Source organism: Conger conger, chromosome 3, assembly GCF_963514075.1.
Source record: "Conger conger chromosome 3, fConCon1.1, whole genome shotgun sequence".
Lineage (NCBI taxonomy): Eukaryota > Metazoa > Chordata > Actinopteri > Anguilliformes > Congridae > Conger > Conger conger.
The window spans coordinates 27,516,662-27,660,840 of record NC_083762.1 but is presented as its reverse complement, the minus strand read 5'-3'; the positions used below and the strand labels follow the sequence as shown (position 1 = coordinate 27,660,840).

Here is a 144,179-nt window from a genome sequence, read left to right as displayed (position 1 = left end):
CCTTTATTTATGAGCATAATCAATAGAGACTTGAGAAAATGAGGCAGACTGACAAAGTAAAGAAACAAACATCTTCACTCTAAGTAGACTTGACAAATCTTGATTTTATTTTCTAGTTTTAGAACTCACTACAAGTCCACTTTTAGCTCATGTAGAATTCATAGTGTGTATCCCTGATTACAAGAAGAGGTTTTGGTCTGTCAATATACGGTTGCCATGGTGATTTTGATGATTCTTGCACCAGGAAGAGTACTTAACCCCTGACTAGGCCAGATATTTACCCCCTCTGTAATCCTTTCCATCTCCCAGACCAGGTCCGTGACAGGGCCAGCATTAAAAACACAGGAGCACGTGTCATTTTAATTTGTATAATCCGACAAGAGAAACAGAATCACTAGCTGAGGCAGGACTGCATTGTTCATTTTCTCAGTTTCATACTGCTTACTGCACACCCATCATATATCACTTAGACAGGGTGTCAGCTGGGGGCATAATAGAGTAGTGGCATCCATATTCTTTACACTGACCATCATCCATCATCAAGATAAATAAGTAAGTAAATAAATAAATAGAAAAGGGTAGCTAGGGTTAATCGGGTTGGGCGAAGTACTAGAGAACTCAAAATACAAGGAGTGCTTGAACACAACCTAGAACCTTTCTTTTTTTTTTTTTTGTGTTTTATGATCTTTTTGATAGGGGCGAATAATATTAGCTTCTAGTATCTAGAAATCTCTATTATGTGTGGCTATAGCAAGCAGACCACTATTGGGGTTGCTACAACGTGATGAGCCCCGGTTTACAGAAACCTTCCTGACACTGACCCTGCAGTTATGTCCTATGGGGCTACTAGCGTTTGTAGACACTGATATGTGGTATTCGATCTGGATTCACTGTGGGGTCCATGCACACACTAGTGCCTTAACAGGATCAGCCTTCCAGCAGCCCAAAGCCAACCATTTTTACAGCCAGCCTCTAGTAAGACTCTGTTTCTCATTCCGCTTTCAGTGGCAGACCATCCCCTTAGGGTAATGACACCATTCAGTAGCGCATGAAAAATTGTTCTAAATTTAGCACCCTGCATGACTACTCAAAGGGTATGGACCGGAAGTAACATGATCAACATCAAAGTGAGCGACATGTTTTTTTTTCTGGTCTTTGCTATGGGCTTGTCATTATCTGGATAGAAGAGTCCATCAGAGATTCTGTCTCCCACCCCGGCAAAATCAGCCCAAAATTGCAGATGCTGTCTCTGATTTTAGTCTGCCAACTAATCCAAAATAGCTCAGACAAGGCTTGTGCCTGTTTTGGGTGTACAGGCTGTTCCCTAGTCATTCCTTTAAATTCATCTGGTTACTCTAGTTCAATTAGTTATATGGTATGATTTTTAAAAATGTGTATTATTACAGAGGAGAAAGTGAAATATTTAAATGACAGTCTTTTGCTGTATTGTTTTTCTCCAGTTATCATGACATGCCATATGATTTCTTATGTATGCATTCATCTACTTATAACAACCATGCATCTGTTTACTGGCAATTTCAACCATTATAACCTTCTTTTTACCAGGCTCAGTGTAATATAATTTTTCCTCTGCATGTATAAGAGTGCCTTTAGGTCTCATAGAAAGACAATTTGCTTCTTGCTGTATAGATCCTCCCAGGCAATTCGCTAGAAAGTTGAGTTAAATCTACAAAAGCTATTCTGCTATTTTCATGTACTACAATATGCATAGATTAATTCATTAAAGTCTCATTATGTGGATCTCAGTTTTGCAGCAGGAGATGCTGTGAGAAGCAAGTGTGGCAATTTCCATGGATCATATTGACCGCTGGTGGAGAAATTGGACATGTGTCCTCCGACTTGGAGACTGCATTTAACTGCCTGTATACATTTACAGCAATGAACAGAGGAGACTATTCTCTAAAAGACTACATATGGATTATCAGTGAACATGTAATTGCAGCTTGATGCCCCGTTACGTTTCTAGGACTAAGGCAGTAAGCCCAGAGAATCTGACTTGGACACACTGAGCTCGATGGGCATCGTACGGCAAATTTATTAGTGCTCAGTGGGTATGTCCAACAGACTTTTCTCCCTGGGTTTTACGTTCTCGTTGTCTATTTTAAGCAAGTTCTCAGCAGAGGAGCCGTGTTGCTCTCAGCGAGAGGCACTCACACCTAATGGCGCGTGACTCCATTCTGCCGTTGACAGCTGTGGTCACAGTCGAGCAGGTTTTGTGCAACAGCTTCGGAGGGGGGTCACTCGTAATTAATCATTACCACTAAAGAGATGAGATGTGAAGAGCAGTCATCACTCAGTCGGAGTTTAGCATCTCCACTGGCTTCACCCACAGCACCACCACGCATTAGTGAATGCATGCCGTCAGTGGAAGATGAGCTTACAGAGAAGAAATAAGGAGAGCCATTTTTAAAGCACATCTGTGGCAGCTGTCACAGCCTTTACCTGTCAAATAAAATCAGCTTATCACGTTAAAGGACCATTAGCCAACTCCTAAGTATTTGTAGACAAATGATCCATGAAATGCTTTGGGATTGTTGTTTGATTGAGTGTTTAGCAGGTCAGCATCACCCCTGTGGATAGATGCCAGTGATACTGACTGACTCGAAATTTGGAAAGGTTTTCAGAAGAAAGAAAGCAATAGAAAGTAATAGTGATTAAACACCTGTTAATCATTATGCTATGATGTGCATTCCGCTAATATATGACATTCATTTTATGGGCCTCTTCTTTACCTCAGTTGCATGTGTCTTAAGCAAATATTCTCCAACATTTACATGCAGATGTCTGGCATCCATGCAGCAAATGCAGAAAAGAGATTCCAAGTGTGTCAAGCACTCTAGTCATACACCTCCTTTGTCAAATTCAGGTAAAGGCTAGGAATGAGAGAGTTCAAACTATTACACTTTTTTTCCACCAACTCTAGTCTCAGATGCCTCTCTTGTGACATAACCACAGAGTGCATTGCACCGTGTGGCTAGAGGGTTTATATTTCAAAGCCCTCAGGTTATAGCTGCTGAAGTCATTTTCAGAGCTTTTAATGTCTCTTTAAACTTGCTTGCTTGATATTTTGGAAGGCCTCTACCTACCTGAGCATACAGCAAGGAGGGAAAAAGGGCATATATGAAAGGCTTGTGTGAGGCAGGGCCCTTTCTAGCTTTTTTGGGATGCAAAATTTAGTTTGGGGCCTCATCCCCTACATCGAGCACTCCTGAACACGCACCAGGATTTAATGCCAGGAAAAAGTTGAAAAGTTGTTAAGAAATAAATTCAAAGTGAACATGCCGTGTTGTTCGTGCAGCAAGAAGAGACATAGATGGATGGCTCAAGAATGAAGCACGGACAAGATCTGGAGCCCGAGACTGTGTGTATCTCTGTGACACAGATGGCCTGCTCTCAATGTCTGTACATCAGAACTAGGGGGGGCCAGGGTTAATGAGGGCAGGGTGCAGTGAACGAGCGGTAGCGTCGCAGCACAGTGGAAGTGAAAACAAACGGACCAGTTCTCTCTCCCTCCTGGCAGTTACAGCTGACGTCCTGGGCTGATCCCAGGGGATGCCATGCTGTATCTATCTACTCAGATCCTACCGAAGGCCTCAAAACTCATTGGATCCCGCTTCACCTTGCACCAGGACAATGAGCCCAAACAGACTGGAATGTTCTTGGCTGGCCAAGTCAATCTCCAAACCAAAATCCAACTGAATATGCTTTTCACTTGCCGAAGACAAGACTGGAATAGGAACCAAGGATGGCTGTAGTACAGGCCTGGCAGGGCATTACCAGGGAAGATGCACAGCATCTGGTGATGTCTGAGTGTCGCAGACTTCAGGCTGTCATGGAAAGCAGAGGATTTGCAACTACAATGACAATTTTATTAGGATTATATTCTCAAATCTGCAACTCATGCTCATGAGGATGAGTTCCAGATTTCACATTTCAAATCCAATGTGCTGAAGAATAGAGCCAAAGCAACAAGAATTGTGTCACTGGACAAATACTTATGGACCACGCTGCATATAATACACAATGTTGCATACATTGTGTATTATAAGGATTAAAAAAGCATGTACACTGTATGCCACACATTGTTCCCTGAATAAAGAGTGCCCACCAAACCCCCCCCAAAAAAGATCTGTGATTGACCTCCCAACCAGTGCAGTCTAGAACAGGGGCTGGTTGAGAGAGGATACAGGAGGTCTATTCAGACTCCAGAACACTACTAACTTACTGGTGGATCCTTCCACTCTGTATGAAAGAGTGCCTAATGGTGCCTATGCCTTAGGGCATAGGTACATGCTGTTTTTGTTTTGCCCTCAATGCTATGTGCGAACACTGTGACCAGGAAGCATTTTCAGATCTTGAGAATTTACTTGAGTGTCTCCACATCATCAAACAGTGGCAACAATATTGAGAGAACTCTGTGCGATAAGTTTTGCTGGTCTTTGTCTCACACCTACACAGTGGGCTTGAGCCATGGCTGCCATCTAGGCATAGGCGTCATATTTAGCAAAAGCAGCACCAATGTGGCAACAATTTGGAGCTCTGCTTCAGTGACATCTTGCAGTATATTTCCTTTTAAAGTCCGGGAATGTCAAAACCTTTTTTTTTCCCCTGGGATAAATTTCAAGCCCAATTTCCAGCCAGGAATTGCTGTGGGTTTGCTTGTTTATGTAAACAGCTTTTAATGGTTTTAGTGCATGGCTGAACATGCTCGCTACTACCCTGGACACATGGAACATGGCAGCCTGAACGCGGAGTGTTGCACTTCATTTGATGCAGGCAGCTTGTGAAAGGAGTTTGTTTGAATAACGGACATCCTAATAGTTTCAAAGGCCAGCTTTTTATATGTAACAGTATTTTCTTGTTAGCATTATGTTTTCATGTTCCCTTCATTAATTATAATGGACATTATCATGATTCACCTCAGCAAATCCATGTCTGAATGTGACTATTACAAATTCAATAAAATTTTATTTGTATAGTGCTTTTCACAGCAGGTGCTTTACGTAGTAACAGAAGGGAAGAAAAAAGGGGAAATATCAGCCCTAAGCCACCAGATAGCATAAGAGGTAAACGATTCCCTAGTGGGAGAAAAACCCTCAAACAATGGCGAGAAAAGACTCCCTGATGGGAGGAAATCTTGAGAGGAACCCAGCTATAGGGGCAGCCCATCATCCTCCGATGGCCAAGATTGTGACAGTTCAGATATTAAACTAGCAGGTAATCTAGAAAGTCCACATGGATGGATGTAGAGTAGGCAGTTCAGAGGGGAGGGGTGTGAGTCTGTAGCTCCAGGATGTGTTGAAGCGTGGGCATGAACCAGGACAGGAGCAGGGCTGCCGCAGTCCGCAACCTCAGGGCAGGGATATATGTATATGTATGAAGCTGGCCAGGCTTACTGGTGGTTATCATGGAAGTGACATGGCATGCATAGAAGTTCATTAATGCAAATTCCATAACCCTAATCTTCTAAGCAGAAACTGTGAATGCTATGATACTGACTTTCCATTGGATATTTGAACTGCTTTTCTTGTACTTACCTGGTAGGTTGTCATTTTATGACAAATTATTGACTTTTAATGTAGTGTTGTTTTTATAGTGCTGTCTTTGTATTACGTAGGCTACAAAATCTACTTGGAAGTATAATTTGCATATACTGTATATTTTGCTCTTGAAGATCTTGATGAAGTACAAAAAGGGTATATGTAGATGAGTTCCAGGTTTCCAACTTGGAAAGAATTCAGAAAAACTTGGAATTATGTCAAAGGTTTATTAAATAAAATTGAATTATCTTACATTTTAAAAGGGTTGACCACAAAAATAATTTTGATTTTGATAATTTTGATTTCAATCATTTTCAAATTTGTTTACCTTAAGACATTCACAAACTAGCATTTCCCTAGTACTTCTGTACTTTAGAACCATTAGAACAGATTAATTGACTTCCTGTTCTGAGGCGATGCTTTTGTATTGCAATTTCAGTCGCAAATGGTGTTGCGTAGGCAAAGTGATGCAGACACTTTTTCATTCCTTAGAAAGAAAACAATATCTGTCATACATCTGGCTCCTTAACACTTTGAAGTAGGAAGACAGCACACAACAAAAGTGTTAAAAAATTTGTTGGATGGCTTTGCTCTGATGCCTCATGATAATCCATATTGTTGTGAGAGGCTTGGCTGCTCTCCATAATATTACAAAAGAACAGATGTTTTAGCGGGGAAAAACAGATCTTATATTTTTTTCAGATTTTTGCCTGATTTTGTTCCCGGGTGCAGGGAAATAGAGGAAAATAATGGCCACATTACTATCCCTTCTCTCACTCATATCAGAGTGTGCATCTAGCACTGTAATGCAATACCAGTAAGCATAGTCTGGATTCTGAGAACTGTGATGCAAACCTTGAAATACTAAAATAGGCCGTCAATTTCTTATTTCTCATGGCTGTGATCATGGTCGTTGAAACATTTCTGCTCCCTAACTAAATAAGCCAAAACAGTGGCTTCCTAGAATCAAGCTACCCTTCAACTGTGCCAAACCCAACTGTTTGGAAGCCAACAACATGGTTCTATGTGTTAACCAGGCTCAGCACTGGCAGAAGTGTGCTTTTGCATGGCTTTTTATGTGCTACTAAGTTACTGAAACTGGTAACAGGGAGGAAAATACTAATACATCCTGACAGTTCTTCTAACTTGCAGTGCTTTATGTAACACCACTTAAAGTCGTGACTCCCAAATCGTATTTTCGTTATATTGTGTGTATGACATTATGTTGATTGCATTTTAGGAAAGGAGGGGGATTTTAGAAAACCCAGATAAAATGAATGTGAAATACAATTTACATTTTAATTAAACATTTCCGAAAGTGGTTTAAATTGTCTGTGTCACCTCACCTGGGGGAAAGTCACATGAAGTAAGAGAAAGACCTGTGCTTTGATGCCTGATTAAATGTTAATTGTACAATTCTTACACACAATTCAGTGCTTCAGTGTAAAGCATCAAGTGGTATCTCAAGTATAAATCTTAGCTTATTCCGCATGGAATAAGCCTTCTGTGACTCACAGCGTGTTGGCTCTCTCAGGTGCATTGTTGGAAGAGTAAACGTGCTTCTGAAGTATGTTCTCATGTTATTCCAGGTATTCAGTTCTACACAATGGAAGTCACCTTGAACAGGAGAAGCTGTCCCTGCAGAATGACACAGAGTCCCAGGAGTCGTGCTTCTGAAGGCAGCAGAGACAATCTCGTGCTGAAGCAGACCAGACCTGGGCCAAGGCCACTGGACTGGAAAGTGCCGCTGCACTCTGTGGTGATAGCCCCTGTTACTGTACCATGGAGACTTCCAGAATCTCTCTGTTCCTTGGTCACAAGGTTTGAACAGGAGAGTCTTATAATTGAAAGGAGCATTACTTTGCCAAAGGTATTTAATGCAGTGATATGGCATGATTTTACTCTGATCAAAAAATAGAAGTAAAGGGGAGAAAAGATGGAAACTGGAAATCTATTCAGCTCCCTTTTCCTGGATAGTGGCAAACCATTACTGAGGACTAGATGGTAGGGAGTTTCAATCATGTACTATTTCACCAAAATTGCACTAAGTTAAAATGAACAAGCCACATTGAACAAAGGCAGTACAGAGCCACAGTGACAAAGAGTATATTACATTTTGGATGGCAGTACTTAAATACTCCCTCTTCTTGCGCTAATTTATTTTCCTACTCAGTCAATTTGGTCCAACTTTTAGACTTTGACTTTGCAGAGTCTTCAATTTAGGGAACCTGCTGTGTTTGGTTAACTTATTTGTAAGGGAACAAATCTGCACATTTCATAAGTAATGTTTGGCAGATATCTGTGTACAAGTAGCATCTTATAATTGCATAATTTCCTTATTGGCAGGAAATTATATCATAAAAGACATTGCACCTGATACACCACCAGGTCATTTTGGAAATGCAGGGCTTGTCACATAATGTCTAACATTATAAAAAAACAATCTTCCATTTGTTGTGTTTTCTAATCCACTCCTTTGTTTTTGCATTGTTCTTGAGTTAAATTTCAATTTGGTACAGGATGTTTCACACATTTTCACACACAACTGTATTTTACACTTGACAGAGCTTCTGGTTATGTTTGTGTCTGGCACCTGGGCAACTCTGGCCCTGTTAGCCAAAACAACTCTCTAGCCTGCCTGCTTCACTCGCAAGTGCCTACCATGACCAGTCCCCCCGAAACGACTCACCCCACATCTAAATATCCACAGCCTCTATTCTTCACTCATAAGCCCTCACATATCAAACTATGCTTCTCTCACCTCTTCACCTCTCTCACCACAGTTGACTCCTTCCTCCCTTCCCTCTCTTATTATCATCCACTCTAACTTACCATACTCAACATTTATTTTTCCCCTCTCTCCCTCCTCCACTCCACTCTCACTCAATGTCATGTACTGTACCCGGTGTGGCACACGAGGTTCTTGAATTTGGAGATAAAATATAGAAACAATGAATGCCTCTCCTCATTTAATGATAGAAGACAGGGAAATGTCACAGGCAGTTGTTGAGAAAATACGTTGCTACCGATTGGCATTCAGGATAATTAGGCCCAAAAAACATCTCATGAATTCAGCCTGCTCAAAGATGTTCTGGGGATTGTGAAGTGATCCAGTCACGCACATCGAAGCTGTCCTTGGACACTGCATGACATTTTACAAGATGACATTGAACATCTCACCCACAGGGAAAGGATGAACTTTCCTTCATACGTTTCAAGATGCCAGTACCACTATTTTTGGGTCTGTATTGCAACAGGAGCATGAAGCTCCCCTGTCTGATTCAGACAGATTAAACCCAGCGTTTGCATTTGCTTGAAAACTCCAAGCATCTATCAAGCAGTCAGTGTATAATTTCTTGGTACATTCTAGGTACAGTATATTTCATTGGCTCTTGGAAATCATGGGGCAATTAAGTTTCTATGTTTATTCATGAGAAGCAGAAGGCATCCTCTCCAGATGGCATTTCATTTCCTTGAGAAAATGTGTGACTCAGTATGAAATAGAAGCAGGCAATTTTTATACAATTTGTTCACAATATTGCTGTGCTCCCTCAACACCAGCAAATGCGGTCCTTTCCATTAGGAACCTGAGGGAATTTTGCACAGCATTTAGCTGAGTATGAGTCATTTTCCTTCCAGTTTGATATGAACCATTTGCCAACAAATCATGCTCCTTTGACAACTATGTGCATTTTCTTTTTGCTTTAAACATTTCACTTGAGGTGTCTGTTGTCTATGAACAATTTTTCTTTTTTTTCAGTTGTGCTTAGTGTACAAACATAATGTCTATTTTCAATCTGCAAACTTTGTGTATTTATGTAAGCAGTTTGTATGCTGAATATCAATGGAGAATAATGGTTGTTTCATTGCAGCTTTGTTACGCTAACCTGCCGTAGGAACACACTGATGGAATGGCATGAGTAAAATTGACAAAAGACAAAGTTTGCTTCGGCAAAAACACTTCAGATCCACTTTAGGTCTCTCACACAGTCATATCGCAGTCCAGGAGGAGGCAGTGCTATGAGAATGCTGTCCAAAATTTGAGTGGCATCATGAAAATCAGTTTGCTTGAATAGCTTTGGGTTTTGATGTATTCATCTCCTGTGTGCATAAGATACTATTGTTGTACTGTTTTCTCAGCCAATGTCAATACTACCAGAGACCAAATTTACAATGTTAGCTTTACAGAAGCACTATCATATGCTTATGCTTAAATGATTAATCGCTAAAAAATAAAATACACCTAACATGCCATATGATACAGTCTTATGAAGCCTTCATAATGCCTTTATAAATACTCGAATCCGGACTGTGCCAGTGGTGACTGTGGCTGGCTCCATAGGGTAATGTGCAATTGCCGATTGCCATGGTGTGGGAGGGTTCAATTTTTAGGGGTCTGCATTAATCCTCCTCTCACTCTACTCTATGCAAGCTTAGCTGTAGACTGCAGTTTAAAGAGAAACAGCTGGTGATGCCATGTGTTTCAGAGGAGAGCCATTAATGTCTACACTCTCCCGAATCAGCAGTGGAGTTTGCACACGGACACAAATGCAGACAAATTGGTTGTTCCAAATTAGGGCGGGAATTGGACATGCTCAGTCGTACTTTGGGTGCCAAATTTATACTAAAAACATAAAACAAATAAAAAATAAATAATGAAATGCTATATTTGCTACCAGACCAATGCTATATTTGCTACCAGACCAACATACAAGTTGTGACCAACACAAAAAATGGTATAAGATCATGACATGTCACCCATCCGTTGAAACAACATGTTATAGGTTTAGATGTAAAATCTGGGTGGTAAGAGGTCTTATGAATGCTGCATAAGCCACTTTTGGTGTAGTATTTTAGAGTATGCTGACAAGTAATGGTACTTTTTGACAGAAACTGATTTTAATGACAAATACTATTTTCCACTTCAATTTATAATGTTCTCTTGGAAACAGTGAAGTATACCTCATTTGAATATTCTTATTTTTTTACTCAGTTGGTTGGAGTATATTCAAATGTTTGTGTTTTTCAGAAGTAAGGAGAGAGGTCTGGTGCAGCCAAGCATTTGATTTAATTTTGTTTTGTTATTTTGTTTTGTTATTTTTTTAGAAGTACAGCCAGGGATTTTAAAGTCAAAAATGAAGGATGGCAAATGTAGTGTAGCCAAATATTGTGTGTTTTTTAAAAGATAAATGTCCTTTAATGAATTTACAAGTTATCTTCCTCTTTCTCCTTCACTTTTATCTTCTGGTCCTTTTCGTTCTTCTATTTTATTATTATTATTTAACACCTGGAAAGAAGCATGTATATCTATTTACAGCCTTGTATGAATATTAATCTTAAACATAATTTCTCCTTTATCAGCCTCTTTAATGGGAACACAGTCAATTAGATATGGTTATGCATTAGGTAGTATATTCTTATGCATTATTGCTGTTCTTTTCTATAATTATGGGTCCACGTTCCAACTGTGTGCCCTAATGAACCTAAATCTTCGCCCATTTCCCCAGCTATGAATTCCCCTAATAAAATAAGGATAATATGCTGTAACGAAAACCTACAGTATATTGTGAGAGTACATAGTAGTCTTTAAAGGCTGTGAGTACATTTGCACACATCAACTTTGGAACTGCAACCATTCAGCAGTTAAATGAGTTATAGATGCTGATAACAATTTTTCCAAAAGCTTCTAAACCCCTTCATCCAATCTTTTGCCAATTGTTGTGGTTTAAAATTAGTTTATCTGCTATGTAGTCTTTATTCATGTTTTTCAGACCAATCTTTTACTTACCTGTATTAATCCCCTGCTACATATGGTATTCTATTCCCAACTGCAACAGTCTCAGAAGAGACAGATGAAGAGACTAAAACACTAAAGGCTTAGCTTTGAAGCACATGATTTTTAGGATGTTATGATAATAGTTTTAAGAGGGAAATTTCATGCTCCCAGATCATTTATGCAGTACAAGTTAAAATAATGTTCAATTGTATGCGTAACTTTCTTTTTACAGTTAGCCAAAATGTATTGTCATATGCAAACAATGCAATTCAGAATTTAAGTGACAATAAAGATCATAGCACTATTCTTATTATGCATATATGCATACATGAAATGAAGAATATATTTCAGTTAATCCTCCATGCAGCTATGGATGCACTCTCATGAAGCATTCAGACCTCATTTTGGTAAAGCTGAACATTTATATGTGTGTTCTAAGCTGAATTAAGCTATTCCCAGTGGCACTCATTGGTAGCAATTAAAACAAAGGAGTGTGTTGGAGGTATATCCACTCAAGCTTAATATCGCCCTAGAGCAATGCAGCCAAATTGAATTTAATACCTACTTAAATTGCTTTTTACATTTGCTTCCAAAAGGAACATTTTTGCATATGCAGCTGGCTAGCTGTATAGGCCTAAGTCTGTTTTGCATTCAAATGGCAACAGTTTCAGTGAAAATTACATTTCAACCTGCAATAATGAGAAAGGGGTATTTCAGTCAGGTTCTCAAAGCTGAGTTTCTCAAACTCAGTCCTGGTTATTCTGGTTTTTGCACCAGCCAAAGCTGCAGCCCCTGAATTGTTAAATGGCTTACTTGTTCTTATTCAGACAGTTTTAATCTTCATTGTGGGGTGATTTAAAGTGATATTGTGTCCAAAAAAGTCACAAATTCCATCCCATATTAATCCCAGGATTTCTTCCAGGTCAGGTCAAATAATGCTTTCATGTAATGTGATACCTAACAAATGATTTCTTCGAAAGAGTTGCTTTAATTGATTATATTTCAGAGTCAAAGATGGCTGACATATACATAGGAAACATAGCATTGATGTTAAAGCTAGTTATTTGAAGTGCATTTTCTTCCCTTAGACTGCAGACCTTTGGTTGTAAATTGGGCAGGTTTCAGAAACATCTTCAAATATCTCAAGTAATTTTCCAAAAAGCAGTCTGGGTCAATCATACACTAAAACCTAAATGACTTATGAAAACCACAGACAGTCAATGATCCCTTTAATTAATCAAGAGATTGGCTGCAACAAAAACAAAAAGAGACAGGGACCCCAGGACTCAACCCTGGCATAAAGCAATATAGCACATGCTAATGAAATCAGTTTCAATATTTATTTTTTCATTACAGTTTTGAATATACTTTATTTGATTTCATGAAAATAGAGAGCAGCAGCATTTTTTTAATACTTTCATAGTCCATTGTCTATGTTTCAATTTTCAGTTTGTTTCACCAGATGTTGATCAAATGAGGCGACTATGGTCAGTGGAACCGCTGACAAACCTCCTAGACATGATGGCAGTAAAGCATTAACTGAACCACAACAAGGAGTTCACTGAAATGAGATTGAGAAGACCTTGTGGTTGTTGTGGTTTAACAAGTCCACCTTATTAGCAACATGCTTTGCTATTGTAAGTTCACTGCTGTGAACTTAAGAGTTTCCAGGAGATGCAGGGTTGTATCCTTGTAGTAAATTGTGGTCTGCAGGCAATATGTAGCTATTTATGCCAAAGAAAGACAAAATACATACAAGAAAAGTCATGATAACTTCCACATTAGCCTGTTAATGCCGTAAAAATGCAAAGCTTTCCAAATGTTTCCATATATGGTTTTATTTGCTTACCTCAGTACCCATTGTGTACTCCAATGCAACATGCAATTGTGTTTGTGTGTACCACCTAAATTCTTGAATTTTTTTTGAAACTGTACATTCAACCAGATGAAATAACAATATTTAAGACATTTAGGCCTGAATTCAGTAGGCATTTGTCCTGAACATTGGCTCATAATTAAAAACAAGTATTGTCATTTTCATGAAAATTATAAATTGTGACTGTGAGGGGAAGAAAACAAACTCGTTCATTAAAACAAAGTTAAGGACAAACATTGATTGAATACAGGCCATAGTGTTGGGAATTGCTGCTTAAAATGTAAATAGTGATATATTTATTTATGCAGAAGTATAATATGACTCCTGTGTTTCATTCAGTTGAGTGGATTCAGCAAGTGTGTCACTTTATATCCTTCATACCAGCTGCACTATTGACATTCTTCTGGTTTAATATAACAACAGGTTCATATACAGTATATCCCACAGTATATTCCAGAAAATCGCAAAGCTGCCAAATTGGCTTTTTATTAATTTTTTTTTTCACTTCACAAATGGGTGTCATTTGCTTATGTACTGATAATCGCCCTTGAGAAATGCACCCAAGTATCTACACAGCTCTTTTGATATGCGATATTCTAGGTGCCACATTCAATTATGACAGTCTACAATATGTCAAGAAGATATTTTGCGTTTGTGTGTGAATGCCCCTCTTATGGTTTCCATGGTGCCCAGTTCATTGGCATCTGCCCATCTGTTCTTCTATTACTCTACCCTACTTTACAATGCCAGTTTCTTTTCCTCTTTGGTCCATTGTAATGTAATGGAAATGCATAGCACCCCAAGTCCTGTTGTGTTTTGCTGGCTTCATGCATGGTTCTTGTTTGCTGCTGGGCTTCTTGGAGAATACTAGCTACAAAGTTGATGCAGTGTCCAGGGTGTCCTTTCAGAGAGATGGTATGCAGGTAATTACTTTTAGCTGCGAAAAGACAATAGAAGGAGAATAAAAGTAGTTTTTCAATAACTAAACCCAGGACAACTGTTTTGTAAATAACAAAACACAGGGATATGTCAGAAATAAGGTATATTTGCGCTGAATAACTCATCAGTATCAATAAACTGTAGCCACTTGAAACACCAGTGAGAACATGGTACAAAAGCCTTCAAATGCAAATACATTAATAAAATAATGTGGGTCCTTTATGAATTTCAGTACAATAATGTATTGACAATAATGTCATGATGTGGAACCTATTTGGTGTTGGTGTAAGCATTGCCTGGGATTTGTCATTTCAATTCATCCACTTGGTAGATTTGAAGCTTTGATGCTGTGGTATATTGTGGTCGCTGACATGACTTTTTGCTTAACTCCTGACCTTCTCACCTCCAATCCTCCACCAACCTTCATCACGGTGTGGCAGCCCAGAGCCCAAGGGCAGGACATCACAGCATGAATGCCTTGTAAATCTCCCAAGAACTTGTACAATACATTTTTGTAACTCCTCAGTATTTATTTTGATTGAATAAGATAAGTATTTTCATGTATTTTCAAGCTTCTCTTTCAGGGAGCTATGTGTACTACTTTTTTCTGTTGCTATGTGACAGCTCTAATAAATGATGATTATTAAAGGATGAAGATGTAAAATAAGAAAATTACTTGTCTGTGATTTTATTTTGTCTTCAGTTCCTGGATAAGAGCATGCATTTCATAGCAGGGTATGGAATATTATCAGTAAAACAGAAATCACATTTCTTTCTGCAGTACTGCTTCTTAAAAAGTATTTATGATCCTGGCTGTAACATCAGTCAAACTGAATGTAAAAGAATGAACTGAATTTAACATCAAACACTGTGCCGCAGTTTTGTAGCCAGAATCTTGTACCACAAGTTCATCCAGTTTTGCCATTAAGCAGGGTACCTTAATTGTTTTATTAAGATACCATTCTATACCATAACACTGTAACCATGTATAAGATGATTGCATATCTTCAAATTACTGTGCTCAAATCTGACCACAGTTTCCAGTAGAATATCAACACCAATTATTGTCAGAGAATAAGTATAATGCTGCATTCACATGGACAGCGGTAGTCGGGAGACGACAAAACGGTTGTCATTATAGTCGAAGAGTGCACAATGGTAAAATATGATTAAAATGGAAAAGAACTTCTCGGCGGTTAGCATAACACAGCGGGAATTGTATTGTATGTCCAACAAGCTGAAAGTCTTTTGAGCATTTCCATACCAAGTTGACATTTTTACGATGAGTAGTTTTTGAGAGGTTTGTTTGACAACTCGCCTGTCTGTCAGGCATAGCTATCTCTGTCAGGCATAGCTATCTCCATGACATGCGCTCATCTTGGGAGACTGAATTTTCAGAACCTAGCTAACGTAGTTTATCAACTATCGATAGCTCTGGTAAGAACCCTGACTTATCCAATGGTAATTTTTGCTACCTAGCTAGCCAAGTTAAGATAAAAGCCATGTCATGTAAGTCTGTGCTTACAAATGGATAATCAGTAATCAATTATGCAAGAAGAAATGTCATAGAACACGATGATGTACTGTGCACTCATAGAAACTTGTGGCTGACAAAAACTGGCTTTCCCGGAATGAGGATTTATTGCACAAGAGCCTTATGTAAATAGGTATGTCACAGACCTTGCCATGCATGACTGGACAGTGTTCATTAAACTCAGTGGACCTAGGCTCATCATTAGCCTCCACTTCATTGATTGAGAGATGGCACATGTCTATAGCGTTCTTTATCTATCAATCTATTTATCTTTATTTTCCTCTCATTTCCTCTCCTCTCACACATCTGCATCTCCCTGGTACAAGTGAATGTTTTCATCCAAGTGACCATTGCAATTTGTCACTCACTCATTATTACAGGTAAACATTTAGCACAGAAATGTTGTTGTCATTGGCAGGGCGTTAGCAATTAGCAAGGAATGACATAAATGCGTAATGTACTGAAATAAGCTAAGCAAGCACATTTTAATGGTAAAGTCACATGAATATACGCAATCAATGCACAAAATATGATTTAAGTATCACAATAAATGTGGGCAATGTACAAAGTGTTCTTTGTTTAAACGTGCAGTGGATTACTTGTGACTTTATAAGTGTATTTAAAAAAAAAAAATTCTACCACTGTAGCAATTTCTGTTCATACATTTTGGTGTTATTTGTATTATTGTTTTCTTTAAGGGTTGGGGGATTCCAACTGGTTATCAATATTATAAATATTTTGCCCTACTTAATTAGGAAACTTCCTCATGCATAACACTTCAAATATTTTTGTTACAATTTTCATAAGTATTTAGCATGCACTCCTCAGTTTTATGCTTTTATACTTTGCTTTGTCCCTGCTTTGTCACACTTCATTATATTTACTCACTCAATGTACACTCATGAAAAGCTGCATAAGCGGCTATAATTTAATGAAGTCATTTTTTATACAGAATGTTTTCTTACAACATGATTAGTATAGTTTCACCTTTAGGTAAGACATAATACTGCTCTACTAGTTATCCAAAATCATATTATAGGATAATGGGTGTATAAATGATCAATATACATTTTGTAAACAATATATCGCCAGCAATTAAAAAGATGTTTAGCCGCAGGATTTGCAAGCCTGTTTCTAATAAAAAAAGCATCCGTGCTCATTGATTTACTGTAATCAAATTGGACGAAGCCCTTGTCGATCTTCAGTTCTCCCTCTGATGGATCAAGCCGCAAGACTGCAAGCCATTTCCTCCTTATTTGGCTCCTTCTCCATACATTTAATTTGACCCAGAGCCCTGTGTTTTCTTTCACAGGGTAGATTAGCGCTTAAAGAGAAGTAGTGTATGTATATTCACGATTCTGATTGAAGCCACGTGGGCCAGCCTCCATGACACTTCTAGAAGGGGGTGAGACAGACGTTTCTCCTGATTGGTGTAAGTGTCTGAAATCGTCAGGATTTCACATTTTCCTGGATTGATAGGCCATGATTTTGTCGGATCTTGACCTGCTTTTCTTACCCGGGGAGACAGAAGTCTTCTCTGATTGTCAGAGCGGAAGGGTTGTTTTTCTGGTGCATCGCCGTCATCAGTCACCCCTTTGAATCCACCTAAGTAATGACGTTAAGGAGCTGAAAGAACACTTTTTCCTCTGATTATCGTGCTGGGTTAAAGTGCTCACATTTCTCTGCCTGTGGAGGTCAGACTTGTTTTTGTTTTCTGTTTCCCCGCTCTTTCTATGATTAAAGTGTAAAAGTACAAAATTAAAAGCAAGCGAGAATGTGAAGTGTGCTTCGGATGAATGCATGCTGTGCTCCATTTTAGATAATATCCATTGACAGGAGGCTTGATTTGGCTGTGAGAGTGGAAAATGTGCACTCACAATTATAGTAAAAATTGGATGTTCTCAGAAGTTTTATCATTTAGAGGTATGTATGCATCGTTGAACTTGCCTGAAAAAGCATTTAAGCATAACTTTGCGGTTTTAATACTAATATGATGAAATTTCAACCTTTTCTCTGCAGAGCTGGCAGTTATTGCCTGTTTTTGCCTGTTCCGTCTAGCCCTTTTAATATTTACCTCCCCGTTGCATTCAGCATTCAGTTGCTGAATTATTCTGCTGGGTATGTTCTCACAACACCGAATAATGCATCTAACCTTTACAAAACCAGCCGACGCCACCTTTAGCCACTCTGTGCCTGTGTCATTACCCCACATGTGAGTAATAACATTATTATAGTGATGTCCAGGTGCAAGGACGTCTGGCAAAGGAGAGTGCAAATGGCGGTCTGGTGAGTGTGTCGAGCCGGGGGGGTGCAGAGCCGACCATGGCAATTGCAGATATATAACACCAGCATTTCTCTCTTGTTGCCGATTTCCTGAGCATGGCTTACATATCAGAATGGAATTATACCTTTCTGTTTTGTTTAGACGTATCGAGTTGGGTGATGGATCCAAGTCACAGCAGGGGCAGGATTAGAGGTAATGGGGGTCTTGTTTTGGTGCACCCACTCTGTTGGCTTCGTGATGGAGTGCTGAACGTGAATGAGAAACAGGTGCAGACAGACACAAAGCCGCTGCTGTGTCTCTGGGCGGGTAGCGGCCGCCAATACGTCTCTCTGTCACTATACTATCTCTCCTACCTCACACTCCCCCATGTTCGGCCAAAAATCCGCTCATCAATTTTTTGCTTTTGTCTGGTTTTTAGTAGCTTGCTCTGTTCACTGACTAACATATTGCTGTATTAATGAAAACTGCTAGAAATGTACACATGCTCTTTTGGATGTGTCCTTTATGATATAGAGGATGTACACATTTTTATATCTGTAATTGCCTGCTTCTTGACACTGATATTAATTCATAAACCATTTTTATTTCAGTGTTTAAATTATCATTATTATTTAACATTTTTTTGTACTTATTCTGGAGGCCATTTTTTTCTGTGAGTGAAACTAAACAAAACATCAGTAGGCTAGTCTATTTTTCTGTTGATATGAATAAATGTTTTTTGAAAACTGAAAAGAAGTTTATCTTTTGAGTAAGTGAACAGCCTCTCCTTTTGAAGCGAGGTTAGACGTTTTTGTTTAAGCATCACAGCTTGTATTTAATTTGTTGGAAAATACTACTTCACCCTAGCATTAAATATGTGATTCTGATTCCATGATCAAATCACCCTACTCTCCGAACCCTTCCCCTATATGATACATTTAGAAATAAAACTAAAGTCTTCCAGGGAACTAAGGTATCCTAGCTGAAGGCAGGAAAGTGTGGCTTATGGCCTTGTGTGCTGATACTGTCACCCCAGTTTGCTCATGCAAAGCTTGTGATGGTCAGTACTGATGCCTGCCATCATCCTCCCACTCCCTCCCCTCTGATTATCTTTCACATTGTGTCACCTCTGGACACTGAGAGAAAATGACTTCACCAAAGCCTTCATAAAACAAATGTGTGTCTAAATATCTCCCTCACTGCAGGTATCTACAGTTGCAGCAACAACTGCAATGACAAAACAGCTGACCTCAATCTTAAACCCTACCCCCCAAAACCCCCCAAACCCCAATTTTCCGGATGGATTGGGGTTAATGACTTCAGTGAGGTGGATGACCTGTACACAGCCACAAATACATCTATAGTAATGAAGACTACTGGATTGTTTCTGGAGATCAATAATGCCATGATGTGGAAAACATTATCATTATCCATTTGAATGGCCCAACAAGACAAGGTAATAGCCGTCCATGTTGTAATGTCTGCTTGAAAGGCCAATTTGTGTAAGCACTGCAGCTGGAATATAGCATATGGCCATCGGATCATGAAAAGAAACAGAGCAGTTGACAAGGTTACAAGAAGACAAAAGCCTTAACTGTCACATATTGTTTTTTTAGACAGGAGAACACCGATATATTAAATACCAGTCTGGTGGAACTATGCTTTGTTCCAAACCCAGAGACGGGTTTGACATAAATCCGTGCAGAAGAATCAATATGATAAGAGCTTGAGCTGAAATGAAAACATGGCATTGGCCCTGATGTTGCAAGCCTTTTCATTTACATTTTCAAAGGCTAAAAATTCCAGTGAAAAACGGAAATGGACATTTGGAATGCATTTGTTATTTTGTGAAGCAATGGTGGCATATTTGGGCTCACACCTCAGTCAAAAAAAAAACAGATCAAATATCATTATGTTTTTAAGACCAGATACTATCTAGTGCTGAATACTATCTAGTTTGTTGTTATGTTACTTAATCATTCTATGGGTCTGTTCACATATGTGCATAAACACAATTGGTTATTATCCTTTTGGATTCCAGTAAATGAATGAAATTGACATTTTTCAACAATCCACAATATACATAGGGGAATGGTCTACTGTGTGTGTGCAAAAACTAGTCGACATACAGTGTCATGACTCCATTTTGTAGTTATCCCGATGCCATAATAATGATTTTGATGTTCAAATATGATTGAGCTTTTTCCACACAGAATTCATAAATAAATAAATTATGAAAACTTTGATGTGACAGCTGGACATCTCAGTCCGCACAAATCATAAATCATTACGACAGGTCGCCCACTCCAAGTACAAATGCGTCAAGTAAACGGAATTTCAGAAACAGGCCAATTAGTTACACTGGAAAATAGCTTCGCTTTAAATCCTCACGATTTATGACGTTTATGGCTGAATGCTCATTGCTGTGCTCTTTTCCAGCAGAGTCTTAAACTTTTTTTTTCATGGCAAAATTACATTTTGCGTTGCCTCCTCAAACAATGGAGTCACGGGAGTTGAATGAGACCAAGGGTGGTGGTCATTCACCACTCCTCTGTATGAAGATTCAGAGTCTTCAAAGCACTGCTTGTGTTTCCTCAAAGCACGCCAAGGTTCACAGTGGAGGCAGGGAGCAGCCAGCATCGTAAAAGGTATATCCATCCATCCATTATCTGAACCCGTTTATCCTGAACAGGGTCGCAGGGGGCTGGAGCCTATCCCAGCATACATTGGGCGAAAGGCAGGAATACACCCTGGACAGGTCGCCAGTCCATCGCAGGGCACACACACCATTCACTCACACACTCATACCTATGGGCAATTTAGACTCTCCAATCAGCCTAACCAGCATGTCTTTGGACTGTGGGAGGAAACCGGAGTACCCGGAGGACCCACACAGACACGGGGAGAACATGCAAACTCCGCACAGAGAGGCCCCGACCGACGGGGATTCGAACCCAGGACCTCCTTGCTGTGAGGCAGCAGTGTTACCCACTGCACCATCCGTGCTGCCGTAAAAGGTATATGTGAAAGGTATATCCTTCATCGTTGGTTTAAATGTTTGTCATCCTGATAACTGACATATAGCTTTCGTAAATTTCAGTACAAGCGCTGAGCAGACACAAGCAGTTTACGTCGGTCTTGCCACTTAATCTTTCTTGTGTCGAGCAACCTGAAGATGTCAGTCAGACTAAATAACAGCGTGAAAACTTTTTAATTGTCACAGCTCTAATAGCGGATGTGGTCTGCAGATGTTTGGGAGAGAAGGCTGGGCAACAGGAATGTGTTGCTGCTAGAATCCTTCTTCATTTGAACACAAAATGTTTATAATGATAGCCCATAATTAAAGGGCATTTTTCTTAATCACATCTGGATCAAAAGGATTTGATATCACACTGTCGCTGTTGTCGACAGCTGTGGAGACAGAGACCAGTGAACAACACCAGGAGAAATAATCATGCTCGAGCCACAAAACACTTTGTCTGTGTCAAACAAGTCAATTTAATAAATCTCTGGCTGACTATATTGCCCTCATTAAGTTAATCAAATGTATTACGTCTGTTTAGGGGTATCACAGGGTATAAATATGGCTCTCTCTTCATGTATTAAAATGACTGATTTACATAATTCACATCAATAAAACTCATTGTTTCAAATGCATTCTGTCAGTATGCTAGTGTGATTAACTGATTGGCTATACAAATATACAAAAGTTAAATATAGGTCAGTCTGTAATGAGAAGGACTGTTTAACTTATTGTGCAGTCATGATAAGCAAGGGTGATGGCCATCACATCATGAAGACAGATGGCCATCACAGAGGCTTGAGCCCTCTGCCTACACCCAGTCACTCTTCTCAGATAGTTCAGATCCAAAAGCCATTTACTTATTGACCAGGGACACTCTGAGAGATGTGATACATTAAAAAGACATGGAATCAATTGTGTGTGCCTATAGGCATATGTGTGCTTGTGTTTATGCCAGTATTCACATGTACAGTAAGCGTGCTTCGGTGTTTGTGTGTGTGGGTGTGTGTACATGTGCATTCACGTGTGGGAATGCTTGTGTACATGTGATGAGGGTTAGTTTTGTGCATATCCAGGCAATCAATTTCAATGTTCCTGTTTTTCAGAGGAACCATTGTCTCAATGTTTATTAACATCACAGGAGCATTACATTTGTACAGTTATATAAGTTTTATATATATATATTTTTTAATATACTTTCTTCCTTTATTTATCGTAAAGCTAATTAAAATGAATACTCTTAGGGTATTTTGGAAACAACTGCCCTGGTACCTAGCATTGTACCGCCATCTTGTGGATATTCAGTTGTATTACATAAATTATTTTCTTTTATTTGCAAGCAAGCAAGCAATAATACACCCCTGCTTTGGGCACCAAAATATATATTTAAAGCAGTGTTTAAATGTATATTTACCAAACACAAGCCACAAGGGAAGGCTGGAGAGACTGAATTAACTTTTTATGGTTCTACATGGAACAATATATCATCCTTCAGCAGCTGGAATTGTTGAAGTACAGAAAAGAAAACATTTTTTAAATATTCCTTTAAAGAGTATGTTTTATTTATTTCAACTTTGCAATGGAACTGAAAGGTATAGCTTCCCACAGCCGTAAATCATACACACCAGCACTGACTGTGGGTCCATATTCATAAATCTTCCCAGAGCAGCAGCGCTTATCTAAGATTAGCTTTGCCTTTCTGGATAAAGCTGGGATTTGGACATGGGAAAACTGATCCTACATCCAAGTGTGTAATTTTGGGTTGAATATCGGAGGGGTTGAGGTGAACGTCCTTACAGGGGGCCACAGGATATGGACCTTGGGGGTTTTTTTCTTTGCAAAAAGACTATTAAATGGCCTTTTCTACCAAGGCAAAAAATAAATCATAGTCTATATGTCTTCAGCCTAAATAACCTTTCAAAACTGCATTACTTTTTATGGTCGGTAAAACATACAGAACCACCACATTTCTTTGCCCAGTATATTATCTTTCACATATGTTATTATTACACTTAACTCACCATGGCTCACCACCTCTTGCATTGCATTTTACACACCTACAAGTATGAAACTTTTTAGGTCTGTGTAGAATGAAGTAAACATTAATAAATAAAAAAACACCAAAGGATACTGCTTACTTTTGGAAAATGCTGTTTTAATTCAGATTAATTCATTACATTAATTTAATCTTAATGTCATATTGTATAACATGGCTTTAATGTACCAAAAACAAACTGCTCATGTTAGCAAATTGTGCTGGGTTAATGTTACTAGTCCATAATGGCAATGTAGTGTAGTTGTGAGTAGGCTAGCTGGGCAGTTGCTTAAAATTGATTGAAAAGAAAACCTTGTATCTCCTCTTACAATTCCTCTTACTCTATTATTTAAAATGTTGAGAGGAAACAGACTGTACTTTTCGCAGAATATGGTCAACACAGCCAGCTTGATTCTAACTGCGATTAACACTCAGTCTCTTGACAGAGTACTGCTATCTACATGACAAAGCAAGCTAACAAACAAATATAATCGCTCACTGTCTGCTTTTATACTGTATGTAAACACAGTGAAAGGTCCTCGTCATAGATTCTGTTTAGGTCTGTTTGCTTTGAAGCTGATAGTAGCCCCCTGCTTATCTAGCAACATTACAGTCAAAACTTGCTTTTTCAGTCCAATAAACAAATAGCTTATACATTGTATAATGAGACTAGGGTGGGGCCCTCTGTACACAAGCTGAAGAGTGATATTTTTACTGGAAGTGCCTAACAACATCAAACCATAGACTGTAGACATGATTTTATTTGTCATCGAAAACAATAATGTACAATAAGGCCTCCATACCTTATGCAAATGGGGAAAGTGATGTTGTTTTTTTAGCAGATAAAAAACAAAAGTGTCATCTGCTTGCCCTCCTTTGGCTATATGTAGGTGAATTTAGCTTGTAGGATAACAGGTGTAATAAACAACACCTACAGCCCACTATATCAAGATAGAGGTCTGTAAGTATTTATTATATGGATTTGAAATTTAACAATAAATATGAGGTTAAAGTGCAGACAGTCACTTTCACCGTTACATCCATATTGGGTGATCTGTGTAGGAATTACATTACTTTATATAGTGGAGTCCAAAAGTAATTGCTTTGTAAATGGCTTCCTTGACTTTAACACAACTCTGGTCCTCATGTCGACAAATGCCAATAACAGACTCTAATGGTAATCAAAAGCCAAAAATCAAAACTAGCCACTGAAAGCTTTCTTCTAGCTGCACTAAGGAAGTGGTTGAATACAATATAGAAATAGCCAAGAAGGCAACTATCCAATTACTTTTGGTACCCTAAAATGGGAGGACTATGTATAAAAAGGGATATACTTCCTACACAGATCACCTGCCATGGATGTAAATACTATCAAATTTAATTTGACAGTCTTCACTTCACAGAACCTCATATTCATTTAAAATCCAATGTGCTGAAGTACATTCAAAAGAACATAAATTGAACCACCAAATACTTACAGACCTCACAATAGTTCTGCCCAGGCAACTTGAAAAGCAGTTATCTGTCAAATGTTTAACAGAATATTTTTTTATTTTTAGAATTATAGGCTCCAGAATTATTGGCACCCTTGATGCATGTGTAGAAAAAATGCTAAACTAATAGGTCCATGGGGACAATGTGCACTTCCATCCCCTTCCTGATAGTTTTGCATTATAAGTGCAACGTCAATGCCAATCCTCGAGAAAAAAAAGAAAAGAAAAAAAAAACTATGCGTATCGTTGTTACGTAGTAGCGGAGTTATGTGCTTATTTCTGATTGGTTTTAGAGACTGTTTGCAACCACAAAAATATTCCGTACAACAACAAAAAGCTACAAAGTAAGAATTTGTATAGCGACTCACACACAAATTCTATCAGATTTAATATTTACTAACAGCTAATAAATCATTGAATGAATTGCTTTAATGAAATAAGCGCAACATGTAGATGAATTTGGTGAATACATTCGGTTGCATAGGAACTCTTATTAGAAAATGTATTATTCTTCCGGAAGCTGGAAGCAGGAAGTATAGCTGATTAAACAGAAAAATGGCGACTGAAGGGTGTAAAAGAGTTGTTTCTACTTTGTTTCAGCAGGGTGTGCTTGTCAAGATGAATAACTTTAGAACCGTTGTTAGTATTTCCCTGCTTTTAGGACTTTCTTCCGTCTCCTTAGTCCATGCCGATATTACGGACGGCAACAATGAGCATTTAAAGCGGGAACATTCGCTCATGAAACCATATCAGGGTAAGTCGAGTTAGCGAATTCTCCCTAGTTGGGAAGCTAACTTTCTGTGGAGTACATCTGCGCAAATGTGGACTGTGTCTGGTTCTTGTTTAGTATACTTCAATGTTTTGGTGGTTAATTGACACCCACCATTCGATTAAGAATGCCTCGGTATGTCGGCATATCTAACTATGATGTTTTAAGAATGCTGTCACTTGAAAATGAACAGAAAAATATACATTCAGCCTCAATATTGATTAATTCGTTCGTAAATTCATTCGTTTGTGAAACTTAGCGTTCGCGAAAGCATACCCTGGAACATACTGGGCAATTTTAGCTGGCTAGCTATTTTCGTAATTTCAATTTCGTAGCTGTGTTAGTTTATTTAGGTTGAGGAAAGCATGTGCTGTCACTTAAGTATCCACTTACTTCCCAGTTACGTAGTTCAAAGAGTATTAAGCCCTCGCAAATATGCCAACTTATCTGTCATGCTTTACAGGTGTGGGAACAGGTTCTTCAAGCCAGTGGGACTTTTGGGGAAGTACATTATTGACCAGCCAGTATATTCGTTTGACACCTGACGAACGCAGCAAGCAGGGTTCAATCTGGAATACAGTGGTGAGTAACAGATTAGCAAACCACATTACCTGCTCAAAATGTGGAAAGCATGAAATCCAGAAGGCTCATGCACTATTACTATTCCTTTTTGGTTTTTAGTAAAGGTCATAGATTAGCTTGTCCAAACGCATCAAGCCTGTTCCAAGTCCGCTCAGTAAGGTCTATTTCTGTTCCACATGATAAACCTTAAATGTGGAAAAAGCCATGAATTTCCAAATGGTTTGCAGAATGGGAGTTTGAACCCTGTGTTCAGAATATAGTGTATACTGTTATTACCCAGGTATAACTTCTAACCTCTAATGGACTGAGAACTTTCACTTATTATGCACCCTAATTGTTATTTCAGCTAAGTTAATTATGGCTTGCTTTGGTACTTTTCTCCGTTTTTAACTCTTAAGTGTCATAGGACACCTTGGTGTGAAGAGCACTAGATTAAAACAAATTATTGATTCATCACTGCAATCAGGTTCATGGTTAATTTATGATCGGGAAGAGCATTTTACTCACACTTTTAAATGTGAAAAATGTCCCCCCTGTGTTTGTAGCCTTGTTTTCTCAAAGACTGGGAGATGCACGTTCAGTTCAAAGTGCATGGGTCAGGGAAGAAGAATCTACATGGAGATGGCATTGCCATTTGGTACACAAGAGAAAGACTGCAACCTGGTAATTTGTCAAAATTGTATAATGTATAAAATGCACACTTTTGCACATAATTTAGGTTGCACATATTTTGCATTTCATTCATAGATGATTAACATTTGCAAAAATGAAATCTTCACTTTTTATATTTGTCGCTTGTATAGCCGGTTGAACTTCTTGTGTGAATTCTGACCTTGGTGACACAATCTCTACCTTCACTCAGGGCCTGTTTTTGGAAACCAAGACCACTTTGTTGGCCTGGCCATTTTTGTGGATACCTTCCGTAATGATCTCCATGGAATGGACGTAAGTGCATCCATCTGCTACATGACTCACCCATGATTCTTTCTCTGCAGGGCCTGCGTTTGGAAGCAATGCTAACTTCCACGGGTTGGCCATGTTTATAGACACGTACCCTAATGATGAGTCTACTGACGTGAGTGATTGCCTGAATTTTTTATATTGATCCTTTTCTGGAGTGAAGGGCTTTGTCCTGTAAATCCATTCATTTTTCATTCATAGCTGCTCTGTCTTTAGAAGAGTGGTGGCTTCACCTCTGTCCAGGCTCATGGACAGAGCTTCACCCACCTGTCATTGCTGCAAACTCTTCTTTCCTATCAATTTTGGTAGAGGGCAGTTAAACACATTTTCTCCTCCAAAGCACACACTGCATTCCTTGGGTTGAGTTGGTACATGAGTTGAGGGATGATACTTCATGTACAGCTTGAGCAAGGAGACTGATTACATAGGTTGCAGGTGATTGGTGAGATGAAGTCAACTGATTCCCTTCCCCCCTGGGGCGTCATGCACGTCATGCATGTCATGGGGATAATCACTTGTCCAGATGACCTGCCTGAACTTGATGATTTCAGTTTGGCTTTGTGTGTAGTGTAGCTAGTTATGCTTGATGTGTCATGCTTTGCTTGCATCAGCTTGTTCTTTGTACCTGAAGTTGGCCTATTGGAGAGTTCCGGAAGCAAGAGTGGGAAACCCTGTGTATGTTTTTACACTCCAGTTTTTTTTTTTTGATTGGTTTCTTTGTGAGTATGGTGCATCATCTTCTGTCATTTTATCCCCATACTGGGGGATCTTGCATTCATTCATACAGAATATTTTCATTATGATATTTTGGTTGGCACTTGTGGACTGCCCTCTTCAAGCCTCAAGGCTGGTCTGTTAAGAGGTATGCTCAGGATTGTTGTCCTACTGAAAGATCCTTTTTCAGCCAAGTTTCAACGTCCTGATGGGGACACACCAGGTTTTTGAGCAAAATTGCTTCGTACTTACTGGAGTTGTTGATTCCATTTATCTTAATTGTTCCTTAACAAAAAACAGCCATAAAACAATATATATGTTTCAGAGCTCCCTAGTGCTGATTATGAGATCTTCAGTAAGTATAGTTGTGTTGTTGACAACCCAGTGAGCCAGCAGTAGTAATGTTATTATCACTGAGTGGGTGGATTAGGCTATATATTTTCTAAATTGGCACTGGTGAGCTCTCTAACTTGTGAATCCACATTTCTGCAGAATTATTTAATCCATGTCTAGACTAGGTATTAGAATCTCAAAAACAACAAACCAAGATTGTGTTCATATATTAAGGAATAATGGTTAAAATGAGTGATTACAAATATATTGACTGACCAATTTATTACACATTAAAAATAGTACCAAGTGCTATAACGCAGAACAGAAAATTTTATTTGTAACTATACATTTATGGACTATGTCTGATATATTAATGGACTGGATAATATTTAAATAGTTTGTCATGAGTTCTCACTTATAAAAAGTGCAAACCCCAAAAATTCTCATTAAGTGAAGGCCAAATAGGCCAAATAGGCCCAATGACAGCAATGGTTTTCAACCAAGCTCACTATGAATGATCTGTGTGAGGAAACGGATAACGTTCTGAACAGCAGAACATACAATGAGGACCTTTTTGTTTGTTCATAAAAACAGAACGGTCTGAAAGAAGGGAATTTAAATCAAAATTGAATCTATTTGTAATTTATGAAGATTTCAGGCATCTTGGCATGATGGCAATGATGATGGTTTTGAATTGCCTACTTGCTATGAAACTTGCACAGGAATTTGCCAACTCATTGTCTTCAATCACAAATGTTAAACTGCATTCTTTTCAATGTGGTACATTTCAGAGAATTGGCTTTATTAGGCTGTTCATTTGTGTCATGTATATGCTTAGCTCTTGGCGTTTTTGTTTGGCACTGCAGGCTTTTTGCCATGGGAGCATTATTAGTCGCTGTTTTAGGCATCACAACATAAAATAAACTAAATTTGGCAGCATTTTGACTTGTTTGCCTTAGCTGCCTGAAACTTTGATTAATATGTATTGGTGTCTACAGGCATTAGTATTCTGTGTGTATGAATAAATGAAGATGCCCAGCCCTAGGTACAAACTAGATCCATGCTAGAGTGGGGAGCACTGGCGGTGGGCTGTAGGCTGACTGCTCTTGAAAACCTCATGAAGTCTGTAGCTCACTGTCTTCATCTTTCTCTCTTCCTCAGCGTTCTTTCCCCTACATCTCAGCCATGATAAACAACGGCACCTTGTCGTATGATCACAGCAAGGATGGCCGCTTGACAGAACTGGGGGGCTGCTCGGGAGAGATCAGGAACAAAGACCACGATACTTACATGGCCATTCGCTACTCCAAGGGCAGGCTTACGGTAAACGGGACATTTACGTGTTTTCTTCTCAGTGGTCTGCCACCGATCCCCATCTTCCTGTTGGTGATGGGCAGGAGGGAAACTTATTTTTTTCTGTTGCTTGGATGAAGATTTGGTCTTATGTGGCTGTTACTCACTCACTGTTTTTAATAGGTTATGGTCGATGTCGATGACAAGAATGAATGGAAGGAATGCTTTGACGTTAGTGGCGTTCGCCTGCCTACGGGATACTACTTTGGGGCCTCTTCTGCCACGGGGGATCTTTCTGGTATGTAGGAGTGTTTTTGTGTGGAGCAATTGAAGGGGCATATTCAGAAAAGTAGCATTTAAGTGCAGAAATTGCCTAAATATAAAATATGCATTTTCATACATTTTAAGAATCTATTTTTGGATTGTGTTTGAACAGTATGCATATTTATAATTACTTACTCAAATTTCTGAAAAGGATCCAGCCCCTAGTTCTTTGCGGCCTTAAAGACATAATAAGCAGGATTTTTACCTTGGAAAATATGATAAAAAGAACATGCTCAGTCATAACTATGATACACTGGCAACATGGGTCTGTGTTCACTTCTGCCCTGGACCTTGCTTGTGTACTTATTTATTCTTATAAAAAATTTTCAGACCTCTTCTGGGAGTGGCCTTTTTTCATTTCTGTGCTGTATCTGAAAAGCATTTGTCCAATACACTGAACTCATATGCTCTATGATACAATGAATGAGGAGGGGGGCAAGAGGAGACTATTGACTACGACAGTGGTGAGCTGGGTTTGGAAGAGACTAGCCTTGGTGGCTAACAATTAAAATGGCTAGCCAGCTTTCGGTAACATTACATTACATTACATTACATTAATGGCATTTGGCAAACGCTCTTATCCAGAGCAACGTACAACAAAGTGCATACCCATAACCAGGGATAAGTGCACTGAAAGACCCTAGAGGGAAGTACAATTTCAACTGCTACCTGTACAACAAAGATAAGGACCAGGGCCTATTTGAATTATTATTTTATTTATTTATTTATTGAAATGTTCTTTCTTTTTTTAACAAACAAATAAACAAACAAAGAACAAAGCAAAAGTGACCAAACTTAACTAGCCAAACACTGCTTACCTAGCCAAACTAAAAATACCGATACACAAAAAAGTTAATCACAGAAAGACAACAATTTAAGGTTCACAGGGAGGTTGGGAGGGACGGGGAGAGGTGCTGCTTGAAGAGGTGCGTCTTCAGTTTGCGCTTGAAGGTGGGAAAAGATTCTGCCACGTTATTACTGTAGCTAGCCAACTACATTCAGTTTTGTGTGTCAGCTGGCTGGCCATGATAGCTGGTCCCACTGCTCAATACTAACGATACTGCTTATATTTTCGGGAGATTCTATGGACGTATTTCATCTCCAGGCTCATGCCCTAATCCAAAAGACTCCCTGACTTTCATAAGATTTCAGATGTCTGATAAAAATAAAAGTGAAAATGAATTGATGCGTTTATGAGTATGCATGTTTGTTACAGAATTGTGCAGGCAGGCTGGAGAGCAGACTGAAATCCACTGGTGTTAGCATTAGTGGCTAGTGTCACCACAAGCTAACATTAAATAGCTTGCTGAATGGCCTGTGTGTACAGCGACTATTAAACCTGATGTTTTAGGCTCATTTCAACGGATAGGCGGGATTGGGAATGGGGCGTATACGTTTTTTTCTGTACAAACACAGGAGCGACAAATAAGGCATAGTCCACCTTTAAGGCACACAATGTGGGTGTATCTGTAGGTGTTGCCTATTGGGTCACTCCATCAATATTTAACCTAGATTTTACTGGCTTGTGTTTCCAGTTTTCCTCTTACTTCCGTCAGCCAGTGTTTGTGTATTCAAATGAATAAAACTGAATATTAGACATGGTATTAAGCATAGTTTAACAGATACAAGGGTCTAAAATATTTCAAAATGGCTGCCAGTTTGAGGGGTAACACTTATCTGATTATATGTAAGGATATGAATAAGATACTTAATCTTCCAAAATGAAAAATCATATGTGGACAAAATCATACACTCATGGCACATAAATAATTGTGATATAATATTGATATGGGAACCAGGTCAGCATCCTTACGGACTTCATTCATTGTAAAAATCTATTAATTCTTAATCCTGATCATGGACCATATCTTGATGCAATACATTATTTGGAGATATGAAAATAGTGTGACATTTCACAACTAATCTTGCACATTGCAGTTCTGTTCCAGCCCCAAAACCACTACTATATTAAAGCCTTGTTTTTTTTTTAAACAGGGCTAGTATTTTGCAAGTGTGCTTTTTTGTTTGAACACTGAACCAGAACAGTGAACTCTGGTGGCTAAAGGCAATATTACATTCAAGTAGACATAATTTAAAGCTTCATTTGTCATTTTAACATGGAGATATGCAATGGTGATATCCATTTGTAGAAATTAGTTGTGTACATATCTCAATGAAATGATGATAATTCTTCTATTGAAGATGTATCACCAGTATACGGTTTTTTGTGTAGATGTTTTTATGGTATGAACTTCGATTGCCCTTGTAACCTTACAAAAATAATGAGATTCTTATGCCTATTTTCTCCCGAGATAGACATCTGAAAATGAAGCCTCCATAAACAAAGCCAATTTGGAAGATCATTTATTTCTTAATAAATATTTGGTATATGAAGCTCTTTACAGATGGGTAAAGAAATCTGTATATTCTGAATGAAGGGAAAAAACGGGCCCAACAGTCTCGTCCATTTCCCGTGGAATGACTATCGCAAATGCATGAGTGTCTGTGTGGTAGGGCTTAATGCTATCTTAAATATATCAAATTTTAGTGTGATAATAGTAATACCCCCATCCCTTCCCAGATAACCATGACATCATCTCCATGAAAATGTACCAGTTGATGGTGGAACATACCCCCGAGGAGGACAATCTGGACTGGACAAAAATCGAGCCCAGCGTCAGCCTGCTGAAGTCTCCCAAAGGTAGCATGTTCATGCAATTTAAAATGTGCACATGTAACGGCAGGGATATGGCAAAGCTCCAGGGGGAGAGGTGGTTGCACTAACCACTGCCCTAAATATGAATTCTGTTAGTGGAGCAGTTCAATCTAATTCAGTGGTTCTGCTTTCTACTCTCCCTCTCTCTGCCGCAGACAACATCGATGATCCCACGGGTAATTTCCGCAGCTCTCCTCTCACCGGCTGGAAGGTTTTCCTGCTTCTGCTCTGTGCCCTTCTGGGCATTGTGGTCTGTGCTGTGGTAGGAGCTGTGGTCTTCCAAAAGAGGCAAGAAAGAAACAAGAGGTTCTACTAGAAGAACGCATAAGAGACACCAATTGAAGAAAACAATGTGAATTTTTTTAAAGATTGTATAAAATCACAATGTTTATACTGTTGCTCTGGAGTAAGAGGGTTACTTCTGGTATTTTCCTATGTTCTTCATGCTTTATAAGTGACCCATGACTACAACGCATCCTGGTGACTTGATTGACGAGGTTGAAGCTGAATTTTAAATGGGTTTGGTTTCTTACACTTTCCTTTTTATGTATTTGTCTTTCAAGAAAGTTTAGAATATATGAGTTTTAAACTGGAAATCATTCAATCAAGCCCGCCCCCTGAGCAAATTTGACTTAAATTTTAACATGCTATGTAAAGAATTGTGATTTGTTTTACTTTCCATTTTGATTTTTTTTTTCTTTTTCTACCCATGCACTCTGATTGCACTTGTTTACAGATGTATAGAAGGTTGTTGGTTTTGTAGATTTTTTTTTTTTTTTTCTCCTGCAAATCGGCTTGTGCTTTGAATGAAATCGCTCTGTTTGAACTGAACCCTGAGACAGCGTCTAGGCTGCCTTGAAGCTGTGTTTGAATGTTAGCCATGTCTCCACTTTATTTTACATTGAGAGTTGTGGGGCTGAGCTTTGCAAAGAGATTAAAGAAATTCATATGCTGGGGTTCCTATGGCAGCAGTATGAAAGCAGCAATACTTCTTTGTGTGAAGTCTATTGTGAACTACTCTATGAAGTGTTACATTTCACATATGAAATAGAAATTGACATGTTGGATCCATCTATGGTTTTAGAGCTTGTGTGCTACAATATCAGGTTTATGGTATATGCTTTTTTGGGTGTGCAGGTAGTTGCAGATAATGGTGTTACTTGTGTTGCTATCTGCCTTACCCATGCAGCTTTCAGTTGGTTTGCTGTGTTGGGGTAATGCAATGACATCCCTCAGTCAGACTATAGAATAGACAGCCACTGTAATGAGGTAGGTAGTGCTGAATGCTATCAAGAAAGCGAGTGCTTTTTTAACATCCTCATACAGTTGTCCATGAGCAAATGATGTATGTAAAGCAGTAAGATGGCCAAACTCACAACTGGTATAGCAGTTAGTTGATAGACATAATCTTTGAAACCGTATCAGTAAATTCACATATAACCTTTGTCAGTTAGGGCAAATCTGCACTTTTGTATGAGCCTAATTTCAATTGAATACTTCTCTAATTACATGGGAGGTGGCATCCGTCAAATACAAACGGTGTTTCTGTCATCAGACATGGCTGCTAGTACTCCCTAATGCTTGTTTTTTTCACAAGGCCTTTTAAAATACAATAATTAAATATAGCCCCCTAAATTTACAAAAAGTACAAAATATGTGCACAATGTTCATGTACAGCCTCAGAGAATATGGCTGCAGAATATTGTCTATTCAGCTGTGTGTTCAGTTCGATTTTGTACCAGGGAATGAATGCAGACCTGTGTTACATACTGCTCTTCAGTGAATAATAAAAAATATACAATATTGGTTTGTGCTGTTTTCGCTGTTTATTTCTTGTGTGTCGCAGCTTACTGAATGAATGAATGCATTTAGTCCTAAATATTGAATCCTACAGAGCAGAAATCAGAATTGCCACAACAAAGAACTGTGAGCATTTGATTTTATTGTATTGTCTAATGCAGTGGTCCTCACTTCTGGCCCCAAGGTGTGCTGGTTTTTGTTTTTGCCTTAATATCAGCAACCGATTCAGAGCCAAGAAACTAGATTAACTCTAATTGATAACTGCTTTAATTGATCAAGCAAGTACTACATAATAAAAGCGGCTTTCAAGGACTACTGGTCTAACATCCACACAAGACCCCTGTATGTAAACCAGTGGTTACCAAACTTGGTCCTGGAGTACCCCTGTGTATGCTGTTTTTTGTTCAAACCAAAATTGCAATCCAAAATGTTAAACCGTCTATATTCTTTTAATTAATTTCATGTTTAGAGGGATTGATTGTCCTCTTAAAATACAGATATAGCTATGCGTGTCATACAAATAAAGAATCCGCATGTTCATACTGTGCTATATTGCAAACAATGCACACAATTTTCATAACATTGCAAAAAAGTTGTCAGTTATTTTAAAAACAAATTAAAGACAGATGCATAAGAAGGCTCCCACGGAAAATAACTCGCCTTAAACTACAACAACCACAAATCTGCACTGTTTGAAGATGGAGAAGGAGAAACGCCCAGTGTTGATACCGCAAATTTCAATTCTCACAACCTGTCTTTCCAATCACTGGTAGTAAGTTAACGTTAAGATGGTGGCCGTCAAAATGCAGTTTAGCGTGTTTTCTGTTTTGTTGTTGAACGTTCTGTACAATTTGACATCCGCGTTATATTTTCACATAGGGGAGACAGAGAAGAAATGCTTTATAGAGGAAATTCCAGACGAAACCATGATCATAGGTAATGGCTTCTATATCCATTGTATTTTGCTTGCTGCTAGCTAGCATTAGCTAGCTAGCTAGTTAGCCAGGTCATTCGTCGGGAAGGCAGTCGGCTAACTAGATCGATGAACAAATAACTTGTTGAAATAAATGTCTATGTAGTGTGTATATTAGTTTACTCTTGGGTAGCTAGCTAACTTAAAACATTTTGAAGGCTAATTGATGGCGAGGTTTTTAAAGTCTGTCTCGTTGGTGCTCGTTTACCAGCTAAGGCCAGTTAGCAGAATTGCTTTATCAATTTTACCAGTGGAGCTAAATTGTAGGCTAGCAGGGCTAACATTAGCTAGCTGTTCGCTAGCCAATTTATTATTTTATATTACCGACAGCATGTGTTTTTAGCTTGCGAACTTGTAACTTAAACAGTCCGCCTTGAAACATTTATGTGCTAGCTACTGGATTAACTCTGTAAACAAAACTAGTTAGCTAGTCTACAAAAGTTGCTAACAAACTGTTTGCAAATTATGCTAATAGTTATAGGAAACGTCAGTTTCTAATCTGCGGATAAGGCCGAACTATCCGTCTTCGTTCGCCTACGACGAATGAAGGTGGTCTATCCACCGACATGACTGTCAGCTCAGTTAGGTAGCAATGTAGATAAGGTTAGCTGTGCAAATGTTAGATTTGTGATCATGGCACACGAAATTTTGCATCGATGTGGAATCGGACTGCAGCAGTTTGCACAGTTAACTTCAACAAACCGCAAACACTTCATGTTGTAAGGACACGAGCGACACCACTCTACCACCGCTTGACACACCCATTCGTTTATCAACTTCAGTATTTCAAGTAACGTTAGGCCTTTAACAGCCATTTTTGACTAAACATCAATGATGTTTTTAACTTGATATACTAATTCCAAATTGTAATGTAATGGTTATGTTAATGTTAATGATTCTTTATTGGTTACGTACATTGAGTAAAATAGGTCACATTGACTACAGCTTGACTGACACTTTCTTGTCTATCGTTTCGTCCTTCTATTTTACATTCAGGTAACTATCGCACGCAGTTGTATGACAAACAGAAGGAGGAGTACTTGCCTGCCACACAAGGACTTGGGATGTTTGTAGAAGTGAAAGGTCCAGATGAAAAGGTATGCTAGATCAGGTTACTCCGTTCTCTTATGTCAGGGATGTCCAATCTTGTCCAAAAAGTGTGCAGGTTCTTTGTTTCAGAATCAGCACCTGATTCTGAAAATCATGAATAGGTTGAATCTGGGGTCTAGGTGCTGGGTTAAAACAAAAACCTGCACCCACACTGGCCCTATTCAGATAAGATTTGACACCCCTGTCACAGTATCACTAGAAATCTATATCTTGCTCTGTTTCAGTCTTACTAGGGGATTTTTTTTGCTATTGATTTTTATCTGTCATTTCTAGGTGATTCTGTCTCGTCACTATGGTTCAGAAGGCCGATTCACATTGGCCTCTCACACCCCTGGAGAACACCAGATTTGCCTGCACTCCAACTCCTCCAAGTTTGCGCTCTTTGCTGGAGGGATGCTGGTGAGAAAAACCAGCTTAATACCTACAGTACAATCTAGAATAACTGTCCCATGTGTTAAGTACTTTGAACACTGTTTCATGTTGTATTTAGCTATTTGGATTAATTCAAAATTGAAAGCCCCAATACTTTATTCTCTCTTTGTTTTCTTGTGGATATGGTTGTATATTTAGTCTTAGTGTGACTCCTGTTTAATGGAAATTATTTTCTTCAGAGGGTTCACCTGGATATCCAGGTTGGTGAGCACACAAATAATTACACTGAGATCGCGGCCAAAGACAAGCTGACCGAGCTGCAGCTCCGGGTGCGACAGCTTGTTGAACAGGTCGACCAGATTCAGAAGGAGCAGAACTACCAGAGGGTGAATATTTTTCTCTTCACGAGTTAGTTCAACTGTTCGATCTTGTTTTACTGGCATCCGATTTTTGTTTAACTTGCGCTAATGTTTTGTTCTTTTATTTTGGGCTATTTTAAGGAAAACAACTTTTAGAAATGAAATGTGGACATTTTTTCAGTAATGGTTGCTGGCCTTTCCTGTCTTTCAGTACCGTGAAGAACGTTTTAGGCAGACCAGCGAGAGCACCAACCAGAGAGTCCTGTGGTGGTCCATCGTACAGACACTCATCCTGGCGGCCATTGGCTTTTGGCAGATGAGGCACCTCAAGAGCTTCTTTGAGGTCAAGAAATTAGTTTAGACTGCACTCTTGTTTGTTATTTATGCATTTTGAGTTCATGCAGTACAAGTGAACAATACTCAGCACGTGTCACAATCCCAAAGATCTGGGGCCTCATTTATAAAACTGTGCTTAGGATTCACGCAAAAGGTTGCGTAAGCATGAAACCTAGGACGTGCGTACGCAAAAAAAATTCTGATTTATAAAACAGTGCATACGCACGTCCCACGCCAGTTTTCCTTTATAAATCACAATCAACTCTAAATGTGGCGCAACTTTGCCAGCTTCATGTCCCGCCCACAGTTGCCTATAAATAGGCAGTGAAACACCCCTAATGAATATGCATTTCATGAAGACCACAATGGCAAACGCTGAAAAGAAGGCCAAGAAAAGGGATTTCAGCCATTTGATTGCCTCTGAAAAGCTACAGGTGTGGGAATTACCCTGATTGATTGTAAATGACGAACAGTTCTGCACAACGAATGTGATGATGATGACGATAATAATAATAATAATAATAATAATATACGTTATTTGTCTAGCACCATTGGAAAAAAAATATAATATATGAATATGATAACAATATATGAAACTTTGCTCGTATCTGCCGACTGACGCATTGTAAACGGCATCAGTGCAGCGCAATTTGTCCGACTGTTCACCATATTATTTATGAGAATACATTTAATAACATGAAGTATTGTTTAACAATTCGTCTACATATGAGGGATTATTTTACAACATCTCCGTTTATATTTATCATCCTAAATCATATTTTTTGGGCAGTCCAGGGAGCATCAATCAAACTGTTTGTTTATTCGTTGTGAGAGGCTTTTATCCATTTTTGCAAATTAACTTCGTATATGATACGTGAGAGGTAATATTTAATTTCATTACATTACATTACATTACATTGCATAGCATTTAGCAGACGCTCTTATCCAGAGCGACGTACAACAAAGTGCAAATTAAACACAAGAACAAGTGCAAAGAGGACCTGAGAGGACAGTATAGTTCCGAGTCCGAGTGTAAACATGCAGAAAATCAGAACCCTTTAAGAGTACAATCGACAACAATCAATTTCGATTTATTTTACACAGTGGTATCTGTTGTGTATCATTTTCGACTTCTCTCGTCGCCAAATGTTGTGTTGCACTTAGGAAGGGAGAGAACCCGTATAGCGAGATTCAACAATACAACACTTTAATAAGTATAACAGGGACGAAGCACGTCCTTACAGTAGCCATACCCAGCCACAACTCCCGGCAAATCTTTATACCTTTTTACATCCTGTTTCACTTCCCGTTTTCCTGGTCTTACGTCACGTCATTTCTCCAGTTAATGTGCGTACGCATGGGTCAGAGTTTCCGTGGAGGACCGCACATTTTCCGGTCAAGTTCGTTTTTTATAAATGCCAAAGTTTGCTTAGAAAGTGGCGTACGCATTCTTTTGTGCCTACGCAACGTTTATAAATGAGGCCCCTGGAGTGGTAAAATTAACCTTAAACTTATTTTAACACTGCGTTAGCCCCTTTCTCCCCGAGGAAGAACAAGTTGGGTTTCAGAGTTTATTTTTACCTTTTTGTACAGTTTAATGTCCTCAATTAAGTCTATGCTGCATCCATTTAAATTTTAGAGATCGTTTTACACCTCTCTTTACCTTAAGAGGACACTGGTACCACATTTTACTGTCAGAATGGCATGGTTTTATCTGCGGTGAATATGGCCCCAATGTTCAGTCCGTGCTTTTTGTTGGGATTGTCTAATCGGGTATAGTGCCCTTCCGTGGTTTAATTCATGTAAAGGTTGATTGCCCTTCTCAAGGATATCTTTGTTCTTCTTTATGAATCAAATAAACCACTGGAAACAATGTGCTCAAATTCAATATGGAAAGGATTGAATCGCTATCATTAGGTCAAAGTAAGTTCTCAAATCCTTACATAAATATACAGTATGTTTTGAAACCCCACTGATAAATCGTTGCTGCTGCCATTTTTAAAATGAGTGTTTTGTAGCACAATGCAGCAAAAGTCACATTCAACTCATTTAAAATAGAGCGTTACATCTGCTCTAAAATTTAAACTAGATGTGCTCTGAAATTTGATACATTTCTGGATTCCTTTTCCAAAATTGCTTTAAGTTCACGTAGGTCCTCCATATTTTTGCATGCGTTGTACTGTGATTTGAAGCGCTGCCCTCAGGCTGACCTATGGTTTGATGAGTACTTGAATCATGGTTGCAAACTCTTGTCCAGTACAAAAGCCTGTGAAGTGTCTGACGCTGCTTGATATCCCACATTTACTGAAAAATGATAAATGAGGAAGGCATCTTATTTTTGGGCTAAATTAAGCAGCTTTGAAAGCACTATTAATGAATCACGATTATCAGCAATGTTTGAATTTGGACTTCTACCAGTCAGATTTTAAGTTGTGCCATTTCTTATAGTTCTTATAGTTGCTGTGTTTTAGGTTTGCTTCTTATTCCAGAAATAACAAATACAGTCTTTAAAAATATCAGAAGACCCCCAGAAGATGTGGTTGCTGTCAGTTTCTGAGCCTGCTAATTATTGGTGGTCTGCCACCGATCCCCATCTTCCTGTTGGTGATGGGCAGGAGGGAAACTTATTTTTTTCTGTTGCTTGGATGAAGATTTGGTCTTATGTGGCTGTTACTCACTCACTGTTTTTAATAGGTTATGGTCGATGTCGATGACAAGAATGAATGGAAGGAATGCTTTGACGTTAGTGGTGTTCGCCTGCCTACGGGATACTACTTTGGGGCCTCATCTGCCACGGGGGATCTTTCTGGTATGTAGGAGTGTTTTTGTGTGGAGCAATTGAAGGGGCATATTCAGAAAAGTAGCATTTAAGTGCAGAAATTGCCTAAATGTAAAATATCAGGGTGTCCGTGGATCCTTAAAAAGTCTTAAATTCATTTATCTAAATTTAAGGCCTTGAAATGTCTTAAATTCATTAAAATTGTCTAAAAATGGTCTTAAATTCATTACTCCAAAGTCTTAAAAAAAATGTCCGGGCTATTACCGTTTGTGTTGTGCAAAGGTTAATTTAGCTTGAGTCGCGCGCAGCCCGCAAACCAGAGGTGCTGTGGACTCTTTTCACAGTGGTGAGGCATCAGTCCTATAATGCCAATGACGGAGTTGGAGAGGTATTTCAGGCGATCTCCATGGATGGACCCAATGTGAACTGGAAGTTCTTTGAGCTTCTGCAGCGAGAGCACGCTGAGCAGTATGGTGGTGCACAGCTGGTTGTTGTGGGTAGCTGTGGCCTCCACACCCTACACAACGCATTCAAATGTGGCAGCTGGAGAAGGTTTTGAGGGCCATGCACTTTCTTTTCCACAATGTACCAGCAAGGAGAGAGGACTTCACTGCTCTCACCAAATCCTCGGTATTCCCATTACCATTCTGTGGCCACCAGTGGATTGAGAACCTGCCGGTTGTGGAGAGGGCTATAGAAGTATGGCCATCACTGGTGAAGTATGTGGATGCGGTAAGAACCAAGAAGCTTCCAAACCCCGGGACAGGCTCATTTGACACTATAGAAACAGCCCAGCAAGATCAGCTCATTTTGGCCAAACTGCAGTTCTTCATGGCTATCTCGAGGACCTTCAGTCCCTTTTTGACAAAGTACCAGACGGACAAGCCAGTGATGCCATTCCTCTGCAAAGACTTGTCTGAGTTGATCAAGGTAATTATTTATATTCTATGCTAGCACTGCATAATTTGTTATTGCTCTTTGATTTCAACTCTCTTATCTCATTGTACTCTTGATGGAAGTACGGAAGCCCTGAGAGGCAAGTTATTTATTGGGTCAGGCTCATTTTTGTGTTTGTTGTTGTAATTTATTTTGGCCACAAGAGGCTGAAGTGCACCATTCCATCCATGCCACTACCCCATGTTGCAAATGAGACTAAAAGCATTCATATTTTCTACCAGGTGAGTTTTAATTTCTCCATGCACTCTAAACACAAGGTACATTTATTGTGTGTTACAGTAGCAAGTTATGTAACATATTAATTAAAATTGCCAAAATCAAAATGTATCCAAAGTGCTTATTCTGCTGTTGGCTATCATTAAATGTACAAAATGTGTGTATGTTACATAATGTATGTTACATAACTTGCTACTGTAACACACATAAATGTACCTTGTGTTTAGAGTGATGGAGAGATTAAAACTCACCTAGAAGAAAACATGAATGCTTTTAGTCTCATTTATAACATGGTACGGCATTGATGTATTGGTGCATTTCAGCCTCGTGTGGCCTAAATGAGTATTACAACAACAAACAAAAATATACCTGGCAAAAAACATTTTCACTTGCCTCTCAGGGCTTCTGTATAGAAGTGATGATAGAGATAATTTTTAAGTAATAACATATAGAAATGTATTTAATGATGAATTTGGTTGGATGAATGTGGGATTTGCTGTACAATCAGAGTTTTCCTGTTTGCATAGTTTGCTTACGCGTTTTGTCAAGAGGGAGCTTCTCCAGGACATCACTCCACTGCAGCTGATCAGACTGGATGTTGCTGACCAGAAGAACTGGGTCTGCCTGAAGAAAGCTGATTTAGGCTTGGATGCTGAGGCAGTCCTTAAGGTAGTGTGATTATTTAGATGTATTACTTTCTATAAAATGATGGTCTGGATGCAGGCAGGAGAGAATATAGTGTTAGGTCATTCAGCACTATTTACGACCCATTATCCTTCTGTCAGGAACTCCAGAGAAGTAACAGTGTAGGAGAGCTCACTGTCCTAGAGTTTAGGAATGACTGCTTGAAGGGTATGTCAAACATCATAAAGAAAGTGCAGGACAAGAGCCCGCTGAAATACCCCACCGTGAGACAGATGGCATGTTTGGACCCCACTGTCATGTAAGAATGAGCAGTCTTGTGCAGAGGTTTCTGCAAGACGAGCAGTTGTCAGGAGGTGTCTCTGCTGGTAGGAATAGTTTAATCGAATAGTTCTGGAAGTTTTGTTCCTGATTATTACCAAATGTACAGAGTAATAACTGATATAAGCCTGTCTGATTTAAATCTAAATAATAATATTTCACTTATTTCCTTTCATCTTTGTTACAGGTGATGTGATTACCCAACAGTTTGGGAACTTCCTATCCATTGTGGCTAAAAGTGAGCACTTTCTGTTCTTCTGGCCCACAGAAACGAGGCTTGATGTGTTTCTGCATGGCTTCCTCAGCCAACCCTACCCTGAGGAGGTAGAGACCGTTAACTTGCAGGAGGACACTGTCATTGCCCAGAGACTGGTCTGTGATTATGTTGCAATCTGTGTGGGGGTTGTCAATGTCCCTCTCACCAAGGAGCTGCTGACCTCTGGGGGATCAGCAAGATCAAAATACAGAGAATACCTTGACCTGGAGAAGAGGAAGAGGCAAACCACTGCTCAAGGCCAGAAGAAAAAAGCTACAGAGGACCACATAGCTGAGCTTAAAAAGAAGAAAAAAACTCTGCTGGATGGTAAATGGTAAATGGTTGGCATTTATATAGCGCCTTTATCCAAAGCGCTGTACAAATGATGCTTCTCATTCACCCATTCATACACACACTCACACACCGACGGTGATTGGCTGCCATGCAAGGCGCAGACCAGCTCGTCAGGAGCATTTGAGGGTTAGGTGTCTTGCTCAGGGACACTTCGACACAGCCCGGGCGGGGGATTGAACCGACAACCCTCCGACTGCCAAACGACTGCTCGTACTGCCTGAGCCATGTCGCCCCCCTCTGCTGGAAGTATCAGACAGCCTGGAGAAGGATGCAGACAAGTTTGCTGAGCAAGCAGAGGGCAAGTCCGGCACCTTGATGGCTCAGCTCATCACAAAGTCCAACGTCCTCAGGAAGCGATTTAAAGAAAAAATAAGCAAGCTGAAACAAGTTGAGGCAGAGTTGGAGAGTAAGGCCATTGAACTGAGGCTCATGCCATGAGTGACGACCAGGAAATTGGGGGGAGGGCTCTTCTGTGTATATGGGGAAGGAATGGGTGTACAGGGGAAGGAGAGAGACAGGGGAAGTTTACTCTGAGAAATAATATTTTTATAATTAGAAAATAATTTTGTTCACTAATGATTTATAAATTAAATAAATATGTTCCAAATGAAAGTGTTGTAATCTGCTCATTTCATTCTTTAAAAAAAATATGGCTTAAACTCTACTGTGGTTGGCCCACTTTGCTAGTTCTGCTATCAGCAGCTGTTAGGCCTTAGGTCTCACCAACCATATTTTGTTGTAAAGCTCGGTCTTAAATTCCATTCCAAGTGGCATTAAAAAGGTCTTAAAAAGTCTTAAATTTAACTTGCTGAAACCTGCAGATACCCTGAATATGCATTTTCATACATTTTAAGAATCTATTTTTGGATTGTGTTTGAACAGTATGCATATTTATAATTACTTACTCAAATTTCTGAAAAGGATCCAGCCCCTAGTTCTTTGCGGCCTTAAAGACATAATAAGCAGGATTTTTACCTTGGAAAGTATGATAAAAAGAACATGCTCTGTCATAACTGTGATACACTGGCAACATGGGTCTGTGTTCACTTCTGCCCTGGACCTTGCTTGTGTACTTATTTATTATTATGAAAAATTTTCAGACCTCTTCTGGGAGTGGCCTTTTTTCATTTCTGTGCTGTATCTGAAAAGCATTTGTCCAATACACTGAACTCATATGCTCTATGATGCAATGAATGAGGACGGGGGCAAGAGGGGACTATTGACTACGACAGTGGTGAGCTGGGTTTGGAAGAGACTAGCCTTGGTGGCTAACAATTAAAATGGCTAGCCAGCTTTCGGTAACATTACATTACATTAATGGCATTTGGCAAACGCTCTTATCCAGAGCAACGTACAACAAAGTGCATACCCATAACCAGGGATAAGTGCACTGAAAGTCCCTAGAGGAAAGTACAATTTCAACTGCTACCTGTACAACAAAGATAAGGACCAGGGCCTATTTGAATTATTTTATTTTATTTATTTATTCATTTTTCTTTCTTTTTTGAACAAACAAATAAACAAACAAACAACAAAGCAAAAGTGACCAAACTTAACTAGCCAAACTAAAAATACCGATACACAAAAAAGTAAATCACAGAAAGACAACAATTTAAGGTTCACAGGGAGGTAGGGAGGGACGGGGAGAGGTGCTGCTTGAAGAGGTGCGTCTTCAGTTTGCGCTTGAAGGTGGGAAAAGATTCTGCCACGTTATTACTGTAGCTAGACAACTACATTCAGTTTTGTGTGTCAGCTGGCTGGCCATGATAGCTGGTCCCACTGCTCAGTACTAACAATACTGCTTATAGTTTCGGGAGATTCTATGGACGTATTTCATCTCCAGGCTCATGCCTGAATCCAAAAGACTCCCTGACTTTCATAAGATTTCAGATGTCTGATAAAAATAAAAGTGAAAATGAATTGAAGCATTTATGAGTATGTTTCATGTTTGTTACAGAATTGTGCAGGCAGGCTGGAGAGCAGACTGAAATCCACTGGTGTTAGCATTAGTGGCTAGTGTCACCACAAGCTAACGTTTAGCCAACTAAATGCAGAAACTGTCTGTTAAATAGCTTGCTGAATGGCCTGTGTGTACAGCGACTATTAAAGCTGATGTTTTAGGCTCATTCCAACGGATAGGCGGGATTGAGAATGGGGCGTATACGTTTTTTCTGTACAAACACAGGAGCGACAAATAAGGCGTAGTCCACCTTTAAGGCACACAATGTGGGTGCCTGTAGCGTAGTGGTTAAGGTATATGACTGGGACCCGCAAGGTCGCTGGTTCGATCCTCAGTGTAGCCACAATAAGATCCGCACAGCCGTTGGGCCCTTGAGCAAGGCCCTTAACCCTGCATTTCTCCAGGGGAGGATTGTCTCCTGCTTAGTCTAATCAACTGTACGTCGCTCTGGAAAAGAGCGTCTGCCAAATGCCAGTACTGTACTGTACTGTACTACTGTACTACTGGGTGTATCTGTAGGTGTTGCCTATTGGGTCACTCCATCAATATTTAACCTAGATTTTACTGGCCTGTATTTCCAGTTTTCCTCTTACTTCCGTCAGCCAGTGTTTGTGTATTCAAATGAATAAAACTGAATATTAGACATGGTATTAAGCATAGTTTAACAGATACAAGGGTCTAAAGATATTTCAAAATGGCTACCAGTTTGAGGGGTAACACTTATCTGATTATATGTAAGGATATGAATAAGATAAGAATAAGAAAATGAAAAATTGTATGTGGACAAAATCATACACTCATGGCACATAAATAATTGTTATATAATATTGATATGGGAACCAGGTCAGCATACTTACGGAATTCATTAATTGTAAAAATCTATTCATTCTTAATCCTGATCATGGACCATATCTTGATGCAATACATTATTTGGAGATATGAAAATGGTGTGGCATTTCACAACTAATCTTGCACATTGCAGTTCTGTTCCAGCCCCAAAACCACTACTATATTAAAGCCTTGTTTTTTTTAACAGGGCTAGTATTTTCCAAGTGTGCTTTTTTGTTTGAACACTGAACCAGAACAGTGAACTCTGGTGGCCAAAGGCAATATTACATTCAAGTAGACATAACAATTTAAAGCTTCATTTGTCATTTTAACATGGAGATATGCAATGGTGATATCCATTTGCAGAAATTATTTGTGTACATATCTCAATGAAATGATGATAATTCTTCTATTGAAGATGTATCACCAGTATACGGTTTTTTGTATAGATGACCTGTTTTTATGGTATGAACTTTGATTGCCCTTGTAACCTTACATAAATAATGAGATTCTTATGCCTATTTTCTCCAGAGATAGACATCTGAAAATGAAGCCTCCATAAACAAAGCCAATTTGGAAGATCATTTATTTCTTAATAAATATTTGGTATATGGAGCTCTTTACAGATGGGTAAAGAAATCTGTATATTCTAAATGAAGGGAAAAAACGGGCCCAACAGTCTCGTCCATTTCCCGTGGAATGAATATCGCAAATGCATGAGTGTCTGTGTGGTAGGGCTTAATGCTATCTTAAATATATCAAATTTTAGTGTGATAATAGTAATACCTCCATCCCCTCCCAGATAACCACAACATCATCTCCATGAAAATGTACCAGTTGATGGTGGAACATACCCCCGAGGAGGACAATCTGGACTGGTCAAAAATCGAGCCCAGCGTCAGCCTGCTGAAGTCTCCCAAAGGTAGCATGTTCATGCAATTTAAAATGTGCACATGTAACGGCAGGGATATGGCAAAGCTCCAGGGGGAGAGGTGGTTGCACTAACCACTGCCCTAAATATGAATTCTGTTAGTGGAGCAGTTCAATCTAATTCAGTGGTTCTGCTTTCTACTCTCCCTCTCTCTGCCGCAGACAACATCGATGATCCCACGGGTTATTTCCGCAGCTCTCCTCTCACCGGCTGGAAGGTTTTCCTGCTTCTGCTCTGTGCCCTTCTGGGCATTGTGGTCTGTGCTGTGGTCTTCCAAAAGAGGCAAGAAAGAAACAAGAGGTTCTACTAGAAGAACGTATAAGAGACACCAATTGAAGAAAACAATGCGAATTTTTTTAAAGATTGTATAAAATCACAATGTTTATACTGTTGCTCTGGAGTAAGAGGGTTACTTCTGGTATTTTCCTATGTTCTTCATGCTTTATAAGTGACCCATGACTACAACGCATCCTGGTGATTTGTTTGACGAGGTTGAAGCTGAATTTAAAATGGTTTCTTACACTTTCCTTTTTATGTATTTGTCTTTCAAGAAAGTTTAGAATATATGAGTTTTAAACTGGAAATCATTCAATCAAGCCCGCCCCCTGAGCAAATTTGACTTAAATTTTAACATGCTATGTAAAGAATTGTGATTTGTTTTACTTTCCATTTTGATTTTTTTTTCTTTTTCTACCCATGCACTCTGATTGCACTTTTTTTCTCCTGCAAATCGGCTTGTGCTTTGAATGAAATCGCTCTGTTTGAACTGAACCCTGAGACAGCGTCTAGACTGCCTTGAAGCTGTGTTTGAATGTTAGCCATGTCTCCACTTTATTTTACATTGAGAGTTGTGGGGCTGAGCTTTGCAAAGAGATTAAAGAAATTCATATGCTGGGGTTCCTATGGCAGCAGTATGAAAGCAGCAGTACTTCTTTGTGTGAAGTCTATTGTGAACTACTCTATGAAGTGTTACATTTCACATATGAAATAGAAATTGACATGTTGGATCCATCTATGGTTTTAGAGCTTGTGTGACACAATATCAGGTTTATGGTATATGCTTTTTTGGGTGTGCAGGTAGTTGCAGATAGTGGTGTTACTTGTGTTGCTATCTGCCTTACCCATGCAGCTTTCAGTTGGTTTGCTGTGTTGGGGTAATGCAATGACATCCCTCAGTCAGACTATAGAATAGACAGCCACTGTAATGAGGTAGGTAGTGCTGAATGCTATCAAGAAAGCGAGTGCTTTTTTAACATCCTCACACAGTTGTCCATGAGCAAATGATGTATGTAAAGCAGTAAGATGGCCAAACTCACAACTGGTATAGCAGTTAGTTGATAGACATAATCTTTGAAACCGTATCAGTAAATTCACATATAACCTTTGTCAGTTAGGGCAAATCTGCACTTTTGTATGAGCCTAATTTCAATTGAATACTTCTCTAATTACATGGGAGGCGGCATCCGTCAAATACAAACAGTGTTTCTGTCATCAGACATGGCTGCTAGTACTCCTTAATGCTTGTTTTTTTCACAAGGCCTTTTAAAATACAATAATTAAATATAGCCCCCTAAATTTACAAAAAGTACAAAATATGTGCACAATGTTCATGTACAGCCTCAGAGAATATGGCTGCAGAATATTGTCTATTCAGCTGTGTGTTCAGTTCAATTTTGTACCAGGGAATGAATGCAGACCTGTGTTACATACTGCTCTTCAGTGAATAATAAAAAAAATATACAATATTGGTTTGTGCTATTTTCGCTGTTTATTTCTTGTGTGTCGCAGCTTACTGAATGAATGAATGCATTTAGTCCTAAATATTGAATCCTACAGAGCAGAAATCAGAATTGCCACAACAAAGAACTGTGAGCATTTGATTTTATTGTATTGTCTAATGCAGTGGTCCTCACTTCTGGCCCCAAGGTGTGCTGGTTTTTGTTTTTGCCTTAATATCAGCAACCGATTCAGAGCCAAGAAACTAGGTGAGGTGCATTAACTCTAATTGATAACTGCTTTAATTGATCAAGTAGGTACTACATTATAAAAGCGGCTTTCAAGGACTACTGGTCTAACATCCACACAAGACCCCTGTATGTAAACCAGTGGTTACCAAACTTGGTCCTGGAGTACCCCTCTGTATGCTGTTTTTTGTTCAAACCAAAATTGCAATCCAAAATGTTAAACCGTCTATATTCTTTTAATTAATTTCATGTTTAGAGGGATTGATTGCCCTCGTAAAATACGGAAATAGCTATGCGTGTCATACAAATAAAGAATCCGCATGTTCATACTGTGCTATATTGCAAACATTTTTCATAACATTGCAAAAAAGTTGTCAGTTATTTTAAAAACAAATTAAAGACAGATGCATAAGTAGGCTCCCACGGAAAATAACTCGCCTTAAACTACAACAACCAGAAATCTGCACTGTTTGAAGAGGGAGAAGGAGAAACGCCCAGTGTTGATACCGCAACACTGATTGGGTGGTGCTGAGCGATAGGTTACGTGGCATTGGTTTCTTTGCGCACGCTCAATTCTCACAACCTGTCTTTCCAATCACCGGTAGTAAGTTAACGTTAAGATGGTGGCCGTCAAAATGCAGTTTAGCGTGTTTTCTGTTTTGTTGTTGAACGTTCTGTACAATTTGACATCCGCGTTATATTTTCACATAGGGGAGACAGAGAAGAAATGCTTTATAGAGGAAATTCCAGACGAAACTATGATCATAGGTAATGGCTTCTATATCCATTGTATTTTGCTTGCTGCTAGCTAGCATTAGCTAGCTAGTTAGCCAGGTCATTCGTCGGGAAGGCAGTCGGCTAGATCGTTGAACAAATAAATTGTTGAAATAAATGTCTATGTAGTGTGTATATTAGTTTACTCTTGGGTAGCTAGCTAACTTAAAACATTTTGAAGGCTAATTGATGGCGAGGTTTTTAAAGTATGTCTCGTTGGTGCTCGTTTACCAGCTAAGGCCAGTTAGCAGAATTGCTTTATCAATTTTACCAGTGGAGCTAAATTGTAGGCTAGCAGGGCTAACATTAGCTAGCTGTTCGCTAGCCAATTTATTATTTTATATTACCGACAGCATGTGTTTTTAGCTTGCGAACTTGTAACTTGAAACATTTTGCATTAGTTAAAATTTAATGTGCTAGCTACTGGATTAACTCTGTAAACAAAACTAGTTAGCTAGTCTACAAAAGTTGCTAACAAACTGTTTGCAAATTATGCTAGTAGTTATAGGAAACGTCAGCTTCTAATCTGCGGATAAGGCCGAACTATCCCTCTTCGTTCGCCTACGACGAATGAAGGTGGTCTATCCACCGACATGACTGTCAGCTCAGTTAGGTAGCAATGTAGATAAGATTAGCTGTGCAAATGTTAGATTTGTGATCATGGCACACGAAATTTTGCATCGATGTGGAATCGGACTGCAGCAGTTTGCACAGTTAACTTCAACAAACCGCAAACACTTCCTGTTGTAACGACACGAGCAACACCACTCCACCACCGCTTGACAAACCCATTCGTTTATCAACTTCAGTATTTCAAGTAACGTTAGGCCTTTAACAGCCATTTTTGACTAAACATCAACGATGTTTTTAACTTGATATACTAATTCCAAATTGTAATGTAATGGTTATGTTAATGATTCTTTATTGGTTACGTACATTGAGTAAAATAGGTCACATTGACTACAGCTTGACTGACACTGTCTTGTCTATCGTTTCGTCCGTCTATTTTACATTCAGGGAACTATCGCACGCAGTTGTATGACAAACAGAAGGAGGAGTACTTGCCTGCCACACAAGGACTTGGGATGTTTGTAGAAGTGAAAGATCCCGATGAGAAGGTATGCTAGATCAGGTTACTCCGTTCTCTTATGTCAGGGATGTCCAATCTTGTCCGAAAAGGGTGCAGGTTCTTTGTTTCAGAATCAGCACCTGATTCTGAAAATCATGAATAGGTTGAATCTGGGGTCTAGGTGTTGGGTTAAAACAAAAACCTGCACCCACACTGGCCCTATTCAGATAAGATTTGACACCCCTGTCACAGTATCACTAGAAATCTATATCTTGCTCCGTTTCAGTCTTACTAGGGGACTTTTTTTGCTATTGATTTTTATCTGTCATTTCTAGGTGATTCTGTCTCGTCAGTATGGTTCAGAAGGCCGATTCACATTCACCTCTCACACCCCTGGAGAACACCAGATTTGCCTGCACTCCAACTCCTCCAAGTTTGCGCTCTTTGCTGGAGGGATGCTGGTGAGAAAAACCAGCTTAATACCTACTGTACAATCTAGAATAACTGTCCCATGTGTTAAGTACTTTGAACACCGTTTCATGTTGTATTTAGCTATTTGGATTAATTCAAAATTGAAAGCCCCAATACTTTATTCTCTCTTTGTTTTCTTGTGGATGTGGTTGTATATTTAGTCTTAGTGTGACTCCTGTTTAATGGAAATTATTTTCTTCAGAGGGTTCACCTGGATATCCAGGTTGGTGAGCACACAAATAATTACGCTGAGATCGCGGCCAAAGACAAGCTGACCGAGCTGCAGCTCCGGGTGCGACAGCTTGTTGAACAGGTCGACCAGATTCAGAAGGAGCAGAACTACCAGAGGGTGAATATTTTTCTCTTCACGAGTTAGTTCAACTGTTCGATCTTGTTTTACTGGCATCCGATTTTTGTTTAACTTGCGCTAATGTTTTGTTAATTTATTTTGGGCTATTTGAGGGAAAACTACTTTTAGAAATGAAATGTGGAAATTTTTTCAGTAATGGTTGCTGGCCTTTCCTGTCTTTCAGTACCGTGAAGAACGTTTTAGGCAGACCAGCGAGAGCACCAACCAGAGAGTCCTGTGGTGGTCCATCGTACAGACACTCATCCTGGTGGCCATTGGCTTCTGGCAGATGAGGCACCTCAAGAGCTTCTTTGAGGCCAAGAAATTAGTTTAGACTGCACTCTTGTTTGTTATTTATGCATTTTCAGTTCATGCAGTACAAGTAAACAATACTCAGCACGTGTCACAATCCCAAAGATCTGGAGTGGTAAAATTACCTTAAACTTATTTTAACATTGCGTTAGCCCCTTTCTCCCCGAGGAAGAACAAGTTGGGTTTCAGAGTTTATTTTTACCTGTTTGTACAGTTTAATGTCCTCAATTAAGTCTATGCTGCATCCATTTAAATTTTAGAGATCGTTTTACACCTCTCTTTACCTTAAGAGGACACTGGTACCACATTTTACTGTCAGAATGGCATGGTTTTATCTGCGGTGAATATGGCCCCAATGTTCAGTCCGTGCTTTTTGTTGGGATTGTCTAATCGGGTATAGTGCCCTTCCGTGGTTTAATTCATGTAAAGGTTGTGATTGCACTTCTCAAGGATATCTTTGTTTTTCTTTATGAATCAAATAAACCACTGGAAACAATGTGCTCAAATTCAATATGGAAAGGATTGAATCGCTATCATTAGGTCAAAGTAAGTTATCAAATCCTTATATAAATATACAGTATGTTTTGAAACCCCACTGATAAATCGTTGCTGCCACCATTTTTAAAATTAGTGTTTTGTAGCACAATGCAGCAAAAGTCACATTCAACTCATTTAAAATATGAAGAGCGTTACATCTGCTCTAAAATTTAAACTTGATGTTTTGTCTCAAATTTGATAAAATTCTGCATTCCTTTTCCAAAATTGCTTTAAGTTCACGTAGGTCCTCCATATTTTTGCATGCGTTGTACTGTGATTTGAAGCGCTGCCCTCATGCTGACCTATGGTTTGATCAGTACTTGAATCATGGTTGCAAACTCTTGTCCAGTACAAAAGCCTGTGAAGTGTCTGACGCTGCTTGATATCCCACATTTACTGAAAAATGATAAATGAGGAAGGCATCTTATTTTTGGGCTAAATTAAGCAGCTTTGAAAGCACTATTAATAAATCCCGATTATCAGCAATGTTTGAATTTGGGCTTCTACCAGTCAGATTTTAAGTTGTGCCATTTCTTATAGTTGCTGTGTTTTAGGTTTGCTTCTTATTCCAGAAATAACAAATACAGTCTTTTACAGACCTCCAGAAGATGCGGTTGCTGTCAGTTTCTGAGCCTGCTAATTATTTGATTGGATTCTGTGCTAGCATCGGCAGGTTCTATTATAGAAGATGGGTGTGTTGGGGTATGGGTAAACGCATTACAAATGTAGATTTAAATTAAACATTGGCATATTATTTTTCCTGGTCAAATACATTGTTTGTTCTGATGCATTTGACTCCAGATACATTTCCAAGAAGTACTGCTTCAAGGAATTAATGTTCAATATGGTGACAGGATTACCCATTCTATTCCATGGCAAATAGATTGGGTTGTGGGTGGACTTTGTAATGGATAATATGAAGACTTTCCTGCCAGTCTCAGTAGTTTCACGGCTTTCATTAATGCTCTCAGGTCAGAATATCCATATGCCCATGGTATTTTTCCTAAAATTCAGACCGTTGCGTCCGCTTGATGATGGAGAATATGGGAAACTGGTTTAGCCTTGCCTTCAGAACCCTTTTTGACACTGTAAAATGTTTTTAAACCATTGAGTTTGAATGTATGTACGATAATGGCAGTGGATTTTGTGCATACTGTATTTTTGAGGGTTTCATAAATTTGCAAACTTCATATGTGTTCACAGTAACTTTTCTGTATTTTCTTGTAGTTTGTTCTGATTGATTTCTGAGAAACCCCATCCATGTGTCTGTACATTTTGCTTCTCCCCCGCCACAAACCACTAATGTTTTCTGGGTAATTTTCATTACAAATGCTCTGCTGTAGACTGATTAATATTAATATGGTGCCATTTCCTTTTTGGAATTTGTATTACAAAGGGTTCTGGCTGATGACTCTTTTATATTTTGAGACTTTTTTAAGGACAGTGGGTTTAAATTGGTGAAGGTTTTGAGTTTCCAAAAATCCTGGGCAGTTGAGTGTTTACATTTGGATTCAGAAAATTAAACATTCTATTGAAGTGAACCTTTGTAAGTAGACCTGAAAATAAATTGTTCCCCCCCTAAGCATAAGTTGTGTTTTAATATGTAGGTTAGGAAAATGTGCGCTTTTCCCAGCGTTGCTGCCGGAGAATAAGGAAATATGCAAAGGATAAAAATCCAACTATGAACTTGAATGCGTCTGTGTAAGCAGTACATAAAGCCCTTGTGAACGGTAGGCACGTCACGACCGAAGAAAGGGTGTTGATATAACAGATTTTTTTTCCACTGCTGGCGAAGCGTTTTTAATGCCGTTTTGATTTTTTTGGATGTAAAATATTATTTAAGACTAACATCATTAGAATGAGGGAATTTGCCACATCACATCTTCCACGGATAAGACGTGCAACAGATAATGTACTCCTGCTAGGGATAGGAACTTTTGTGCGTTACTCACGGTTTCTACTTGGAACAACATTCGCAACGAACCGAATTGAAAATAGCCAGCGTGTAATTTTTTTTAAAGCCGAGTGGAGGGTTGAACGATTTGCTTGTAACTGCTACCGGTTTTTATAAAATGTGATCTTGGGCAAAACGTTTTATTTTTTTACTGAATTGCATCAGCTTTACAAACTCTTCAGGCATTAGTATGAGTTAGCTAGTTAGCAACAGCCACAAGCTACCACAAGCTATCTAGTTAGCGGAAATATAACGTTAGCTAGCATGCTAACTTAGGTATTCAAAATGAAATGAATCGCTTGTAGTCTTAAATTCTGTTAGGTAGCCAGTTAACGTTAGTAAGATCGCTAACGTTATGTCTTTTATTTCAAGATAACGTTAACAGCCTAAAAGTTTTTGTTGACAGATAAGGACCGTAGAAGGAATGGGTAGCTGAATGTAATATATCTTAAAACAAATAACCTTAGAACATGAATATTGAAATGGAGGAGCCATGATGTAAAACTGCAGCAAAAACAACATTTTATTTTACGCACTAAATAGAGCGTCGTCAAAATCGTGTCGCTTATTTTTAAAGAGCTGTTATTTGGCTAGCGGGCTGAAGTTCACCGAAAGGCAGTTGGGAAGATGATGTATTCTTCCAGAAGAAAACCAGTCCTGTATTTTAAAGAGGATAGAAGGTAAGATAAACCAATTCTTTTTGCGAAATATCTCACCTAGTTATCTTCTGGGTTAACGGTTCAGTTGACGAATCAAAAGACGGATGTGCCACAGTTACGTTCGTCTGCTAACGTAAACGTTACTCCAAATTAACGTTTGAAATGCATGATTAACTTAGTTGTAGCTTTGTAATTTGCAAAATATTACATGTGTTTCTCTTCATTTGTGTGTATTTGTTTTCGATTCTCACAGAGTTCACATGTTGTCAGATTTTGTATTATTTTCTGACTTGATATTTCTAACTTACTTAGTTAAGTGAATAGACTTGCAGTGATTACAGTCTGAGAGATGATATCTGAAGTCAAGCTCTGTGTAAAAGAGTGCAATGTCTTGGGACAATTTTTCAGATTTGAAAACCTAAAAGGTCACCGTCAAGGAAATAGTTTGTGAGTATGGTAGGGAGTATGGTTATTTTATATTTGTTTTAGGATGGTGCATTAAATTGAAATGACATCAGATGCAGCGCATGCTCTCTGTGTTTTATTAAAGTGGATGTTTCTCCATTTTCAAAGCTTATCCAGGGAAAAGTTACAGAAAAGGTAGACAGCAGTCACAGCAGTCTTACGTTTGTACATTATATTCATGCTGTCAATTCATTTGTACTAGGGAGTTTCTTTCCCTGATGCCAGTGATAAAACTGATCCAGTAGGCCTCAAGTTAAAAGGTTATGTATGCACAGCACATCTTTGGGAGTGTAAACATCACCCTTGCCTTTCCACCATGACACTACCCCTAGCCCAGGACTTAACCCTTGTCCTAAATGTACTTTGTCCAGACATATGGTATTGGCATGTTCCAAACAGACATTACATAGAGGCTAAGCCTCCCGTCAGTAAAACCCACACTCCACTCTGTAGGCTATTTTGATGGGAGATTGCGGACAAGTTAATACACGTTGAGGAGGAAGGCAGATCACATACATTCTGTGTCTCACACAGCGCAGCTACATACAGTGTGTCGATTATAAATGTGATGGCAGTCACTGGTGGTTAATCAAACAGTGAGCTATTTATACCTTACATTTAGATCTGCTCCTGCCTCATTGGCTTCTAAGCTTCCAAGCTCTGAGTCTAGATACTTGCCTGGCATGCATGAGTTGAGTTTTGAAATGAGGAAGTGTGTATGAATTTTTTGAGCAGGATTGGTGCTAACCTGTTCAACTGGAATTGGTTTTTGAGCATTTGTTTCCTTTTTAATTTTGGACGCATTTTATGTCGACATAAGCCGCTTGCAGCTTGATATTTGCTCTTCTGGTCTGAATGAACCTGCATATATTCTTATCCAGACCAACCAGCATGGAGTTTACAGTGTTTCTGTTTTTCCTTTCTGCGGTTTTTCCTTGTATGCACAGGTTTTGAAACAATATTCAGCCACTTTTCAACATGGACGTATTTTTAAAAGGCCTACATCTGTGTTTCAGATTTCTATCGTGGAAATGCAGCATACTGAAGCTCTTTGGCCTGTGCCTGGTGCTGGTCTTGGTGCCACTCCTGTGGCTGCAGCTCAGCTGCTCGGGGGACATGAACGGTGGACATACAGCAGAGGATGGCCACCTGCCCCATCAGCCCTGTTCGCTGGACAGACAGGCTCTCCTCGCCGACAGCCCCTCGTGGGGCCCGCACAAAATGGCCGTCCTCATCCCGTTCCGAGAGCGGTTTGAAGAGCTGCTGGTCTTCGTTCCTTATATGCACTCTTACCTAAACAAGAAGAAAATCCGCCACAAAATCTTTGTCATTAATCAAGTGGATCATTTTCGGTGAGTCTGAGCCACGGCACTTCTCACGGATGTTTAGTCAAATGCTGTACAGCAAGCTGTGAATGTGAATCTCATGAAATAATAGGCCGGATGGGTTGACAAGAGTAGGCCGCCACTTTGGAATTGAGGGTCACATGAACTTTGAGGAACTAAATCCTAAATCTCTAGTATAAGTACAATGAATGATACAGTTCATATGAATCAGTTGCAGTATTCGCTCAATTGGATAATTGCTAATATGTAACTCGATAGAGAATGATGCATACATATACACCATTGGCTGTCATGTAAAGGTTCTTAAGCTTAAAGGTACAATAGGTAAGTTTTTTGTGTTAAAACATTGTTACAAGACGATTGTAAATCCCTTCCTATCATTGAAAAAGCTGCCTGTGTTTATAGTCCTTAAATTTGGGTTTCAAAATATACAGTGGCCCAACACTGTGCAAAAACATTGTATAGTTGTACAATAATTCAAGCTCATTGGTTGAAAATTGGTTCTAATTGCCACAGCCAATGGCGTTTCAATCTCAGCGTGTTTCCAGAGAACAGGGAGGGATAAAGTGTTGTGGTTTGAAGGTGTTGCTGCTATTCCTCTCTTGACTGTTAGCAGTCCAAAATGACCTATTGTACCTTTAAGCATTACACAGTTGATATCTGAAGAATGTTTGAAAAAAGGCATGCTCTTACTGCAGGTTCAACAGAGCTTCTCTCATAAACGTGGGTTTTGGGGAGAGTGGGAATGACACTGATTACATCGCTATGCACGACGTGGACCTGCTGCCTCTCAATGAAGCCCTGGACTATGGGTTCCCAGACCAGGGGCCCTTTCATATAGCTTCCCCTGAGCTGCACCCTCTCTATCACTATAAGACCTACGTGGGAGGCATTCTACTCCTTACAAAACAGCACTATCAGATGGTATGGCCCTGCTTTCTCTCAAATTATGACCACCTTCAGCTGTGGATTCAATGAAAATGATAATTAATAAAAACTTTTAATTAACCTTCCCATGTCTGCAGTGCAATGGCATGTCCAATCGTTTCTGGGGTTGGGGAAGAGAGGATGACGAATTCTACAGGCGACTGAGAAAGGCAGGATTAGAGGTATTTACAGGATTATTTGAATTAACTGTGTACAATATGCTGAGCCTGTCATTGACACTGCAGCACAAGACGCCCTGGATCTCAAAAGCTGTCCTTGCACTCCTGTTAACCCGGAACATTCTCTCTCCAGCTTTTCAGGCCTGTTGGAATAACTACAGGTTACAAAACCTTCCAACACATCCATGATCCTGCCTGGAGGAAAAGAGACCAGAAAAGGATAGCTGCACAGAAGCAGGTGAATCTACTTCCCGGAGAAGAACTTTATATCTTGTTTGTAGTAATGGTAACTTGTGCACGGCCTCAATCGTTTTTATTGTCACAGCATTGTCCTGCTGTGCTTGTATCTGCTAACAAAATAAGTTTAAAATGGCTGTGATTTTGTGTTTTTATTTTTTTTTTTTTTTTTTTTTTTTTTTTTTTTTTTCATACAAACAAGTACCATATTTGTGACATATTCATGGCCACTGAGACCATTTGTGTTTAATTTCATGATACTAAGATATTAATAAGTTACTGGAGGGCCCACCGTTCCCACCCTGTATGGAAATGTATGCATGGAAACCTATGGAACAAACCAGTGTTGCGTGTGCAGAGATGCGTTGTTGGTACGCACCTACAGGTGCATCTCCAAAAATGTGAATATTGTGGAAAAAATATATATATATTTCCCTAATTTAAATGAACATACTTTTCAGAAGGTCAACCTTTTTTGTATTATAAATCCTTTTTTTTTGATTGGTCTTATGTAATATTCTATTATTTTCAGATACTGGATTTTAGATTTTCATGAGCTGTGAGCCTAATCATCTAGATTAAAACAAAAATATTTCACTTTGTGTAATGAATTTAGAATATATGAATGTTTCACTTTTTAAATGAAATTACGGAAAAAAACTTTTCCAGGATATTCTAATTTTTTGAGATGCACCTGTACTTCCAGCAGCAGTATAAACACAAGAAGTTTGAGCACAGTTGTTTTTCTTACTTTACAACAATGGAAGAGAGGCAGTAAAGTGACCAAATGTCACTGTTTTGGAGTGTGTCTTCATGTCACTGGAAACTATGGGAATTGGAGTGTAGAATAGACCCGTTATAACTGTCAGTCACCATGTGTGGCTGCTAAATCTACCAAAACCGAGGAAATTGTAGATTGCTACATTAAAATGGCTGTGCCTCCTAAAACAAGTTAGGACATTGATCTAACACAAATGTAATGTGCCCTACGAAACAGGAGCAGTTCAAGGTGGACCCCGAGGGCGGCTTGACAAACCTTGGCTACAAAGTGGAATCACGGCAGGAGCTGACCATCAGCGGTGCCCCCTGTACCATCATCAGTGTTAAACTCGAGTGCGACCAGAACCAGACTCCTTGGTGTCTGCTGAGTTAGTGCCTGTCACATGGACCAGACAGACAGGATATGTGACGGGTGACGGGCAGAAGAGGGGTGGGTGGCCAAGACACTGGCTTCACCTTCTGGCTGTGCCAGGGTGCCTGCCATCCCACAAAGCACAAAGCCCTAAGCCCTGTGGTGGAACAGAAATACCTCTCAGTCACACGGACACACGCATAATGTACGGGAACAGGGATAAGACAGAGTATCGATGGCCTCTGTGATATGTACGTCACTGACGATTAACGAGTATTTCCCCTTATTTTATCATAGCTGCCTGAACCGCTGTCGGGGGGAGGGGGGGGGGGAGCAACGGACTAGATTTCAACTGCTTTGCAGAAAAGGGTCACAAAACTGAGCCTCGTTTTAGAAACTTAAGTACAGGCGTACTTGCTGTCTGTTTTTTTTTTTCTAAATTATATTGCATTTGGGTGTTGACACATTTAAAGTTAATGCCGTGGTACAATAAGGAAACAGAATAAGGAAACATACTGCGCAAATTAAAGGAATTATATCTGCGCATCAATCAGTATTGGTTCCTTGTTGGGTCTGTAAATCATGTATTGCAAAATTGCTCTCCTTTAAGCACTGGAAACAATATCATACCTTTACTTAATGGGATGATTGATGCTTGGAAAAGGGGGTCCTTGTCATCAAATAATGCTGGACTTTCCTGAGGTTCCTATACTGTTTCATGTTGTGGCTGTTGAACGCTTTACTCTGTCTTTTTTGTGTGGCATGACTGAAACAGAAGAACAACAGGCTAATTTTTACACAATCCAACCAGGAACCAGTTTCAATGGCAAAAGAATTAGATGCATCTCTTTAAGTATTGTGTTCATAGTGTGTAAACACAACCTGTGTTTAACCTGTTGATTTTCTTAAGAGAATGGTGAGTAAAGGGTACTATATGTGTGTTTGCACAGTATTTATAAAAAGCTCAGATTCAGAGACCTGAAGTGTGGTCTTTTTGCGTTTTACTTATTTTGTATTAAATGCAACTTTTCAAATATGTATTATCACCTCTTATTTTATATTGTCCACAGTCGACAGTAGCACAATAATTCGACTACGAATTGATTGCTGTCAGCTTTTGTATTGGCGTCGGCGACATACGTTGTAGAATTCGGTCATCCCTGAGGTTTAGTTTTCTTCACATACTGAGCTACATGTGAAAACGTCAAGACAACTCCTATGTAAATATTCGGTGGCAGAAGGAATTGGGTTGTTTTGAGGTGTCGTGCTTATTTCCTAGGCTCCTTAATCGACATTCACGAACTGATTACAACAGTACAGCAATGTACGGTCTAGAAGTAGACTATATTGTGAATACTGGCGGGTAGCTACCTATTTCTGGCCATGGTCTGACTTCCAAGATCCAGAACTGCCACCTGTCTTGAAATCTGGGAACAGTGCCTACCAAAGGGGCCGCCGTGATAAATCTTCCCGCAATACTGTCGTTGAAGGTAAACATCGGTAAACATCGGTGCGTTGCCTCCTCGTGCACTAGATGGCGCGCTAATAGCGATTTCACGGTGGCGACTTGCTGTAATATATATTCTCGTTTAGCTTAACTAGAGAAGACACAGGGTGAAAAGTAAATATGTGCACATAAGCTATGAGCTATGTTTGAATAAAACCATTGCTTTGGTGATCGCTTTGGGAATATTGGCTTTTTACAGATACTCTTATAGATACAGAGCGACGGTGCAGGCACCAGACTTTAGGCACAGCACTACTGTAGCTGTGTCAAACGAGTGTGTTCACCATTGTGAACTGCCAAACTAGCTGACATCCGAATTTCAATGGTTAATGGTTAATTAACCATGATTACCATGGTAACCTAATATCAGTGATATTATTGACTCTTAAGGGTAAATGGCTATCCCTGATTTAAGTTGGAAAATTGAGCTTTAGATCAACTACAGGTCAATGTGATAAATTCCAGGTACTCAAAATCATACAGTAGTCCATCAATTGTCACTTTAATCTTAATGATCTTGTGAAAAGTCCCAAACGAGGCCTTTCTGAGCTCTTTGAACTCAATGTGGTGGTTCCTCGCACATGCATGTAACGACAATGGTAATTGGCATTCTATTCAATGTGGAGATTGCGATCTTTGAGGGAAACCTGTATGTCGAAACTGTAGCTATATAGACTAAATGAGTCACCAGGCAGCCGGTAGTTTGTTTGTTGTATTTCGTGATCTGAGAATTAGAAAGTTCTATCTGCGTTTTGAGATATTGATTTTCAAAGATTCCAAAGTGAAAGGGGTCCAAGCAGATACGACCTTTTAATTTTGCATTGTTTCATACTTTTAAACAGTATTTTTGTATAAAACTTCACACCTGTATTTAGTGTTATACAAATGTTGTTTATAGGGCACTAACTCATTTTTGTCAAAACATGAGTAAGAACCTAATTCTCAGTTCACGATTTTAAAGTTACTTTTTTCCCATATCACGTTAAACTATATCTTAAATCATGAGCGCAAGTCAGTGTTATGTTTCCAAAATATGCTAGGGTAAACTAATTACAGGCGACAAATAGCCTAATTGAATGCAATTTGGAATGTCGTGTCAAAATAACCTAATCAACAAATGATACATAGGGCTAATGCGCAGAGTTCTGTGTGCAGTTGTGTAATCTATGCGAATCAGCTAATTTCCTTTATAGAGAGATGGGATACTCAAATGTGACAATTCTGTCGGCCAACTTGACGACTGGTATATGTGGATTACCTTAGACCAGGGGTGCACAACTCCGGTCCTCAAGGGTCCTCCTGCGTACTGTTTTTTGCTCCAACCAATTGCCTTGTTTTTAATGCAATAAATTGCAATAAAATAGCCTGGTTACTGTGGTTGAGCACAGTAAAATCATTAGGATGCACTTGCAGTCTGCAGCTGTGACTCAATTAAATTATTAAGACCAGAAGTTCTGGCCCTTGTTGTGCACCCCTCCATTAGACCCTGATTCCTTAGATATTGAATTTCCAACATGTAGCCTATGTTAGTACCATCAATTGGTAGCCTATATTCTAAACTGAATTGGGCCTAATTAATATGCATGTTAAATTCGATATAAAGTTTTGTTTTTATCCAAATATTTAGTGTAGGCTATTTCTGGTATGAGTCAAACAAACCCCGTATTTACCTTTAAAGCCAAACTCATCTGTCGTTTGATAAATTCTCCCTGAAATCACTTTTTATTTTAAGGTGCAAGTTTGTATGTGGGCAACTCAAAATGTAAAATGCTAAATCGTTAGGAATAACCTACTAAGAATGCTTTTTTTTTGTCCAAAGCGTGTTGATTTTAATGGCTCACATTATCTCAAATTTAGGTCAGTAAAGGCCGTCGTTGAACTCTTTTGGGTTGGCTCTTCGTTTGATTGGCGATATTGTCACTTCATCACCGCATAGACGGGAAATCTTCAGATGTCTTTATTTCGAATTTATCGGGTCGTAGTTGATCCATTAGCACTCCCAGCCTGCACCAGCATCATCGTCAAGACGTTTAACCCTAATCTCTTCAAAGAGATTTTTCGCCTTCATTGTGACAACACCCTGGGGCCCACTTCATCCAATCCGATGAGGCGGAGTATAAAGTCTTGGTCACCTCAGCCTCCGACACCAGCAGAAACAACTCTATTGACAGAAGGAAACTGTAATGACCAGCATGGATACAACATTTTCCTACGGGGCATCATATGCTTCACCAATACAATATTTGTGCGGCGAAAGGAACGGTGCGCCAGGACTGCCCACGAAAGCCACGGAGACGAAACCAAAATGCTCCTTCAGCATTGAGGCTATCCTCTCTACAAGTCCCCGGGAATCCAGCCAGCTCAAGATGGCAATGCATCAGGGGCTAACGCATCCAACACCGTTTGCCCCTCATCCGTGGCTTCCATCGGGATATTCTACCCCGGGCTCGCCTTATACCTATCATTACACGAGCTACCATCCAAACGAAATCCAAAACCACAATGGTAAGATATGTTAGAAAAATAAGAATTTTCAATCCGCTCAGTCCTTATATTTCATCGCTCTTGGTAGTTCTAATGAATTTAGGCTGCGTTTCACAGCATGTCTGATTTTCCTGGGTGTCATATTGTGCCTACATTTTTATTTTACAGGTTTTACCGGACCGTGTGACAAGCTGATGTCAAGAAGGAGCTATGTGCGGAGAACCTGCAGGAGAATCCGTACTATCTTCACCGATGAGCAGCTGATGAAGCTAGAGGAAGTATTCAGCAAACAGCGTTACATGACAGGAACCGAGAAGGTGCTGCTCGCCTCTGCTCTTCGCCTCTCCGAGACTCAGGTGAAGGTTTGGTTCCAAAATAGAAGAACGAGGTGGCGCAAGACCCAAGAAGACAAGACCAGCAACCAGCTTAGCTCTCCGAGACAGGACGAGTTTATCTCGGTGGACGAGGAAGATTCATGGTCACCTTGAAGGAAAACGTTTGATAGTCTTAATGCAAGAGACGCATTAATGTGATATAATTTAAATGCTTGTTACACAAGAACGTTTATTTGCGATACTCGTACAGTAAAATGTCCAGTGTTAAATCAAGTCAGAATATAGCCGATACTCTAATCGAGTAGCCTAGCCTGAGGTCTGTATTGGACTATAAACTCTTGTTGAATGAACAGTGGACTGTTTACTGTGCTGAGATTGTAATCTGCGATGTTCCACCGTGTGGAGGAAGAATGAGTCACTGTTGTGTCTTTCCAATAAAATGGAATTTTTCGCTTTTATTTTTTCATGAATAAAATCATTAATTCAATAAAAAGTCACATAAATTACCATTTGTGTATTTCAGTTTTCATTTAAGATATGGTCTGTACTTTGATGTTTAACATACAATGAGTTAATTTTATCTAGCGTCCCTTTTATGTTTTGATACAAAAGCCTCATGCAACCTAAAATATTTAGTCTTTAAACCATACTCATAGGCTACTACCTTCTAGCGTTTGACGGTCTGATCACATTTAGAACTTCAAAAATGAATAGACATACACTAGACCACAAATTAACAAGCTATTTTAGATCTTTTTTGTGTGTGTGTGTGTGTCAATTTATTTAACCAAGTATATGTTTTAACTTTTTACATAAAATCACACCAGGATATACACTCTTTTATGTCGCACAACACATTAGCTTATTTGTTGGAACCAAATGGCACATTTCGAAGACTGGGATAACTATTGCTGCCTCAGTGCATGCTACTGTCGACTTTCTCTTCAAAATAACGTAGCCCATTTACGATTCTTTCGGAACATAGGTTACTGATAGCATATCAGTCTACTACGCTTCATGGTAATAGGCTAATGTATGTTCTGTCAAATTAGTTTTAGTCGTGTATTATTTCAGGTGCAGATCTTGTCACCGCACTTAATCCATTTAAGTCTCTTGAAGAACACAATTATGTGCTACCTTTAAAGAAGCTGTCGCCTTTATTTCTATCTCGATGTTAACTTGTTGGTGCAAGTAGTAGCTAATTGCTAAATAATCTATCTAAAATAATCGTGGCCATTCGCCATGTCAGGGAATGCCTGAGCAGTACCTTTGTGTTGGATATACCACGTGTATATAAATAATAAATTACTAGCATCTATATACCTATATTTAACACATGATCATCATCGTCAAAATGTAGCGACGCATCGCAGACAGTAGCCTTTAATATCTACGATTATAAATTATTATCGTATTATAACCATACTCTCATAGCCCACAATTTATTGCAGACTATTTCATATATTTCCAGATTAGTATAGCTAGTTGAATAAACGGCATGTTGAATAAATCGTTGTATTCTCTTGCTGTTATGCACAGTTAAACATCCTCTTATAAGTCTGATAGATGTTTTGTGCCGTTATACATTTTTAGTCTGACTGAAATCACTTTAGATTTGTATTGTGTTTGCAATGGACGGTCTTGAAACTACGTAGCTTATATCTGACCAAGTGAAACACGTTGGCCTATACGGAAGACCAATCAAAAATTTGGAAACAGGATTTAAAAGGCGAAGTCTGCAACATTTAGTTTCACTCAGTATGAAAACAGGATAAACAAAGTAGTCGTGAATGTGTGTGATAATTCAGAGGATTATTTAATCATTATTCCTTGCTGATTCTGAAGTCTGCTGTTCTGATTAGCCTCATTAACCTGCTAATGACTGTCCGGGACCTCCATACTATCTATGAATTTCTCATGATCAGCTGCCAACTGACATAGCCTACTTGTCATATTCTCTAAAAAGGTCACCAAAAAAACCCAAATATGGATTTATTTATAGACTGTATAGTCTCACACATAGAAGTTTATGTGTGGTGTATTTTTTATGTGTTTTATGTATTTCATTTTCATTGAATATTTATTTTATTTTATTTTTTTGCGTGGCCGTATGCCTTCCTGATCAAGGCTGCTTTTCCCGAACAACGACGTAAGAGTCAACTTTACATTTTGTCCAGTTATTCTCTGCCACACACTATTATATAGCATACAGCAGCATTAAAATAATGGTAATATTTGCCACAGTTAGTCCAATCATTTACAATGGGGAAAGAAAGGTATATTCATCCGAGGTCATGGTAACTTGAATTCTTCAAAACCGTGTAGGCCTATTAATTCCTGAAAATAATAACAATAATAATTTCCCTTATGCAAAGTTTTGATATTCAAGTTCTTCAATTAGGAAGCCCACATGAATCATTTGTTAAGCAAATTTTGTTATGCGTGTAAGTCTAAACCATTATGTTTGCTGTGTAATTCTTTCATTCATTATTATTTAGGCATCCCCTCTTATTTGTTATTTCTTCTTACAAATTAGCTAAGCCTAACATTTTTTAGTAACTAACGCTAACAGATCCACCAATATTTTTAAGGCACCTTTATTCACAACAACTTTGACAAACTTTGCTTTATTTTTTCCTCTTTGGAATCAAGCTGCATTGTGTGCTTTTAACTCCAAGCCAAGTGCAGTAGTTCCAACCCTACACATTTGCGAATCTCCGTCCGAACGACGGTTCTCGCAATGTAACTTGCGACCATTGTTAGACAAGGGCGATTTTGGGAAACGCATTTAGGCCTACCATTATATAGGCTAGGCCGACCTGTGTATTAAGTGTATTGAGGTCCAACTTTGATAGTTGTCCTAATGGATTGTCCTAAAGCCTTTGTTTTATGTTTAGGCAAATGGTAGCATGTCATCAAGAAATGACTGGTCACAGGTATAAGCTGCCAGTCTGGTTTAAAGACATCAATTTTTCCCAGCTTCCCACGAGTCGACGCGAAGGCATTCTCTAGCCCCTGTATGGTTCAGAACTCTCCCCGTAGGCAGTCTCCATGGCAATCCAGTATTGGGTTCCTGGCAGCCAGGTGTGTGTAGACATTCTTTTCAGTAATTGACATTTATGAGCTCGAGAGGGTGGCGGCAGGGAAGGTTTTGAATAGCAGAATTGCAGCAGTGGGAGCAATGATCATGAAATAAGATGAGTTGTTTGCATTCAGTTTACAAAAAATCATGTGTATAGTGTTCACACATTATTTGTAGGAATGTGATAAAGGAGCAATTCCCATACCCTGAAATACATTTTCATTAGAAACTCTACTCCCTACCATCATTTCTCGCAGATTGTTTGCATTGTATTGTTGCAGCTGGACAGTCAGGCCATCAAAACGAGCCATCTCCCGTTAAACTCAAATGGTCTATGCTCATTTTACGTCTGGCTTCCGTCATTTGGAAGAGGGTGCTTATTTTCCCGTGGAATTTCCGCTGCTATATCACGTTTTTAGTTATCATCTGCTCCTAGGGGCCCTTCGTTCCAAGACCTTGTGCCATCCACATTTGTTTATTTGCATTAACGTTATTTATGCAATCGAGGTTTTCGCAGTGTTGTGAAAAAAAATAACGATTAAATTCCATTCTATTTATAGTTGAAATCTGTCGTGCTGACTGTAATACATATGTAAATTAAATTCTGATGAAACGTTGATCTTTATGTGTTGTTTTAATGTTATCACAACGTGCGGGTTTTCTAAGAGGAAAAGTCTATAACTCACCGTTTAATTCTGTTTTCCGCTTAATTATATGTTTTATGCTGCATAATTGTTGACCAGTTTCCATTCCATTTATTTGCCTAAACCAGTCAGTGAGCTTGCAGTGCCAGGTGATCCAGATACAACAAAGATCAGGTCACCTCAGCAGGCTTTGTATGATTTAAACATAAAAAGGAAAACAAAATGCACAAAATTTATAAGACGTTACATGCTAACTTTTCATTGGCTGTTACTGTTTCTGTTTTTCCTTCGGGAATGTTCTGTTTTCACAGTTATTCTGACAAACAGCGAGCTGCATATATAATACAAAAAGTGTAAATTAACCTTTTCATTTTTCCTGCTGTACAACAAGCAGTTGGTACATTGAAGTGTTTCAAAATTAGTAACAGGCCACTGTGCCATAATTGACTTCTTTATATATAGTAATATATAGTTGCTGAATTAACTCGTTCCCCTGGAGATGTGTTTGCTGCATACAGATAAAGTTAGATAAAGAAGTTGAGTGTATATATTTTGTAAGTAGGTTTAGTAATATAATAAGTAACAAGCACTATTGATTTTAGGGTGGTTTAGATGCCAATTTAAGCATATAATTGTATTTACAAGGCCTTTACCTCTTATCTAGAGAGACTCCATGATGCCCATAGCCATGACAGTAACAACTGAATTGTAATTGAAACATTGAATCACATCGATGGTGCAAATGATAGAATTATGTTTGATTTCTTTAGCTTTTGTACAAAAACTTGGTACGTTAGTTCGGAACATCGTTTATAAAGAGGTTCCACTAGAGGGCACTATTCGTATAGGAAGAATTATTCATCGCATGTTTCGTTTGAAAGTGCCACGAAGTCATATTGAAAGTATTGACATTTTGTATATCTTGACTTTTTCAAATATTGTAGAATAATATATTGAGTAACTAATGCAAATGTTGTTTCTGGAATATAGATACAACCTGGTGTAGATATAGCCACTTGTTACATGCTATAGGACTCTAAACATTTATCTTTTTATTTGCTAATTGTAATGTGTACTTTAATTTGTAGTACTCTGTAAAACCATAAAATGTGTAAACATACATTTGAATTTAAGGGTATACTAGAAGACACCATAGGTCTATAGCTTCAGCTACTCCATCAATGTCAGATAACAGTTTTTCCCCCAAAATAATACCTCATTAAACTAATTTAGTAACCCTTTAAAATGGTCCTTTAGCAAAAGACATTCAAATGTTCCCTTTAAAGCATTACTGGCTTTTGTGTAGTTTCCACCAAAGACTCTGAGTTACAGAATGTGCCCTTTTGAGGGGACACTGCTTTTGTGCCCACCGTTCCAGTGAAGTACAATTTTGCTCATTTTGCCTGTGTCAGATCTTTTCCTCCAGCTTTGAGCCTTTGGGGAAAAAATGAATAATTTCAGGAATCTCCATGTGATGTCCTCAATTCTCTGGAGTCTTGTAGTGCATCAGACTCGCTGTACTCTTTGGATGCCAGTCTCTTTCCTCTTAATCTCCTTGTCTGTGCTTTTATATGACCGGTAAAATAGCCAACGCTGCCTTATTAAGGTGTCCCCCTTTTGTGAGAGGGCTTAACATCAGTTAGCTGGTGCCAGGCGGGGGGACAATAATTGCTTTTTAACTCAGCTTCACACCTTGAGTGCCTACAAAAACTCCAACTGGTTAATGCCTCCTTTCAGCACCGCACAATCTATAATTAATTGCCAGAGGCGAAATTAATAGATGTTAATGGCCGCTTGAATCAAAAGCAAAGGGGCAAAAAGCTGCAAGTGAAAGCTATTAATTGTGTGTGGAGGGATTGGGCAGGCAGGCAGCAGAGGGGCGGGGACACGGGGGCTACTTTGGGACCCGAAAGGGTCTCTGGCCTGCACGGTTCACATGGGCTTCCGCCAAGCTTCCCCTGAAAGGGGCGAGCAGGGGGGCTTTTGTGACTGCCTTCAGCCAGGATTGTTCACCGTGAAAGGGGTGACATCTGTCCTGGGGTTTCTGGGACTCTGATCTACCCCCACAAGATTTAAGGTTGCAAGAGACAAAGGAGGGAAGCCATGGCACCCAGGCGCACAGAGCTGTGTGACAAATTTCCTGGTACTTTGCTTTGATTGGAGTCAAATGAACATGTGTCTAACCCTGGTCGCTGTCCCCGCCTCAGAAAAGAGTTGTCGGTTAATTTGAGAACATGCAGTTTTGTCCCGGAAGGTTCAAATGTCTAAGAGAAAGAGTTTAACTTTGGATGATACTTTTACTATAAGACATTTTACTGTTGATATATTTTTCTTGGATGTATGAAATTTATTTGTAGACTTTGGGAGGGATTTTTGGTTAAAGAACGATGATTGAATGATTAGAGGGTGAATGATGACATTTCAATCCTTTATTTCTTTTCTTCTTTCATATTTAGAGTTTTCTTTTATTGATGTCTTTTATAATTGCTTCATAAGATAACTTATTTATGGAAAGTACCTTATAAGCCGCTTTGGGCTTTTTTTGGGCATTTATTTTTCCCTATGTTTAAGTTTGTTTTGATACTTTTACTTTTGTTCCTGTATATAAAAAATATGTTTTTTGCGAGAGTATATCATATCCATTCTTTGATTTAGAGAAGGCAAGCAAATACCAATATTATCAATTTTGTTTTTTTGCAATATATTCTAATGTCAATGATCACATTTGCACCATAGGTCCTTTCAGTGACAAAACCAAGGGTGGCATGGAATACATTATATCTGCATATGTGATGTGGTGTATGTTATGCTATCTGTGAACAAAGATACAATCCATATGCCACTGCCATCATCAGTCACCAAAATGATTTCAAATTAATTCATCAAATCTTACAATATATTTAAATGGTAATACACCAATCATTTGGTTTGTCAAAGAATAGCAAAAACGCTGAATTTAATAAAAAAATGTGTATCTATCTCTGTGAGTTGATGAAATTGCTGAAGATGTATTAATGCTATAAAATAAAAGAGATTGATTATTATTATTATTATTATTATTATTATTATTATTATTATTATTATTATGAGTATTATTATTGTTGTTCATAATAATAATAATAATAATAATAATAATAATAATAATAATAATAATCATGAGTCACTGTCATATGCCTATATAATTCAATTTGGGACATTGCTTTTGTTGTTATTGTTTTATTGTTTTTGTTATTGTCATTCTTGCTTTTTCGTGTGCAGTGCAAATTTTTGACCCAAATAAAATACCCAAATAAAATATGACACAATAAATGTAACATGGTAACAATCATCTTGTTTGTCAAAGCTTTGTAGTTCTACATATACTAGCCTAATAATAATAATAATAATAATAATAATAATAATAATAATAATAATAATAATTATTATTATTATTATTATTATTTTTATTATAAGAAGAAGAAGAAGAAGAAGAAGAAGAAGAAGAAGAAGAAGAAGAAAAAGAAGAAGAAGAAGACGAATAAGTTTATTTTTTGATGATAGTGGTGATGAGGAAGATGCAGCTGCTGCTGATGATACTATTGATGATTATTAATATTATTAAGTAGGATAATACTGTTGTTACTGCGTTACAATGTTTTTGGTATCTTTCAGGTAAGTATCTTTCTGCTCAAATTTTCAGTGGTTGCAAGATTGGCAGTTTGGTTTTGTTTTTTTTTGTCTTTGCATGTGACCTAATCGACGTAATTATCACGGAATATAACCGCGACATTATTATTTTGTACCAAGGTGGCTATAATTGGTGCGATATGGCTGTAACTGCGCATGCTCACCACACCTCTGTGAACTGAAAGCCAAAAGCAGGTAGCCTACTGAGCTCAGTGAGTGACAGGTCTTTTATCAAAAGCTCAGTGATCCTCGATCTTATTAGCGTTCAAAAATGTGTTTTGGAGATGAGACTACACCAGCGCTGTCATAGCATGTAACAGATCTGATATCTACGGTTGTGATCTTAACGTCGTAAAAGATTAAGTAGCTTACATTTCATTTGAAAAGTGATACGAACAAACTTGCACGTTCTTCCTTCAGAATTTGTGCTTGCTTCCAGAAATAGTTACTCCGAATTCTGACGCTGTAGCCTATACCTCGGGGACTCTATTCGTCGGGAAATTCTTCAATCAACGGCGTTCAGACCAAAGGATCGGCATCAAGTTATGGATTGCTCGGGGACTATTAAGAAAAGGTTTTCGTTGCTCGGATTTTAGAGACTGAGACGTTTTCATCGTACATCGTTCTAATTGACCTGTGGCTAATTAATACCCAGTAACATTTAAACAGATTATAATAGGACTGGACAAAAATAACGTTGGAGATCATGTACCAACATAGTAAGAAATGCTTCACCATCGAGTCATTGGTTGGCAAAGACGCTAATTCCTCGACTGCAGGGGACGAACCTGTCAGACCCACAGCCTTACGATTCACGGAATCAATTCATCCTTCTCCCTTTTCGACTTGCTTTCAGAACTCCGGCAGGACCTTGTATACTAGCCCGGATATGATGTTCCCAGACCCGGGTACACACTCAACCAATTCAACTTTGTCTCTGCATCCTCTCCAGTTGCCCTCTCAGCATTTTTTTAATCCACACCAGAGAGAGACTTTGAACTTCTACCCGTGGGTTCTTCGAAACCGATATCTTCACAGGTTCCAAGGCAAGTATATAGTTTACCGTGTTGTATGTAGGAATGATATGAAATGTCAGAATATGATGATGGAGATGACAACTAATTGATGATAAAGACGGTAACCGTTGTGAGGGTGACATAGCCTAGGTAATATAGCCTATACCGACTACTCAAATCGCAAAGGCTGTCGTAGGCTATTGCATTACAAATAATAAACTCGTATTTTTATAAAAAATATATAGCGTATATGTTAAATATATTAAAAAATATATAAAGAATATGACATATATCTGTGTTGCTTTCTACACGTTACTTTACAAGCGTAGAGCATTTTCATTGCAAACATCAATCACAGATTATATATGAAACAATATTTACAAATCGCACTACTTTCTGTGGAGGATAAATGCTAAATATGTTATGAGAATAATGAGACGATATAATTGTGTTGTCAGATTGACTAATTTAAGATACCCAACTGCAGGATAATATATGAATGTTGTGAGTAAAATACCCAACAATATGTGGAATACTGAAAATCAAAGGAAAATATAGGCTATAGGATAAACATTGCGTTATATGCTATATTATTCAGGGTCTCATGTGCTTTGATCAACCATTTTTGTTTTGTAATCGGCGGGACTAGCCTAATGCATACATAGCTGTTAAATTTACCCAAGCCTTAAAAACACCACTGTCGTTCAAAAAGGAAATTCATTCCGGGACTGCATTTCAGGGGCGGAGGCCTATTTGCAAGGTTAAAATGAAGGGTTCAAATTTATTTTTGCGCTAAAACGCAATATATCATAAAACAGGCTACTAGGGTGTCGGGTCACAGTTTAATTTGCAGACAGTTCAAGGCGATGATCGGTGAAGCATTAAGAAGCCTGTTAAAACATTACAGATCTATCACCGGGGAGTGATCGCAAAAAATATATATGTAGTTTATCCGGCTTGTCCAGATGTAATTTCTTATACTTTCGCAAAACATTTTTCTTGATTTACTGCTATAATATAATTTGAGGACTCGACTGGGAGGGCCCTGTTTATCTGATAAATAGAATAGCCAAAGCTGATGATAACTTTTACAGGAATCATCGTTTCGATGACCAGTTTGACGGAGTGATTTTTGTGAGGCATTGTGACGGTTTTTGTAAGCGTTTTTCTGTCTTTCCTAAAGACAGTAATTAAACGTATCCCATAAAACCATATCATGCGAACATATGCATGTTGGCTGTGAAACTACTGGCTATGAAATCAATAACTGCATGCTTCATGATATTTAAAAAAAATGTCTGGTCATTAGAGCAACCAGAATACAACATTATTACAGTATCATCATTAGCATCACCACCACCACCACCACCAACAATAATAACATCAATGATGATAAGAATAAGAATAATAATAGTAATAATTATACATTCTGTCTGTTCTCCCCTTTACTTCTTCTTCTTCTTCCTTTTCTTCTTCTACTTCTTCTTCTTCTTCTTTTATTATTATTATTATTATTATTATTATTATTATTATTATTATCCATACTGATTTTCGCAATGTGTCACTGTTATATGCCCGTGCAATTAAGTCCGATGTGCGTGGGTGCAACTCAGCTTGAAACCCAAACATTAAGATACTTTAATCGAGCGTCATATCATAAGACAACAACTGTGAACAACTAAACACTCATTTTTTCTTCGTGCATGTATATAAAAACGTAAAAAAACAGGGAAAACAATCCACCCCTGAGGTTCAGGTGTAATTAAGTTAGTTTCACTGACCCTCAGTTGCTGCTGCAGCTAATTGTCCCCACTGGGAATTATAAAACGTATATTATCAAAGAATAACAGCCTGACTTGTAGCCAACTTCAACGGCAATGTTAATACAATTAAATAAAATTAACCACTTTAATTTGATTACATTACATATTTTTTTGAAATTGAAGTTAATAAATGAATGCAGAAATGGTAGAAAAAATAACGATTTGAACGAGTAAAATAATTATATGAATTATATAAAGCCGAACAAATATAACGCCGTTTTTCTATGCTATATATATATATATATATATATATATATATATATATATATAGAGAGAGAGAGAGATTAAAAAAAACTTATTTATTTCTTTATTACAACATCGCACTCGTGTCTTGTTTGATGTTAATGACTGAACCAAAGGCGGGACGAAAAAACAATTTCAGAGAACTAATGGTATTCAAATACATGCCAAAAGTACCGAAAGTTCAGGACACGTAACCTGTGTGCAGTTCATTTTCTTGTCCGACTCAGTGTAAGGTTCAATAGCCAAAGTCAGTGCTGAATACGTCAGTTTATCTCAGATTCAAGTTCAATGATGGACCTATTTCATGACTGGATGACTGGATGCGTGAGCCGTGTTCTACAGAATACATATTTTACCATTCATACAATAATAGCAATAAAAAAGCAACAATAATAATAACAATAATAATATTCATAATAACAACAATAGTAATAATAATATAGAAAAATACATTCAACAAAGAAAAGACGAACAGTTATGTTTCACAAAGCAGTTAGTGGCAGTGTCTTTGGCAATAGGCTGCTGTAAATACAACTGTATTCTTTTATTTGGGCCCAGTATCATCATTTCCGACAGTTGAGACATTAGGCTATTTCTCACTGGAACATTTCAATCAACGTCAGAGAATTGATGACATAATGTATTTTTTTCCCACTGTGCAAAAGAGTACAGGAGAATTTGTATGTCTATCACCTACTTGAAATTAGATGGTTGAAAGTATTTTCAGCTGCATGTTATAGAGGGCCTGTAATGTGTTGGTCCATAAAAAAGAAGCTCTGTGTTTTTCTGTGTTTGATGCCATTTTGTTTGCCATCTTGCAAGCGATCTATCAGTTAAGCTCACCACACAGTTTTTTTAGATCGTCTAGTCTCAAACAGACTTAGTGAAAACATTTAAAATATACACCTCTTGATAATGTGAGAACTTATGACAATCATCAAGGGAGCTCCCTCCATTCTCTCTTCAGCTTTAAACTTTCATCTGAACGTAACAAGGCCACAATCTCCCTACCCCTCCAGGCCTTTATTCTGACCCCCCAACACAAATTTGTTTATTCAGTGAGCCTCTTGTAATAGCCAGTGCCCATGGCAAGGCTCCCTGATAACAAAGCAATTTGTTAAACCGAAAGGGATCAAGAAGTTTCCACTCCCCCTGCTCTTTGGCGAAGGGGGTCGTTGGCCAAGTCATATCAGGTGTGCCTGGGGCCGGACCACGCTGAGCCGGCCCACAATCCTCCAGGGCATACGCCAGGTAATTGGTGGAAGTCAGAGGTTGTTGTTACTGTTACTCAGATCCGGTCTTCAGATAAAGCCCTCATTGTTTACTGACAGAACAGATCCACTCACTAATGGTGTCCAATAACCTTGAAAACTACTGTTTAGACAAGCCTAAATATGGCCAAGGGGATTGAGTGGGAGAGGATTACTCGTCGAGAGTGTCACTTATTGTCGAGAGAAATGCGCGCAAGGTTTTTCAGCCCGGCTCGCTTCCTGGATGCTTTGAAGGGCCCGCGTGTCTTTGAATCTGTCATGCAACGCAAAGTAAACAGGATCTCGGACAGACTGGTCCAATGCGTGTGTATATTTTTTCTGATACAGTGCTTTTTCTGAGCATATGAGACTGTTGTTGTCAGGAAGCTGTTTCGACAGGGCATTTGACCTCAGTCACTCATCTGCTTGCCGGTCTGGAGGTTTTCTTTGTGCTGACATTTCACCTTTTGTCGAGACTCATTAGAAGCCAGCAAGTCAGAGTGGTACGATTAATGCACACAAGACATTTTATACTTTCTTATTTTCCATGACAATTCCGCGTAATTTTTTGGAATGTTATGGGATGCAGATAAGATGTGGCCAAGATCTACACAAGTAAGACACTGATATTCTGGTTCCCCTTTGAACTTTCCTCAGATCTGAGCACAAAAGCACCCTGGGCAATGGAGTCATGTAGAGCCATTTTAAGTGCATTTTGTTTTTGTGACCAGTACCCTCAATTCTGCAGAAACAGCTTTAATTTTGAATTCAGAATTATTGTTTCACAAAAAAGCTTTTCTATAAACTGTTAGATCAAAAAGCATACTGTTTAAACTGATCAGAGGGCCGCCACGTCTGTGCTCCTTATACTTCAGGGAGGGTCTGGTTATGTCTCAGGGGTGCTGAGAGAGGTACCTCCAACTCATTAAACAAGGAGACCACTCAATCCATGGTTTATAAGAGCATGGACTAGAGTTCCCCTTCCCACCATGCCTCAGTCCTCCTCCAGCAACCCCCCCCCCCCCGGAACACACACGCACGCAGACAAGCCCGAGCTTGTCCATGCCAGGGGAATGGTGGCACCGCCGATCCGGGTGCCATCTGGTTCTCTTTCAGCCATGTTGGGGGCGCGCTCACTGAAGATTGGCTGGTCCCTGCTCCAGTCCAAACCCCTGGAGAGTTCCCCCCAGCTCTTGGGGAGAGCTGAGGCCTCTGTGAGATTCGAGACTAGGGAAGTGCTCCGCTGCACAACTCGTCCTGGGGGAGAATCGGAGGTGACGCAACACAACAGATGATGCCAGACCGAAAGCACATCCGTTTTCACACCGCAGCCAAGGAAAATATGCATGACGACAGATTGGAGTAGCAGGATAATAACAATAACAGAAACTACAAAATGCAAATCCATACAGGGGCTGCACGTTATGTATTATATTAGGGATAACTGGGGAAGCGGGGACTGGAATGGTTTGTTGATATTTTAAGCCGTGGAACCTGTAATTTATGTCTTTTAGTGGAATAATGATAATTGTATTTTTTCCCTACATGGTATGACAGTAATATCCACTATCAAAGGTTTGTCTCACAGTCAGGCACCATGAAAATTATTGCGGGTTAAATTTGTGGCCAGTCACATTTTGTTATACGTGGACTAATTTAGACTTTGTTCTTTCCATTAGCTTATGGTGGATTTTTTGGGGATTATTTGTTGTTCCTGAATAGTGTGTACTGTTTGCATTCCTCTTCTTAAGCAGGACCATAGATCCCTTGTTTCTTCTCAAAAGTATTTGCATTGTGTTGCCCCCTGATGTTCAAAGGATTTTAGCACACCATCTGAAAGCAGTTGTCAATGACAGTCCCGTGACAGAAAATATGCAGTCTTTGCCTGAGAGACAAAGTGCATTCATCGTTAGCCAGAGCCCCTTGTATTCCTAGCTCCTTGAAAAAGCGAATGTGAAGCATTTACATGGCGATTCTGTCAACTCTTCACAAATATGTGTGGCAATGAAAACAGTAGTGTATAAACTGTGTGTTGATATATATTCAAATACAAAAGGTATAAAGGTAAATACTGAAAACATAACACATTACAGCAAACTGCTATATGTCCTATAAATCAAAGCTCAAAAGCTTCGTAAAACCGCATTATTATTTGAAGCTAGCAATACAAAAACTTGCTTAAATCGCATGCGAGTACAAGTGGTTTCTTTTCATAAGCATTCAACTTAATGCTTGATTGAAATGGGCCTTTTCAACTTGCATGTCTGTGTGAAAAATAGACAAAGTGTTTGATGCCATTAAAGTAATCCCGCGTTGGAGAACCCTAGCTTTCCGAATCTTTGTTACTGACAGATTGAACAGTTCAGTCCTCTCTGGATACAGATTTGTGACAGGCCTGGGGAAAGGAGAACAAACTGTTTTTGGTGTACATCAGATTGAAATCATTATAATGCAAATGTCGAGCATTGATTATGTGTATTTGGCTCCAGAAAGAGAAGATTGATCAGCAAAGTCTCATACAGAAGAGTTAAAAAAGTGATACTTTAATACTGATGCAGGTGGCACTGGCTGAGAATGGGGTTGCATAAGAGGGGCTGCTACTGCCGTGTTTCTCCTAGCATTCAGTTGTGTAATTTCTCTCTCCTGTGCCATACTATTAAAGGCATAAACAACTTTGATAAGGGAACAACACAAGATTCATTGTTAAAGGGATGATTCAGCCAACAGCTATGGTTGCTGCATTGGCAGTTCATTTCCCCCAGACTAAACCTAAAGGCAAGAATAGTGAGGAAAATGAAATAGGCCTGTGAAATCGCAAAGATGAGAGTCTGCACATAGGCAGTGAGTCAAATGCAATACAAAGTGTCCAACTTGGAAAAAATATGTTTGAGTTAGGTGAAACAGAAAGGTTAAAGTATAACATTCAAACTAGTAAATTTCAGCGTATGCGTCATCGGTGTTGTTCGGAAGGTTTCGCCAGCTGCAGAAGAAAATATAAATTGACTCATAATTATTTTATACTTGCTGTCACTGTGACTAAAAGTGGTTTAACTTAAAATCGCAGTAGCATGCATTGATTTTGCAGGTTCTTTAGCGTGAGGTAACTTCCAGTGCAATATGGCAAAAGTACTGTACACAAAACCAAGATAACCACAAGTGATTGACATTGTTAATAATTATTTCTTTATTTTATTTTCATCTTTCATCAATGTCTTTCACCCTAAATGATGCTGAAACGATCAGATTCTCTCACAGTTGTAACAGAGGCCAAAACCCCACAGCAAACAGATGTCATGGTTCCCTGCGCCATAACTGGTTTTATTTTCTCACCCTCGCTCACGCCCCGCGTAAGCTGAGCTGTTTACCAAACCGCAGCTGTGACAAACATCTTAGACCGATTTTGACATTTAATGCTCGCTGATGCCTAGTCAAATCATGCCGCGCACCCAGTGTTTGTCTCGCCACCGCTGATTTGGGTCAGAGAGGCATTCATTCTCTCATCTTCTGTCCTCCATTTGGGCCTTCCCCGCTCATCACATCCCCTCCACTGCCCCCAGCTTTGCTTATACGTGACCAGGGTGACTTTTGTGCCTCATGTCCCTTTCACCGTTGGCATACTACACTTGAGCGCTGGTCACATAATTTATTTATCTATTTGTTTATGTAAAATATCTCATTTTCTTTACTAACGATTTCAATAAACGGACCGCGTAGCAGGGCCTCCAGATGTTGTCTGTGGATGGTAACATCATATTAACAATGCAACTGAAGAATACCAAAATTTTACTATTGCCCTGCGCTGAATGAATTGAGACGTAAGGATGTCACATTTTGATTTGCTTAGCTGCATATCAATTTCTCCTCGACAATTGTTTTTGCATTTGTTCCATGCTATTTACTTATGACGGCTCGCCAAACTAAACCAGACGTTATAGCCTAAATGCGTAGCTAAAAAGAAAGCAATTTACTATACAAATGAGTGTATGACCTCAGTGTACACAGTTCAGATATTGGCCTTACATGGCCAAAATCATGTGGGGATTCAACTTTATTATTATTATTATTATTATTATTATTATTATTATTATTGTTATTAGTAGAAGTAGTAGTAGTAGTAGTAGTAGTAGTAGTAGTAATAGTAGTATTGTAAGCTTTAAGGATAATGATTATTTTTAAATTCTTCCTACAGTTGGTAAACCTAAATATGCAGTATATATGAATATTTTAAAGGGAATCTGATTGAAAAAAAAGAAAGTTAACCTTACATTTATAAAAATGTGGAGGTTATACCGTTCATTTAATTTAAAATGAATGACATTGGTTTTGTTGGACTTATATATTCTCGCAAAGAACAAAGCATTTGTTTAAACTGTAACCATACTTTGCAAGTTATTAGGCCGTTCCCAAAAAAGGGGAAGAGACATGACATTTCCTTGAAATCCATGTGCGCAAAAAACAAATTTCAACATTTATTTGTTTTTTAAAACAAGTTTAATAAATGTGCATTGAATGACAGTCAACAACGACCAGCTGTGCTGCATCCTGTATTCTATATATACGTTTATGGAATGTTATAATTATGGATTATAACCATAATCTTAGATCACACCATGCTCTGTTGATGAAGAGGCAGAATGGAATGATCCGTCAAATACCATTAAAATGTCTTAGACTAGATCGGAATTATGAGTTATTCACATGATATAGTGGGTAGTTTTCTATGTGTCACATTTTTTTCTGGAATAGGGGATTTTCCCTCTCCCAATGTTATTTAGAAGGCTTGTTGCCACCTGTCTTTGGCCAATAAATCCAGTTACTTTCCATTTATACCTTTTGGCATGGAAAGACAACGTTGCTATATAATATAATGTAATTAATACATAATATAATGTGCAGTCTAGATCTAGAATAAAAACCCTGATCCTTTGAAAGATTAATGAATTATAAGCCTCCTTGAGAGCCGAGCTTTTTCATGGCTACTTGCATAATGGTACTTCACACTCTATCATTTGTCATCAGCAACATTAAACCACATATTTGAGTGGAAGAGTTTCTTCAAGTGAAGTGTTGTGTGGCACTTAACAGGGAAACAAACATGAACAAATGATTTAAAAGGGAATGGAAATATGTGAAATCTGGTTCTTCCAGTATTGGAAAGCAATTAGGAGAATTTAGTCCTCTGCGCCACGTGCATTCAGTAAAGGAAATCAATGAAATGCGATCCAGATTCTCAATAGAGAAGCAGTTCATCTGTCATCAGTTGTGGGAAGCAGTTCATTTAGTGGAAACTTTCTAACAGGATGTTTTTTGGATTCAGTATTTGCATCAGAGTAGTGAAGATATTGTAATCCAACTTCTTGGCTTCTATAATGAAGTTGCATTTCCTAATTAAAGTAATTTTCCTTTGGTAAAGTGCAAAGCATTGAAGCTGTAGTCATAAAACGTACCTTGAAAGCTAACTGCTGGTATGGCTTGGTGCTGTAGGTAAATCAATATCAGTGTCTCAGTTATCCAGTGTTTAAGAATGGAGCCAGGACACAATATGATTGGTGGAATATGTGCGTTTCAAGAAGTGTGTAACCATTCCAGTACAAACACAAATCAGCAGAACCAGTCAAGTGGAATGTTGCTGAAGGTGTCTGTGCTGATCAGTGAAAATTCAAGGTGTTTTGCCTGTGAAGTGGCCATAATTCAAAAGCGCTATAATTTACCCAAAACTAGGATCACAGGTGATATGTCTGTTGTGACACAGTGAAGACACTTCCTCCTCCCATGTGCTTACTGCACGATTTTTACTTGAAGGCGCACCCCCTTTCATGTCACTCTCCTCAAACACACACACATATGGATGCGCACACATGTGCACATGCGCACATACATGCACACACACATTCACAGGCACGCATACACACAGGCACGCACACACACACGCACACACTCATACATGCATACACATGAATGCACCCACAGACACACACACACACACACACACACACACACACACACACACAAATACACGCATTGACACACACACCCACACATACAGAGAGACACACACATGCATGCACACATGAATGCACACATTAACATGCGCACAAACACACACGCACAAACACACACACAAACACAGTGACAGGACCATCGTCTCATTCCTCCCCTCCACCCCCGTCTCTCCGCTCCCTCCCCAGGTGAAGACAGCAGCCCGGAGAACCTGCTCCTGCACGGGCCCTTCTCCCGCAAGCCCAAGCGCATCCGCACCGCCTTCTCCCCATCCCAGCTGCTGCGGCTGGAGCGCGCCTTCGAGAAGAACCACTACGTGGTGGGCGCCGAGAGGAAGCAGCTGGCCAACGGGCTGTGCCTGACGGAGACCCAGGTGAGGGGCGAGGGGTGAGGGCGGGGTGGCCCCCCCGGCCCTCCGGGGCAGGGTGCATTCCACAGGCCTGAAACACCCGGGGCCCGGCGGGATGTGTGCTCACTTTGGGTGTGAGTCATCCCGCCGAGCGTCCGCTCTATGGGCCCCACGCACCCGTAACAGCAGGTTTCAAAACCACAGAGGAAGTGAGTCGCGTTAAAGAGCACCCAAGTGCGGGCAGGTGACTGTCATAAAATCAGGCTGTTGATTTCACGGGCGTGGAAACTGACAGAAATGAATGCTTTCACTCAAACAGCCGTGATGGATCCAATTTATGGATGCTGATCGGCCAATCGCACCAGATTTAGGACTTTCTCTGAAAAGACCACCATTCCACACAGGAGAGAAAAGACATGTACTGTTATTTATTTATTTATTTATTTATTTATTTATTTGTTTACGCAGCGCATACAAAGCCTTACACAACAATCTCGGGTCTTAAGAGTAAGGTGTGTATTTCATTTGTTTGTGCCTTGTGTTCACCATAGCAGTGTCTGATTATTTGTTCAGATTTTCTTCCTGAGTGACAAAGCATTTTGGGGGTTTGTTCCACAAAGCAGAATTACTGCATTAGCTGGATAACTGCACAGGACCCAGTCCATGTTCCAGGTTCTTGGATGTTCTTGGATCTCTGAAACAACTCAGCCCTAATTTCAGCATGTGAACTTGAATTCTTTGTTTACCATCACAGTAATATAGCATAAAAAATAACCAAAGTACACCCTTCTTTTTTGTATCAGATATTTTCAAATTATATTCCTTACTTTGCGTACATTGTGGGTAGACAGGTGCTGTCAGGTTTGAGGCCTATTTGTGAAGTTGAGTCACTTATGAAAAAGCCGACCACCCCTGTATAAGATTTTTCTTCATTCAAGTATATTAAAGACAGAAATACATAATTTCAGGAAAGTATACTATGCTCATAAAAATGAAAGAACAGAGGAGTTACTTTCCAATGTACTGTATATGGAATTTGGAATTACCCACCCGGCTACATAATAGTTCTATCTGACATCAAATTATGTCTCTGGCACAGTGATATGAAGGGCTTTTATAAATGGTTTCAGGCCCCTACTTCAAAACTATTTTGAATATTACACTGTCATTGGTTCCTGAGAGAAAGTGCCTTGAGCTGAGTGCCATTTGAAGAGTGTTTAAATCCTTCTGAAGAGCATTTAAAATTCCTTTTTAAGAAGTTAAGTCCTTTTGGTTCAGTTTAACCACAATGCGCTTTGTTTCTTACCCTGGGTCATTGCAATTGTTTCTTTGTTTATGCTTTGTATGTTTGTATATTTTTGGCAACTTTAAAAAATGTACATTTTCAAAACATTTCTCAAAAACGGTTTGGTTTACCCTTTAAGGTGCGAGATCTCAAATATGTGATTAGAATGTTATTAACGATCAATATGGGTAATTGAAAGCAATGGAATTCGAGAACACTGCCTTAATAAATACAAATAAAAAACCTACTCTTGAAAGGGTTGAGCACTCAAGCTGTCGGGCAAAGTTAATACAGTGGGCTCCAGAATTATTGGCACCCTTGATAAATATATTCAAAATATACTACCGTTATTGACATAAGCTTTATTTTCCAACATAAAGTAGTGTGCTTTATTAATGATTGAATGATTATTGGCACTCCTGGTTTAATACATTGTGCAAACACCCGTGGCAAAGATGACACCCATGAGTCTTCTCTTATAATTTGTGATTTGGAGGGATTTCGAGAAATTTGCATTCCTCGATGCAAATTTTCAGGATCATAGATATCCTAGATATATGGGTTTGCGCTTATAGACCTCCCTCTTCAGTTCAGACTACAGGTTTTTGACTGAATCATTGCTGTGTAGATTTTGAGGTTTGAGGTCATTGTCCGGCAAGACAATTTACCTATGACCAAGTCTCATCTTACGAGCAGCGACAACCAGATTTTATGCCAAAATGTCCTGGTACCTGGTGCTGAATTCATTATGACATTGATCTTAAATAGTGCCCCTGGACCACTGGCAGCAAAATATCTCCAAAACATCAATGACCCACCTAGATATTTGACAGTAGGCATGAGGTGCTTCTCCTTGTATGCATTCCAATTTTGGCGCCAAACATGTGTATGGCCAAAACATTTTATGTTGTTCTCATCTGACCATAGTGCTCTCAGTCATAATTCCAATCATGTTTGGCAAACTTCAGATGCTTGGCTTGGTTTATCGTGCTCAGTTAGGGCTGTCTTTGTGCCACCCTTCCAAAGAGTTTGTTGGTATGGAGGTGCCGTTTTATTCATGGTTCTCTTTGAGACTTAGTGACTCCAAGATGCAAGCCGTCTCTGTGATTCTTAAACTGTTGTCACTATCAATAGCTGTATCTGAATGTGCAATTCTTTGGTTTTTCCCATGCTGATCGATGACAAGGGATTTTGCATGCTTGTTACCACATTTTTATACTCTAGTGAAACAGGAAGTGATGCAATTATGCAATATAGTTCCTTTAGACTGAAATCAACTGACTTAAATACAAATTATTGTCAATTTCACTTATTTTATTTGCAATAATTGTAAATAATAATAATAATGAGATTACTTAATAACATTGAAACATGAGAGTAAATGTATTGAAATAAAAGTATAGTTTCATCCTAACATATAGATTATTATCTATGTTGTTTATTATATGCAGACTTCTTCCTTTAAATTTATTAAGGGTGTCAATAATTCTGGAGCCGATTGTATATGTATGGTAAATGTAGTGTAAGCACACACAAACAGACACACACGCACACACACACACACACACACACACACGCACACACACATTTGTGTGTGAATGGTGAATGCTAAAGCAGTTCTCTCTCTACAGGTGAAAGTCTGGTTCCAGAACAGAAGGACCAAGCACAAGAGGCAGAAGCTGGAGGAGGAGTCACCTGAGTCCCAACAGAAGAGGAAAGGTAGCCAGCATGTTAGCCGCTGGCGTGTAGCCACTCAGCAAGGTAGCCCCGAGGACATTGATGTCATATCGGAGGACTGATGACGCCTAAACATGACGACAATCATAACTCCTGTCTGCCAATGTTTGGTGGAATTTAAAATGAGCATTTAAATGTACATGTGTATTCAGACTGCAGTGTATGATTCACCTTCACCACGCCAGACAAAGGCACTCAACGCAAACAATGCTGGCAGACAGTTGAAAACCACACTCTGTGGCTTGATTGACACTTAAACGAGAGAGTGAGAGAGCGAGAGAGAGAGAGAGAGAGTGAGAGAGAGAGAGAGAGAGTGAGAGAGAGAGAGTGAGAGAGAGAGAGTGAGAGAGAGAGAGGCTCCAAATAATATGTGGTCGGGCAGCTCAGAAAAATGCAGGTTACTCAATATTCTGCTGGCAAGGCTGAATTCGTAGTGCTGTTCTCTGTAGCAGCACAGGTGCAACTGTTCTGGAGAAGAAGCCAAGAGCTTTGCTGTGACTTTCATCCTCCATTGAGTTGAACTCATCATGCTGCCAACATGAACTTTGAGGTTATTTTACCTCACTATTCTTTACACTGTCCTTGAATTAATGTGGTCATTTTTGTTAATTCTATGTTTAATGACGTTTTCTGTGTAACTGATAATTCATGTTAAACAAGCACAATTGTGGTCAGATGTAAGCCATTGGTAGAAGATGAAAGAATTAGGGGATGTTGGGGTAGGACATCTGTCTTTATCATGGTAGTCTATGCAATATACAGTGAATTCAATCAAAATGTAAACATATGACAGAGGTAAATGAAAATCCGAAAAGGCATAACATGTTGTATAGATAAAAATGTGCTTTGAGACTATTAAAACATTTTCCTCTGTGGCCATTTCATGAAGTCATAAAGTATGCTGTTTTGCAATTTCTAATGACATGACATGAAAAGTCATTTTATATGCATTTGATTTATGAAAAAGAACAAAGACTAAAAAATAAGTTTTTGTATGTTATTTTTTTGTTTTGTTTTTTTGTTTTTTGCTTGAAGTGTAAATGAGTTGTCAGGGTGTGAGGTTAATGGTATTGTAACTTAAGTTCGTTTTGAAAATTGCATTAGTGTATTTAATAACATTTTTAAACAAACCACACGTTGTCGCAGGAAAGTACCCCATGACGTTGTTCTGATACTAATACACTCAGAAACAATAATCAGATGCCTAGAGCCGTTATTTTGTATAGCACTTCGCTTGGACATCATAGGCTACATTTTTAGCATTATTTTTATAGTTTGGGCTATAGAATTTCTCATAGAATTTATGCTCACACTACGTTAAATGACTAATTCCTTGAATAACGTTCAACCAATAATTGACGTTTAAATATGTTTCAATGTACAAGTCTTCATCAGCAATACTTCTTTTCTTTTTTCTTTTTAAATACTTGTCATGAAATATACATTTCAAACGACGTTAATAATGTCTGAGAAAAACTGTACAACCAATAGAATTGTGTTCCCAATGTGCCTAAAAGCATACTTTCCGAAAGTAAACCCCTGTTAAACTCTGCAAATACAATCTGTAAGACATAAAAAGCACAAATTATGTACATACATGTGATTTGTGAGTCTCCGTTATTTTTTTGTTCGCACTGATTGTAGAATATATTTTCTGTGTCACCTATAACGTTACTTGTGTTGTTTTTTCCTTTACGAAAGGAAGTACATTATTTTCTTTGTAAATAAGACTAATTGTGCTGAATTTCATAATTCCAAAATGTGTAGTTTATTTTTCTGTGCTTTTGACTGCAGAATATAATTTCGTATAAAGTAATTAAAATATGAAACCAAATTCAAGTTTAATGCAATAACATGAGAGTTATTTTAGCTATAGACAACAATGTCAAAGATTTAAAGGTATAAATTCATCAGGTAAATGTATAAAGTATTTTTTTAAAGTAATAATAATTTGAAGATTAATCATTAAGAAGAAATAACGTGATCTCAGAATTAATCATGAGTCAAAACACAGATACCCAGAGTTTTACGAAATAGATCTTTTTTTGTAGATTATATTTGTCAACTCCGTGATGAATTACCTGTGGGGAAGAAGTACCGCGTTGGGTCTTGAGAGGGACCATTCTTCACTTATCTAGGTATGCGTTTTGTTTTTTTTGTTTTTTCTCACCATCTGTAAATGGCCGTTACAAAACGAGTAAAATAGTTCTGTAATTAGAAAAAAAAATCGCTAGCCGACGTTAAGACAGAAGAAAACAGAAGAAGAAAAAAACCCTCAAACCTTAGGCTAAATGTTATTTATAAACCATTAGCCTAAGACGATATCTTTTACTTACCAATATCGTCTTAGGCAAATTTTTTGGTAAAGGTTAAAAATATGCAAATACACCATCCTGTTTTTTTTTTTGTTTTTTTTTCATAGCCTATATTCAATTAATTGGCCATGCCAACATAGTAAATTCAGGCGACCAATTTCACGAGGCAAAGTTGACGAGTAAATTCGCTTAAAAAAATTAAATTAAACTATTTTTAAAGGAGGCCTGTTGCAAAACGACATTGGCGATGCACCAATTTTTGTCGATTGGTAATTAATTGTCCGTTCATAATGAGCATATAAAGTAAACTTTTTTTCTTTTAATATCACGCAGTAATAGAAAGCGAACCTAAAAATATAAACAACTCCTTATTTTTAAACTTTAAATGTTTATTCAATATCTTCTTTTGTTGTAGATATTCCTATGAGCATACTTTCACATGATTTTAGTTACATTGTATATTGTATAGGCTATACACTCAGGGATCACTTTATTAGGTACACCTGTACACCAGCCCATTAATGCTAATATCTAATCAGCCAATCGTCTGGCAGCAGCACAATGCATAAAAGCATGCAGACATGGTCAAGAGGTTAAGTTGTTTTTCTGACCAAATTATGACAATGGGGAAGAAATGTGACCTAAGTGACTTTTATTGTGGAATTATTGTTGGTGCCAGATGGGGTGTAAATCTCAGAAATTGCTGATCTCCTGGTATTTTCATGCACAACTAGTGTGGAAAAAAAAAACATCCACTGAGTTCTGTGGGTGAAAATGCCTTGTTAATGAGAGAAGTCAGAGGAGAATGGACAGACTGGTTCACACTGACACAAAAGTGGCACCAGGTTCCAGTCCTGTCAGCTAATAACAAGAAACTGAAGCTACAGTTGCCATAGCCTCTTCTGATGGCAGGATAACCACCATGTCACAAAGCACAAGTCATCTTCAGCTCGTTCCTCAAACATGACAATGAGTCCAGTGTACTCCACTGGCCACTGGAGGATCTGCAGCATGAATGTGCAGCCAACAAATCTACAGAAACTGTGTGTCAACATGGATGGGATGTTTCCAGCACCTTGTTCAATCCATGTCACAAAGAAGTCATGCTGTTCTGGGGGTCCCAGCCAATACTAAAACGGTGTACCTAATAAAATGGTCTGAGTATATATATATTCCACTGAATATTTTACTTCTGATACTTCTCTGGCTATGCTATTGCCATACAGTTGTAAATCACATAATTCACAGCATTGTGAAATGGATTAGATAAATCTATTATATATCAATAGAAGGTAGAGCAGTAGAGGGCAGTGTTACATCTGGTCAAAAGAGTGAATTCCTCCCCTGTGGAGTGGGCATAGGGTGAGGGGTGCACCCCAAATGTATGATATTCTGGCTCAGACTGATTTATCGCTTACCGTATCCTGAGAAGAACGAGAGAATGCTTTTTTGACATTGGTCACCTCAGCATCACATCACATCACCTTATCCTATTGGCTGGCAGCTCCTAACTTTAGGAACCTCACTGAGATATGAAAAGCATAGCAGAACCTTTCCGAAGGTGTAGGTGGGAGAGTATGGTAGAGAGGGACTGAGCGTGTGTGTGCATGTACGCTTGCGTGTGTCTTTGTGTATGTGAGAGAACATAAGTGTGATGTGTGGGATGAAGGTACTAATGTGGCTCATTTTGGGGAATGTGATGACCACTGTAGCTCCTGAATCACTGCGGTTTGCACACAGCTGCTCCGTAAGATATTTTTCCGACAGTAGCTATTCTTCATTGAATCAGCGAAGGTTATGCGGAAAAAAGAAAACATGGCACATTCTGTGGATGCCTTGGCTACACAAGTCACTGCAGGAACAGTATCAGGAATTTGGGGTCTTTTCCCTTGAGAGCTCGGAAATGTAAAGCAGAATTTGGATCTATGAACTTTTTCACGCACACACACACACACACACACAAATAAGTACACAAACATACACACACATTCATACAGACACACACACCACATGCATACACACACACCGCATACACACACGCACACACGCACACACACACAATCTGTTATAATCTCTTTAGCTAGTTTACCATGTGTTGAAATGAAAGCCTCTAAGTTTCACACTTTTAAATATCCCTCCCACATAAAGAAAGAAAATGGAGAGAAGGGCAGAGCTCCTCTTCAGATTTTCGACGGAGAGAAAGCGCTCGTGCTTTTACACAGAACGTGCTCAAAGAGTGCTATACCAGCGTCAACAAAAAAGCAGCATCGAGGACAGCTTAAACGCAGATGCAGATCTCCTCTTCACACACTGACGCCGGCCCTTAATGGACCTACCTGTCATCACATCCTTTTGTAACGTTGGGATCAGGTGTTCTTCCCCCAACACCTGCAGGAATGCCTGACGATGGGACACAGTGCAGACACACCTGATTAAAGTTCCCCTGGCCTCCACTTAGCACCATCTCACGTTTTAACCACATATTTGTCGCAAAAAAAGTACAAATTAGGCTCTGCAGAAAAGTCTGTGAAAAACCTTGCAATACATCCATCCATATGTAATGTAGAAGCCAGTATAGTCAAATGTTCAACGATAATTTCACTCCAACAGAGTTTAGTCTGACCAAGAGGAATAACGGACTTTCTTGGAATTGATCTAACACTGAATATACATGTTGTTGTGTAATGCCACAGGTGTCCACATAATTGTTTTTGTAAAAAACTTGCAATATATTCATCCATAAGTCAGTAATACTGAGGCCATTATTGTGCATAGTCAAATGTTCAACAATAACAATACACAGTTTGCCATGTAATTCCACAGGTGCTCACATAATTGTTTTTGTGGCTTTGCTTGTTTCCGCAAAATGGGCTAAATGTGGCTGCATATCTACTCAGGTTCAGTGAAACGTTTCCTCATTCCACTGCAGGCTCAAATGCTTGACTAAAGATGTTTTGTGACATTCTTGTGAGTCTTCCTTCGTGACACGTTCTTCAGCATTAAAGTAGGGGTGAGGGAATTACTGCCACTGCAGGTGAGAATGTCGGACAGGAAGCCAAATCAAAACACCGTCAAATGAATGAGGAGGGGAGATGGTCTGTGACATGACTGCACTGTGTGTGTGTGTGTGTGTGTGTGTGTGTGTGTGCGAGTATGATGGGTAGGGGGGTATATGCAGAGTTTTGCTCCAAGCATCCAAGAGAAAAGAAAGATAAACCAATATTATCCATACCTCACACGATCCAAATGCCTCCAGTGCACTGCACCGAGCATTCATAGAGTCAGCTTCATACTAATGATTTAAATGCACTGGTGTTTAAAAGTGATTTTTAGGTCCAATGTGTTTTGCTATGATTCTGAAAATTAAATTACGGTGTCATTTTTTTAGAGTAACATAATGCACCTGGCCAGTTGTGTTTAGAAAAATACAATCTGCATGTAATTAGAGACATTTTCTGGATGAAATCCTGAACGCTGAAATAATTTATGCTCTTGGCTGGTTGTATGTGATGTATGATCAGCAGCTAATTTCCTGCTGGGTCCTGCCCTGTGTGATCATGCAGTGTGCTTTAATTCTTCTCACTCAAGTTATCCCCCGAGTGAAGATTTTCAACCGTATGTTGTGGTTATCACTCCAAATACCGCTTGTTTTTTTTTCTCCTGAAGAATTTATTTCTGAGGTTACAGATTGATGGTAAATTGCTCATAAGCATCTCAGGGCTGTAGGCTCTTAGTTATACCAGCTGGAAAATGAATACATGTCACCTTTATGCACTGTGATCTACACCTGCTAATTCTTCAAGCCCGGAGCTATTGTGAGGTGTTAAATTTACATAGTTCCCATCACCTTTTTACAATAGACAGTCTCATTATCAGCTGATATGCATATAAACTGTGAAGGAAAATGTATGAGCAAAATACACATGGTACAGGTAAACTGGGGGAAGTGTATCATGTAGTGTTCAGACACTAGAATCAGACTTTTAGATTATGTTCTTCGCAGGAACATTTCATACAAAGGATTAAGAGACTTTTTATTACTTTTAATAAATCCAAAGACCACCGGTATTTTTGCCTACAGGTCGGTCATGTCTTTGGATTTGGATGGAGCGTATTCCCTGGAGATGCAGAGTAGTTATAAGCTGTGATCCTAATATCAGTGGAAGCATCATTTGTGGGTATTAAACTTTAATTGTATTTCAGAATCAGTATTTCCAGATTAATCTGCTCTGTTTTTTTATTAAATGTTACACAGGCAGGTCAGGGCATACTGAATGCTATCTTAGAGGAAGTAAAACAGTACAATAAAATACTGGATTGTACAAAACACAGCCTTGCTCTCTGAAACAAGTCAACTTAACCATCCTTTTTTATTATTGTTTACATACATGTGTATATAAAAGCTGATGTCTTAAGCATTTATTTATTTATTTATTTATTTATTTATTTATTTATTTATTTATTTATTTTGCCTTGTGGACGTGTGGACAATCAATGTTTTGTATAATTTGTTGCTTTATTCAGACAGGGACAGGGAGAAAGCAGAGAGAAACCCATTGAGAAGCAATGACAGGTCAGAGGGTGCCATGGAAGGGATCAAACCCCTGCCAGTGTGAGACTTGGCCACCCTACAGACGGACACACGTCACTGCATTTACACGTTACTTTACCCCGGAAGCAGAAACCTCCAGGTCCATGCCCCAAGCGAACGTTTTCCGTCATATTTCCTCACACATAAGAACACTTCCTGCTTTAAAACTCCTTTCCCTTTGTGGCCTTCACCCAGTCCACAGCCCCTGGGTTTACTCACGCTACTTAAACAGCTCCTGCTACCTGCCTCCCGAGGTTGCCATGGAAACCGAAAGGTGTAAACAAAAGAACAGATGGTTGGATGCACGTAGGTGTAGAAAGCACTCCGCTTTGCATCTCCACACTCCCGAAGACCTCAACATCTCAAGGAAAAAAAAAAAACACAACAATGACGACCCCCCCTTGTTCCTGAGGGGTTTTATTTCATTGGCATTTTATCACGTCATGTTGAATACATTTTCTTGCCTGCTAGTCATATACCTTCTGGTATTATGCATTTCAATAATATATGCATTTTTTTCTGTTAAATTCATTTGCTGGTCATAATTACTGCTAGCAGTCGACAAAATAGTGATTCCTTGTTTGTTAGACATACTTGCAGTCTCCTACCCCCACTGCGATAATCACTGCTTTGTTTTGTAAGCCTGTGCGCCACCTCCATATAATGCCTTATTTATAAGCATTCACATACTGACCAAAATCTCAGTGTGTCTGCTGAAATACACAGGTCCTTTCCTGGAAGGCTGGTGTGTAGGCTGTTCTGACCACTTTTTCTGATTTCGTTTTCTAAAGAGCTGTGTTCCCCAATGCTGGATCAATCCAAAACAGGGGCATAGTAGAGTTGTATTGCGCACCAATAATACCAGTACAGTAGTATTATATCTGCATTCGTACAGGTTTTAGCATGGGCTGTGGAATGAGGAAGAAACACCAGTGATTATGATGATTAAGCTTACCATCATTATGCCTGTTATTGTTGTTGATTGGCATATGTATTAGCAAACATTTTAGCGTTCAGGATGTGTTGCAACCTCACAAGTACCTACCTGCAAACAGTCAGCTCTGTCAGTGCGCAATTACGATGACTAATCCACATTAAATGCTCATTGGCATTTAAATGAGTGACTTCATTGCAATATGTCATTAAGACCATTTATAATCATTACCTGTTTTCACAACAGACATTCGATGCTATCTGTTATTGCACACTTTGCAATAACATTACCAGAGCATATTTCAGAAGTGTGTCAGCCTTGTGTTCAGATGATTAACTGGCAGGCGCCACCCTTACTATGAAACTTTTTTATTTTTTTGCAGTGGCACGCTTACGTGCAGGAGTGCAGTGAAAAAACATGAACGTGAGAGCCAAACTGCAGATACCTCTCCATGTTAATCGAAAGCTACGTACATAACTACTCCCTTTCTCCAGAACGCTGATAAGCTTTTCCCTCCAGTGTATTTTTTTTCTCAGTATCGCTCCGGTTTTTATTTTCCTAGGTGGTGCAATCAACCAAAATAAACATAAATAAAAACAAACGTCTTCAATGCACCGAAGGTTGCCCACAGACATTGACACAGCGATTGTCTTTGTCGAAACTACTGTTACCCTCTTCTTGGTGATTAGGAATAAACAGAAAAAATATATCTTGGGTGAAAAGGGGCCAAGATTATTGAACCAGCACATGCTGAGTTAATAGCAGTGTTGCTAAAGCTAACGACTTTAATCTATCAAGCAACCCAGTGTAGGTAAACTGAATGTCTCAGGCCAAAGTCAGAAGCTATACCTCCACTAACCATCCATCCTTGTCTCTGTCTTAAACAGATTAAGATGGTAAATTCTTGAGATCACCTCACCACCATGATTAGCCTTGTATATTTATATATAGTTATATATGGATATTGTTGTGTTGTATTGTATTAGATATTGTATTGTTGTACTCGGGGTATTCTAGCTGCCAAGCGTGGTATGCTATTTCGTAAGTTGATGTATTCTTCAAGGATTCCAATTGTATTTGCATGGTCACGCTAGGACTTGGAACCGTACTGTCCTCTAGGGTCCTCTTCACATTTGTTCCTGTGTTTGAACTGCACTTCATTCTGCACAGCGTCTGCTAAATGCTTTGAAATGTAATGTAATGAGTACAACCTTCAATCCCACAATCTCACCCAGGAGTGGTTACAATTCCGAAGGTTTGAGAATCACATAACAGCTCAAGGTACTTTTGTGTCTCAGTGTCACTGTGGTTTGAAATTGTATCAGTGGCACAGTCTTCTTCCACATGACCAGTTTACACAACACGACTATGGAACTCATGAGTGAAAGTTTAGAATGGTTCAATGAAGAAACCTATTTTTATTTTTATGTTTTACCTCACACCTTCAGACAATTCTCTTCATGATTTCATTTTTAGTAATGTCAACAGTGCTCACCTGGGATCAAATCCAGAGCCCTCGTCAATTATGGTCTCTCTCTCTCCCTCCCTCGATGGGTGTACACGCTAAAGGTGTAGACTTTTAGTCGTCTAACACAGTGGGTGAATGATGAAAGCTGCTCAGCAGTAAATGTAAACTCAAACAAAGAAAATGGCTGTGATGGAGATCCGACAGATTCATAAAAAAACAGTTAGTATATATTTTTCAAGTGTAATCATCATCATTGCAAACCGAAAGAAGGAATCAATTGGAACAGTCTCTTTCTCCTGCGCAATTAAACCTGCTTAAGGCTGACACTCTCCCAAGTCCCTTCGGAGATGATGCCTTGTCAATGTTGGAGTTGGCAGGGAGCAGGCAGAAAGGATGGGGATTTGACGGGATGAATAGGGATTTGGCACAAGGTCTCTGGAAGCCTGTCCGACACACCGCACTGGGATTATTTACAGATACACTTCCAGCTTTTGTTTTATTTTTGATATGTACTATTCCAGTCACTGCAAAAGGTTCATCCTATGTTGTAATAGGGCCCAGTCTCAAGCTCATACCTGTGTTCTGCGGACATACAGTGCATCCTGTGTGTTTTCCATACAGTAAATACTTCCAATTCCAGCTTTAGTGCACTGTTACTGACGTGATCCAAGGACGTGTATAATTAGTCTCTATTAATCGCTGATTGCTGTCCCCGGTGGCTTCATTTGTGGATCCCATGAGTTGACAAAACAGACCCAGCGATTCAGCCAGGTGCTGCATTAGAGCTGTATCTGAGCCCTCTGTTCACTTATAGTTTTACATCACTGGAGCAACTGGGCATGGCAGACCTAAATATGAATATAGATAGATCTTTATTTATAAAGCACTTTTCCAAACAGAAGTTACAAAGTGCTTTACAGAAACAAGCATAAAATCGGGATAAAATAAAACACACCAAACTATACCGTTTCAGGGTCAATTGAAAATACCAATAAAATGCTGTAAATAAAAGTGGCAGAAGTGGTGAACAAATAAATAAAAAATAAATAAATAAATAAATAAATAAATAAATAAATAAATAATACTGATTAAATAATACCACCAACAATAATAATAATAAAAACAACAATAAAATCAAATAAAAACAGGTGCACGGACACTAAAAGCATGATCACCCTTGGAAACGAGTCTGGTGTGCGCGTGGGGGGGGCAATACTATGGGATTTTTGTCAGTGGATCTAAGTTCCCTAGTTGGGATGTATGGCGTAATTAGTTCAGTAATATACTGACCACGCAATGCTTTAAATGTTATCAGCAGCCAGTGCAAGGATGCTCAAACTGGTGTAATGTGGGACCTGCGACTAAAATTAGACAGAAGCCTAGCACCGGCATTTCGACCAGGTTGAAGTTGTGACACAGCAGAAGCAATAAGGCAGGTAAAAAGCTAATTGCAACAATCCAGGCACGAGGAAATGAAAGCATGAATAATCTGCTCAGTATCTTTCCATGAGAGAGAGGATTTCATTTTGGCAATATTCCTGAGTTGGGAAAAACTGGCTTTCACTGTGTTTTCGACACAAGTTGATCAAACTTGGGATCAAATATAGACCCAGGTTTCTTGTAGATGGCTTTACATTGGCTGCCAGTGGGCCCATCATTCCTGGATTTCACTGGTGAGGATGTCAGGGCCTATAACCGAAGTCTCTGTTTTATCAGGAGGAAATTACTAGACTTCCGATCTTTAATAGCAGCCAAACAGTCTAATTATTTGCACAGTTTGGCTGAAAAATATAGCTGCATGTCATCTGCATTACAGAGATGAGCGATTGAGCTAAACTGTCTAATTATGTGACCAAGAGGAAGCATACATAATGAGAACAATATAGGACCCAGAATCGATCCCTGAGGGACCCCACAAGACAAAGAAGCAACAGAGGAACAAACAAAGTCACCCATGGCCACAGTAAAACATCTGTTAGATAAATAAGAAGTGATACCCACCCATTGCCCCAGCCTAGTCAATAAAATAGCGCGATCAATAGTATCGAATGTAGCACTCAAGTCCAGTAATATTAAAATAGTGTCTGCATGCATGACAAGGTCATTAATGACATCCAGAGGTTAATAATGGTAAGTAAGGATATCTAGTGGACTAGAAGAAAGCTGCATATGCAAAGCAATATCAAGAAGTTTATGCATGGAAATATGGGCAAACTCAGGAGAAAAAATGGGAGAAGGGGAAGGTACAACAAAGCTAGAGGAAGGCAGAGGGGTAATGTTGGATCGAATCACACTTATTTTATCCAGAAAGAATGATAGACATTTATTGCAGGTGAAAGTAGAAGGGAGAGAGGCATAGCAGGATTAACCAATTTGTCAAAAGTGTTAAATAACAACCTAGAGTTGTTCCTATTCGAAGCTTCAAGATTAGTTAAATAGGCAGCTCTAATCTCCTTGACGTTAACGTTAAACGAGGTCAAGAGTTTTTTTCATACTTTGGAGATGTTCAGAAAGTTTAGACTTATTCCACCTACACGCCACTTTACCACATTCCTTTTTGAAATAACGGATACTCTCATTCAACCAAGGGCAAGAAATCGAAGACCGAGCTAGCAACCAGCAACCAACTAATTCATCTTCGATGGCTGTGGCAGATTCTTAGACACATCAATAAAAGCAAAAGAAAATGTTTTTGATGACTGACTATTACAAATCTGGGCACCGATCTTCTGATTATCGGAAGGAACCGGTACCTGAAAAGCTGAGTCAAAAAGTAACTCAGAAATTGAGACTTCAATGGTCAGAGAGTTAAAAGATAAACCCAGGGCAACTAAATCAGAAAACAAAATCAAGGGTGTGGCCTCTGTCATGCTTGGGAACCAGCCGGGGAGACTGGAGATGGTTCACTCTCGTATGACTCACTCAATTTCAGTACATATAAGAGTCATTTAAACACTAATGCAACCCTTTAAGTCTAAGATAATAGTATGTATACCATCAATATAAGAAAAAGTTATAAACTTGCAAATACAACCTGTCACTTTGTGACAACCAACCCACATATTTTTAAACATTCATAAATGTTGTAGTCACCAAATGATTTCTACATTTGTAGAAATTTGAAGTATTTATTACAAAGATATTTACTTAAAACACACTAACTGTTTTTTCACCAATGACAAAATTCTCAATGAGGTAATTAGATAAAAAGCAAATGTCTCTGATAGACATAATCCTGATAATATTTCAAATATGGATAAACATATCTTTTAGGCTATAGATTTGATAACATGTGACAAGCAACCCCAAAGTAAATGTGACAACCGTCCCCAACAATACATTGTTGCTAGAATTGTAGCTAGTGACCACATGTTGCAGCCTAACAAAAGAAAAACATATATAAATGATAGCCCTCCCACAGTTTTCAGTTTTGAAAATTGTTTGAAGATGAATAAATAGCAGTAGAAGTGAAGAAGAATAACATCAATGATTTGAAATATTACTTTTTGATATGAAAAACATTGAACCCCCCACTTAAATGATATGTGGCTTATTCATGAAATTACCATTTGGGTGATATTTTAGTGGCAAAAGAATTAGCTGGGTCATCTACATGAATATCAAAATCACCGACCATGACAATTTGGTCATATCTAAGAATAACAATAAAAGAACAGAGAAATCAGATTAAAAATTGGAATTGAGTTTAGGGGGACGACAGATCACAATAAAACAGATGGAATTATTACATATGACTCTTAACATTTGGATTTCAAAGCTAGATGGTTTCTCGGCTGAGATGGGCACTCTGTTTGCAAAGTTTCTTATATTCATATATTCATATATTCTTGAATTATATGAATAGTCAACACATTAACTCTTTTTAAGTATGTGGCATTATTCAGAAGAGATATTCATTTCATTTGTATTGACGTTTAAGATATGCATGTTAGCAACAGTAATGAACAATGTTGTGGTGACACTTGGCACTCACTTGTAATGTCTAATGAAGATGGTTATGTAAGCTAGCTCTCAGAGGATAAGAACATAATGTCACTTAAATGATCACACCCAACATGTAAGGGGATTAATGCTTGTGTGAGAAATGATTTGGCCACAGGGAAATTACGAAAGTATGATTAGAAGTGAACAAACTTTCAGTTATGCATGTCTGCTTCATTAAAAAAAAAAATGTCATTATGTTCCAAGAAATAGACACAAACTGATGCAATGTTTCTTTGTCAGCAAAGGACATGGCTGAGTGTGGGAGTTTTACCATGGCACAGTCATTTCCTGATCTTTCCTACAACACTTGGGCTTTGGTACGACAAGAAATATTCTCTGATGTACTCATGTATTAACCCCTTAAGTATCACCCCTTTTCTTGACACAAGCTTGAAAATAACATGCCCAAAAATGGTTACTATTCTTGAACCCTTTTGACTTTGGGCATAACCATGGTGTCTTCTGAAATATAACCACTTGGGGATTGTTTATCCAAGAGTCAGAATTACTGAAGTTGCACTAAAATAAAGTTACAGAAGCTCAAACACAGTGGAAGTGGAAGTTTATTTTGGAGTCGATACGGATTATTGTGGTAGTGCCTGGTACTCTTAAAAATAGATCCAGAGCCAAAACACTGGACAAATCCACTTTCAAATTTGATGACCAAAATGATCATTCTGCTTTTTTTATATCAGCTATGTCTAGGCAGTTTTCCAAAAAAGTACATTTGGAGACTCAAAAAGTACACATGGAAAAGAAATTATATTATGAGTCTCATGACAATACTGTAATGTGCTTACTAAAGTATACAACACAAAAATCTCCCCACCTGTCACCCTTCCCCTAATTCTCCCTCTCCTTGTGCTTTCCTCAGACAGCAACTGGTTGAGAAGATTGTAAAAAAATAAGTACAATAATCACGATAATAACATCTTCCATACTAATATATTGATTGAGCTCCATTGATTTAAGTTTTTGCCAAATACGCAACCTCCATCAACAGGTCAAACACATTCCACAATTTCACATGCTATTTATTATTCAAAATCAGGCTTGTTCCTTATTTATAAGCATACTGAATAATAATAAAATATTATGAGAATATATTCAGATGCTCACTGATGGGGTTACATCAATGAAAAGATGTTTTCACAATCTTCGTCAGAAATATTCGCTTGAGAATACTCGTGGGGCTAGAGCAGGGGTGCACAACAAGGGCAAATCCGTTTCAGAATTTTGTGCCAACTTCTGGTCTTAATTACTTAATTGACTCAATCATATCTTATCTGACATGTGTATGAGTACCGGCTACAGCTGCAGACTGCAAGTCTCAGGTACAGGTTTGATCCAGGGTAATTTATAGAGCTGTCAGCAAATAAAAAACAAGGCAATTGGTTGGAACAAAAACCAGTACACAGACCGGCCCTTGAGGACTGGATTTGTGCACCCCTGGGCTAGAGGGTGAGAGATTCCTCGGAAGTCTTCTATTTAGACGTATGCATCACAAAATCATCTCAAGAACTATTTTTGCCAAAGCATAACAGTCTCTGCGTGCGTATTGAAAGCCGGTTCTAGGCGGATCTGACAACTGTTGTAATCATGGGAAGAAAAACCTTTTTTTTTTTCTTGTAAGTGACCCGCAAACATTGTGCACAGGGTTTGTGCATAAGGGAGAGGCACAGGAGAGGATAATGCTTCAGGAACTGACAACAGCTCACAACAAGCCTTACAAAGATCGTAAAGTTTCAGTGCCAAAGTTCTGTCACACTACCAGCAAAAAAAAATATATATATATATATATACTTTGACATGCAATAACAAATGTTTCAGCTGTCACTTTGTAATCAATGCCATTTTTTGCAAGTCACCCACCAAGTTAACATGTTGTTCTTGCAAAATGAAGGCAAACAAACCCGTAATTATTTCTTGCAATTTTCCACCATTTTGGCTACAATTGTGGCCAAATGATTGAAGTATTTTAAGAAGTGCAACAATGATTAATGAGTGGAACCCCTGAGGCCATATTGCATTAGGTTCTGCAAATAGAACTGGCGCATACAGGTTGAAATTAAGCTAATGTAATGTAATGTAATGTAATGAAATTAAGCTAAAGTTTCACACTGCCCCATAAGTATAGCACATACAGTGCATCGTCCCATTGAGAGCTGTACAGTACATGCACACAATTATTGCTGGGAATTGCAGTGGTTTCAGGAGGGCCTCTGTTCAAATAGTTTACATACAGTAATTAGCATTCAGCTTTTATTACTTGTATCCAGTGCAACTTACAATGCAAACACAAGTGCACAGCTCAAGGATCAATCAGCAAAAGTTAATTCCAGGGGGAAAGTATGGTACCTCTGAAGTGCAAAACTTTGAACAAAAACCTGCGGCCCTGAAGGGAAAAATATGAACATCCATCCATCCATTCATCCATTATCTTAACCCGCTTATCCTGAACAGGGTTGCAAGGGGGCAGGAACCTATCCCAGCATAAATTGGGTGAAAGGCAGGAATACACCCTGGACAGGTCACCAGTCCATCGCAGGGCACACACACCATTCACTCACACACTCATACTCACGGGCAATTTAGACTCTCCAATCAGCCTAACCTGCATGTCTTTGGACTGTGGGAAGAAACCCACGCAAACACAGGGAGAACATGCAAACTCCACACAGAGAGGCCCCCGGCCGACGGGGATTCGAACCCAGGACCTCCTTGCTGTGAGGCGGCAGTGCTACCCACGGCACCAAAATACAAACATATGAGAAGAAAAGACAAAAATAAAAATGTACAACTCTGAAGTTCAAATCACAAATATGGGTAAAATTAGTGTCTCTCAAGTGCAAGCACCTCTGAGGTACAAGACACATACAAAGACAAGCACCTCTCAAGTACAAGTGCAGCATACAAACACAAAACGGTAATTATGGAAATGCAGTGTCATCCTCTGCTACATACTTGATTTGGCACCGGCAGCTTGCTGAATCATGTTTCTTGAATTTTAAACGTATCTAGACATTGACATTTTCAGTTAGCAAATTATTTAGAAATTTGTTTATCTACTTTCATTGTTCATTGCTGAATAAGCCAAATTTATAATTCAACTTCATGGCATCTGAAGATTTCATGGAGATTTGAGTAATGATGCAGGGAGATGCGACGCTACGACCCGGGGGGCATCTGAAGAGGTGCGTCTTCAGTCTGCATTATAACATGGCCATTGGCTCTGCTGTTTTGACGAGGGTGGCTCTGCCACCAACGAGGGGCCAGAACAGACAACAGACATGAGCGTGACCAGGGCTGCGTTCGAAACCGCATACTAGCACACTAGTCATACTAAATTTCAGGCTAATTTTCATTGAAATGTAGTACAAGCGGCATGCAAAGTATGCGGTCTCAAACGCAGCCTGGGAAATGCAGTGAAGTGCAGAGGGGATGGAGCTAGAGGTCCTGAAATTACATATGGGCTGGTGATTTTCTGTGGGTGTGAAGGGCCTGTCTCATCAGTGTCCTGGTGTTGATGTGAGTGGTTTATGGGCAGCCAGGGGAGGGCAGTGAAGAGGTGGGTGATGTGGGAGTTTCTGGATGAGTTTCAGAGGCATGATGGCAGAGACAGGGACACCATCGAGAAAGCTGCCATCATTAAGACAGGATAGGACCAGACCCTGACCCAGTATACTGTATTAAGGTGATGAGAAGCATGCTAATTCTCCTGTTGTTACAGAGGAAGCTGTCTAGCGACATACAACGAAGTGCAGATCAAACACAAGTACAAGTGTGAAGAGGACCTGAGAGGACAGTATGGTCCCAAGTCCTAGTGTAACCATACAGATACAATCGGAACCCTTGAAGAACACATCAACTTCCAAACTAGCATACCACAGTAGGCAGCTAGAATACCCCGAGTACAACCATACAATATCTAATACAAAACACATCAATATCTATATAACTATGCCATTATAGTCTATGGCATATAAGGCTAATCATGGTGGTGAGTTAGGGAGGGAAAGGTATAGCCTGAAGAGATGAGTCTTCAGTCTGCGCTTGAAAAAGGTCAGAGACTCTGCAGTTCTGACATGGCAGGAGACTCTGCCGTTCTCTCCAGGACCAGGAATAAAGATCACTGCACTAGACAGTGGTGTTGCCCAGGGTGAGAGAGGTCACAAAAGCGGGAAGACAGGGCAGACCTTTACAGCATCTCATCTTTACCAGACTGAAGTTTTTATGTGGTGAATTACAAGTCAACTCAAGTTGTCATTCAGCTCATGATGTGGGTCAGATAGTGGAAGGAAAGTGGACAAGGCACACTCAATTTTCACTAGACTCATCCTTTTCCACTGGTGGTGTTGGGTGTGATGTTCCTGCCATGTATTCAAATATGACAATGATATTATGCTCAGTATTATGTCAGATGACATCATTGGTTGTTTCTGGACAGTCTATTTTTTCCTCCAAAATATGCTGTAGCTCGAATATCGTCAAAGAATATATATATAAATATAAATAAAGCATGTGATGTGCTCCTTGTCATGGCTTCATTTAAAATGGAACCCGTGTATCTGAAAACCACCAGTAACAAAACCACCAAAACTGAAAAGTTAAGTCTAGGCACATTAAGCATTTTTAATGTTCTCATGGGCAGCACATATTTGGGTGTAGTTTCAGCAAGTGAAAGACAGTTAATTGATTGATGCTCATTGACCTATTTTAAGTTTAGTCATCCTTTAAACAGATGTCAGATATTTGGTTCGGTGCCAGAAAAGGTGGACCACTTCATGAATCATGTTGGGAAACAGACCTGCACACAATAGAAACCTTTGATCCATGCAGTTCTCACAGCCCTAGTAAAAGACGAGGCTCCTCGACTGATGATTGACAGGTTTTATTACATTAGTGACCTTAATCATCATAGTCTATGTGCATTGTGTACTTTTGCATATTATAAATGTGAGTCATTTTAGTGTAATATGGGCTTCATTACAACATGTATCTGCTCTTGACTGCTATTGGCTCTCGATGTGTCCGCCAAAATGAAAAGCAATAATATGAATGGGAAAAAAAAGAATATGGAGAGCTCAGGGCAAGATAAGATATGTGTATAATTGGGAATAAAACAGTGTTTTATAAAAAATAAAATAAAATAGGTCTTTCAGTTATTATGCTAAAGGTTTTAAAACAGTAGGCTTCTACTTTCACCCAATGGAAAGTGTTCTGCTTCATGGCCTTTTTGCATTGTCCACTTCCCTGTTCCCTCGAGCCAAGACCTTCAGAAGTGTGACACCAATAATCCCTTTATACTTCTGCACCACATTACCTGTCCAGCTTTGCTTATGAAATTACCTAGTAGATCTGCAGCACATAATTACTGTGTTTCTGATGACACCATGACAAGAACCAGAGTGATTTACAACACAAATGATGGGATAATTGCTGCCTGCCAAGCGTCAGAAGCTAGTTACCCTGTTTTATAGACTGGAAGAGCTTGTTTCCTCTGCTACCACCTGTTTGGTCTGTGCTGATTTGCTGGGGGTTGCTTGAGGAAAAGCAAGCAGTTGGCCAATTATAGGGTACAGTAACCCAAGATTGTAGCTGATTTGATTCTGTGATATAAACAGGGCTCTAATTTAAGTGCCATTATTGCTGATGTTTAAAATAAAATCAAAACTCTGCATTCTAAATCAAAAGCTCACATACTAAACTGTATATACATAGCAAGTAGCATGATAACATAACTAGAAGTACAAGGAAAATATGAATCATGTGACTAAAAACACAGACAATTACATCAAAATGGAGGCCGTTGGATCGCTCATTGTGTTACGATGCGGTTACAATGCATGAATGGGCAAAGCAGCCTAATCCAGACCAATGCCAGCCGTGACCAGTAGCCTGCAGAGCAAAGTGTAATTGGCACTGGTGTCACCAAGGGAGTGAGGATTTCAGTCTCATAACGCCCTAGCAACCCTTGTTGATCCCTTGCGTGCAGATCACCTATTGAGCTGAACATGAAATGTCATCGTCTGACTCTAGTGTGAGGCTAATGTTGAAAAGAAACAGAAATCACGTCACGTGCTTCGGAGGAGAGCATATTGGTCAACCTTCTGAACTGGAAATAGAGGTTGCGATGAGCATTGCATTGCAGTGTGTGCATCAATGATACATCACAATGACATATAGTCCAAAAAATTACTTCCATATCAACTTTTCACTGTAGCTCAATAAAATCACTGAAACCATGGTAAATCTGTCAGGTAGGGGACTTGTGAGTTTTTCAGTGTTCCTCTTGACCCCATGCACAGTGAGCCAGAGACATACAGAGACTTCAAAAAGGGCCACAGTTAGAAATCAATAGTACTTTATTTCATTTTGGGGACATACTGTAAGGCCTAAAAATCTACCATCAGGCACCACCTCCATCCCAATAGGCTTTATGGTAGGGTCGCCAGAGGTATGCCTCTTCTGATGATAATTAATAAGTGGCTGGAGTTTTATGTTCAGAAAAGATTAATGTTTTTTGGCCATAAGCACACATAGAAGAAGAACACTCTGATGAGGTGTGGGGATGTATCATAGACGTTGTGGGGTTGTTTTGCATCTACTGGTCCTGGGGCTTTTTTTTGACAACGTTATCCCTTCCAGCATGTTCACCTATCTCATAAAACATGATAGAAACATTGCAAAAGAAGATTGCACAAAGTACTGAAAATATGTGTGTGTGTGTGTGTGTGGGTGTATAATTAAAGTATAATTTGAGAAGAGTAGTTATTTATTGATTATAAAATTAAATATTAAAATATCTCAAACATTTAAAACATTTTAAGTGTTTAAGAATTAAAATATAGCTAATTTCTTGTATTGTCATGTAAATACAAGTGTGTTCATAATTTTGCAGGACACTGTGTATGTGTGTGAAAATAAATTATTGCATATTAGCAATGAAATGATTAGGAAAATACATTCAGAATATCATATGATTTATTTTCCTTGATGTATAGTGCTGTCCAATATTATACTAATATTATAGACACTCAAATAATGAGCCAAGAAATAATGTATGAAATTAACAATACAGATAAAGAGGTACATTGGTGGCTAAAATGGAAAAAATAATAGATGGAAAAATTCCATGTTTTTTTGTAAAAGGCATAGCTATTTTATATAGGCTTCTTTACGCATCCTTTTTAAAGGTGGAAATAGGTCTTGCACTGTATGTTCATGTTTATGCAGTTGTTGTACCTTGTTGTCTAATGTGTACCAATATGAATACTGAAAAAATGACAAAAAAGCACTGGTAAGTGTGGGAACTTGTCTGAATTTAAACACAAGAAAGAAAATAGATCAACTAAAAATAACTGCACAATAAATGCTAAATGCAGGCCCAAAGTACTATATATATACACATTAACACACTTCAACATTAAAAATTATTTGGGATACATATTACATATTGGCTTAATATCCGTTCCGTTCCTTTTGAATCATATTAATTTCTAGTGTGCTTTCACAGAATTTGTTTGTAATGTAAACAAGCAAGGCAATAGTGTGATTCAGGAATATTTGATGTGTCGAAAAAAGTAAAAGGAAAGGTAAAGTTCAAATTACCAAAAGCCACCACTGTCATTTAACGGACTAAAACAAACATAATGTGTTTGCATACAACACACATGGATTTAATTAGAACTATTAATAATTACTGGCAAACATTTTGGTGAGGAAAAACATGGTGAAACCTGAAAGGGAGAGTGCCATGAATGATGTGACTATAAACTACTGTGGTGTAGCACATTGGCGAAAGCCGGAAGCATCTGTTCCTGCAAATTCAGTGGCTTATTGTACAGTACTTGTGAGTTTTTAAAAATATATCTTGCATCATATATTCTAGAGCATACATTTCACCTTGACTGATGAAAGTGCCCCTTTAATTAACTCCTGTGGCTGGTATTCAGTGCACTGCTCACTATACAGTGTGATATCGCTCACACATAACACATATCTTCTACAATCTGTCACAGGTCTTTCAAAGAAAGCACAGTGTCAGCTTCGAGCTTTAAAAGCTGAGCCAATTGGAATGTGGCAGAAAAGGTAGGGGTAGCACAATCATTCACTAGCCAAACGGGGAGAAGAAACCCTTTTTTAATACAATCAATCAAAAACTAAACTCTGTTTTCTCTCAGCAGGGCTGACATATGGTATGACAGAAAGGTAGGAACAGTAGCTTGTTAAATCAAGGTAAATACAAACGGTACCAGCACCATTACTTGGACTATAGGTATAGCATTAAACGTGTGAAGTGTGAAGAATGTTGATTTCTCACCCTGGAGTGTGAATGTGAGAGAAGGACAGCAACTTCACTGTGTGCCTTCCTGTGCTGGCTGCAGGCTCGGAGTGTAGGAGTGAAGGGAAGGTCATGCCAGTGCACCCACATTCATATTGAAGGGTAAAACCAGCAATTAGTTCAGAAATGGTGATTGTAGTGCATTGTCCTTCGTCAGCGAGATAGACGTATAGAGAGGTTAACACTCATTCCTAACTGTGAAATGTCAGGACACAGATACTCTGATTTATCTTACAAATCTGCCTGTCTGCACTTGCAGCAAAGATAGACAACTCTGATGACCCACGTTTATGATTTTGATGGATTGACGACTTCCCCTTGTGTTTATAACGGCGGCAGTTTTGCGTGGCTTTTACGCACAGACGTGTGACTAATTAAGTCAAGTCTTGATTGTAGCCAAGCCACTTTGTACATTTTCGTTGGTGTAAAAATACCGTGGCTATTACAGTATCATATCTGACTGATGATTAATAAACACTGATGAGAGGCTTTCTTTCCGCTGCCAACGCCTCTCCTCCAGACCCTGTTGTAAGACTGACGCGTTTCTCCCATTGGCACTTCGCAGACAGTGAGAATCAACACTCAACAGCAGGCTCTCTTCAATGTGATCACGCGCTCCTCCTTTTCCTCTTCGATTTTACTAATGTTCGAAATGGCCCGGTTGTTTGCTCGCTTCTCCTCTGACACATGACAGACCTAGTTTGGTCTTTATGATATGGCCAGCCCGCTTTAATATGCACCTGCAGGTGTTCTTTCCTAAAAAATTTAAAAAAAATTTAAAAAAATGAATTTGGTTACAAATTTCAACCAAACGCCACTCTCACCTTATACCGCACAGGCAGGTGGGATTGTCTTCATACCCAACCGTTCTCTGGGGATGGATTTTTTTAAAGCTATCGATGGTTTTCAGCGAGGTGAAATTAATGTTAAGATCCAAGTAAAATTTGCATGTTCACAAGGTTTGGCAGTTTTTAACGGTTGACAGTTTTTCTGAATTAAAGATCGCCTGATACACCGTGGACTCACCAGAGATTGCATGTGTAGGAAAATGAGGCGACTGATTTTATGGTAACACTTTACAATAAGGAACATGATTTGACATTAATGTAGTTGTTAACATTAATGAATTTACATACAAGTTTTTTTTTTTTAGTGGCATTTGGCAGACGCTCTTATCCAGAGCAACGTACAGTCGATTTGACTAAGCAGGAGACAATTCTCCCCTGGAGCAGTGCAGGGGTAAGGGCCTTGCTCAAGGGCACAACGGCCGTGCGGATCTTATTGTGGCTACACCGGGATTAGAACCACTGACCTTGGGTATCCCAGACATTTACCTTAACCACTACGCTACAGGCTGCACAGTCCATTAATTGACCATGAAATTAACTTTTCATTTGTTCATGTATTTGTTAACTACTATGTATTATTTACTAATGTATTAGTATTAAATATTTATACATAAGTAAACCATAGGATAAACTTACAATTAGTTAACCATTTACAAATACATTAAATGGGTTTTTCCCTTCCAGGATGGATTGGAATGAAGTAATGTAGTTCATTAGCATGAATTAATGATGGACAAATACAAAAACAAAACTGTACAGATTGACTTCTCAATATACATTCAGAGATCTAGATATTTATAAATGTAGGCCTGCTTTTGTGTAATCGTTTTTAGACAGGTGGACTGTAATGAAAGTTCCAACTATGATACTAAATAAATAAATAAAAATAATAAAAAATAAATAAATAAATCAACATTGTCCATGATTAGTACATTTCAGCCTGGTCTACAGGAGGCAGGAAAGGGTGCCTATTTTAAAAAGCAATAGAATAGTGCAGCACACTAAATATATTTCCAAACTACACACAAATTTGCTTTACATGCATGCACGATAGGCAAATTAGAGTATGGTGAGAGAACTGAGACAGCATGGGCTTTGCTGAATTCAATCATCGGTTCTCGACTTCATTCTCAGTAATCATCACCACCAGTTGTGGTAGAAGGAAAGTGGAAACAAAAAGCAAGCGTCCCCACCACCCAGCAGCAGCCACGCCCGGTCTCCCACCATGTTGGATATTTGATGTATTCATGATTGTTTGGCTGCAGGCGAAAGTGATGTTTTCAGCTATGATGAGGTTAAGAGGCATGGGGAGGTTCTCTGTCATTAATTCAACCCACAGCAGTGCTCCACACCGACCTGGTTATAGCTGTAGGCACAATCTCACAGCACAGCTGTCTCACTGGGTCTGGAATACAGCTTTGGTGTAAATAGGTGGCAAGACTAGGGTAAAAATGGAGACAATTTGGTTCTTTCTCAAGAAATAATAATAATACAAAAAACAATTATGGGACTGAAAAAAGCCATTCTTCAGTATGGAACAATTTGATGGTGAGAAAGCATTTGCCCTAAGTGGATATTCAGCATGTAAAGCTGGAGGATGTTGTGTGAGAGCTTTTACTATCTAACACTTGTTTCACAGCACTGCCTAATTGCTGCTTTATGTGGCAGAGCTCTCTTTAATTTCAGACCCGAGGTGAAGTCTGTGCTCCTCCACATTCCAAGAAGAGGAATCCTGGTATTTCCCTTTTTCCGAACTGCTTGGCCATCAATGCGTTCTGAATTCCACATGTCATGCAATTCATCACTACTTTATCATTACACTTCTTTGAGAATGAACGTTTAAATATTATAATCAGGAAAGTAAAAATGAAGTAATTGTGAAGCAAGGTGGTACTAGATTATGACTCTGTGTCCTGTGTTTTAACTTGTCGAGATTATAGCCTAGCCCATCATTTGGTGTAATAAGGAACACCTGAAATGTGGAAATTCGCAGGAGTGGCATTATTTCCTAGACCATGATTCGTCAGGACAAGGCGATGCACAGGATCATTTTGGTTTAAGTAAATGCTAAAAACCTGGATATAACCTTTTAAAACTGAAACGACAGGCCCAAAGCCTGACAAACAAGGAATGTACTGAAAAGCATAAAAGTGAAATCTGCATTGTGGCATATTTCAGGTTTTCTCTTCCAAGGTGTCATCATTTACTCCAGCATTGCTAATTAATTTTCCTCTAAACAGGGTGATTTTATTCAAATGAGACTTCTTCTTCATTAGCACACCTGTGCTCAGCTGCCTCATTAAAAACTGGAATCTTGTAAATTTTTACATCCGCAGACAGTGGCTCTGTTACCAAATATTGAGCAAGGTAGCACTGTGTTAATTAATGTTATAACGAGAAAGTGAGTCAAAGTTGCCTCATTTGCATAACCTGTGCAAAAACAAAACCGTCTGTGAGGATCTGATGACTTCTCCTGCAGGTTTGCTACAGATCCTACTTGACCAAAATGTATATCGTGCTTCTGGCTGCATTTTTAAGACAATTATTTATGTTCAATAAATGTGACACTAAATTAACCATAGCTAATTCTAAAATACACTACAAAATATTCACATCTTCATATCTTAAAGCCTGGTAAAGGTTACCTGAGACTGGTTTACAGTAAATGCTCCACAAAGGAACAGAAAACAGCAGTTTCTTATTCCACTATTGCAAACAATTTATTTATTTGATCAATTGAAAATTCACTAGTTTTATATATTATATACAGTGAAGATGTATCACAGTGATCATACACATTTGAGTCTCTAACCACCACATAATAAGTTAAAATAAAAAATGAGTTTGAATATACGCCAAAGAAGTAGCCTTTGTTGAACCATCAAAACATTAGAAGGAGAGCCACTGAAAACTCACTGCACTATAAATGAGAAGACATGAAGGCACCAGTTGTCCTGAAGTGACTTTGTCTCTGAAAGGCACCCAACAAATAAAGTTTCTTGGAATAGCCAAGAGAATAGTCTGTTGTGGAAACGCGGACACTCCCAATACCACCAACAACCCGACTAGGTGGTGTATAAACGGGGCTGCTGGGTCACTAACTTAGTAGTCACTTGGGGTACATGCGTGAACGCTGCACCATGGTAACCAATCAAATCCAGTGTCAGTGTAAGTGCCAATTGAGACTAGCAGAAAAATATACAGTGCAAAAAAGGGTTGTAGTCCCTACACACTTCACCCAATATGGATGTAAAAAACCCTCACCATGTCTGTACTTTAACCACATAGTGATTCATAGTGTTTCATTTCAACCGTTTGTTTGCTGGAGTATAGAACGAAACAACAAAAAATGTATCTTTGTCCAAATACTTAGGGACTGCGGTGTTAGTAATTAAACGGACAGTGTGCCACAGTAGGGGCAGCTGGCTAACTAGCTAGCCCCCACATGTTGTGTATAGTCTAATGGTCATATATGAATGACTTGTTTTGGTGTAGCTGGTCCACCCTGCTGAAAATTCCAGCGAAGACCAGCTAATTCTAAGGTGGTTCAAGATGGTTTAAGCAATGTTTTCAACACTTCTAGCTGGTCATAGCTGGTCTGTGGATGGTCAAAGATTGTCTCAAGCTCTTCAAATCTCAAGTTGTTGGTCAACTGGTGGAGAAGTTAACAATATAGACTGGTCAACAGGAGAAGAGCTGGTTGACCAGTTAAGTGTCCAAAGCAAAGTGTCTTAGGTTGGTTTAACCTGGAATTTTCAGTAGGGCTGGACTGGGAAGTAGCCAGTTAGGCTCTGTGTTCTTTTGTATGACAGATTTGCAAAAGGGCTGCAATTTGTGTATAAAAAGAGTTCACATTTTTTTAACTTTCTGGGTAGCTCCATTTACTTGAATTTTAATAAACAAGCGCCATGGCTGAAGTGCTCTGTTTCTCACTGAAATCGCAAATTACATATTTAAAAATGAGTGAATGCTATAAGCTAGTCTAACTAGCTACCTCTCCTGCTAGCTAATATACAGTGCAGTCAGTAAGTATATGGGCAGTGGTACAATTTCTGTTCTTTAAGCTCCTGGGCCCCTTGTCTCTCTTGCTCATGCAATTCTTCCTCTGAAAATTCCAGTTCAAATCTGTAAGGTATTTCATTGTCAAAATCAAAAAGCTTGTCCTCCAAGGGCACGGCTCCACTGCAGCCATCAACGTCAGCAATCGCCATGGGACGCTGAGGGAACAAATCCATTGTAATTAATGACAGTGGCCAAGGTTAGTCTCTTGGCGGTTGACGCGCACATCCATTCCCATATAGTGAATTGATTTTAATGACAAATGTAGTTGTTCTGCTTATTTTTTCTTATTTCACTCCATACAGATTATGAAGTGGGCGTCTATTCACGTGGGCTACGTCATCACAGTCTGCTAGAAGTAGGACCGACTGTGGCTAGCTAAATTAGCTGGTTACAACTTAACCTGAGCATTGTTGCTTAATCTAATGAGTGAAAACATGGCTGTCAACATCCAATGTAAAGTGAGCTAGCAAAACACAACAGTAGGCTGTCAGATTTATTGATTATGGCGATGGCTGCAATGGAGCTGGTAGAACGTCAAAATCATGGCTGATGGTGATTGCTCACATGGAGGGCTGCAATGGAGCCATGCCGTAACTCAGCAAGTGAGAGCTGTCGTCATATCGCTCTGGCTAGCCAAGGTAGGTTCCATGATATCCGTATGCTAACGTTACCGCATTTTCGTTGGAGTGTTATGTGATCGCATGGATGGGTGTCCACCCAGTCTCTGCATTCAAGGGTAGAGTTTGAGTACCTATTACCTTCTGGGTAACACAGGCTGGAGATTCAAGTGACTTCACTGGACGTGTTTGTTTTCAGAAGTCTTGCCCCATATTTAAGAAACGGCTACACTGACGGTGATTTTGAAAATGTCTACTCACATAATTTAAAGGTACAATGGGTAAGATTTTTGTGTTAAAACATTGTTACAAGACCATTTTAAATCCCTTCTTATCATTGAAAAAGGCTCACTGACCTGTTGACTCACCCTCTGCCTGTGTTTATAGTTTATAGTATAGTTTCGGGTTTCAAAGTATACCTTTGTCAGACCGTCACTCTGTTTCAAAACATTGTACGGCTGTACAACAATTCAAGCTAATTGGTTGACAATTGGTTTTAACCAATGGTGTGGGGGCTTATTCATATTGTTGGTGTAGCTGCCCAAATTGCACTCCAGACAAGTGATCACTGAAACTCTGTATACTATTGCCTATTATCCACGCGGAGACTACATATAGTTATAAAACAATACCAGCTTGTTATTTCTTGTAACAAGCAAATTAGCTGTAGTTAGCTTCGGAAATGGACAAATATCCACTTACGATAAAATATAGGCAATACGAACATAGTAGTAATTGCACAAGCGTTGTGCTTCAGGTGGATATTTCTAAATTCGGGAAACTAACTAGTAATCACTAATATGCTTGTTGTTACTGATAGCAAACTGGTATTGTTTTCTAACTACATAAGCAATAGTATACAGAGTTTCAGGGACACTTGAGGACATCTGTCTGCAGTTTTGGGAACACTCTGGAATATCTACCAAATCTTTACCAAATGTTGTATACAAGTTGACATCAAGTTTGTGCACAAATATAACATAGTTCTGGGTTGGTCCTTGACTTAGAAATTGAGATATTCAATGCTAAACTATAAAACATAAGACATTTGTCATTTAAAATGATGCTCTGTCTCAAATTTTAGAATTGTAGACTTCAACCATGTGTATTTTTTGAGATATTGACACAATCAGACTTCTCCTTTGAGCTCAAAGGGGAGTATGTGTCAGGACAAAAGTGATCCCATTCGCACAACCTATCCTTTGTTGGTCAAAATTGATGGTGTTACAACGACCCCATTGTTTTAACCATCTCCCCTACCCAATTGCATCCTTTCCTTAGTGCAGTTGTCAGTATCCAATCTTGATTCTAGGCTTTTAATTGATTTTGGAGTCTGTTATTGGTGTTTGTCAACATGAGGACCAGAGTCGTACCTATGATAGTCAAGGAATACTTTATAAAAATGTCCGATACATGGTCCTAACAATAGGCTTACCAAAATAAACAGTTATTCAGAAACAGAAACATCATTAAGAAGAGCGCACTGGTGAGCACACTCATTGCAAATGGGCTGGTAGGTGAAAAAAGCCCCTAGAGTTGATGACCGAAGAATTCTCACATAATGAATAAAAAACCCAAACACCTGCCCGACAGATCAGAAACACTCTTCAGGGGGCAGGTGTGGATGTGGCAGTGACTATTGTCTGCAGACGACTTCACAAACAGATATACAGTGGTTACAGATGCAAACCCACTAGTTAGCTAGAACCAAAGCACCCCCTTCATCTATGAAACATGCTGGTGGGGGTGTTATAGTTTGGGCATGCATGGTTGCAAAAGATGCTGGCTTACTTGCCTTCAATGATAATACAACTGCTGATGAAGAATGAATCTTATCTGCTCAAGTTCAATCAAATGCCTCCAAACCCATTGGATGGTGCTTCACCGCACACCACTCTTTCTTCTTAATGATGTTCCAAGCCATTTGTTTGGGTAAGGCCTATGTCTCTGACTGTTTATTCATGTCCCAGACTGTTTTTTTTCTCAGCCTCATAATGACTTCCTTGATTGACATAACTCTCATCATGTTGACAAAAGCAATAACAGACTCCAAAGGCAATCAAAAGCCTAGAATCAAGACTAGATACTGAAAGCCTTCTTATACCTGCACTAGGGAAGCGATTGAATACAGCTGACTCATCAGAAAGGAAGGTATAAAAAGGAATGTAATTGCTACATGGATTGCCCTATATGGGTATACATAACCTCATATTCATTGTTTCATTTCCAAATAGTTTCCACTGTCCAAATACATATGGACTGCATTGGTAACACATAGGATTAAATAAATACGTATTGGGCCTGTTACAGACACATATTAAGCTTAGTCCTGAGATATGGGTGCCCAGATGGCCTACAGGAGTCACTTGAGCCCTGCCCAGAGGTCAGACATTTGTTTGCACAAATACGTCTCAGTGGTCTCCTGCTCTGTGCATACGTGACTTGTCACTGCGGAGTGAAAACAACCAACTTGTCTCCACTCTCCTGAGCCAGCAGCTGTATATGAACATAATGTAGATATATACTGTATATGAACATGCTTGTAGATAGTTTCAGAAAAGTACATTCCGGTGGGATTGGAGAAGCCAAATTTTTAATAAAATAAGATATATATTCAGTTAAAAATGGTTTGCTGTCTCAAATGTATGTCAGCTCATTGTGCGTGGCTAAATCTCCTTGGCAATGGTGGACCAGAGGTGTCTGAGCTGAGCACAGTCCAAAATTAGCAGGTGGGACATGAGGATTGTGGGTAGTAGGGCTGATTTGTTTAAAATGGTACATATAAACAGACAAGGTCCCTCTGTGCCCTCCCTGGATCTGTGAAATTAGCCCACATCCTGCAAATTAGCCGGCCAATTTACATCCAAGAGTTTAAACAGCAGAAGAATGAGCGGAACGGCCGGGCTAAAGAGGGCGCCAATGATGGCTTCAGTGGCGTAAGGAGTGGCCCTCCAGGATTCAAAGCATGCGGCAGAGTTATTACAGGGACGGATTATCCAAATCATCTTCCTATGATCTTCCTATGCTCTGTTAACTTTGGTGTACATCAGCCAGGGCAGGGTGCACTTTCTACCTCCGTGTTTGTTCAGTTCTCTTATTGCCTCAGTAGTTACTCATTTCAGTTTGAAAGCAGATGGAAAGATTGGTTCTATCCACATCACTGCTAGTCTGATTAGCTGTGCAAGGACAACACAATAAAGCTGAGTAAAGCTGGAAGAGCTGGTAACCGCACTCCCGCCTGTGTATTTTCTGGTCATTGTGAGACGAGTTCTTATGCTGGGTCACTTTCACTTATGAAAAAAGGTTTATTCAGGGCCCACAGCACCAAATGCAGGCACAAGGGTTCCTGAAAAAGTAATATTGAGGTGATGATTGTTATTGTTATTAATGTTACTATGATTATTCATAAAAGTATTATGTCAGTTGTTTTCATTGTTATTGTTGTTATTACTATTTTGGAATATCTTAATTTTAATGCAGTGAACCATCAAAAGAACAAACATATGAGTCCTACTGCTAAATATGGATAAGGATAAATCATAGTCTACATAGTACAACAATGTTTACTGCTATTTTAGCCAATACCAATATAATTATGCTAAAGAAATATAAACATAAAACTAAACTCTAAAATTGCTCGAGTTAGATGAAATGACACATTATTTGGTTTCAATCATCAGCATATGTACCACAGGCTGTTTTCATATTATGAAGCACATTATGCATAGAGATGAACAAAATTTTGGTCCTGCATGCAAAAATCCCAACAAATTCAGTAAAGATTTCACAGTTAATAATTCATAAGTGCGTGCTAATCTCACTCTAGGAGTCTAATTAACGCATCATTAAAAGCATAATTCTGATAATTATAATTTCTCACTTCTTAAATGAGAGTGCCACAGAGCTGGGTAAAAGAAAAAAGGGTGTCAAGGGGTGCCAATTTGGTGATTGAAACAGATTTGGAGAGGAAGGGGGGAGGGTCAAAAAGAAGAATACTGCTATGGCCTCACTATTTTTTTTTTACATCGTCTTCCTCTTTTGTTTTAACTCAGCCATACCCCCAAAGCATATAGGGGCAAGTAACATTTCATGGCCTTGTTCATTTTCTCAAACAAAAGTCACACATGTACACCCACACACAGGCACACACACACCGATGCAGTACACACGCACACATGTTATAATGTCTCCTCTTGTACATACAGTGTGCGTATATTGTGATTCCTTCAGTGAAGCTTGACAAAGTTGTGACAGTTGATTTATACAGGATTTTTCCCCTTTCACAGCATCAACTCTGTCAGCAGCAGGTGTAGTGATGTAATTGTAAGCCCAACAGATGTTACCAGCATGGCAGATATCCAAATCAATTATTCTTGCCTTAATATGAATTCAATCCTCCATCACTATATCAGAGGCGTGAATAGGTAAGCATCATTTCATTTTTTTCTCTCTCCTTCTTTTCCCTAAAGACACAAAGAAGAAAATGAGGCCCATCCTTGAGGACAAGCTGCCATAGTGTCCTGTTGTCTACAGTTCAGGGAAACACAATGCTCTACCCTGTTAACTGAGATAGGTTAAGTGTTATTGTCATTCCATGTTAGAGTGTATATACAGTGGGCTCCAGAATTATTGGCACCCTTACTAAAAATTAAGAAAAAAGTCTGCATATAATAATGATACATAATAATAAGAAATTACAGCTTAATCAAAAACAGAAACACATAAACGGTTAAGCATACTTACATAGTACATAATGTAGCAGTGTAAGGGCAATAGATAGTTTCAATAAAGTAAAACATATGAAAAGATTGCACACCTGCCAGGAAGAGGATGCAAGTACACGTTGTCCCCATGGACGATGAGGAAGATGGCCATTAAGAAGGCAAGGATCACAGTTTAAGAATTGTAGACATTGGTTGCATTTTGGGGTCACCAAGTCTGAAAAAGAACCATAAAATGGCACCTTCATACCAACACACTCTTTAGAAGAGTGGCACAAAGACAGCCCTTACTGAGGGCAATGAACCAAACCAAGCAAATCTCATTGGAATTATGACAAGAAGAGAGTGCTATGGTCAGATTAGACCAAAATTGAACATTTTGGCCATACAACATCAACATGCAAAATGCAACCAATCTCTGCAAATCTTATCTGCAATCCCTGGGTTATTTATGGATTCCCTCATCATCTTCCTCACATGCACTTGCATCCTCTTCCTGGCAAGTTTTACTTTTTTGTATTATTGCCCTTACAGTACTAATTCGTATGTTTAACTGTTTTTTGTACCCATTTGCATTTATTTATAATGGTCAATTGCTATCTGTCTCATCTGAATTGACAGTTCTTTAGCTTTTCCCATGCTAATTGATGACAAAGGGATTGTGCATGCTTGTTTTTTCATCATTTTTATGCTATAGTGAAACCGGAAGTGATGGTGATTTGAACTGTATTGCCAATTTCACTTTGTTTGGTTGTATTTAGAATAATTGTTAGGGGTGCCAAAATTCTACACCTGTTTTTCAAGAAAGGATATTATATAAGAAAAAAACATTGAAGCATAAGTTTTGAAATAAAAGTATATCGTTTTCCCATATGTTTGAACATAACTATTACCTGTGTTGTGCAGCATTTTTATTAAGGGTGCCAATAATTCTGGAGCCTGTTGTACATGTATATATTTACAAACACTTTACTGCATTCCTGTACTCTCTCCAGCTGCTTCTGGAAAAGAACAATGGATAATGAGCGTTCATTGTGCCCTTCCATGTGGTGCTTGTTTTTGCTTACCTTGTGCATTAACCTGGGAATTAATCAGACATGAACTTTTTTCTCTCCTTTTCAAAGTTGTGGCAGGCTTGCAAGTGGAGAATGTTCTGATAGGCTGAAGAGAGGAACCAGTCTCATAATAAATGACTATTGTTCGTATTTTCACACCTAGCACCACTAAGGAGGTGAGAGCTCTGTCACCTCAGGAAGGAAGACGATGTCACTTTTTCATGTGGCTTTTTTCCTCCCCTTTGCCAAAACAACAGAATTATTCAACACTACACTAGAGACAAGCTGTGAATGAGACACTATTACAGCTGACGTTTGGGTGTGGAAGGAAACAGGTAGAACTTATCCTGAGACAAGTGCTCTAAATGGGATTTATGGGGCACATTCCTCTGAGCTTGGGCCTTTTTCATGAAGAGGCTCTGAACATGATCATTGAAACAAGCACTGGGGGATGCTTGATGTCAATCATGTTTACGCAGTTGTGATGCATTGTGGGGAAAGTGAAGCTGAGTGACCTTGCAAAGACTAAGCTAGTAAGCAGTAATCAGTAATCTCCACATCTCTGGGGTCACACTCGTCCTGAGACCTGATCTGCTTTGAGTGATTCCATTGAAGATGACGATGAAGGTTAGTGGTAGTATAGCATAATGGTTAGACAATTGGACTTGAAACACCAATGTTATATCTTTGATTACCAGGTGGTGAACGGAAGGATGTCTGCTAAATGCCTAAAGTGTAAAATTAATAATAATTCCATTAGCATTTGCCCTTAAGGTTTGATAAATACACATATAAAGGTGTTTTATAATAACTGTAGAAGCACAGTATAGTAGCCATGTAGAGCTCAGTGTGCTGCTCTCAGGAAACTTCAGTGTCCATCTTCAATCTTTGTGAAAAGAACTCCCAAGCACAGGTGCTTCAAACATTGCTTTGCAGGGAAAAGCAGAATTATGTGATTGCAGCAAGCCAGACATAGATTGGATTTTTGAAATGATTCATGGTTGTCTGCCTACATTGTGTTGTGTACCAACTGAAACTCTTACTGGTTCTCAATATCCATTTAGAACCACCATAGTTATGTAAAGAAAAGCAGAAATTTTTATTATTTTAGTCTGAATGCAATTCAGCATTTCACCATCTGCCCGTTCCTTCTTATCAGAACTTTTGGTGCAGTCATCTGTGCTCCATTGACTTCCTTGCTGTCATATATCAGTGTGTTATATCAAATGGAATGTTATCTCAAATAAGGCAACCCATTCTATTAATAAAATTCATTTTTTGGGAAAGAGAAGCTACTATGACTGTTTGAACCATAGGCAGGAAACAGTGTAGCACTGCTGATGCTGGCGTGGTCCAAGCTGGCTGCTGGCACATGAGATTAGACTGGTACAGATGGCAGCATGAAGTCCAGTCCTATATTTGCTGATCAAGATGGCTGGATTGGCTCCCATTGCCCAACAACCTGGTGCACACAGTCCAGAAGGCCAGTCAATCAGCACATCATGGCCTGTACCACTCATAGCTTATGACTAATGACTTTTTGTTATTTCAAAATTTGACGTAGCAAGGAGTTAAAATGGGTCAGTTATAAGCCAGATCCAAACCAATGAGGCCACTTCATCTAAATTAAGCATGTGTGGCTCCATTTCTTTGTTGTGTTAGTCATATGCTTTTTATGAGTTTTGTTCAGAGCGCCAGTCTTACATTTCATAAAATTACGCAATTATTTATTAGATTTATATATTTCAACACCTTTTGGCAAGGTCTTGGAAAAAGAAGAAGCACATATCAAGGTATAGTAAGCTCCATAATGTTTGGGACAAATACATTTTTCTTGACTCTGTAATCTGAAATTGAAACTGTAAAAGTCTCACATGTGGTGCACTTTCTCACTTTTGTCTCACCATGTAGAAATTACATTTTTTATACATTTGGTGGAACGTAATGTAAGCAAATAAGTTGCTTCTGTCACATCACCAATGAAGACCAGTGAGACAGTACCTTACATGCTCAAACATTAATACCCCAACCAATGTGTTTCATGGGTGCTTTTCATCTGCAAAAATGAAAACTTAATTGAAGCATAATTTAACTCTATTAAATGGTAATGTAAGCATCCTCATTCTAATCTCATTCTAATGAAACACACACAATCAAACTGTATACTATTAATCTATACAGTCTTAATCTAATTTCATTCATTCTTAATCTTGGTGTTGGGCGACCTTGGCTCAGGCGGTAAGAGCAGTCGTCTGGCAGTCAGTGGGTTGCTGGTTCAATCCCGCACTGGGTGTGTTGAGGTGTCCCTGAGCAAGACACAGTGATTTGAAATTACAATTTCACCCCATGCCAAAGATTCATTATCATTTTTGCATGCAGCCCTTTATGTGGCTACGATCATTTCCCCATCACAGTGGGATTTTGTGAATAACTACTAAGTCCCGGTTTTCTGCGTATTCCAGTTCAGAAAGTACAAGCCACAGCTTGCTTTGAATCAAACTAAAGCTCAAACTATAGCTATACATTTAGCATATCTATTATGTTATTTTGAGGATATTAATGAACAGTAGACAGACAGATGGTAGTACCAGCTTCAGGTCACTCATAAAAAGATTTCTCAGGAAATGAGACTACAGTATCTGCAGTGTTATTTTCATAATACAGTATTATTTTAATGTTCTCATGTTACGGAGGCCGGATTTATTATTATTATTAGTACTGACTCTTTAGCATCAGAAACACACCTGCCTCTTGTGCTCTGAAAAGATGCCATGACTTTGTTATTTTAAATAGCAGACCTTTCTCTCCTGGCCTGAACCCACTTCCTCTTCTGGTCTTATTCCATGGAAATAACAATGAAGCTTAAATAAATGTGTTGCCGTTTATTGTTTGTACACAGAGGTACACAACATGACTTCTTTAAGGTGGCATACTGTATACTTAGCAAAAGTCTTAAGCACATGGCAAAAAAAAAAATCTGTAAAGCAAAGATGCTTTCAAAAATAATTAAATAAGTGTTTAAAATATTAAAAATACAATAAAGAGCCATGAATAGTTAAAAACTAAATCAAATCAATATTTGTTGCGACCACCCTTCACCTTTAAAACAGCATCAATTCTCATGTACACTGTCTTGCTATTTTATAAGAACTTGCCACAGTTCTTCTGCAGACTTTGTCTGTCTTGCTTGCTTCTGGCTATCTAGATAATCCCAGACAGCCTCAATCAAGTTTTTATCTTTTAGCCTGATTCTATTATTTAAAGGCATACTATGCAGGATTAATTTTGTGTTTACACACACAAAAAAAAGTAATCTTTAACCCCGCCCACTTAAACTCCCAAGATGGCTGTTGTAGTCCACCATGTGATAGCCATGATAGCAATGAGCAAAGAAAACTGTGGTCTAATATGACTTGTAAAACATTTGCTTTAGTAGTCATTTTGCACACAAGCCATTTAGCAAGCCATTTAACTGAGATACTCATGTTTGTGTTTAGCTAAACATTAGTTAGCTAAATTACTGCAACCGTGTCTCTTTCAAAAGTTGCTCATTCATACCAATCAAGCAGTCACTCACAAGTATAGCTCCAACAAAATGCTCGACTGACATATGTGATGGCAAAAAACATAAACAGAAAAGATACAATTCTGTTACATAAGCATGCATATTCATAAACACATCAATTCAATGGGCCTCATGCAACATTTTCAGAAACATTTTCCTATTCTTGTAAAAAAAAAAAAATTCCGTACAAAGGGCTCACACAAGTGTGCCAGCCACGTCAGATTCAACAAACTAACCTAACTCCAGAAAACGGCCCTACTTTAATATGTAATATGTAATATGTTATAATAAATTCCCGTTCAAAACTGTAAGGTTGTATTTCTTTGTCAAAAACGAAAAGCTCATCCTCTAACTTGATGAAGGCAGAGCTGTCCGTCATATCGCTCATGCTAGCCAAGTTAGGTTCTAAGGTCTGTGTTTGAGCCCTTAAAGGTTGTGTCCCATATTTAGGAAACGGCTACACTTACAGTGATTTTAAAAAGGCCAACACGTTGTAGTGAATTTAAGCATTTACTACAAATAAGCTCAACTGAAACAAGAGTGACAGTGCTACTTTAAGTGACATATGTATGACCATTGACCACTGTGGCCTATGCTAGCCTCGCCCAGAACTGTCACCACTGTGCAGCGTGCATTCTTTCACATTATGAGTGCACACAAAGCCTGGCTTTCACCTCAAAGGCTTCAATATTGCACTCAAAACCGGGCTTGTCTCACACGCGGGTGCTGTTAAAGCACACGGCTAAAACAATTTTTATGATGAGCACATGTCTCCTCAAATTTTATGTGTCCTGGTCTTGTTTTCTTTCGAGATATCTGGCATGGATTTGCCGCCATACATTTTACCCTTGCTTTGCACCACTGTAATAGCACCCCTGAAACAAGAAAAAGGCCTATTGCGATGTCCGATGCATTAGTGGTTATTAGTACCACGGATTAATGGAAAGGAAGCATTGAGCAGTTGCTGATTCCCAGTCATTGCCAGGCTGCCACTGTTTATCCCAGTAACCCTCCACATAAAGGAAAGAGAGGTCGGGAGGGGAGGCTAAAGCCCAGCAACTGTGACTGCTTTACTGACTGAACAGCCACGGGCTCAGCTGATCGTGTAAACTTGCTCCTCTCCACTCATTCAAGGTGCCAATAAATTCCAAATGCATTGGAAATCTCAATAGTAGCAACACTATCATTAATAGCTAGCTAGCGCACACACACTCACACTCAGTGGTACTCATCGCTTGTATCTCATTTGCATTTTTCTGTGAATAGTTTGTTTGAATCAGTCTGAATGCCATCCAGCTCCATCTCATTAGCAAGAGGAATGTAATGAGCAATACATGCAGTGGATGTACCGTACATGCAAATTAATGTGATGGCATCACTCAAATATGTAAATTAACGTATGGCGTCATTTAGCGACATCTAATGACAAATTTCTGAGAAAGAGTTGGCTACACTGCTAAAGATGTTTCTGGTTTTTGTCTCATCCTAACTTGTTTACACAGTTTGAAAATGTATTATTAGTCTGAGACGGAATATTCAGAATCAATTTGTTTTCTACAAATGCATAGAATATCAGAGAATGCATTAATTCACCCAAATAATGAATCTAATTATCAGTTATAGTAGTTAGGGAGGTTGGATGGAGCAAAAATGAGAAACATCTAGTAGATACTACCATTACTTGTAATGTGTACAAAGTCATCATACCATGGTTATAAATTAATTCACTGTATAATGTATGCTGGATTATGAATATTGTAGATCAGTGGTTCCCAAATTTAGTCCTGGGGGCCCCCTGTGTATGCTGGCTTTCATTCCAACCTCAATGGCAACCACAATCTTTCTTAATCGTGTGCAATTGCTGTTTTGAGGGATTATCTACCCTGCCATGAAGAAGAATTCCCATGTTCATATTGTGCTTATTGTGCTAATTGCAAGAAATTACATAAAAAAAGGCAACTTATTTTTAACTGATCTAATTAAAGACTGTAGTGAATCAGCAGGCTGCTAATTGGTGAAATTGTGGACACCTGGCCAGTAAAACTAACCACCTGGCAGATAATACAGAATTCAGAAACAAAGCAAATGATAACAAGCCAAACCTGCATTGTGTTAATAAATAAATGGAATTTTTTTTTCATTAAACACATGTGTTCAGCAACCTAATTAGATTCCTATTGATTAACCTCAGTCTTTCATTTGATCAAAAGAATTTACCTCTTTTGATGTAATTGTATTTGATGTTGCACAATACAAACATGGTTTTATTCCTCATGCTATGCATAGCTATGTCTGACAAAATGTGGCCTAAGAGCATAAGTAATCCCTCTGAACATGAAAACAAGAAAACATTCTGGGATTGCAATTGTGGTTGGAACTAAAACCAGCATATGCATAGGCCCCCAGGACCAAGTTTGGGAACCACTGCTGTAGATAATACTATTATAAATGACTACTATAAATGACATATTTGTCATCTCTAAAATAGTGTAATGCTTTCCTGTCTTGTTACAATAATTTTACAGTGAAAGCCAAAACTGGTTCAAAATACAATGCATATCGCTCCAGTGCTCCTATCTCTTCATTGGCTCTCTGTTCAATTTTGAACGGACTCAATGCTCCTAATTTATGAGGCTTTAAATGGTTTTAAACGGTCTTGCACCACAAATGCTGTGCTGTGTGTTTAAGTGCTCCAAACATTTGTATGTAATCCTATAGCGAGAGCTGTATGAGAAGGATAGATCAAGACCTAAAGCTGTCTTATGTGTTGAGTTAATGGTTATGATGGCCTATCACTGTATATGAATGCTGTAGTTTGCTGTTCTGTCCTGTATTGACATGCTGTCAGTCCAGCACCACTCTCCTGGTTGTGTGCACTACCTTTCTAAACCATTTGCATTGCTGTTCTCTTCCTAGGGGCATCGGCCATTTTCCCTCACCCTGAGTTCACAGCCCAAACTGGTCCAAGTAAAATTTCATTTAATTGACATAAAGATTGTATAAAAGGAATTGAGAAGTGGTTCCAACATGTACATACATATGCATGACATACACACATTAATACAAAACTGAACAAAACCATACAAAACTGAATTTAGTCCATTATTAATGGAGAAAGTCTGATGATCTGTCCCTAAGCTGAAGCTGAAGAGTAATTGAGTTATGCAACAAGTCAATAATCCAAAACTCAAAAGCAAGTCCACATTTCTTTGACTGAAAACAATCCAAATTGAAGTTTTGGAGTGGTCTAGCCAAAGTTCTGACTTGAATTGAATAGAGATGCTGTGGCAGAACCTTAAGAGAGCAGTTCATGCTCAAAAACCTAAATTCGTGTTTAGTAAAGCAGAAGAGTGGGTTAGAATTACTCCACAGCAATATAAAAGACTGTTATAAATTTATAGGATTTGTTTTGTTGCAATTACTGCTGCTCAAGGTTTGGAGACCAGTTATTAAATTAAAGATTACCTTTCCACAGTGGTGACATGGATGTTTGAAAACTCTTTTCATTAATCAATGAAACAACAATTTCATAAAATGTGTTTTGTGTTTACTTGTCTAATATCGCATTTTGATCTGAAACCATTCAATATGATAATAATAGAGGAAATCAGGAAATCAGGAAGGGGGAAAATACTGTATGTACATACATATAGTTGTTATAATAAAAACATATGTTGATTAATAATGTGAATCTCACACATATCAAACCTAGTTGAACTGGAAAAAGAATATAAATAAAGGTACAAGTATTCCTGAAAGGTTGTTAAAAAGATGATGCTGAAGAAATACATTGCATGTAAAATGTTCCAGTGAAAGGGATGCATGAGTAATGAAAGAGATTCTCTATACAAAACGCAGTCTAGTCCAGGATTCATTTTTGTTCTGGTCCTTAATCGCAATGATCTTCAGAACTAAATGTCTGTAAGTGGACAGTGTTACAATTTCTGTTCTTTTGGCTCTGTACTCTAGCACATTGGACTTTAAATTAAACAATGAGGCTAAAGTGCAATGTGCAGGTATATGAAAGCTTTGAGTATCTAGTCTTGGCTTTTGATTGCCTTTGAAGTCTGTTATTGGTGTTTGTCAACATCAAGAACAGTGTTGTGCTAAGGGCAGTCAAGGAAACTATTATAAGACTGAGAAACAATAAGAAAACAATCAGAGACATATGGGGAACAATGGGCTTACCAAAATAAACGGTTTGAAATGCCATTAAGAAAAAATAACACTGGTGAGCTTAGTAATTGCGAAAAGGCTGGTAGACCAAGGAAGACCCCTACAGACCCCTGAATAAATCTCACCATAATTAAGAAAACCCCCCAAATACTGTACAGATCAGAAACAGCCTTCAGGAGGCTTGCATGGAAGTGCCAGAGACTGCTCTCTACATTAGACTTCACAACCAGATCTACAGAGGCTCCACTGAAAGATGCAAAAACAGGATGATCAGGCTACAGTTTGCTAAAAGAGCCTACACAGTTCTGGAAAAAGGTCTTGTGATCAGATGAGACCAAGATTGACGTGTATCAGAATTAAACATAGTGGTGGTCATGTATGGATGTCACTGGTGATGGCTCACTTGCTTGCATTGATAAGGTAACTGCTGATTGCAGCAGTAGACAGTAGAAGTGTACTGACACAGCTCAAGCTCAATAAAATGCCTCCAAACTCATTGGCAGCGCTTTATCCCACAGCAAGGCAATGAACCCAAACAAACATGCACCAGTGCTCCCTTTTTTCTTAATGATATTCCATTTGTTTTTGTAAGCCTATTGCTTAGTTTATGTCTCCGTTTTTTTTCATTTCTCAGCCTCATAATGGCTTCCTTGACTTTCATTGGCACGAGCGTGGTTGACAAGAAAAGGCAATAAAAAGTCTTGAATCATGACTAGAAACAAAGTTTTCTTATACCTGCACAAAAGAAGCAACTGAATATACATGTATAATCAGAAACAGCTGAGATGCCAACTGTCCAATTACTTTTGGTCCACTAACATGTGTAGAATGTGTATAAACAGGGATGTAATTCCTACATGGATCATCGGATATGGATGTGAATACCCTCAAATTAAAGGTGGCAGTCTGCAATTTAACTGCATATTACCTGCTTCATTTGAAATCCAATGTGCTGGAGTACACAGCCAAAATAACAAAAATGGTGCCACTGTCCAAATACTTACGGACCTCACTGTATGGTGCGCGCAATTATGTCTATGTTTTGTGCTTGCGTATTTTTTTGCATGTGTGTTGGTGTGTGTGCATGTGTGTGCATGTTTGCGTGTGCATGCCTGTGTGTGTTTGTGTGTTTGTGTGTGTGTGCGTGTTTGTGTGTGAGGTTGGCTTGGGGGAGGTTTGTGCAACTCTCCCTTCTTGGAGCAGGATTCTGACACCGGAACAACGTTGTTGTGGTGGATGATGTACAAATTTCAGACAGAAGAGAAGCAAAGTGAGCGTTTAGCTGCGAGTGTGAATTGCCTTTCGCACCAGACAGATTTTCAGATCCCATTATGGCTCCAGCTAGCGTTTTTAGTGCAAATTTCTCTGCGCTTGTGTCGATTGCACATGCTCCCGATGCCTAATGAGGGAGCATTAGCCAAGGGAGAAGCAGTAATTAGAGCAAGCGTCAGAGTCGAGGACAGATGGCATACAAAGGCAAGTCTTTCCCCTCATACTTACTGTCCCACTCAGTGCCAGGGATGTCAAGAAATGCAACTTATCTTTGATATCATAATGATGTTACATTGATGGAAGAAGGAACTTGGATTAATAGTACTTTAATAAGCTAAAGGCTTCATGAAAAAAAAAAAAAACTTTTTCCAGGCTTTCTGTTCCACCATTTCTGTTAATTGTCTTCTGTTTGTTCTTCTATCAAGAGTATATCCATATTACTGGTCTATTTTTGGGCTACATTTCCATGTAGTGTTCTGAAGATACATTTATTGATGGCTTTGGACATGATTTTAAAATCATATATTTGTCCATGTGTTTTTCAGTTTGGTACTTGCTTCTTTCATTTAAAATTCACAGAATGCATCTGAATGTTTAATATGTTTGTACTGGAAATTTGTAGCAAAATAATTTTTATTGAGGACACATTTAACGCTTACCAACAGGAAAGAGAGGAGCTTTTCACAGACTCTGGTGTTGTGACACTGTTTTGCAATTAGCAGAAAAGCACATTGGTGAGAAGAGAAGTTTTTCAACCAAGTCGATGACTACTTAAACAATAATCTGCGCTACACGAATGCAAGTGCCAATGGTAACCCAATTTAAATGTCTAGTTTTGACTGTACATAATTAGCCTGTGACTTTGTCATATTTTAATGTTTGCTTTGTGCATTGTTTATGGTAATTTATTGTTCATGTATTCAAATACTGCAATGTGTTCTATGTTCATCTGTAGCACATTTGAGAGTCTAATGAGGCTGTTATAAATTGTGAGGAAATTTGCCGAAAGTTGTTGACAGTCAATCAACATCTTGTTTAGATATATAAAGAACTTCCACGATAAACAGTTACTCTAGTAGGGCGCATATGTACGATGATATGCAGTGTTGGATTCTTTGATCTGATCCTTGCATATCATTTTAAATGCCCAATAAAATCCATGGTTCTCAAATTAACCTTTAAGAAGATTAAGTTTGACGAAGCATTGCGAAATATTATCTCCATAAATTATATGTCTATAAAAACTATACCACAGACTAGAGTACCTAGGAGAATGAACATATTTTGTATGTCTGGTTTGTCCAGATGCTTAAATGACAACCTTTCAAAGCCACATCTACAATCTACAAATCACTCAGTCATGAACTGAGGTGTCAATCTGCTATGTAGAACTGTGACTGCCAGAACCATAATTAGCAACAACATGCCGGCCCTATCACAGCTCAAATTGACAGTCATCAAGAAATATGTTCTTGCAGTTATTAGTGGTTTTTTTACTGTCACAGGTATTAGATAAGGGTTCCAGACACATTACAGTTTAACCCCCCCCTGCCCCCCACCCCCCACAACCCTGTGAAACAGTACCTTCCCACAAATTAAAAAATAGCTTAATAGTTTTACACTTATTCTGTCTCTTCCTCTCTCTCGCTCTGTCTTTACCTGTGTAGGTGTGGTGTGTAGATTTTTTGTAAGTGATATGTTTATTAAAGGATGTCGGAAGTCAAAGTCTCTCTCTCTCTCTCTCTCTCTCTCTCTCTCTCTCTCTCTCTCCTTGAGTAAAATCATAGTATCCTTACATTGAGTATGTAATTGGCCCTCGAAAAGTAAATAGACACCGCAGAGTTTACTTTTTTTACTCTTTTGTTTCGGTTTCTATTTTCACAGAGCTCTAGTGCTGTCCGTCGTTTACACACTTGCAATGCTCCAGGGCTTGTCCTTCAGCGGTCCCTCTTTCCACCTCATTCTCTTGCAGACCCTCGTATACTGTCCATTTACCAAGGCATTATGGATTCCTTTCTTAGACTCAAGCAGCTCCCTCCACTGTGATGGGTGAAGGGGAAATGTATTTATTTATTTTTCAAAAGATCTCTCATTGTGAGACTGACATCTGAATAAATACATCTGTGATCTTACAACTGAAGTAGTAATATCAATAAGTAACAAAAGGTAACAATACAAATAACAAGCAATACAAATAGGTGTAAATAAAACAGTCTGTATGCATTGGATATATGTGCATTGTCTATATGAGGCACTTTAGCTAGTAAATTCATCTGATCGTGCAAGACCTTAATCCCAGCAGTCTTTTTGCATGCATAGTTGTAAGGACCCTTTCAATTTCAAGCAAACAGCTTTGTTTCCCTATATGCTGTACCATATACGTATAGACAGTGAATGCCTATTTATGCACATCAATGTGATATCAAATCCCAAAAATTGGAAAACTTGTGTGTGCGCAAGTATATTAATTCATGTGTCTATATGTGTATATAGAACGTGGTTTGATGTGCAAATACACAATTGACTGTGGTTCGGTATGAATGTCTTTGTGTGTGTGTGTGTGTGTGTGTGTGTGTGTGTGTGCGCGTGGTATGGTATTCATGCTTGTTTGCATGTTTGTGTGTGCATGCATATCCAGTATATGCATAGTTATGCATGTAAACGTGACAGGAATTGTGTATTGGAATGTGTTTATATGTGATATGGGCTTGGGTGAGCTCAAATGTATATCTGATATGCGTGCATATGTCTTTATATGTATCATGCATGTGGTTTGACATGCAAATGGGAAATTGACAGTGTGGGACGGTATGTGTGTGTATGTGTGTGTGTGTGGCATGGAATGGCGGTGTAGTATGTCTGTAGCATACTGCGAATGTATGTGTATTCATCAGAGTGCGTGTGCGTGCGTGTGTGCGTTTGTGTGTTTGTGTGAGAGAGAGAGAGAGAGCGAGAGAGAGCGATCAGCAGCACCTGGGACAGCAGGGGGAGCAGGAGGAGTGCCCACTCCCAGAGTGCAGTGCGGCTGTAACTCCTCTGCTTTGGCGCCTCAGCTGCCAGCCAGCCCTGCTGATGAAGAGAAGGTGTGGGGGGAGAGAGTCGATAATGAAGGTACATTCTTGTTGTGACGACAGATTGTTTGCTCTGGGCCTTTCCGTGGTACTGTGGAGCTCCCCCAAACTCCACTCCCCCTCTGCCCCAGGTCTTGGCACCTCTGCCAGGGAGAGGAAGGTATTTTGCCTCCATCAGCACACCCGCCCAGATCTCGGTGCTTATGTGCAAATGGTATTACTTCTCCAAGTGTTTCTATTTTTTGTTGTGTTTTGTTTTGTGTTTACTTCATTTCTCTCCCTTATAAACATCAAAACACAAAGGAACTATGAATAACAAATTGCAACGAGAAAGGTTTGCTGCCCATGATTTCTCTCTCGGCGTTATACGCGAAGCGTTTATCATTGCAATTAAAATGGCAAATAACACCCAGCCAAAAGCACTTGCGCGTATTTTTAATTCTCACTGAATTCGCTCTTGCTGGACAGCAAAACTTTTACCAGGTTTCTTTTCCCCCCTCCAAATTCCCCCCAAAAATTACATTACACAACTCCCGCATTTTTGTAAGCAATTCCAGTTAACAGGAATCAAGCATATGATCTGACAAAATGTCCATTTTCAGGAGTGAAAGGGAAAACTCTTAATTGCAAGTAGCAGGGGAATGCAGTCTTGGTAAGCAAAGACTGAAAAGGTTGGTTGGCACAGTTTGCCATAAAACTGGGCTCTAATGAGTGGGTTCCGCTGGGGATAAGAACGCCTACTTCCCCTCCACTAATTGCTTTATTAATGGCTTGCCTGTTTCTGATACCACTATCCTCCGAAGCACTATTTGTACTTGACTATCCGCTTTTGAAAAATCAAAGACACCTGACCCTAGGGTCCTGGATCGCAGACAAGGTGGCTGAAAAAAAGGGAAAAAAAAAACTTTTGAAGCTTCCATCTCTCCAGTGAAGCCGATCGTTTAAAGAAAACCATATGCAATGGCATCTGTCTCCCATGACTCCTTGCAAACTGCAGAGGAGCTTCGGAGTCTTTCGAAGCACGCTGAGCACTGTTTTTTAAACGGAGGAGCCATCTGTCCCTCTTTTCTTTTCTGCGAGTGCTTTTCTTGGCATGGATTGGGGTGGGGGGGAGCTTACCTCTTCCCTCAACTCTCCGAGAGAGCTGCTCAAGACAAGTTTGCGGCGACTGTTCGTCCAACTTCTAAAGTGGAGGGGCAGCGTGTAATTATAGTACGAACGCAGACTCCACGATGAATAAGTGACAGGAAAGAATTTGTAAACATATGATGGCAAGTCAATATTTGCCTTGAACTAGTATTTGCACAAAACTTTTATTCTGTATGTCACCAAAGTGGGTTTTGATAATTCCTAATAATAGCAGGCTTCCCTGTTTTTTACCCTATTTTACTCCCTTCACACAAAACCCTGACCCCCCTACCCCCCTCTCATCCTTAATTCCACAAAAGGAAAGGATTTGGAGATTTAGTAGTTTGGGAAGATGAGGAGTTGGACGGAAATGAGAGGACAAGCTAATTACAGCTCCGGACTCTTCCCCTTTCCAGGCTACAATGGCTGAGTGCTGCGTCTGAATGCAATGGGTGGGGCTCCCCAGGGTCTTACTTCCTTTGTCTGCTTCTGTCAGCTCTGACAGCCCATGTACTTTATGCTCAACTTGAAATGTACATCCTTTGATCAATTAGTCGTACAAGCACTTAAAAAGTGTACATATCCCTATGGGAATTTCAGCTGATTAGGCCTATCTAATATACAGTAATTGTATGTGTGTGTGTGTGTGTGTGTGTGTGTGTGTGTGTGGTTGTGCGGGTTACAGTACGTTAGCGTCACTGATATGAAGGCATTCGCGTAACTAAGTTTGGCATATTCCGGTGTTTGATATCGCATTGATCTATTGGCCTTTTTTTTGTGAGGGGTTCCCTGAGGACTGAGTGTATGACCCACCGACCGAGCGGCTCTAATAACCGAATATTGCATCGATGGCGCCGTGTCCTCTGCCTCCGCTCACGGAGAGGGAACTGGCAGCGGCGTCCCGGCTAATTGATGGAAATAATAAAGCATGGGCCTGCGCTCAGTCAAGGACAAATGAGCTAGGTGTTTTTAAGCATGTGGGCGGACTGGGTCTCCAGCAGGTGTCCATTATTGCAGCTCGACAAGAGGGGCTTGGGAGTGGGAGGAGAGGCGGCCGGTTTGAACACGGCCCCTCGGAAAGGAACGAGCTGGATTACCCTGTTCCCATCAGTATGGGGCTATTCTTGAGTAACGTCATTAGACGGCATTAAAGCAATTCACTTTTCCCATTATCCTTGGAAGGGTTTTCAAAGCACTGGGGGATTAGTTGACCAGCAGCACTTTAATTGACGGGAGGGCATTCTTTATTAATTTTGCCGCTAAACTGATGACATCCTCAAATGGCTTTTAAATTCGGAATGGCAAAGGACAGCACAGGGCAATGGATTAGTAACACATAACAGGAACTTTTGGTATTTTTTTTGCTTTTCAGTGAAACTCCACTGCCAGTGTGGAGTCCATGAGCAATCCAAAATATTTGATGCTTGTGAACTGCTTCAACCAGGTCTGTGAGGAACAAAACATTTATTTTGTTAGTGTCTATTAGTGTTTTAAGCAAAATGCCAATTTCATAATTCAATTTAAAAACTGCTTTAAAATGTATATTCCTTCTCTTTTACCCTGATGATAACCTGGGTAAAAACATATTTCATGCTAAATCCAAGCACATGTAGAGACCACAACTTTCATGTGTTCTGTGCTTGGGGTTTGCATGCCAACAAGTTCCACAGCTCAAAAAAACTGTAATCTTATTTAATGCTTTTTTTATTTGATTATCATTTTAATGACATCATTGCTTTTGTATGTGCTCAATGCCTACATTCTTTATTCACTCATAAATGTACTGTTATTATTAATAGCTTTATTAACATAAGTTGACAGCAGCAGGGAAACAGTAATTATAATGGTAGTATTTATTTGGAAGATTCTCTTATCCACAGTGACTTCTGCCCCCACGGAAGATATAATTAAACTATACTGCAGGAGCAACAGGAACATGCAGACAGAGTGGCCAGTAACACAGTGAATGCATGCCAGAAGGAATTGATTAACATATTAGAAACGATATTTCAAGATCCAGGACAACATTTACTGATTTATTTCCCGTTTTATTTTCCCGTTTGCAGTTCGCCATTGTTACTATTGCCGTAATATTATATAAACGTTCCTTCATTAGATTCCCGAAGAGTAAACCTTCACAGAAGCACGATTCCTTTGAAAACAAAGACATTCTGCGACACCACTGCCCCACGGTGCTTTCAAGTCTCTCAGTCCACCCACAGAGGATCTGGGGGGACATTTTACACCCGAAATGGGGCTCCTGTGGCCACTGATCCCCTAGCCCAATCCGCCGCTACTTCTCCCTGACTGAATTTCCCTCCCGCTCCCGGCAGCGCGAAAAAGCCGCCAAGTACAAATGTGTTCCTTCATCCCCACAAGTGCTGGGCTGTAATTAAAACGTGATTAAGAGGCTGGACCCAATGAATGTGTTCCTAAGTGCCCCATGCTGAGCTGGTGTTGGGCCCAGCATGGCGTTTTTAATTGATTCAGCCTAATCAGTGAGCAGAATTAAAACAGTCACAGTTGTTTGGAAAAAGGGAAAAAAATGAGAGGGAAAAAAAACACATTATTATGTAGTGAACCAGCAGAAGGCCTGCATCTTTCTGGAACGTGTTTTGTGTCCTGCATAAATTAAACATTAAGACATAACAGGCTCAGACCAGTTTGTTAATGGATTGATAGCCATTAAAATGTGCAAATTGCAGGGAACAATTCTACTATTAGATTAAACCCTTCTTTTTATGTTCCACCTCTTTAATTTTACATGACCGCTGATTAGTACCTCAAATGTAAGATCATGTGCCTGGATGTTAACAAGTTAAGTAACAATGCGAAGACAAAGTGATATTTTTCCTTTCATAACATTTATTAAAATAGTTTATTATGAACTTAAGGTTCCTAGGGCACTAACACAAATGACTGACTCCTTTCTCACAGCTGAGGTTGAAGCACATTTTTTGGCATTAAACACAAATAAAATGGCAAGCAAACGTAACAGCACAAAAGCATTTATCCTAAGACCAATGTGATTAGGAAAGCTAATGGTACAATTAAGATTAGCAATCAAAGCTAATGAACGATTGAGTATCCTTTTCATGGTTCCAGTAAATGCCTCACCAATGTTCCCCAACCCAAGAAAATCTGATCCTACTTGAGAGACAACCATTGTCCCCCACAGACCCCTTCTTGGCCAGAGAAAGCCATCTCAGAACATCTCTAGACAGTAGGACAAAAATATTAGACAGGAACCGCCAGAACTGTGTTTGTTCAATCACGCCCAATCAGGGATGCTAAAACACAAAAAACGGTACAATTATAATGGCCACTTTTTCTTGTTTTGACTCATATAAACACAGCCTTCTTTCCCAGTACCTTATTTACTATGATTTGTGATCAGGCCTATTTGCTCGAGGCAGATATCCTCAGCAGTAATTCTGCAACAGCTTCTCTTCAGATAGGAAATCTGCTGCTAAAAAAACCTGTTAATTCTTAATGAATTGCAACAGATACTGTTTACCGTGCCTGGCGTCTGCGACAAGGGTAGTGCGAAGCCGCCTCACTTGCGTCTGCTATTTTTCAGAGCAAATTATGGCACTTTCCTTCCACTAGATGAGTCCAACGGGACTCATCGCTAATGTAACATCGGCCAATCAGCATAGGATGCAAATACGGCACCAAAAGCGTTTCTGCTTTTGCTCAATCATCATCCTAGAGAGGTATTGCAGGTATGCACTCTGTGAACACTTTATTAGGTATTTATTAGACTTTTTTTTTGTCTTCTGCTGCTGAAGCCTATCCACTTAGAGGTTTGATGCATTGTGTGCTCAGAGATGCTGCATACCACTGTTGTAATGTGAGGTTATTTGTGTTATTGTCACCTTCCTGTCAGCTTTGACCAGTCTGGCCTTTCTCCTCTGGGCTCTCTCATTACAAGGTGTTTTTGCCCACAGGATGCTTTTTGTTTTTGGCATAATTCTCTGTAAATCCTAGAGACTGTTATATGTGAAAATCCCAGATCAGCAGTTTCTGAGATACACAAACCACCCTGCCTGGCCCCAACAATCATTCCATGGTCAAAGTTACTTAAATCCCATTTATTCCCCATTCTGACATTTGGTCTGAAAAACAGCTGAACCTCTTGACCATGTCTGCATGCATTTAGTTGCTGCCACATGATTGGCTGAAAAAATATTTGCATTAACAGGTTGGTGTACAGGTCTACCTAATAAAGTGATCATTGAGTGTATACCAGCAGTCTCCATTGCATGTTGGTGTTTTGCTACCATCAAATGCAATTTCCCAAGTATACCGGCCAGGAAAGTGACGGCACTACATTATTAGACTATTATATATTATGGTTCAAATAAGTAATGGACTTTGGTTTGAGGCCATGACAAAGTGATAAATATGTGCAAATTACATAGATTGCATGTTTGTTGAAGATATTGATGTGTCTTGTGCCTCTTCCATTGGAAAGAGGATGTATTTAGACATAGATATGTTAATGAATAGGCAATCACATGTAAATCCTAAATGCTGGTATTGAAATCTGGTTAATGAAATTGGCACCTGTCAAGGGTAGTCAAAATCAGTGCAAATGGTAATGAGAACAAACAAAACAGTGGGCAGATCAAATTAGTAGGAAAAAAGTAACAGCCAGAGATTTTACACTTTTATTTTCGGTTTTGTGTTTTTTCAAAAGTATTGCATACGTAGCTTCTGGCTTATATGAGTGAAAATGTGCTCACTGCATTGAAATGGAAATGATATGTGTTTAAGCTCTGTAGTCAGGACAGATCATCCTCTTTGCAAGGTATGTGTTCAGTGTAATTATGGGTCCTTAGATTGACTGGGGAAGACATGTAATGGCTTTTATGACTGACCTGTATAAACAACAAGTCAGCAGGTGTGTGCGTGTGCGTGTGCGTGTGCGTGTGCGTGTGCGTGTGCGTGTGCGTGTGCGTGTGCGTGTGCGTGTGCGTGTGCGTGTGCGTGTGCGTGTGCGTGTGCGTGTGCGTGTGCGTGTGTGGCATAGTGGTTAAGGTGCATGACTGGGACACACAAGGTCGGTGGTTTGAATCCCGGGGTGTAGTCACAATAAAATCCGCACAGCCATTGGGCCCTTGAGCAAGGCCCTTAACCCTGCATTGCTCCAGGGGAGGATTGTCTCCTGCTTAGTCTAATCAACTCTACGTCGCCCTGGATAAGAGCGTCTGCCAAATGCCAATAATGTAATGTAATGTAATGTGTATGTGTGTGTGCACACCCATGATTTGTAGCTTCATATTCAAAATATTGTTTATTATTTCAAAAATAAATGTATGTACTTGCAAAAACATGTGTACATGTTATGCTCATATACAGTACTTACATGCATGCATACATATTGTAAATACAATACTCCAAACAATTATAGCATATAGAATATAGTGAGACAAATTAATTCCCAAAAGTATACAACTGCACAAGGGCTCTGTGCTGGGGTGTATACCATTTTTCTTTCAAATTAATTGAGCTCTTTTTCTCTAATACGTAGATGTAGACTGAGATATATATAAATATATATCATGTGAGGGAAAAGTGCTTGGTGAAAATAATGGATATTATTCAAGCTAAAACTCAGTGCAGTAGCTACTTCCTTCAGTCTCCTAAAGTCCACAGAGTACTTTTTGCACCTACATTGGATGAGAAATCCAACAATAACCATTTTGCTTGGAGTGGAAGTACTTGCCGCCTCCAGTTACTGCAAACACATAAACTGCAAATGAGTCACAATGTGGAAGCAGTCAGATTTAGCCCAATTACCGATAATTTGAGAGCCTTCCATATGGTAAACTGAGGTACTTAAAATCAATAATATCGTCACAATATATACAGTGCAATTCATAGGTATTTGGACAGTGACACAATCTTTGTGGTTTTGGCTCAGTAATCCAACCCATTGAATTTAAAACAAAACAATGATTATGAGGTTAAAGTGCTGTAGTCAGCTCTAATTTGACGGTATTTACACTTTATTAGGTAGACCTGTACACCTGCTTGCTAATGCAAATATTTAATCAGCCAATCATGTGGCAGCAATTAAATGCATACAGACGTGGTCAAGAGGTTCAGTTATTTTTCACACCAAATGTCAGAATAGGGAAGAAATATCTTAGAGACTTTGACCATGGAATGATGGTTGGTGCCAGGCAGCGTGGTTTGAGTATCTCAGAAACTGCTGATCTCCAGGGATTTTCATGCACAACAGTCTCTAGGGTTTGCAGTGAATGGTGCAAAACCATCTAGTGAGCAGCAGTTCTGCGTGCAGAAACGCCTTGTTAATGAGAGAATGTTTCTTGGCCAGCTGTGTGTTGTGCATCATGAATCTAGGTGCATTTGCATTTGGAGTCTGTTGCCGTGGTCATGAGGGCCAAATATATGTGAATGACAGTAACACAGGCCACCATTAGGTGGGAAATGAGATTAAATTGAGCCAAAACATTAGACGTGTCAAAATAAACTCTTTGGTACATTTTTTCATTGCAAGAACACACTCATGAGAATGTCCAGGTTAGGGTTTGCAAAAAAGTACATGAATAAACAGTCTGCCAGACCTCTTCGTTCAGCCTCCACAGGCCGCTTGGCACCTCCCCCTCTCAGAACCTCCACCTCACGCTCACGACTACTGTCTGTTCTGGCTCCACGGTGGTGGAACGAACTCCCCGTTGAGGTCAGAACTATAGAATCTCTCCCCACCTTCAAGCGCAAGCTGAAGACGCACCTCTTCAAGCAGCACCTCTCCCCATCCCTCCCTACCTCCCTGTGAACCTTAATTGTTGTCTCTGTGACTTGCTTTGTGTATCAGTATTTTTAGTTGGCTAGGTAAGCAGTGTTTGGATAGTTAACTTTGGTGACTTTTGCTCTGTTTGTTTGTTTGTTTGTTCAAAAAAAAAATCTTTGTTGTACAGGTAGCAGTTGAAATTGTACTTACCTCGAGGGTCTTTCAGCGAACTTATCCCTGGTTATGGGTATGCACTTTGTTGTACGTCGCTCTGGATAAGAGCGTCTGCCAAATGCCAATAATGTAATGTAATGTAATGTTATGGAACAAAGTATGATGTACAGATCATACAAGTATTAACCTGTACCAAAGAGCCCATGATTCAAAGCATACCACCTCATCTGTGAAACATGGTGGAGGCAGTGTCATGGTGTGGGCATGTCACTGGAACTGGCTCACTTGTTTTTACTGATGATGTGACTACTGATGGCTGCATTAGGATGAATTAGGAAGTGTACAGAAACGTATCTGCTCAGATCCCACCAAATGCCCCAAACCCCATTGGAGAGCACTTCACCTTGTAGCAGGACCTGACAAGATTCAGAAATGAAACTGAATGCAGTACAGGCCTGACAGAGTTTCACAAGGGAAGCAGACTACAGGCAGGCATCGAAAGCGAAGGATTTTCAATCAAATACCAAATACAGTTCTTCATTTACTTCATTTACGATTATGTTATGCGAATGGCGCAACATTGGCCCATGAGGCAAGAGCGGTCGTCTGGTAATTGGAAGGTTGCCGGTTCGATCATCTGCACTGGGTGTGTTGAAGTGTTCCTGAGTGCGACACCTAACCCCCAATTGCTTCCGACGTGCTGATTGGTACTTTGCATGGCAGCCAATCACCGTTGGTGTGTGAGTGTGAATGAAAGGCATCAATTCCAAAGTGCTTTGGATAAAAGCGCTACATAAATGCAGACCATTTACCATTCATTTTGATCACCCAAAATGGGAGGTGCATGTATAAAGAGTTGTCTGTAAATGGCTGTAAATACCCTCAAATTACAGCTGACAGTCACCACTTTACACCCATATTCATTGTTTCATTCAATGTGCTGGATTGCAGAGCCCAAACAACAAAAATCGTGTCCCTGTCAAAATACACACTTATTTGGGAAATAATACAAAACAGTCTGAATAATTGACATCTCAAGTGTTCTCAGAAAGAGGTATTTGGTTATTCAGTTTTAGAAAGTGTTATTTTCTGACTTTTTTTCAGAAAAGTATGACTTTTTTCACTCACTTATGTTTGGTTGCTGAAATGAGTAGTGCTGTCAGACCTATGGCACTTCCAGAAATTATAGCTGCCAGGAGCACTGTAGTATTATATAGCATTTTATAGTGTCCTCTTTAGCATATATGTGAAAAGTAACTGAAACTCAAAATGAAATCTCAAAGTTAAATGTCCACTGTGCATCCATCAGGGTGACAGCTGCATTTGATTGCATGTCAGTTGGAAGTTGTTTTTTTCTGTGAAGATAATAGTGGTCTTGCTAATGAATGAAGCCAGGCTTCTTTTACAGATGGTAATTATAGGAGAGTCGTTCTCATTGGGGATTTCTGCACTCTCTCACAATGAAACTTTGTAAATTGGGCAGTGCAGTGGTGTTATACCTTCTATTAAACCACCTGGAGTCAGTCAGTTATAAAACGTGTGCATACAAGGGCTTTTTATGGCAGAATTTTCGGCTTAGTTCAGAGATATGATTGAAAATAAAAGTAATGAGATAATTGGTGAACCAATTGGACCATGTTGTGGGGAAACACTGCATATGTAATTGCTGTTTTGTATTTCAAAGATAATTAATCATAATTCACTCTCCTGCAAATTATGAAAAATATCTTTGGTTCATTAAAATTGTTTATCACTTTGGTAAATTCCCTGTGGCTTCTATAAGAACCCTGTGGAATGAAAAATATAATTGAATAATCTTGAAAACACAGCCAGCCCAGAAGCTAAAACAATTTATCAGAGTGAAAAACTGTTTTGTATTGTTATTGTGTTATTGTTGTTGATATTATTATTATTTTTATTATTATTATACACAAGAGTCAAGACCTGTCATCAAGGGTCATAAATATGAATTAGAATGTCGGCCCTGGTCTTTATGTCACTCACTTCTAGTGTAAAGGGAAAATTATGTAAGGAATTACAATACGTATGTGAATTGTACAGCATTAAATACTATTTAAAGCACAGACTGTTCATAGAAGTCACAGAGATAGACTTATGAACCAAAATATATTTCAGTTACCTACAACTCACCACAGGCAAGCGCGTGCATACACACGCACACGCACACATACGCACACACACACACACACACACACATACAGTATATACACACACTCCTTAAACTACCCATTAGCTCTACACAGTGACTCGTCATACAGAAAGAGCCACACATAAAGAGGTTGTAGTGATCATTGTGTGAAGACTGTATTATGCTAATTGTGACCCAGGGGTGCTGTGAGAAGGCTTGGTATAATTATCTGTGTAATTGTCTCGTATTTTGTAAAGTGGCAGATCATTTAATGCAGGATTAACACTTCTCACCTCCAACGGCCAAAGGCTTCACTCAAGCTACTCATCTATCCCTGTGGAGAAGCCAGAGACACTCGTCGTATTCCTGATCTTTTTGTTCTCAGGGCAACTTCGTGTAAGGGAGAAACGAGCCCGCTTCCGTCTGCGACTTTGCCCGGATACGGCTGGCCATCGACTGCACTCTCTCTCTCTCCACCGCTTCTGGCTCTGCCGTTACCGCCTCTAACCGCCATGGTTTCACTAAGCTTCGCTGACGCCGAGGCAGATGACAGAGAGGTAGTCATTTCAGTCAGTGTCAGTTTACACATCCTTGATTCCTTAATCCTCCCTCATTTGGCCATGTTATCACATCTTCAGGTCTTTCTGTCTGTTAGAGCTTACACACATGGCTTGAACACTCCCCTCCCGTGCCTCCGCTGTTGAACCGCAAATGTCTGCTTTGAGAAGCATTTGGAATCTCTGTCAAGGACAGCTAAGGCCCACTGCCAGCTTAAAGAAAAATTTACTTTGTCCTTCACTTCAATTGCCAAAATTAAGTTTGAATAATGTATGTCGGTAATGGAAAAAATGACAATGAGTTCACCCAACACTGGCATTAATGAGAAATGTAGTTACTACAATTACACTGATGGTCTGAAATCCATTTTATTGAATGTTAAAAATATTATTCCTCAGAGGTCGATCCTGACTCCCATCCTTTTCAGTGTTTAGTGTACATAAATAACCTTAATGATGGGATTGTGGACTCAAAAGCCATTTTTACGTAGATTACACTGTTTTGTGCTCAACTGCCCCTTCGACAGACAGTACTAATGATTACAAAATTACACCCCAACCCAGGAGCATGCTTCTCAGAAAAGCTACAGTCCATCGTTTGAGGGCTGGATTCTCAACCATTTTACTGCCATTACGACAACATACCAGTCATTTGGCTCTTCCTGGCAGCACTTTTTCCAACTGATTAATTTCTCTATTTCTCAATTTCCCTAACAATCTTTCTTTCTCGCAGTCTTCCTCTGTTGGCTCAGGGCCTGACAGAACTGCCATGTTCCTCTTGAAATGATGGATGCCTTCCCGGCTAAAAGCTGATTTATGCTGTCTGCTACTCAAATTATGTGCTCATAACTTGTTTCTGTGTTTGTTCAAGAAACCTAATAAACAGTAATCAGGGACCCGACTTTACAGCCCCAATCCCATTGTGCATTCACCGTTTATTGTCAAAAGTCCACTGAGAAGCCCACTTAAGCTCAAATAAGCTGGGGTACAGCACAAGCCATTTCTAATGGGTTTTGAAGTGCAGTATTTTCAGGTGCTGTCACAGAGATGCAAATGTTGAGTGGAAACGGGTGATATTTAAACAAATGCTTTGTTGTCACGTCTCATTAGGATCCTGGGGTCAGAGTCACGGCAGAAAGTACTTGGCCCCCTCCTTCCCTGTGCGGTGAAAAGGTGTGGTTTCCACCCGGCTTCGCCCAGGTGCGATTCACCACACGTGAAATAGAGGTGAAAACTCCGTTCCTGGATAATATTGTATACCAATTATTATTGCTGCAACCCTTGTTCACCTACATTATTCTACATGGTTAACACATGTTTTTTATGCACTTAATAAATATTTACTTCACCTGAATATGTAGTATTTAGCATTTTCCTTTATCAGACCTGATATTTTTACTATGAAGTAATGTTTGGTATAACATTTGGTTGATAATAGTCCCTAAATAGTCAATAAACACAAACGTTAACCCTGTGTGGAAGTACACAAGGGAGTTATGGACATGCTGTCTAAAAATAGACTACATAGGACAAGGTTTCAAAATACTGGCAGTGAACGAACCATGAGAAATACAAGCATTCTGAAAGTAAAGGGTTTTGTTGATTCTGTATCAATAGGGAACATTTTTGCAGCATAGTTTGGGCGTATTCATCTATCATGCCTTTATAAAGCAGGTTTGATGCCAGTCATCAGTAAATGGCACTGATTATCTTCACCTCATGACTATTAAGATGGCAATGTCTCTATCCACAGTGCATGAGTAGTTGCTCAATGGTTTGAGGATAATGACACTGACATTAGTCATACATGATGACCAGTGATAACACCATGAATTTATTTTGGGGTAGTGACCCTTGTCACTAAACATACATGCCAAATTTCCACTCTGTCGCTCATGACATTATGTTTAATTAAAATGATTTTAAAATGTCCCTCAGAACTAGAATAATAATGAAGAAATCAGTTTCCAACAAGCTTTCCTCACAAACCCAAGCCTAGCTGTCTCATTTTTGTGTAAGAGATGTCTAGTACCTCCCCAGCTATCACATCAATGTCCCCGTGCTCAAAACCGGACAACAAAACAGACCTTGGGTCCGTTGATTGGAATTGGCTACATCACTGATCATGACCTCTACAGTCACCAGATATGAACCCGGATGAGCATTTTTGGGATTTTCTGGAATGATGCCTGTGAGAGCATTTTCTACCTCCATCAGCTAAGCATGACTTTCTCATTGAAGAGTGGTGGGCTATTCTTCCAGTAGACTATGGCTAGTGGCCTGTCTATATACAGGCCACCGGACATAATGGCATAATGCCTTAAGAGACATTACATCTGTTTTTTTTTTTTAGACCTGTACACCAGCTTTTTAATGCATATATTTAATCAGCCAATCATGTGGCAGCAATTGAATGCATAAAAGCATGCAGATGTGGTCAAAGGGTTCAGCAGAGGTTTAGACCAAATGTCAGAATGGGGAGGAAATATGATTTAAGGATGAATGATTGTTGGTGCCAGACAGGGTGGTTTGAGTACCTCAGAAACTGCTGATCTCCTGTGATTTTCACGCACAAAAGTCTGCAAAAGCAAAAAACATCCAGTGAGCAGCAGTTCTGGGCAGAAACGTGTTGCTAATGGAAGAGCTCAGAGGAGAATGGCCAGACAGGTCAAAGCTGAAAGGAAGGTGACAGTAACGCACATAAGCACACATTACAACAATGGTATGTAGAACAGCATCTCTGAACACACAATGCATCAAACCAAAAGTGGTTAGGCTACAGCAGCATAAGTAAAAAAAAAGTTACTTTTTAATGAAGTGTTCACTGTGTGTACATTTTAAATGCCTCAGAGTGATCTTTTTTTATTATCAGTGTGTTGGATGGGTGGAAAGGAATTTGAGAGTTATTCAGCCATGTTGCGCATAATTTGAACAAATCTGACATGAGAAAAGACTAAGCATAAACAGCAAGGCCTGCAGCAAGAAAGGTGAGACAGTTGTGTTTCAGTTCAAGTTAATCTGACAGTTATGAATTGTCAACCCCTCACTGTCTGACATTGAAGAGTTTTTAATTGAAACATTATGTGTTCAAATAGTCAATATTGTCTTGATATGAGGGTAAATACTGCAGGTTTGGGCCTGACATGCTAATTCTATATGGCACCTGAGTTATCATCAATGCAATTTAGACGTCTTTGTGACTCAGAAGCAGTTACTGTAGATGTAATGCAATTATTATGCACAATAACAGATACAGTGCATGTGGTATTCAGCATAATATGCGGAACATGTTGCATGCTATGGTGGACAAGAATTTCACTTAAAACGTGTCACTGTCATTTAAAAAACAACACCAGACAAGTAAAGAAAAAATAGTATTACAGGATTAAATGTTAATTTTTGAAGAATAAATTGAACACAAACAGTAAAGTTACATTTTGACTTCGGCTTTCCATTCATCCCATATCAGCCGAAGTAACTGACCTGCCTAATAGTTGTTTTGAGCATATAATAAAAGAGCTTCAAATGATGTACGATGAGAAACAGCCAATGAGGCCACTTGAAGGTATAATATGTCATTTTATTATATTAATAAATTGGTACTTTTTGTCCGATAAATAGAAAATTTAGCAAGTAGCTAAATACTAGCTAACAAGTTGTATCAAAATGTTGGTTGTGGATACTTCTTCCAATGAATCCTCTCGGTTAGCTTCGGGTGCCTCATCCTTCACTGTCTGTCTCTCTCGTTCACGCAATTCTTCTTCTTTAAATTCCGATTAAAAATGTAAGGTTGTATTTCTTCTAATCGAAAAGCTTGTCCTTTAACTCGATGAAGTCAGTGCTGTCTGCTCAGGCTAGCCAAAGTTCTGTGAAAATTTTATGCTAACGTTACCGTATTTTAGTGGGAGTGTTTTATATGATCGCCTGGATGTGTGGCCATCCATAAACCAATCTCTGCATTCAAGGGTGGAATTTGAGTGCCCGTTACCTTCTGGGAAACGCAGGCTGGAGATTCAAGCCAAACACATCCAGTGATGTGAAGTTTCGCCTCATATTTAGGAAACTTTTTGTTTATGATTGATTGGTATTTATCAACATGCACACATGGATAGCTGTTTCTTGGTGTTTGATAAATCTGGCAAAATTTGCTAGTTCGGTTCTGATCACACATACATTTACACACA

General features: G+C 39.1%; 6 protein-coding genes across 12 annotated transcripts; all 6 read left to right on the top strand.

Annotated features, from left to right (window-relative positions):
• Nucleotides 1-25,034: 25,034 nt before the first annotated feature.
• Nucleotides 25,035-33,996, top strand: lman2 (lectin, mannose-binding 2). Of its 2 annotated transcripts, none has more exons than XM_061234781.1 (8): nucleotides 25,035-25,253; nucleotides 25,732-25,850; nucleotides 26,396-26,513; nucleotides 26,846-26,925; nucleotides 29,019-29,180; nucleotides 29,334-29,448; nucleotides 32,056-32,175; nucleotides 32,346-33,996. In XM_061234781.1, the coding sequence occupies exons 1-8, from the start codon at nucleotides 25,055-25,057 to the stop codon at nucleotides 32,504-32,506; spliced, it is 1,074 nt and encodes a 357-aa protein (XP_061090765.1). In that variant the 5' UTR covers nucleotides 25,035-25,054; the 3' UTR covers nucleotides 32,507-33,996. The 2 variants fall into 2 exon arrangements, with proteins under 2 accessions (XP_061090765.1, XP_061090764.1); XM_061234780.1 differs by lacking the exon at nucleotides 26,846-26,925 and adding an exon at nucleotides 26,713-26,795.
• Nucleotides 33,997-34,726: 730 nt separating this feature from the next.
• LOC133124331 (transmembrane emp24 domain-containing protein 9-like) lies at nucleotides 34,727-48,129 on the top strand. Of its 5 annotated transcripts, none has more exons than XR_009708307.1 (10): nucleotides 34,727-34,926; nucleotides 35,960-36,060; nucleotides 36,347-36,472; nucleotides 36,685-36,831; nucleotides 37,016-37,147; nucleotides 39,835-39,949; nucleotides 40,264-40,412; nucleotides 40,512-40,849; nucleotides 41,620-41,761; nucleotides 42,324-43,277. XR_009708307.1 is itself a non-coding variant. In XM_061235444.1 (8 exons), the coding sequence occupies exons 1-8, from the start codon at nucleotides 34,779-34,781 to the stop codon at nucleotides 46,692-46,694; spliced, it is 1,038 nt and encodes a 345-aa protein (XP_061091428.1). In that variant the 5' UTR covers nucleotides 34,727-34,778; the 3' UTR covers nucleotides 46,695-48,129. The 5 variants fall into 5 exon arrangements, 1 of the variants encoding a protein (XP_061091428.1); XR_009708306.1 differs by having other exon boundaries at nucleotides 42,243-43,277; XR_009708308.1 differs by lacking the exon at nucleotides 42,324-43,277 and adding an exon at nucleotides 41,878-42,199.
• A 782-nt stretch (nucleotides 48,130-48,911) lies between these two features.
• LOC133125002 (transmembrane emp24 domain-containing protein 9-like) lies at nucleotides 48,912-53,442 on the top strand. Its single transcript, XM_061236663.1, has 5 exons — nucleotides 48,912-49,116; nucleotides 50,140-50,240; nucleotides 50,527-50,652; nucleotides 50,865-51,011; nucleotides 51,196-53,442. The coding sequence occupies exons 1-5, from the start codon at nucleotides 48,969-48,971 to the stop codon at nucleotides 51,343-51,345; spliced, it is 672 nt and encodes a 223-aa protein (XP_061092647.1). The 5' UTR covers nucleotides 48,912-48,968; the 3' UTR covers nucleotides 51,346-53,442.
• Nucleotides 53,443-53,812: 370 nt separating this feature from the next.
• Nucleotides 53,813-59,793, top strand: b4galt7 (xylosylprotein beta 1,4-galactosyltransferase, polypeptide 7 (galactosyltransferase I)). Of its 2 annotated transcripts, XM_061235677.1 has the most exons (7): nucleotides 53,813-54,494; nucleotides 54,882-54,920; nucleotides 55,955-56,290; nucleotides 56,983-57,208; nucleotides 57,310-57,393; nucleotides 57,524-57,628; nucleotides 58,625-59,793. In XM_061235677.1, the coding sequence occupies exons 1-7, from the start codon at nucleotides 54,442-54,444 to the stop codon at nucleotides 58,778-58,780; spliced, it is 999 nt and encodes a 332-aa protein (XP_061091661.1). In that variant the 5' UTR covers nucleotides 53,813-54,441; the 3' UTR covers nucleotides 58,781-59,793. The 2 variants fall into 2 exon arrangements, with proteins under 2 accessions (XP_061091661.1, XP_061091662.1); XM_061235678.1 differs by lacking the exon at nucleotides 54,882-54,920 and having other exon boundaries at nucleotides 53,816-54,494.
• Nucleotides 59,794-62,273: 2,480 nt separating this feature from the next.
• On the top strand, nucleotides 62,274-63,485 carry LOC133123150 (homeobox protein not2-like). Its single transcript, XM_061233449.1, has 2 exons — nucleotides 62,274-62,771; nucleotides 62,919-63,485. The coding sequence occupies exons 1-2, from the start codon at nucleotides 62,450-62,452 to the stop codon at nucleotides 63,236-63,238; spliced, it is 642 nt and encodes a 213-aa protein (XP_061089433.1). The 5' UTR covers nucleotides 62,274-62,449; the 3' UTR covers nucleotides 63,239-63,485.
• Nucleotides 63,486-70,695: 7,210 nt separating this feature from the next.
• On the top strand, nucleotides 70,696-85,776 carry emx3 (empty spiracles homeobox 3). Its single transcript, XM_061236171.1, has 3 exons — nucleotides 70,696-71,523; nucleotides 80,998-81,182; nucleotides 84,075-85,776. Exons 1-3 carry the CDS (start codon nucleotides 71,184-71,186, stop codon nucleotides 84,240-84,242), a joined length of 693 nt encoding a protein of 230 aa, XP_061092155.1. The 5' UTR covers nucleotides 70,696-71,183; the 3' UTR covers nucleotides 84,243-85,776.
• The last annotated feature ends 58,403 nt before the right edge of the window (nucleotides 85,777-144,179 follow it).

Excerpts from the sequence above, each read along its gene's own strand:
- LOC133125002 (XM_061236663.1), top strand. The coding sequence starts at position 48,969 with ATGGTGGCCGTCAAAATGCAGTTTAGCGTGTTTTCTGTTTTGTTGTTG. Across the intron at positions 50,653-50,864 it reads TCTTTGCTGGAGGGATGCTG|AGGGTTCACCTGGATATCCA; the intron begins GTGAGAAAAACC and ends TATTTTCTTCAG. Across the intron at positions 51,012-51,195 it reads AGGAGCAGAACTACCAGAGG|TACCGTGAAGAACGTTTTAG; the intron begins GTGAATATTTTT and ends CCTGTCTTTCAG.
- LOC133123150 (XM_061233449.1), top strand. The coding sequence starts at position 62,450 with ATGACCAGCATGGATACAACATTTTCCTACGGGGCATCATATGCTTCA. Across the intron at positions 62,772-62,918 it reads CGAAATCCAAAACCACAATG|GTTTTACCGGACCGTGTGAC; the intron begins GTAAGATATGTT and ends TTTATTTTACAG.
- LOC133124331 (XM_061235444.1), top strand. The coding sequence starts at position 34,779 with ATGGTGGCCGTCAAAATGCAGTTTAGCGTGTTTTCTGTTTTGTTGTTG. Across the intron at positions 34,927-35,959 it reads AGACGAAACCATGATCATAG|GTAACTATCGCACGCAGTTG; the intron begins GTAATGGCTTCT and ends TTTTACATTCAG. Across the intron at positions 36,061-36,346 it reads TGAAAGGTCCAGATGAAAAG|GTGATTCTGTCTCGTCACTA; the intron begins GTATGCTAGATC and ends TGTCATTTCTAG.
- emx3 (XM_061236171.1), top strand. The coding sequence starts at position 71,184 with ATGTACCAACATAGTAAGAAATGCTTCACCATCGAGTCATTGGTTGGC. Across the intron at positions 71,524-80,997 it reads ATATCTTCACAGGTTCCAAG|GTGAAGACAGCAGCCCGGAG; the intron begins GCAAGTATATAG and ends CTCCCTCCCCAG. Across the intron at positions 81,183-84,074 it reads TGTGCCTGACGGAGACCCAG|GTGAAAGTCTGGTTCCAGAA; the intron begins GTGAGGGGCGAG and ends CTCTCTCTACAG.
- lman2 (XM_061234780.1), top strand. The coding sequence starts at position 25,055 with ATGGCGACTGAAGGGTGTAAAAGAGTTGTTTCTACTTTGTTTCAGCAG. Across the intron at positions 26,514-26,712 it reads AAGAGAAAGACTGCAACCTG|GGCCTGTTTTTGGAAACCAA; the intron begins GTAATTTGTCAA and ends ACCTTCACTCAG. Across the intron at positions 26,796-29,018 it reads ATGATCTCCATGGAATGGAC|CGTTCTTTCCCCTACATCTC; the intron begins GTAAGTGCATCC and ends TCTCTTCCTCAG.
- b4galt7 (XM_061235677.1), top strand. The coding sequence starts at position 54,442 with ATGATGTATTCTTCCAGAAGAAAACCAGTCCTGTATTTTAAAGAGGAT. Across the intron at positions 57,209-57,309 it reads CAAAACAGCACTATCAGATG|TGCAATGGCATGTCCAATCG; the intron begins GTATGGCCCTGC and ends CCATGTCTGCAG. Across the intron at positions 57,394-57,523 it reads TGAGAAAGGCAGGATTAGAG|CTTTTCAGGCCTGTTGGAAT; the intron begins GTATTTACAGGA and ends TTCTCTCTCCAG.